We start from the raw sequence: 117,270 nt of genomic DNA, 5'->3' as shown, positions 1-117,270 counted from the left end.
AAAAAGTGGAAAGAACCATATGGACCACTAGTGCTTTAAATAATGAGAAGCATGCACGATGTAGCTTAGAAAAAAAGTAACGCATGAAATCATAATGTAGTAGGGCACACTTGTAGGTTGTTGTAACTTGGCTCACGGCCCACAAGTATCTTTATCTTTTGCTTTAACAAATTATATCAAACACTTCTTGCTTATATATATATATAATAGAAATTGGAATAAGGTTCAATCCTAAATTTTATTCATTTGTAAAGAAATAATATGTAATTTTTTAATTATTTTCTTAAAAATTATTTTTTTTTTAAAAAAAAAGCAAGTATATTTTAAGTTTCCATTGGAAAGAAGATTTTGTTTTAAATGTCAAGAAATTCGAAAATGTCTTTGAAAATTATATGTTTAAACTTTAAATCGCGAGTTCTGAATAAATTGGAGGTTTTGAAATCGCAAATTTAAACGACCCAATAAGCAAACACCCGAGATGAATTTCTTTCAATGTAAGGGATTTTGATATTGGCTGAAATTTGGTTTCAATTTTTGTAGTTGGAACTTGATTTGTATTCTTTATTTAATTTTAAGATACTAGTCTCTAGCCGAAGTCTGCCGGTTTCCACAGTTGTCGTCCTTATCCTAATCACCAAGCAGTTCTACACTTCGTCACAAACTTTGATACGCCTCTCCATCGATCTTTTATTTTTATTTTTATTTTTTTATAATTTTCACAAGAGAGAGCATATATATATATATATATATATATATATATATAACATTTATTTATTAAAAAGTTTTTTTATTATTATTATTATTATTACTACTTTTTGACGATCTGAGAAAAATACCTAATTGCCCTTATGTTATTGAAAAAAAAAAAAAAAAAAAAAAACCAACAACAAATATTGGAGGTGGCCCATCTGGCCGGATTGGGGGGAAACCACCCCCAAATTGCCAAAGGGGGTGCCACCCCCAAACAGTCGGAATAAATTGTCAGATTGGGTTTGGCGAAGCCAAATGGGGTGACCGAAACTACCCCTCCAAACCCTTTGGAGTTAGGTAATTGTAGCTAGGGCTGGCAATTTTGACATCACTCTCAAACTCGACACAAAGTTAAAGGGCTTAAGTTTGATCTAAATGAATTTGGGTCATAATCGGGTCAACCCGTTTATTTTCGTTTCTGGCAAGTCAACCCACTTTACCCGGGGGTGACCCGCCAAACCCGTTTATTTTTTATTTTTTTTTAAAAAAAAAAACCCTAAACTAAAGCCTAACATATTTACCATGTAAACTTTATACTTTGAAATTTGTTATTTGCTATGATGGAGTTGAAAATTGTTAATCTTTATAAATATTTTTATTGAATGTCAATTTGTTAACAATTAAACCTATTAGAGCACTCAATGCAGCCTCACCAAAACTATTTTTTGGTTATTTTGGTGAGACAATTTAACCAAAATGGCCTAAATGTCCACATTTAGCCTCACTACTTTAACAAAAAAAGTAGTGAGGTGAACAGTACTCATCAAATTTAAAAATTACTATTCACTTACATATTGATTAAACAACTCATTTATCTCTCTTTCTTTTTGCTTTTCGTTTCTCTTTCTTCTTTTAATACTTAAAAAAAGAATAAACAAATTTTTGAAAAATAATATTTAAATGAAATAGTGAAAGTGAATTGTTAAAATAGTGAGTTTGCTTGGGTGCTCTAAAAAAGTTAGTTGTCAAAATAACTAAAAGTGTACTTTTTGTTATTTTGGTGAGTAAAATTTGATGAGGCGGGTAAGAATGCTCTTATGTTTTAATCATATTTTAATTTGTGAATTCTATTTAATCCCAATGGTATTATTATTACATTATTTTTCCAATTTTTCTTTCAAACGTATCGAGACGGATCGTGTCTAGTCGTATCACTACACCTTGTAAGTAAACTGTAAGGGTGAAAAGGCGGTTGCAGTTAATAGTTAGTGGCTAAAACCACTAACCGCAATCGCCTAAGCGGTTAGTAAATTTTACATTTTTACTAACCGCCTCCGCTAACCTCTAGACGATTAACTGCCCAGTTAGCGGTTAACCCTTTTTTTTATAAAAAAAAAAAAAAAAAAAAAAAAAAAAAAAAAAAAAATTGGGCTTAGCTAAACTCACTAATGAAAGGTCCTTGAGCAAGCGTGAACTCAAGCTAAAAAGCTAGCTAGCTTGCATATGAGCTTGCACCAAGTTGTGCATTTGCTTCCAACTAACCCATCTATTTATAGATAATAAATGTTGAGTGGTTGCTTTAGTTGAGCAATGTGGGATAACTAGTTTCGTGGGAAAACTAAGGAGAATTCTGCTCTACAGACTGCACAGACTATGGACAAGCCACTGGTTCAAACAAATTCTTCACTGTTTCCACCTAAATGAACAAGCTTTTTTTTTTTTTTCTCAAACAAATCAAATGCTTTGTTTAAAACCCTCATAGTTCTCGCCTGTAGCCACCACAAAGAACACTGCAATGTAAACTTCCATACTTCCTTCTAAAGTGTTCTTGCTAAATGGATACCCAAATGATCGTAAGTTCTTTTATTCCAAATAGAAGCATAACAATCTTCTCTTTCAAGAATCACGTATGGAATGGAGTGTAGATTATGCAAAGATTCTATGCGCTCACCCCTTTGTCTCATCTAACCCTCCCTCTTGTCAATCACTCACCCTCTCCCTCAATCTCTTGGAATCCCCCCTCTCTTTCTCCCTGCCTCTCTCTCTTTCTCACTCTGTTTCTATCTCTGTAAAGGGGATTAAATGGAGAAAGAGAAGAAGATGGAAGAAGGAGAGGAAAAGGGGAGTGAGTAGCGTTAGCAAGGGGAGGGGAAAAAGAAGGAAGAAATGAGGTGGGCATTGGACTGGCGGTTGCTTCCCTTGATTCTATGCTCTCTGGATTTCCATAGTTGTAGATTATGCAAAGGTTGCAACTTACATGCCCAAAAAAAAAAAAAAAAAAAAAAAAAAAAAGTGCCAAATTTGTAATTTAAAAAAAAAAAAAAAATCAAAAAGTATCGTGGGCAGGGATCAAACCTTGGTCACCTATATGACAGAAGGGAATACTTACCTCTATGCTACAATATCGTATTGTTATGTATGACATAATATTTATATATATAATATAAATATATATTATATTTATAAAAAACGGTTAACAGTTAGCAGCTTTCAAAAACCTAATAACCGTTAATCGCTAACCGTTAGGCGGTTTTGCGTTTTTTACTAACCGTTTTTAAAAGCGGTTAGTGGTTAGCGGTTAAAGCGATTAGCGGATCTAAACTTTTACCTCTAGTAAACAGGTCGTGTCGGGTTATCCTGTTATTTTTCGTCTCGTGTCCGTGTTTTAGAGTTGAACCCATTTATCTAAAACGGGTCATGTCCAGGTTTAGGCTAATTGGGTGGTGGGTCATCCGAGGTCGTATTCGGGTTGACCCACTATTTCGATTTTTTAAATAAAAATTTTGTTTAAAAAAGTAAATTTTTTTTGTTTTTTAAAACAAAATTTAAAAAACAAAAATCGTTGTTCTTTAAATAAAAAATTTTGTTTAAAAATAAATAAAAATTTTATTTAAAAAAAAAATTAAAAATCTTTTTTAAAACTTTTTTTTTTCTCAAATTTATAGGAGTATTTCTGTCTTATTGAGAAATATATAGGCACATTTTTATCTTTTACTAGCCTTGAGGTGGACATTGACTGTGTATTGATAATTTTGAGGGATATTGTCATAATTAAAAGTTTAAGGGAGTATATGAACTTTTATCCTAACATTTATCATGTTATTGCATGGGAAGGTAGATCTTTCTTCCGTGACAAGTAACAAATCTTGGATTTGTTTGGAAATTTTTTTTAGAGATTTTCAGTTGTGAGGTAAGATAAAGATGAAGTAGTATTGAGAGTTTTATAAGTATTTTGTTTTTATAATTAATTTGTAAATGCTTTTACCTTCTTTTACTTTTGGTAAAATACAAAAAATGGAAAAATACATTTTACCCTTTCAAAGTTTCACTCGATTTGCAATTTGACATATAATATTTAAAAATTTACAATGTATCAAACAAAGTACCAATAATTTGCAATGTAGTCACTTTGTTAATCATTTCCTTCAAATTTAACGGAAAAATTGCTCATATCCGTCGCATGTGCATTTTTTGGTCTACAATTTTCAAAATTGCCCCCATGTGTTTTAAATAATTCAAAAAATGCCCCAAATTCAATAAACGAAAATTAGAAAGGAAAAATAAATTTGGGGGGGGGGGGGGGTGGGAAAATGGGTTTGTGGGTCAACCCGAACATGACCCGTTTAAATAAACAGGTATAAATCTAAAACACGGACACGACACGCTAAATTACCAGATAACTCGACAAAATCCGTTTAACTTACAAGTCACAACGGCCTGTTTGACCTGACATGTTTGAAGGAAAAATGATATAATAATAATATCATTGGCATTCAATAGCATTCACAAATTACAGCGTGATAAAAGCAAAATATGTTTAATTGTTTATTAGATTAGTAAATTAACAAATTTTCACAATAAAAACATTCATAATGTAATAAAAATAGAATATGTTTAATTGTCTATTAGATTAACACATGGGCATTCAATATTTCAATAAAAACATTCATGAAGATTAGCATTTTTTAACTCCATCATAGTAAATAACAAATTTCAAACTATAAAATTTACATGGTAAATAATTTGGGAAATGTCTCAAACAGATTTAATTGTTACTGCTATAGGTTTAGGGTTTTTTTTTTAATAAAAAAACGGTTGAGGCGGGTTGACCAAAAAAAAACATTTACTGGTTGACTCGTTTATGATTTGAACTTGTTTAGGATAAACTCAAACCTTATAACTTTATGTCGTGTTCGTGTCGAGTTTACAGATCGTGTTAAAATGGCCGACCTTAATTGTTGTGGGAGGCTATTGTATAAGCCGTTAAATAAAAAATTTATAACACTCGCTCCCACATTCTTTCCTCTTGGTTAAGAGAGAGCTTAGCCCTCTCGGGGACCACCTGATTCTACCAATCCACCCTCTCTCCCGGATCTTTTTTAATCAGCCATATTTGTGATTGAACTTCTTTGCTCGACCAGCGGGATAGGAAGGGCATACAAAAGGTATTTTCGCCCTTTACACAGAATAAGGATATTCTATTCCTGCTACCAAACAACCACAATTCCTATACAAAAAATGGAATAAGAGAGTACCTGGATGGGAATAAGGTATCCGCTAAGTGGAATATATATATGATAGGGGAGTTTTCTATATGAGAGTCTAATAACTTGACACGTGGCATTACGTTTAATTGACGTTGTTTAGTTTAAATTAAAATCTGCTAGGAGAAGTTAATATCATGACATGTGGCACTCCATTAATCTGACAAGTGATTATTTTAAATGAAACTGACATTTAATTGACAGTTGTTTAGTTTAAATTAAATTATGACAGGAGAGGCTAATATCATGGCATGTGGCATTCTATTAATCTAACAAGTGATTATTTTAAAATGAAACTGTGCGTTTAAGTTTATAAATCCAAACACACGTAACACCTTTTCACATCACTTCAAACTGCTCTCTCTTTCTCACGCTCAACTGCCATCAAAAGTATAAAATATATAACTTTGTACAGTTTCTTTTAGCCATGAAACTGCTATGTCTCTCTTCCTCTATTCTGCTGCTCTTTCCAATTGTTTCACAATCCTTTGAAATTTCACTCTATCGACATCGAGTAAATTTATTTTATCTCTTTTCAAAATTTAATTACCTTTTGAGACTGCCAATTAGATCTCCATCTTCTTCCTTGCTTTCTGTTTATTGAATTTCATTGAAATATGTTTATTCTATATTCCTTTTAGATTATTTTTTCAAATACGTTCATTTTAGGCCATATATGGGTATGGTGAATTGATATTAGGGGAATTGGGAAAAATGGGTGTTAATGGCATTGAATTGGGTACTTTTGTTTGGTTTAACTCTGGTTGGTTGGTTTCTACAAATGAAAAAGTAAATAAATAAATAAATTCCTGAAAACTGTACGCTAAACCACCATCAACATTTTAAAAACAGTTTCTACCCCATTCAACAACAAACACTTACAATTCTCTTATGTCTAATATCTCATTATATCCTCTAAAACATCCTTCATTCTACACCCAGTAAGTTTACTCTATTCCTTTAAAAAATTTAGTTTAAATTGTGCTTATTATGTTTACAAACTGCCATTTACTATGTTAACACTTTCATTCACTGTTATTGTTCGATTTGTTGCTATTATTTTTGATGAGTCTATTTGAAAACACGTTTTAATGGTTAGTTCAAAAATTTCCCTGCAAACCCCATATTAAAAAATGGCTCAAGTCTCAATCCCAAAGCCTTTTACAACATTTTCTTAGAATACTCATTTGGGATTTTTCTGCAGTTTTTACATGGTGTTTCTCTCTTCATTATCTCAACATTATTCTCAATTGCTTTTGTTTTCCTCTAAGGGTGTCGACAAAATTATGGTCCATTGAAAAACAACAAATTAAATAGATTTCATTACCGCTTTTTTGTTGTTCAATTCAATGGGTTCAAAATTATGTCCTTTTATAATGTGGTTAAATGTAATCCAAAATAAATTGCCAATTTTCATGGATGAAATATATATATATATATATATTCTTTTTTGAAGTTCAACACTTTTTAAATTCAAGGTCTACTTTCCATTTTGTTTGATAACAATTGGGAAAAAGTCCACTTAACTCCCTCAAACCACCACTCCAATGATAATCTACCCTAAAACTATCAATTACGACAATTTACCCCACAAACTACCATAACAATGACAATGCACCTCCAATGATAGCAAAATGATGAAATTACTCCTATATAATTTTCAATAAGATAAAAATACCCTTAAAAATTTGGAAAAAAAATTAAAATTTAGTATTTTTATTTTTATTTTAGTAAGAGTAATTTTGCAATTTTTTTAAAAATTGGGGGTACATTGTCATTGTTTTGGTAGTTTGGAGGATACATTGTTGCAATTGATAGTTTGGGGGTAGATTGTCATTGGGGTGGTGGTAGTTTGAGGAGGTTAACTGGATTTTATCCAAACAATTGTCTCTTCCTATTAATTAGAAAAAAAAAAAAAAAAAATTTGTTAACCACAAATCAGTCGCTTTTCTACTGTACTTATTTTTGGCATAAGAAACAGTGTTGTAGAGGGAAATGAAATTTAATTGAAATTATTAGTATTTTTTTAAGAAGTAGGAAGTTAAAATAAAAAATGCTCAATTTTTCAAACTAAGTATAGAATGATATTTGTCTTTTGTTTATGCATGATTCAAGAATAAAGTTTTCTCCCTTTGAAGGTATGGAGAAAATCAAATCATGATCTTTTTGTTAGTGTTGTATTATAACAGTTTTTTGCACACCTTTTAATTTTGATTATTAGTTTCAATATGTGATTCTTTTTTATTTTTTAAAATATATAAATTCTTTTATATTTGGTAGAAATTGTAAATACATATAGCAATTTGTATTCAAACGCTAAGTTAATTAGTCTTAATAGGTTTTCACAATCTCTTTTTAATACATGTTTGTTATATTTTTCACATGTAATACAAGTTGAGCATTTTTTCCTTTTATTAATTAGAAAAAAATACAACTTAAGCATTTGTGTTGTTGTAAATGTTCTCTTAACGCTTTTATTTTTCTTTAAATTAAGCTTTATAGAAACGCACGTGTCAATTTTAGAAACGCACGGGTTTGAGGAGAAGGAGAGTGTTGCTGCTGTTGTTGTTGTGTAGGAGGTAGGCCTGAGTATCGGTCAAAACGGTCCGGTTTTGGCTCTTATCGGTTATTAACCGATAATTTTCGGTTAAACGATTTATTAACCAATACCGAACCAATAAGAATTTTAACCGAAATTATCGGTTATAACGGTACACGGTTTAACGGTTCGGTTAAACTGGTTAACCGATTTAACCTTGAGCTTTATATTAATTTATTTTGTAGGGCCAAAAACGAGTTTTTTTTACTTTTGAGAGCCCAAATACTTTTTGTTGGACTAAAATAACTTATTAAAATGAGTTGTTTTAGGGCTCAAATATTTTTTGTTGGGACCCAAATATTTTTTTTAGACTAAAAATTGAAGCTTTTTTATATTGATCTACCACAACTTTTTTTTATATTATAAAATACATTTTTCCAAAGTAAATTGACTAATTAACATAATGAATGCTAATTAGACTAACAAAACTAGTTAATGAAAAATGCTTTCACGAAAGGCAAAGAAATTTCATCAAATGTCATCACTAAAAAAAAAAATCAAACCTACCCAACCCAAATTAAGATAAGATTACATAGATATATATAATCCCAAAATTATGTCGTTTTGGCATCCCTATTTAACGGTTTATATCGGTTAAACGGTTAACCGATATTAAATTTCTAACCGAACCGAACCGATAAGCATACCGGTATAAAAAATTTAACCAATAAGAATATCGGTATATCGGTTACGGTTAATATCGGTTTGGTCGAAACTGGTACACGGCCGATAATCGGTAACCGGTTAATCTGCCCACCCCTAGTAGGAGGTGTTTTCTTATGAAGCTTTGGTGAGTAATAAGAGCGTACCAGGATTTGGAGACGCACTTGCATCGCAAGAGAGAGACCACCGGAAGCCATACCAGAATCTGGGCCACCAAGTCTTCAGGCAAATCCTTGGCCATCTAGAGAGCAAATGTCTGAAAGAGTTTCTTTTGGGAAAGTGAAATCCAAGATTGGGATAGGGTTTATGAAGGATTGCTGAATGAAGGTCACGTGTTGCCGTCGACTATTCAATTTTATCGTTGTTTTCCATCTTCAAGAATGCTGTAGCATGGATCGTGGGTCATCTTGTAGAAATAAATACCCACCAAGATGTGCAACCAAACAGCACTCTTCTTCCACCAAATAACCTAGCCCACGACACAAATCGCAAAATAGAGAGACTTGCAGCGCTAACGGCTTCTTCCCACGGCTGCACACCGCGGCTTCCAGCCTTCTCCACTACCGGAGAGAACTCCTTCAGACCCCGACTTCCGTTCCCGCATTCAGCCCAGCGACACTGCTCCGACGTTGCTGCCCCGCCGTGACAGCAATCACAAACACCCACGCAGAGCGGAAACCAACCCAGCCTTTGCACGACTTCTGCACAGGTAAACCATCCCCGAACGATGTCTTACTGCACCGTAGAAAAACACCCCAAAAAATAACTGCTTTGATAATAATAGAAACTATTTCGATTAAAAATCATAAAATACTGAAATTGCTTAGGGCACACATTGCTTTGCTCCAATGACCACTTCGAGGGGGTCAGGGCCTCCACAAATTGCTTATGGCAATTGATTGAATGGACTTTCCATATGGCATCTACATCTTATTTATAGGAGCAAAGCAAGCTTAACATGAAAACAAAATCAAAGGAAACGCAATAAGCAAGCATACTTAGCAATCAAGCAAAATAAAGATAAATTAGGAAAGAAATATGGGGATTATTTGAGAATCCTGTTAAATTGCATAACTTGCTCCTTACCCTTTGTTTGGTTTCCGAGAAAACTCTGGAAAAGAAGAGTAGATTAGTCTCCGAGAAACAAAATTTATCTAAAATCTTTCTTCTTTTTTTTCTTCTTTTTTTTTTTTTTAATTTTTTTATTGGTTTTTTGTTTTCCTCCTGTGGTTTCTCAGCTCTGGAAATATGCATTGGGTTTGTAGGAATCTTGAAGTCAATTTAGGATTCTAGAACAAGCAAATCGAAGGGGAAAAGAGTTAGGCTTAAGTGTGGTTCGGCATGACTGTGGACTCCAAGATGTTGGAAGATCAGGCAGTAGAACTAGAAGACAGTGCTAACAAAGTGATGAGTCGGAAAAGAAAGTTAAATAAAATGGTAGATAATGGCCACGCCGCACCAGCAAAACTCATCGACAGAATTATATTATCTTTGACCAAACCATCTTCCGTTCTAGGACTTGGCCCGAAGACTGGCTCAAAGAATGTGAGGTGGGAAAATCGTGTCCGATTATGCCATCTTTTGCGCAAACTTTTGAGACGGCACGATTGGATAGAATTAGGCGGTGTGCTGAGCATGATCTTGAAAGGGACGTGCAACGACAGATCTTCGACGAGGAACCGTTTAAAGTATTCGGTATGAATTTAAAGCTACGCTTCCGCCTTTTATGATTTTGATGTCTTGTTTAGTTGTTTATGTTTCTAACTGTTTGTTAGAACTCTAGATATTTGTTATAGTGGTTACATATCTTGAAGAGGATAAAAATTATCATGCTATAGATGATGTGTATTAATGATAATATATCATGTCGAGTGCAGGGGATTATGATGTGTGTTTACATATGTGAGAACTGTACATTCAATGTATATGACCTGATATAGGTTTTAAATTTGGTGTGATTGTCTCAGTCTTGTAAGATGAGTGACTTTTTGTCTTTTTTGATGAGGAACTTGACATATACATTGTACTTTTGGGTCATTTGGAAATCAAGTAGTATCTAATTCTATTATGTATGCTCTTTCTTTGTGTGTATATTGAACTTGGGATGTTAGGACCAATCTTTGTCAAACATTTTCCTACAACTTGTACCTTGCATATGGTTTGATATGGATTATGGGCTTTCCATGAGCAGCTACGTCCAAATTATAGAGCAAATTCTCTTGTTTGAGAGAATGAAAATTTTCCTAGAAAGAAAGATAAGGAATTTTTTTTGTAATGTTCATAAATATTAGGGAAAATTTCACATACCCTACAAACTACCATTTAATTGACAATGTTCCCTCAAAACTTTCAATTGTGATAATGTTCCCCTCCAAATTATCAAAAAATTGTCAATGTCCCTCCCAGGCCAGTAAAAAGACAAAAATGACCCTAAATGTTTGTCAAAAATACAAAAATATTCCTATAAATTCGAAAAAAATAATAATAATTTTGAAATTTTTTTCTTTAAAAAAAATGATTTATTTATTTATTTAATTTATTAAATTTTATTAAGGGTGTTTTCATCATTAGGGGGGATATTGACAATTTTTGGTAGTTTGGGGGGACATTGTCGCAATTGAAAGTTTAGGGGGATATTGTCAATTAGGTAGTAGTTTGAGGATATGGACTTTCCCCTAAATATTATTAACAAGTGGGGTTGGACCAAGGGGAAGGAGCATCTTATAAGGCAAAAATACATTTTTTGTAAGATCATAATCAAAACAATGAGCTCTAGCTAGAAGGGCTCCTCCTCCCCCTATAAAAACAATTTGGAGATTGTCACGCCCATAGGGTGCATGTGTGACTTACCAATAAAATATATAGATTGCAGTCAAAGATGGGAGGGATAGAGAAACTTTAGGCAAACCACTTGTGGCTAGGACAGGCTTGAAAGTCTTTGCTTGGGCTCTCTTGCAAAGGAAAGGTGGTGGGGTTCAGGTCATGAAATAGATTCTTTAGTTAAAAGAACAATAAAGGAATAAGGTCTGATTGTGGAATATATAGTGAACAAAACAGTCTGCATAGAATCAAAGAAGAGGAGCTGCCTCGATAATCCAAAAAAATGCTCTTGATTATAGTTTAATAATTCTTCACTCAAAAAAAAAAAAAAAAAAAAAAAAAAGTTTAAGAGTGCATGGATGATAAAGAACTCTTGGAAAGTTCTAAAAATTTGAAGATCAAAGTTTAGGTGTGAAAATGCTCCTAAATTGAATGAAATAAGAATGTTTGCAGAATTTGCAGACATTTACATTGCAACTAAGGATTATTAGCTTTGAAAGGATATAGTTTGTCTTTATAGGGTGTTGCACATTGACTCTACACAACCCAAAATTTCCCCCTTTTTTTTTTTAAAGAATAAAACACTAGTAGCAAAGTTTTTCCATTGTCTCCACAAACTAGATGATGATAGCGTCCTTTGCTATCACTATAAATTTTCATTTACCTCTTTTAACTGTGGTTCTAATAGCAGCCAACTAAACTAAAGACTTGAATGCTTGATTGTTAAGTATAAATTCCACAACAGGGTGTCTTTGTATGATAAGCATATTTGATGTTATACATATATATACACACACGTGTATCATAACATTCAATATGCAGGTTGATATGCTTTTCTTTTTTGTTGGTTCTAACGCTATTCTTTTTTAATACTCATGCGATTGTACGTCTTTATCATTGATATCTTGATTCTGAAATTAGAACACACTCATATATATTATCAATACCTTTAGGTTTCAATGGAGCTTCTTAAGCATATGAAAGGTGATCATATCACCCCCAACAGGATCAAGAACATCTATGACGTTTGGATGAGAAAGAATGGTTCAATGAAAGAATGGCCATTAGAGGTATGATTTCAATAAACGCTCAATCTTAAATATTGCAGAGTCACGGATAATTTGTCAAGTGTTTGTGCTATTGGCAAGTATGTGCAAATCAACTTGTTTTCAGGTTTTATTTTTTATTTTTTTCCAAATGTGTCAAATCAATTTGAGTCAGCATATGGCTTGTAATCCTTGCTGTTATCAGCATATTTGTGCTCTCATTGTAAAGGGGTATACAATGGGAAAGAGAGGTTTTAACGTAAAATATCGAAAGATTTCTTCTCAAACAAACATAAACAAGAGCAACAAATGCACTCACCACAAGTTGGTATGTTACAGAGGAGTAATGCCCTCTAGATAATTAGCCTTTTCTCTTAGTGGAAAGATTGTGTTTATATTAATCATATAATCCTGCCTGACAGAGGGTTTAAAGTCTCTTGGTATGACTGGAAGGGCACTAAAAAAATTGATTGGTTTTCTCTTTGGTTGCATTCTCCCTACTCTGTGCTGATATTGGATAGGTTTGCCATTTTACCTCCTAGACCAAAGAGAAAGCTAGACTGGTTCCACCACTAAAGTTCAGGATTTGGAGAGACTCAAATATTGTGCCTGTTGTGTTCTTCAGTGATGCATCTCTATGTGATTGACCCAAGTCACCTGAAAGTCAACCTTATAACATCCAGCTTGATTAAGTCTAATGTTGGAGGGATATATCTGTATAAAAGTTGAGAAGAGAGCATGGTTTTTCATGTTTGTACCCAATGATGGGGAGATGGAATGCCTTAATTTTGATCTGTCTAATAGGAGTGTGCATCAGAGGTTGCAGAGTCAGAAATGGGCTTTCTGCTTTCCGTCTTTGCCACTGTCAGAAAGTTGGAATGACCTCCGACTCTTTTCCGATGGAGGTCATTTTCGCCCAACCTCCGCCTTCAAAATGTCGGAGGCGGACTTAGTTGGAAGAGATCTAACGAAGACTAAGCTCTTTGTCTTCATCACAAACGAAGATGACTAGTCTTCGTCTTTGGAGAGAGAGAGACGGCGGATGATATGGGTAGGGTTTTGGTGAATGACAAAATGTGAGAATAAGATGATTTTATAGGTATATATCTAAACAGCATCGTTTTGGTCTTTTGCTGATGTACAAAATCACACCATTTTTAAGGTTAATTTTTTTTTTTTTTTTTAATTCAATATAACATGTCGGGTTGGGTCAGAATGAATCGAAAATTGTATCTATTTTCAACTTTTGACTCTGACTTTGTCAAAAATGGAAGACTGCTTCCTACATCTGGCTTCGACACAATCGGAATCTGACCTATCTGGGTTGGAACGGGGCTGGATGTCTAGTTGGCGGTTTTTTGTACACCCCAATTATTTCAAAAGCTGTTGCACACTCCCATCAGAAACACTGGATGAATTGCCAAATAGCATATTATCTTTGTATCTTGCCATGATGTTACAATGACATTTCTAATTTGTTCTTGTTAGATATAGATTGCCGCATAAGGGGGAAATATATACACCAAAGTCCATAGTATAGATTGCAACATAGTGGGGAAGTATATAAACCAATGTTTACAGTATAGATTACAACATTGTGGGGAAGTAAAACCAGAAGTCCATATAGATTGCAACTTAAGTGAAGGCCTTTTGTGGTTCACAATTTGTAATATATTGCATGACACTTATTTCGTAAGGCCGAAGTTTCTCATGTAGATTTTTTTTATTGTTGTCCAGGACAGATTTCTGGTTCACTTAGAGTTCATCCTATTCTGTCTTGCACAACAGGATGCTGAGGAAGCACATCAGGCTGCTCAATGGTATGATTCTAATTCTTTCTTGTGCCTAGTAACTGTCCTGGATGTAGAACCTGCTTATTCTGATACAAGAACAAGTCTCCAGGATAGTTGTTATGAGCTTTAAAACTTGCTACTTCTGTAATATTTTTTTTTTTTGCAGCTTTTAAAATGATCCCTTCCCTGAGTTCCCTCCCCACAAACACAAGTTTGATGAGTTCTGTTTGTCACTCTTATTTTTTGTTTTAGTAGATCTTTCTTGGAACCTGACAGCAGGTCTTTGCTAGTATGTTGTGGTGAATACCAAATATATTTGCAAGATATTGCCCTTGCCAATAATAGAATGCAAGCCGTTGGTTATTGGGCAGTGTTCTTCCATTTGAAAACCTAACACATGCTTTGCAAGGGGGACAAAATAAAAGGAAAGCATATAAATAAATTGGTTATAACTAAAGGAGAAGAGTTCTGTAGCTGCAGGGGCAAGCATGTGTGTGGATCTTTGTTTCAATGAAATTTGGAAGCTAATCATGAATTCAAATATGTCCAATTCCAATAGGTTGAACTAGCTGTACAAATTTACTTTGTTCATAACTTGATTTGAATTTTATTTTTTCATAAGTGATAAATCAATCTCATTGAAAGTGTAAGGTGCCCCTAAGTACACATGAAGTATACAAAAAGAACCTCCTAACTAAATAGAGCAAAACGAACATGGAAGTCACTATAGCTAATCAACAGAGGAAACACAAACGTTGTCGTCCAAAGTTACAATGTTTCGTAAAACAAAGATAAAAATATCCCCTATTGTCCTCTCCCTATCCTCAAAGTTTCTATCATTCTTTTCCCTCCATAAACCCCAGAAGAGGCACATAAGCACCATTTTCTACACCGCAACACTTCTTGGCTTGCTAGAGGACCACTGACGGTCAAACAGATTAACAACACGTTTATGTTAAATCACCACTTGTTCCAAAAACTTAAACTTTTAAGATATGCCATATTAAATCACCACTTGTCCTAAAAGCTTTTAGAATATACCATGTTAATTCACTACTTAGCTTTTGGGACAAGTAGTGATTTAACATGGTATCATAATTAAAGGTATTGAGTTCGAGCCTTGACTCTTTCAATTTACCCCTCATTTCAATTAAATATTCCACATGTTAGGCATCACCTATTAAAAGGGAATTTGAGCCCACACCCTAGAGTGGAGGCCCCACACCTTAGAATTCGGGCCAACCTTCCCACTTGTGAAACATTCCCCACCGGAACCAATTCAGACTTGGCCAAATTTACTTTTAAGCCCAATGTAGCTTCAAAGCACAAGAATAAACTCCGTAAATGACGCAAATGAGCAGGAGTAGCATCACAAAGATCAGAGTGTCTTTAGCAAACAGAAGATGAGAGAAAGCAACATTTCGCACTGAGAAGCCCTCCAGTAGACACCACTAACCACAACAGATAACATTCTACCCAAAGCCTCCGTCACAAAACAAAAAGCAGGGGGGATAAGGGATCTCCTTGTCTCAACCAATGGGAGCTACTAAGAAACCTGTAGGAGTATTGTTTACCAAGACCGAGAACCGTATTGAGGAAATACAATGGGCTATCCACGAGTACCATTTCTCGCCAAAGCCACATCGCCTGAGCATATACAACAGAAAGTCCTAGTTCACATGATTATACGCTTTCTCCAAATTCATTTTACAAATGACACCCGGCTTGCTAGATCTAAGCTTACTATCATTGCATTTGTTGGCAATAAGGGTTGAATCAAGAATTTGCCTGCCTCTTATGAAGGCACTTTGAGACTTGGAAATGAGCTTCTCCATTACCAACCTGAGCCTGTTAGTGAAGATCTTAGCAATAATTTTATATATACCCCCACAAGACTAATCTGGTGGAAGTTCTTGAGGTCGGTAGCACCTGGAAGCTTCAGAATGAGCGTAATAAACGAAGCATTGAGGCTCTTCTCAAACTTACCTCTAGCATGGAAGTCACTAAAAACCTTCATGATATCAGCACTTAGTACATCCTAGCAAGCTTGAAAGAACGCCATAGAAAAACCGTCATGGCCTGGCCTCTTGCCACCAACCATATTTTGTCACAACCTTCCTCACCTCCTCCCCAAAATCTCTCCAACCAACAAGCCTCAGACTCCATAATGGAACCAAAGGAAAGACCATTCACTGATAGCCTCCAACTACACTGCTCAGTATATAACTTTTGATAGAACTAGCCAATGTGTTCGTTGACTTTGCCAGATTGGTAGAGAGTCTACCACCAATCAATAGGGAGTGTAAATAGTTATTCCTTCTATTTGAGTTAGCAATAGTGTGAAAAAATTTAATCCACTTATCCCCCTCCTTTAACCACAACACCCTAGATTTTTGTCTCCAACTCACCTCCTCCATAAGAGTAGAACTTCCAAGCTCGCCTTCCTAATTTTGTTCTCTGCGCCTAAGGCCCTACCTTCTTCAATAACATCAAAAACCCATAAATCTTCTTGAAGATTCCTCTTCTTCCTTTCTATATTGCCAAACACCTCCTCATTCCATTTTTTCAAATCAAATTTCAAAGCCTTGAGCTTGCGAGCTAAGACAAAACTAGGCGTACCTTGGAAAATATAAGAACCCCACCACTGTTTCACCAACCTCACAAAACCTTCCACCTTTAGCCACATGTTTTCAAATTTGAAGGACCTACTCCCCCTTCAAACAACGCCCCAATCAAGAAGGATAGGAAAATGGGGGAGCCTCTTCTGGGAAACACCTGGAAACAAGACTTCCCATTCCTAAGAGACAAGGAATCTATCAATCCTGGACCACAAAGGTGGATCATGTGAAATTAACCAAGTGAAGTCACCACCAACAAGAGGAAGGTCGATCATGCCCTTATCAGAAATAAAGTCAGAGAACTCCATCATGGCAGAACATAACTGAGCCGCACCTGACCTTTCACTGGGGAAACGAGTGACATTAAAATCACCCTCAATGCACCAAGGCAGATTCCACCAACTGAGCAAGCTAACCAATTCATCCCATAAAAGGCTTCTATTCCTAACAGAATTAGGACCATAAACACCTGCAAAGGTCAAGTGGTATGATCAGCAACATTTCTGAAGGAAACAACTAGGGAATAGAACCCCACACACTCAGCTACCTTCTCTGCCACCATTTAGCCCACATGATCAGGATACCCCCTTAGGCCCCATTGGAATCCAAGCAGCACCAGTCTACATGATTACAACCCCATAAACTGCGCACAATTCTGTGCGACATAGCATCAAGCTTTAGTTTCTTGAAAGCAAACTATGTCCACCTTCCAATCTCTGAGCAAATTCCTAACCCTCAAACATTTCTTCCCCTCATTCAACCCTCTCACGTTCCAAGTAAGAAACGGGTGAAAGAAAAAACCATATATGATTGACTATATTTCTATGAACATTTTTTGATTTTTGAACATGTTGAGTTTTTAGTATTCTCCAGAATTGCGTGGCGTGAGAAATATCTTTTAATGACTAGCATACCCTTGACATAATGAAAAAAAGTGACATAAATGGTGTCTTTGGAAACAGTCCATGGTGGAGTTAATAGATTTTAATGCTTGGGGTTGTATCGCTAATAGATTTTACATGGACTGTGAAAGGAAGAGGCTTGGGGTTGCATCGCTAATAGATTTTACATGGATGCAGAACAATAGCATGATTGGAGGTGACATGTATGAATGGATTCATGAGAAATTAGCTATGCCAGATTTTATTTATTATCTTTTTTCTTTCAGCCTCGAGCAAGAAGGTGAACTTGGTATTCACCCTATGTCGAATCTGGTCATGGGCTTGATATACTATGAGCTTTGGTATTCGACTATCCCAAAAGAGATGCAGTGGAAAGATTCAAACCAGTTTTACTCCCCCCAGCACTCAGATATGGGAACAAGATTCAGCTACCCAGACAGAAATTCTGAGTGGTACAATGCAAATGATACTTGCGAGGCTGGTGTTCCCTTTCAATGCGATTCATACTCCTCTGTCAATGATAACCAATTATCTTCAGATGCTGATATTGATCAACAGCGAGACACTTCCATGGAAAGAGAAGATCCTATGCAGGACTTCCAGCCGCAAGATTTTATCATGGACTGTAATGAAAAATTCATAAATGAAACTTCGTCCTCAAATCACGATGATCATATACAGTATGCTTCCAATTTATTTGCTCTTCGTGAGTCCTAAATCCTCTACATTTTTTTTTTAAATGTTTGTTTTTACTTCTGAATTACTTCGTTAGAAATTTTTCCCCAATCCTTCTTTCTTTCTTTAACTACTTTAATTTCCTCATGTGTGCACATTCTTTGGTGTATCTGGAAAGCGGACAATAGTCCAGAATGTAGTACGAATTCTTGTAATAAACTTCCAATTGGTGCTTACTTTATTTAAGTATTTGATTTGTTCATTGAAGTGCATACTTTCTATAAAATGCTTTGCTTAATTACCACTACTGGGGAAACTGGAAACCAGTTAGTAATGGAGTGGTGTCGAAAATGTTAAGGATGAGTCTTTTTTGGGTCAAAGGAGTTGCTTATCTGGTTGTATTTCCTTTGCTTTTCTCTGTTACAGTGAAAGGAAGAATTTTTCCCTAATTGGGTTGCAGAGCTGAGGTATCTGCTATAAGTTTTCACAACTTTATTACAGGAAGTTACAAGAGAAACACTTAACCAAAAAAAGAAAAACGATCAAGAAAATCATGAAATCTAGAAAAATCAAAACAATCATGTCATGAGAACGCGTTCAGACGAGGAAGCATTTGTTTTTTTCTTCTTCTCAATTTTGTTGAGTTGTTTATGATGGATGATTTGGGATTTTTCTATGTTGAAGCAAAAGCCTTCGAGTTTCAATCTGAAGAGGGGATTGGAGGCATTTGTTTTGCCGAGAGGAGCAGTGGAACTTACTAAGTGGTGATATTGGACAAGCCAAGTGTGATGTGGTTGACGTCGACTTGGAGGAATTGGTTAGGGGTATGGAGTTGAGAGAGTTTTACAGGTTGTTTAGGTCTGGGAGTATTTTAGATGTTGCACAAAGGAATGCAAATAGCCATGGAAGGTTTTTGGAGTTATTGGAGTGTGGGGTAGGCGGGCGGAAAAGCTTCATTGTCGTTCCGTTTGGGTATAGAAGGAAGAGGATGGGATTGTTTTGCAGCACAGATGAGGAAGGTGGTCAAATTTCTCAAGCCTCGTGGTAGGTATTGCTGGGATAATTGGGTTGCAGAAATGAGGTATCTGCTATAAGTTTTCACAACTTTATTACATGAAGTTACAAGAGAAACACCTAACTAGAAAAAGAAAAAAAGATCAAGAAAATCATGAAAGCTGTCTCCAAGAGGTAGCTCAATCGACTTGGACCACGCCTAATGAAGCGGAGGCCACTAGTTCGAATCTCCCTCTCCCCTCTTGTGAGGACATGTCAAAAAAAAAAAAAAAAAAAAAAAAATCATGAAAGCTAGAAATATGAAAACAATCATGGCGTGAGGACATGTTCAGACAAGGAGGCATTTTTTTCTTCTCAATTTTGCTGAGTTGTTTACGATGGACTATTTGGGCTTTTTCTACGTTGAGGCAAAAGTCTTCGATATTCGATCTGAAGAGGGGATTGGAGGCATTTGTTTTGCCAAGCGGAGCAGAGGAACTTACTGAGTGGTGATATTGGGCAAGCCAAGTGTGATGTGGTTGAGGCAATGAGAGTAATGTTTATGCTGAATGCTGATTATTATTGTTAACTGTACCCAAGCGGTTGCTTTGATTGACAATTTTAAACAAGAAATAACCATTCTCTTTTTATTTAAATAATGTTTGGCATTTTTAGGCTTTTGATAAACCTTGTCACTTGTTATTTGACTAAAAGTGAATAATGATTACTGAACTTCTTTTCTCTTGCTGAAGGGGGCTTGGATACGTGGTTGTTGCCCTTGCAATTGCCGGATCCTACAGAAAATTGTGAAGATTTCTTAGATTTGCACAGGAAAATGCTTAATGACTATCATAGGAATGCAGTAAAATATTTTCAACTTGCTCTTCACGCAACACCCCCTTTATTGGTGGCTTTACTTCCTTTGATACAGGTATGTAAATACTTTTTTCTATAGGTGAAAGATATTTTACCATAATTTGAACTTCTAAATCCATGATCGTATATATAGGATAACTGCAGCATCCATTTCTAACATATATCAATAAGTTACTGCAGCTTTCATTTCAGCTATTGTTGTCTGTGAATTATTAGACTCAAACATGAGGTTTTGGTAAAAGATAATCCTTCGAAATGGTCAAGTGGTTATTAATTTATCTTGAGGCCAAAAATGTATTAGAGTGACTTTAATGTTTCACTGCTTTATAAATGATGGCCTATGTTGTAGGAAGTCTTGATCGACAGATATAGCATTTGGTTCATTATATTATGTATTTAGGTCTTCAAGAGTCCTTTTGTATATTTTTGTGTGCTAGAGCAACTCCTGTTCTTTTCGTAATAATCTCCTTCTAATTTTAGAGACAACAGCATTGTGCACAGAAATTTAAAGGAAAGAAGGGGAAGAAGAAAGAGCACCTGGAGAGACGGGAGGGGGGTACTAGGAAACATTTTTGTAAATTTACTCACTAATAAAACTAGGACATTAAGAACGCTCATTGCTTAAAGTACAAAAAATTTAAGTTAAAACTCAAGATAACGTTCCTAAGACTCTTCAAATCTCCTAGAAATCCTATAACATGTTTAAGTAAGGAAGCACCTCTAAGACGACCAAAAATAAATTTCTGTCCCAGAGTTGAAAAAGAAAATTACAATTTTTACTTGTGAATTGAGAAGTGCCATTAAAATCTCTTTTAACTATAGACTTCTTCATTACTTATCAAAAAAAAAACTATAGACTTCTTAGTGAGTGACTATATGAAGCACCTAGGACTTGTCTCAATCTGATGTCACACGTGGGCCCCACATAATAAAATTCAAAATTGAAAATGGTGGAAAATAGCACAACAGCCAAAACACCACTTTTCCGTGGCTGCATGATGACTTTATACGATAATTTTTAACATCCAGATTAGAACCCAAAACAAATCAAATATATCAAACATTTTGCATATATATAAGCATTTGACGCTGATTCACGGGACATAGCATGGGCTTGTGGATAGGTTACTGTAGAGACCTTGAAATGGATCTTTGTGTGTCAAAGATGTTGAATGATTGCCAAGACCAGCAGCTTGAACTTTGAACTAAGATCAACAAAAGAAAAATATAAAAATAAATAAATCCTTCCCAGGGATAACTGGTACTGCCTTGCAAAACATAATTTCTGTTATATGTTCTCCTTTTCTTAGACTTAGTATAATTTTGCAATTGCTGCCACTTTTGCTTCATTGACATTAGTGTATCTGTATGCGTAAATATGGTTATTGATCTTTGTTCTGAAATTCATGGTACTGTGTTCTAAGTATTTTTGTTCCTTTTGTCAGTTATTGTTGATTGGTGGTCAAGTTGACAAGGCCTTACATGAGCTAGAAAAGATCTGTTGTAATTCAAGCTCAGCACTTTCTACTAGGTACTAATAATACCTTTGCTTTCTTTATTACTGTCACTGATTGCTAAGAAGTGAAAGGAGTCTGAAAGATCAAAAGATTATGTATGGGAAAGAAACGTGAAACTGATTGGTTAGGGAAGAAGATTTGAGTTCAACTGATTGGTTATCAAAAGTAGATCCAAGAAATTATATTTATGTTTCTTTTGCCTCTTAAATTGATTGACATTTTGAGCATAATAATTAATGGTATTTCTGAATACAATTTTCCCGAAAAATCTGATAATATAGCAAATTCCATATTTCAATCAGGAAGATCTTGCCTCATTATTTTGTAATTCATGACTAGCAGTGTAACGAGCTGAGCGGACCTAGGTATTGGCTGCTTGAGCTCAGCTTGACAGGAATATTTAGCTCAAGCTTGACTCAAGCTTTATTTACCAAGCTCAAGCTTGGCGCAATTTGGATCAGGTTGGCTCGATTAATAAGACAAGCCTTAGCTTGAGCTTGAGCTTGAGAGTTCTTTTTTTCCTATAAGAATGTTTTTCTCTTTCCTTTTTCTTTTTTAGCTATTCTGCTAAGGGAAATAATTTCTAATTTCTAGAGAGTTATTTCGAATTGTATGTATTATGAGTCAATTTATCCAATATGCATATAAGCACATGAGCCAAGCCCAAGTAAGGTCAGTCTCGAGATCATTTACTAAATGGGCTTACTTTTGGGGTTGAGGTCAGGTCATATACTAAACTAGCTGATTCAAGTGGCTTGGCTCAGTTAATCCCGCATTTTTTGCCGCTGGTGAGGCTGTAGTTTGTGACACAATTCATCATAGGGTTGGATTTTAGTCTAAGCTTCTTTGATTGGCACTGTGATAGATTGTTGCTTTTTGCCTGAGATTTGATGGTTCTGCATAGTAAGATAATCTGTTTGATATTCTTAATCCACATTTGGAAATGATTCTCTTTAATGTAGTATATCTCTCAGCTACAAGTTTACTTAAGTCTTCTTTCTATGGTTTTGTTTTTAGTCATATGTTTGTTCGCTTATGTTAGTTGATGCCCTGAGGTATTGATACCTTTAAAAATCAGTAAATGCACACATCTTTTGCAGATTAAGGGCTACTATTTTTGAGCGCTTTGATCATAACAACTCTGTCATGCTTTCTGCCTGCTTCGAGGATAGCTTGAAGAAGGATCCAACATGTTGCCATTCACTGGGGAAGCTTGTCAGGTTGCATCAAAGTGGTATTTCTTCATTCTAATCTTGATCTTGCATACCCTCCGGATGAGACACGGTGTCCTTGTTTAATTCCATTTTCTTTTTGAACAAACAGTCAAATTTCATCACTAGTTTTCAAACAATTTTTTTTAGCAAGTAATAAGTTTAAATTATTTAATCAAAAGAGTGAAAGAGTACAGTCAAGTACAGGGAGGTATTCAAGTGAGAAACGAAAAAACAAAGGGAAGAAGAATTATGATCTTAAATTAAAAAAGTCTAGAATTTCCACAAACAAGAGCGGTTGTAAGCAACTGTAGTAGACATCAACCACTCAAACAGTAAACAACAGAAACACCATACTATGATTACTGATAACAAAATGCTTTTAAATGTCCTTGCAAATACACCATACGGGACATTAGGACCCCAATTTTGGTATGAAGGCCTTTCCAAATTGCCAACAACTCCACAATCAACTTAGGCATCACACACTAAATCGAGAACAAGACAAGAAGTAGCTGCAGCTCCCATGCCACTGGACAATAAAGCAAAAAGGTGGTCGACCAACTCCCCACTTACCTTTTATGCATACAAATGCAAACTACTAATATCTTCCATTTAATTAGTAATGGGAGTAAATTGATACCCTTAACTATTATAGTACTAACAAGTATACAAATAACAATGGCTTATTGAAATTTATAGTTGCGTTCTCCTGTTATTTTGCAGGCGAGTACGGTCTTGAATCCCTTTTGGAAATGATAGCGTTGCATTTAGATGCTACCTATGCAGAACATAATACATGGAGACAGTTTGCTTTATGTTTCCTTAAACTTTCTCAATATGAAGAAGATCGAATGTCTGTGTGTCCTAATGAAAATGAAGATGGGCAGGAGCCACCAGACACTATTCATTTTACTAAGACCCCCAAAATATTTACAGAGGGAAAATCAGGAAAGAGTTGGAGGCTTCGCTGCAGATGGTGGTTGACACGTCACTTCAGCAGTAATGCGCTTGTATCAGAGATTGCAGCAGGTATGTTTCATTATTCATATCAAGAAAATCTTCTCACTTTGTGCTATTGGATCATGGGGTGCAGCTGGTTTTGATCTTGTCTGGGATGAGAAAGTTATTGAACCATGGTGAAATTTTATTGATGCTGTGATTGATGTGCACCTGAGTGCACTTTGTTGAGTATCTGGTCTCGAATTGGAGCAGAGAACTAGCAAGATCTGAACTGGATCCGTCAACTCGCTTGGTTTAATTGGATTAGGATTATCCTTGACTCACTTAGTAAATTGATTTCATTTTTGATTCGTCAAAGCTCCCCTTAGTGCATGCCACTTAGAGTCCGTTTAGACTTGCGGTTTCAAAACGTGCGATTTGAAATCGCTATTTTTGAAAAAGCTATTAAATTGTGCATTTTTAAGAACACACCTCATTGCCTGCAATTTAAAAACATAGATATTTCTACCTTTTCAAACCGCATTTAAAAATAAAAAATAAAACACATTCCAAAACGATATACTTCATTCCAAAACGATATACTTCCCTTGATTTTGTTTAAAATCGCAATACTAAACGGACTCTTAATTAACCTTGATGCATATTGTGAGAAGCATTGGACCCTCCACATTGACACCACCTATGCACTTGATAGTTTTCTCATCTGTGTGTTGAGAATGTATCTAAATGAGGGCCTTCTAATGTGAATGCATCTAGAATAGATCCATGTCCAAACATGGCCGTGGATGTTTTTGATTGTCTTATTTTAGTGAAATCAACTAAAATTTTCTCTTTTTTTTTTGGTTTTATTTGCAACAGGTGATTTGCAGCTCCTAACTTATAAAGCAGCTTGTGCATCGCATATGTATGGAAGAGAGTTCAATTATGTTGTTGAGGCATATAATTGTTTAGAAAAGGAAAATGATAGGGACTTGTTCTTGTTCTTGCAAACGCACAGGCAGGACTCAATAGGAATCTATTCAAACTTCTTATAAATAAAATAAATATTGATCATCATCATTATTTTTTATGTTTATATCCTTTGTGCTGGCAAAAGTTTTAATTTCTTCTGGTTGATGAATGATCACAATCATTAGGTTTTGGGTTATCTAATGCCAAGAGTTTCAGTCTGCCATCGATAAAAAAATTTTCAACCCAGTCTATTAGATTGACATCTACCCTTAGAACGTGTGATTTTTACATGTATTAACAAAACATCTGTGAGAATCACATGCACTAATGACAAATGCCAATTTAATAGACTTAATTAGAGAAAAGTTTTCAACCCAATTTAAAAGAAAACTATCTTAAAATTATTGTATCAATTATTCTTTTTGGTAAGTTGAGCACAAGAGATGTGGATTAATGTACATATGTTAGAAACAAAACGAAATCGTTTTGTCAACTGAATGCCATGAAAGAGTTCATGCATACCTCTGTCTCTGGGGAAGGAAGCAAGCCACAAATTATTATTTATTATCATCAACTTGTAGTTGGTATATACTAAAAGTTGACTTTAGTATTATACTAGATTATCGTTGACTTTAGTACAATCTATAATAAGTATTTTATTAAATTGATTTCTAGTTAAACTCAAGTAGCTTTAAAGTTTGTTTGAGATTGTGTTAAAAGATTTAAAAAGCAGTGTCAAGCAAAAAATTGTTTGTTTGGTAAAAAATTTAAAAGACATTTCTTTGACTTTTTTGTTCTTGGATAAGCTGCTTTTTTTTTTTTCTTCCTAAAATGCTCTTGTTAACTTTTACCATTAACAAAAGCTTTATTTTTCAACACAATTTCAAACATGCACTTAGCGTACATTTTCACGCCAAGTACATCCAATAATACAATACAATTAAAGTAATACATTTTCAAAATGACTTCAAATTCACAATTTTCTTTTTTGTTCTCGAATACCCAACTGATTAAATATTTTTTAATCAATAAAGAAAAAAAGAAAAAAGAAAAATTGTTGGGACTACAATCTCAGGCCAGTCCACTTCACATATCCAAGCCCAAAGAAAGAACGAGCTAACTACCATCTTCTTCGCAAATTTGGTTGCCTCCCTGGCTCTCTCTCTCTCCCTCTCTTTAGCTCTCCCTCGCTTTCATGATTCAGAAGAGCTTCGCATATTGATCCGATAATCCGACCGGAAAAGGAATAGAGGGATAGGGAGGAAAGTAAGCAATGGCGTACAGAGCGGAGGACGACTACGACTATCTGTTCAAGGTGGTGTTGATAGGGGACTCGGGCGTTGGCAAGTCCAACCTCTTGTCGCGCTTCACCAGGAACGAGTTCAGCCTCGAGTCCAAGTCCACCATCGGAGTTGAATTCGCCACCCGCAGCATCCGCGTTGACGATAAGATCGTCAAGGCCCAGATTTGGGACACCGCTGGCCAAGAAAGGTTCACTCTCTCTCGCTCTCTCTCCCATTCCTTTTTATTTGTTCTGTTTGTTTGGTGGGAAACAGAGGGGGAAACAGAGGGAGTTGTGATTTTGAAATTGGGATTTGGCGTGCTGTTGGTTGAGATGTTTTCGGGAAAAGTTGGGATATGGTGTTTTTGAGTTTGGCTGTGGTATGTTTGGTTGGGTGGAAAATGGTGGAGGATTGGAATCTGGGATTCATGTTGTCCCGCACTTTAGATAGGTCTGAGGGTGTTTGAAGTAAATGGGTTTTGGGATTTGATGTTGTGCTATGTTTGGTTTCTGGGAAATGTAGGGAAACACAAGAAAGTGGAGTTCTTCAGATCTTCTCACCGCTAATAGCAATTGAGATCTGTTAAGGAAGTTAGAATGTTTTTGTTGTTTGGTTGCTGAGAAAGTAGGTTAAAATTAAGGTATCTGAATCTTGGGCATTTTTTGGGGGGGTTTATGAGAGATCTGAGGAAGCAACATTTCTCAGTTAATGGGCCTAGTACAAGTACTTGGGTTGAAATATGTAATGGCATAACGAACCTATCTTTCAGGCGATTGAATATTAATTATGTAAGTGAAAGCTAGCAAGAGTATATATATGGGCCCATCTATTTATGTGCGTAATTATTATTTCACCAACTTTTACTACTCCAATAACATTATCAAATGGATAGAAGAAGTAGAAAATTTGAAAGGTGGAAATTTGACATTACCGTCTTGTGAACTAGTATCAGCAAGTCATGGGAAGGGGAGAAGTTCTTTAAGAATTTACAAGATAAATCTTGTTAAAAGCATCTAATAATTAGTGGTGGATTTTCTAATTAAGATTTTTTTCTTGGTTGCTAAGAAAATGTAGTCAAAGAAAAGAAACAAGAATTTGGGATCCTAGAATTAGGATTAATTACAGTGACATGAACAATAAAGAAAAGATATGAATATGTTTTTGTGAGGTATTTCTGTGGGGGTATTGTTCTAATACCCATTAGAACAGGGTATATATCCCTTATACTTTAGAATTTATGACAATGGATATGGTACATAAAATAATCATTTAGAATTTGATTCTACATGTTCTGAAGTGTCCTATTGCCTTGTTTCTTGTCACATCACTTTCTGATAGATAATTTTATAGGGTAGTGGCAGCTCATGCCTCATCGTTATAGTTCCCCATAGAATTAGATACTTACATATGTAAGGTTTTAGAGAAACTGTAATATTTCTTATGTACATTAGCTTAATTTGTTGGAAATTTTGCTGTAGTTGAAGATGTAGGAATGTCTCTACATCTTTGAATTTCAATAGGCACTCGTACAAAAAGCTTCTTTTACTTTTCTCGAATTTTCGGTTCTAATGTGATCCTAGTAGTCATGAATGTAAAGTCTGGAAATTATAGTTTGAATACTTAATTTATATTATTTACAATAGGTACCGAGCAATTACTAGCGCATACTACCGAGGAGCTGTGGGTGCATTGCTTGTCTATGACGTCACCCGCCATGTCACATTTGAGAACGTTGAGAGATGGTTGAAGGAGCTACGGGATCACACAGACTCCAATATCGCAATAATGCTTGTGGGTAACAAGGCAGACCTGCGTCACTTGCGTGCTGTATCCACGGAGGATGCTACAGGCTTTGCTGAAAGGGAGAACACCTTCTTTATGGAGACATCTGCCCTTGAGTCTATGAATGTGGAAAATGCATTCACTGAAGTCCTAACCCAAATATATCGAGTGGTGAGCCGGAAAGCGCTTGATACTGGAGATGATCCTGCAGCCTTGCCTAAAGGACAGACCATAAATGTTGGGACCAAAGATGATGTCTCGGCTGTGAAGAAAGTTGGTTGCTGCTCTGCCTAATTATAAAGGTGATAGATCAAAAGAGGTTCAACCTTTCTTCTCCTTGTATAGCTGCCCCCAAAATCTGAGGATTTCCACCTGCAATTCATGGATTTTCTCGCTGAACTTTTCACTCTTATTGCAGTGGTTGAGCTTGTCTGAGATTAGCTTTAACATTTGGAGTCCAAAGAAATGCCACATATTCCATCAGATGTCGATTCCGTGATGTTTACTTTTGTCTTTTCCTCTGGTATATTGTTTCAATCCTCAACTGTAGCTTTTGTTGTACAAGGTTGCTCTAGAATAGAAAGATTTCTGCGACAATTTTAATTTTGTTTCTGATAAATGATTAGTTTGTTAGTGCTGGATGTTATGAAATTGTTTCTATATATTCTCGCTGGATTTGAAATGGAGAGGATCCTATTCCCCTGACTCCACCCCCTGGATATCTTTTCTTTTTGGTCTAAAATTAGTTAGGTACTTGTAAATTGTAAGGGTTAAATACTTAATACCCCTTGGGGTTTGAAAATTTTATTTTTACCACAGGACCTCTCTGGGGTTTTGATAAATGACCAAGTTAGTCCATCCGTTAGTTGACTATTATGACTGACACGTGGACTAATCAGATGTTAACATGTGGCACTCATTTAATTTTTTTTTAATTAAAAAAAAAATGTATTTTAAAAAAAAAAAAAAAAAAAAAGGAAAAAAATTGGGGGTGGCCTTTTTAATTTTTTAAAAAAATTTAAATAGGTGTCATGCGTCAACATCTGATTGGTCCACATGTCAGTCTTAACGGTCAACTAACGGATGGACTAACTTGGTCTTTTATCAAAACCTCAAGGGAGTCCTGTGATAAAAATGAAACTCCAGGGAGGTAAAAATAAAGTTTTCAAACCTCAGGGGGTATTAAGTATTTAACCCAAATTGTAATTCATCTTAACATTACAAGAAGCTCTAAAGATTTGTGCTTGGCCAAATTTGCAATTACTACTGTGCCTTCCAATCCGAGAGACAGATTTAATGGTTGAACACTTGAACTCTGGATAATCCTGCTTAGAAACAGCATTGATTTTAAGCAAAATCTTCTCGGTTGCACCTAAATCCACCCTTAGTGAGTAGGCCTGGGTATCGGTCAAAACGGTCCGATTTTAGTTCTTATCGGTTATTAACCGATAATTTTTGATTAAACAGTTTATTAACCGATACCGAACCAATAAGAATTTTAATCGAAATTATCGGTTATAACGGTACACGGTTAAACGGTTCGGTTAAACAGGTTAACCAATTTAACCGTGGACTTTATATTGATTTATTTTGTTTGGCCAAAAATGAGTTCTTTTGACTTTTGAGAGCCCAAATACTTTTTGTTGGGTTAAAATAACTTATTAAAAATGAGTTGTTTTAGGGCCCAAATAATTTTTGTTGGAACCCAAATATTTGTTTTTTGGGATAAAATTTGAAGCTTCTTTATATTGATCCACCACAACTTTTTTTATATTATAAAATACATTTTTCCAAAGCAAATGGACTAATTAACATAATGAATGCTAATTAGACTAACAAAACTAGTTAATGAAAAATGCTTTCACCAAAGGCAAAAAAATCTCATCCAATGCCATCACTAAAAAAAAAAAAAATCAAACCTACCCAAACCCAAATTAAGATAAGGTTACATAGGTATATATATAATCACAAAACTACATCATTTTGGCATCCCTATTTAACGGTTTATATCGGTTAAACGGTTAACCGATATGAAATTTCTAACCGAACCGATAAGCATACCGGTATAAAAAATTTAACCAATAAGGATATCGATATATCGGTTATGGTTAATATCGGTTCGGTCGAAACCGATACACGGCCTGTAATCGGTAACCGATTAATTTGCACACCCCTATCAGTGAGTAGAGAATCTGGAGATATCCTTCATCCAGGGGACTAACCCTCAGCCCCCTTTTTTATTCAATCATCACTTTGTTTCCTTCACTACATTGTTCAATCGAATGCAGAGAGCAGAAGCCTCCTAATTTGATGCCTTCAACAAGTAACAACACGTCAATAATAATGTTGAGCTGCATGAAAACAAACATCGGTCAAGGGACATGGTAACCAGTAACCACCTCCATCCGAATCGACACTAACTGCCTATCACCAAAAGTCAGTTGGTAATTGGTTAAGGATTTTTATAACGACGCCAGTTCGGTTCGATTAATCAGTAAAAAAATAAAAAATTGTCGTATGTATGGACGTATAGTGGACTCTTATTGTGTTAGTTAATGGGCCCATTAAAAATTGGTTTGGTTCAATAAACTATTTTAGCCCAAAAAATAATTTGGGCCCCCAAAACGATCAATTTTTGGCCCAATTAAAAAATCTCACTGTTAATGGATTAACCGAACTGATTTTAACCAAAATATTCGTTTAACCGAAACTCATCAAATAAATCATTATCGAAATATAATCAGTGAATTAACCGATATAATTGTGTTTCCTTCTTCATTAAATTGAATTTGAACCATAAAGTTCATTGCTAATTTTAATTTCTTAATTTTCTGACTACTTCAGTAAATAACAAATTTGGATCCATCCAAATCTGCAGGTGTATGACAAATGTATCATATTTACACACAAAAAGTTCCCTAGTATGAATGTGGAAACTTCATCGCCCAATGTTACAGTACAAACTCAGATAGAAGAATAAGACAAAATATAAAACGAAATCATTTGACAATCCTGTTCTTTTTCATCAATTCAGAAAATCACATTTATCCTGTTTGGTAGACAAATTGCTCACCAATAGTGTGTAAATAATGCATCTCCAATGCAATTATCAGCAAAAAATTAAACACACCGACATTTGTTCACCCATGATAATAAAATGATAATTTCCCACATGCAAGATTACCGGCTAAATAAAAAGATTAGCTCTCCTATATGTGTATCCCTGTTAGATGGAGTTAGTGTTAGCAGCTAGGTAATGTATCCTCTCTTCAATCTTCCTTCTGAACATTACGGACAATGTGCTAGCAGATTTGAAGAGAGCCCCATTTTGATGGTCGGCTTTCAATGGGCAGCCAAAGCTACAATGCAGTTGGGGCATGGTCAATCACAACGTCTCCCTGCTTTGCTTTCTTTTTAGGCTTGCGCTTCTTCTGTTTCAGTTTGAGCCGCATTTGATCTTTAGCACTTTTTTCCCACTCTTTTCTATTTTTCTGATAAAGGAGCATTGCAGCACGAGCATCTTGTATCTGAACGAGAAGAATTAGTTTTTTTTTTTTTGATAAGTAGTTAAAAGTTCTAAAATAATTCCATAGTTTTAAATCAGGTTCTTCACTGAGAAGCTGAGGCAACAATAATGTGTAGCATCATAAAAACTGGAGAATTTAGCTTTTTCTCTATTTTAAAGATGATCTTTGACCCAACTAGTATTAGTAGCATTACCCCATTATATATGAGTGCACCAAATTTGACTATCAACTTAAGAAAATGTTCTAAATTAATCACCAAAACAAAGTTAAAAGAACTAACGGGGCAGTGCTCCCCATTTTGGATCTGAACACCGAGAAACTGAGCAGCAAGATGCCGGAGTGCTCTTCTGCCCCCTTCCCTGAGTAAATAACCTCACAAGTCATAAGGAGATATAAAATATAGTAAAATTTCATTGACAATGCTTAGTAGCTACAAAATAGCGAAGTGAGGTAAAGCAGTACTTGAGAAAAATTTGATATTCTGAGGTATCCCGCAGGTCCTTCTTGGGATGACTTAATAGAAGTACCTGTCCAAGAAAGAGCCACTCACATTCTCAAGAGTTATATTGCAACACTTTAAAAAAAGCCACTTTTTTTATTTGTAAGTTACACACGCGTCCAATGATACTTGAGCCCACGACCTCACCTTACTACAAAAGGAGGAGGCACCATTTGAGCTAAAGCTCATTGGTACACTAGAAAAAATTCATCAAATAGATAATAGGAAAAACAATCAATCAAGATATCCAACCTTGAGATCATTGTGCAAGGCATGTCCCACAAGAAGCCTTCCCATAATTATCTCTGCCACCCTCTTCTGAACAACCCGAAAATCTTTTGCTGAAGAGAATATTATATGCATGCATTAGGACCTTCATTTACAAGCAGTGGAAATCTCAAATATATCTTCCTTGCAACATTTTTGAAAATAACTCCTAATGTTGATCATGTTCCCATCTTGTAAAGACAAAAGTAAAACAGCTCTACAAAGGAAAAATCCATCTTGTATGAAGGAAAAATTCATCTCAAAGAAGAAAAAAAAAAAAAAAAAAAATAGAAGTTTTGGTCTCTGCTCAACCATATAATCTAACAAAAATATAAGACAGAAGTTATCACTTGTCTACAATTAGCTTCGGGGAAGCATATCTTTTTACCCCCAAGATAGTTCTTTCTCAAAAAAACCAATTAACTAGGAAGAGCTTCATCAAATGAATGGAACTCAAGTAAATAAAAGAACATAATTAAACTTTTTTTTTGATAAGTAATGTTGCATGTGTCAAAAGCGCAGAGGGACGTAACAATAGTACACAAGGAATATAAAAGAGAACGCCTAGAAAGAGAGAAAAAAGAGAACAAGGAAATCAGAAAAGCTAATAATTAAGGGAGCTAAATAAGCAGCCGTCCAAGAAAAGAGGGAAAAAAAGGACTTGAGCTCCCCTGAGGTCCTCTCTAGATTCTCGAAGCTCCTATCATTTCTTTCCCTCCAAAGACACCACATGATGCATAGGGGCACCAGTTTCCAAACGACTGCACTCCGAGAGTTACCCCCCGACCACCAACATGCGAACAAATCCTTCACACTGTGAGGCATAACCCAGGAAAGACCAAAGCGACTAAAGATAGCGTTCCATAATGAACAAGCGACCTCACAATAGAGAAGAAGATGATCGACAAATTCTCCATTGAGTTTGCATAGACAACACTGATTGACCACGATAAGTTGTCTTTTCCTGAGATTGTCCATAGTAAGAATTTTCCTCAAAGCCGCCGACCAAGTAAAGGATGCCACTTTTAAGGGGCCTTGGTCCGCCAAATACTCTTCCAAGGAAAAGAGGGATTGTCTTTGTGTTCTAGAATCTTGTAAAAAGACCTAACATCAAAGATCCCTTTGCGGGACGGAATCCACCACAGTTTGTCCACTCCACCTCTCCTTCCTCTGAAGGAATACAACAGAGAATAAAAAGAAGCCAACATTTCCACTTCCCAGTCATGGGCCAAGCGGATAAAGTTAATGTTCCACTAAATGGTGCCATTAGACAAGTCCATATTGGTGGCCACAGACGCTTCCTTCACCGAGGCAATATTATACAACACTAGGAATGCTATCTTGAGGCATACCTCTCCGGACCACACATCGTCCCAAAATCCGAACATAATTAAACTGGACAATTAGTTATTGGAGGGAGGGCCAAACATAGAGGTAAAGTTCCAGGAGTTTACGTGCTACAATTTTAAAAATAAAAAATAAAAAAATCTAATTCCATGAAAAAAGAGATTCAACCTTTCCTCAAGTCTCTGGGTCGAATGCCACTAATTTCAGTACGGAAGTCAACAACACGATCAACCGGGCGAACAAACTCATCATATACAACATTTCCCCATTTATTAACCTGCCATTAACCAAAATACCATCAGCAATCAATAAACAGAGGTAAAAGAGCATAATTATAAACATGGTCGCTAACTTGATGCAGCCATGGAAGAAAGGTTAAGTTGCTGGCTTTAGAGTGATTTTCGGTTTTGGTAAATTAGGAGTTTTACACATGTTGGGCCATCATGCAATGTCCGATTGAAACAAGACTTGTATGGTTTCCAAGCTTATTGTATGAGTGTCTTATGGTTAAAACAGTTTTAGGCACTTAGTTTACCTTTCAGGTATTTTCATGTGCCCTGACGGATTTGGACTTTCATAAAATTCTCAAACATAATTTTAATTTGAGGATTATTTTCTTAATTACGTTTGGTCTAGATTATACTAGAATTCTTAATAGTATTAGGAATGTTTTATTGGGTTTTGTTAGGCTTTTAATTTACTAATCAAAAGTGTTTTGAGTATAGAGGCATATTGGCCTTAGTTTTTTTCTTCTTCTAGGCACTTTATCATTTACACAATCCTTGAGCAGTAACAACATTCTCTCTTTACTTCTTTGTTAACAACCCCAAAGCATACTCTCCCTCTTATACATTCCCCAGACTGTGAAGCCTAAATTTAATTATTCTATGGCTAAAAACAAATCACCACGTGAAGATAAAAGGCACTATTCATAACATTTTTCCTTTCATATTGTTTATCATTTGCTTTCCTGTTTTTTCTTTCACAAAAAAGTTCAGCTCAACACAAGATACGGTACTAAATGAACCTTCCAAATCAATATAAGAAAGATGAGAGCGCGTCAAGTAATTATATTAAATACACTTCCTATGTAAATTGACAGATGATGATAGAAGAGAAGCGAATATGTTTCACAAAATCCTGCACATATCACCATAATGAGAAGGTTACTGCTCATTTGTTATCCTTACAAGAACAGACTCTGCCAAAACCTTCAAGATATCTACAAATTTGTCTGAGAAATTGGTTCTCTAAAAATCCATAACATGCATTGTTATCCTGCTTTCTCATTTAGAAACCCTAAAAATGATTTTTCCAGCAAAAAGACCTTATCAACTTCTGCAGAACCATAGCCATCAAATCTATTTAGATCACAATATTTTCATCCTGAAGATCCACCAGAACCTTTGAGATACCTTCAACTTGTTCAAGACATCATTGTCTTTAAATCCTTAACTTTCATTTTTATCTTGCTTCTTTTTTTTTTTTTTTTTGATAAATAAGTGATTCATTGAAAAGCGTAGAAGGCCGCAACCCTAGTACACAGGAAGTATACATTTTTATCTTGCTTTCTCATTCAGAAATATCAACAATAGATGATTTCATAGCAAGAAACACTCCTTAACTTACTGAACCATAGTCATCAATGGTGCGAAATGCAAAACATTGCTTTAATACTTTCTCTTTCATGTATTTCCATGTGCTTTTGCATCTTCACTCGTAAGAGTATCCATTATATTCCATAAAAGAATATGAGATAGAAGTTAACCGTGAAGTACCCTCAATAGAGTTCCAACAAACAAGGAAAGTCAGCAAATGTAAAGCCACCTGATACTTTGAGGAAATATCTTTCAATGGCCCAAACAATGAATAATCAAAACAATGTATACATAAGATGAAATCATTTTCAAGAATGTGTGACATATGTAGAACATGTTACCAACCATAAAGATGAAAGTGATTTAAAGACAAATGAGCAATAGATGCAAAGAGAGGAAGTAATGAATACCAGAGTAACTCGTCCAAGGGCACTTTTGTTTCCTTGACCAACACCGACCATTTCACAATCCATGGCTACCGCATCTGTCAGACTGTAAAATGGTTGATTAGTTCCTGATGGTATTCACATTGTTTAATGGAAACCTATTTCACATCAATGGTACTGATGTTTGACATTGCAATGTAAATATATATTTTGCCTGACAAAAGTACAAAAAGAGACATTGTAGAATCTCAGGACTGCTCTACTATCTCGATTTCTTCTCACTCCCTTGGGGCGGCTACTGTCTCCAAGTCTCAACTGGGGTACTCCAGGAGGGTGAAGGAAAAGGTTGCTAAGCAGCTGCATAAAAACAATGAGCTGCTTGCCGAGGTTGTGGCAAAAACTCCGGCAGAGGGGGTGGAGGGCTATTCCAAGGTGGTGATCGATGCGGTGAACTTCGCTTCAGTAATGGGGTTGTCCGGGGGAGGTGACGATAAAGATCTTTTGGATCTTTTTTCAGTCATTGAAAAGGAGAGGGAGCCTATAATTGACATTTATGCTCCAAAGGTTAAGAGGAAGAGGGGAGTTCAAAAATTTGAAATGCTCCATAAATTTTGAGGCTAGAAGCCAGAGGTCTTCTCCGGCTAAGTGCTAGAGCCGGCGGAGTTTTTTGGGTCTAAAAATACATTTTCCTTCCCCCCTGAGGTGTAGTAGGGGCTTTGGGTTTTTAGGGCTATTCTTGGGCCTTTGTGGGTTTTAGTTTTGGATTTCTTCGGTTTTTTAGGGTGTTTTGTGTGTGGGTTTTGGTTGGGTTACCTATGTATACTTCCTTGTGTACTTAGAAGCGCTTTGCGTTTTTTTTTTATATATACAACATTACTTATCAAAAAAAAAAAGTACAGAAAGTGAAATAAATAGGTTGCACTATTCTCCTTACTTTGACAAGCATAAGTTGAGAGAGAAAATCTTCTCTCTCCATCAAACCCAAGGGTGATTGACAACCTGGGAAAACATGCAATGGATATACTTACCTCCAATATTGGTTAAGGAAATGTTCATGCAGACATTTTTCTTGTAACTATTTAATCATCTTTCCAATTTTCCTTTTTTATATTTTTTGATACTGACGTAACATTAATACGTAATAAGTACTCTTAATAGCCTAAAAGAATTAAAAAGAAAAAATTGAAAGAACTTTAGAAATCGCAATAATACATTTTTCAAACGATTTGTCCAAACTTCAGTTGTATTGAGCTCTAGACGCATTGACAGAAACAAACCCTTGTACTACCTTAAGAGTACAATAAAAAACCCAAGAAAGGAAAAGACACAACATTTTTGCAGCAGGCAAACAGAACATCAGACTAAATAAGATTAAAGAAGGACCTGAAATCATCATTAATTGGAATAAGAGGATTGATCTGAGGATCATCCAACTCTGCATTTGGTCTCTCCTTACGCTTCCCTGTAAAAGGAAGACTTAGCAAAGAATGTTAGAAAAATGAATATAAAATATTGAGACTGAGGCACGGTTTGCTTGCCATATTTATTTAGGAGTACTTTCCTCGTTTTCAAAAACAAATATTCAACTGATTCTTTATCATCAAAAACAGGAAAATAATTTCAAAACACAGACTAAAAACAATTCTACCGCATAACGAAATCCATTTGACCCAAAAATCACAGAAAAAAATAAAAATGTAGATTCCCTGAGTAAAGAGCAGATTTCCAAATATTTTTCCTTCATTTGAAAGGAAAAATTATATATTTTGTGGTTGCTAAAAGCAAGTAAAGTTCTTTCCAAATTCTGAACAACTAGTAGTTGTAAGTAGAAGCCAAAATCAGAGAATAATCAAACATAAGTCACCCTAAGCATATATCAAATTTATTAAAAAGCTAAAAATAACAAAAGTACAAAGAAAAAAGCCAAAAATGCAAGGGAAAGCAGTATCCTGGGCATAAAATAAAAAACTTACCTAAAATAGTTTTTGGGTTTTCGTTTTCTGAGTTGTTTGAGGGTCTTGGAGGCTTTGAGTTATGAATTTGCAGCTTCTGCAAAACAAAAAATTAGTTTTTTCACTTCTCAAAACAATCAACAGTTTCATAAGCAGATTGAGAGAGAGAGAGAGAGAGAGAAGTACTTGTTGGAGTTGAGCCCAGTTAGGGTTGAGTTGTAGCTGGTTATTAGGTTTCTTCTTCGGTTGGCTTCCCATATCTTCTTCTTTTAGAGTTTCTTTGCTCTCCTCGTGCCGGAGAGTTAACAGAGAAAAACGTAAATATGCGCCCTCCTACAAACGACGTCACTTTATGGATTCGGTCCCCGCCTTGACTGAGAGAATGGGTCATTTTATCGAAAAAGAAACCCGTTATGCGACGCCGTTTGTCTTTCTCTATTGGTGTTTTATGTATTTATAAATAATAATTTTATTGAAATATATATATATATATATATATATATATATATATATATATATATAGGGTTAAATATCTAATACCCCGGGGTTTGTCAACTTTATTTTTACCTCCCTAGAGTTTCATTTTTATCATAGGAGGTCCCTGTAATTTTGATAAATAACCAAGTTAGTCCATCCTTTAGTTGACCCAACGGAATTCCACGTTGACCAATCAGATATTGACACGTGGCACCTATTTAATTTTTTTTTAAAATTAAAAAAAAAATATATATATATATATATATATATATATATATATATTTAAAAAAAAAAAATTTGGGAGTGGCTCTTGGCCATTTGGGGGTGACTCGGCCACCCCCTTTGGCCATGGGGGTGGCCAGGCCACCCTCATCTGGCCGGATGGGGGTGGCTAAGCCACCTAGCCACCCCCTTGGGCACCCAGGAGGTGGCTCGTGTCAAAAAAAAAATTTACATTTTTGTGGTGGCCAAAACCACCCCCAACCACCATTGGGGGTGGTTTCAGCCACCCCCTAGGCTCCATGGGGGTGGCCGAGCCACCCCCAGTACCCACTGGGAGTGGTTTCGACCACCCCCTTGGGCACCCATGGGGTGGCTCGTGTCAAAAAAAAAAATTACTTTTTTTTTTTAATTTTTTAAAAAAAATTAATATGTGCCACGTGTCAACATCTGATTGGTCCACGTGGAATTTCGTTAGTCAACTAACGGTCAACTAACGGATTGACTAACTTGGTCATTTATCAAAACCACAAGGACCTCCTGTGATAAAAATGAAATCACAAGGGGTAAAAATAAAGTTGGCAAATCCCATAGAGGGTGTTAGGTATTTAACTCATATATATTTGGCACGACTATGTACACGATATACACAAGAAAGACAACCACATCAAAGGTGTATTTGTTAGTTGTTATGCCCTTTTAGAGAAGGTTTTATTCTTTAGAAACATTTTGATATTAAAACCTAATTTTTTTTTTTTTTGACATGTCCGCACAAGAGGGGGAAGGAGGATTCGAACTAGTGACCTCCACTTCATTAAGTGTGGTCCCAGCCGATTGAGCTACCTCTCGGGAACAAAACCTAATTTTTAAATTAAATTAATAAATTTAAAGCTTGTCCCACCAACATTTGTAAATGGAGAATTCCATTAACTTTCTCCCTCAAATAATACCTAAAATGGGCTAAAAAATATAAGTATGCCATTCTATTTTAAAAATAAAAAATAAAAAAATAGCCATGAAAAGATAAATAATTTATGTAAGTACTTTGCTCATATATATATATATATATATATATATATATATATATTCTCTTACAAATTCAATAAATTAACTATTAGATTCGCAGGATTCCTCATTAATTTATGGGAAGTCCATCCAAGTTCATAAATCGATTTGAAAGATAAAATAAAGAAAATATGAGAAAAACATTAACATCAATCATTTATCTTGTAAAAATCTTAGACTCACTCTCTCATGAGGTGGCAAAAGCCGCCTCTACAACAGAGCCTTAGGTGCAACATTCGCAAGCAAGTCGTTACTCATAGTGGCCGGCCAAAGGTTTAGGTAGTGGTAGGCAGATTAACTGTTTACTGCCTACTGACCGCCACCGAATCATCACCGACCGGAAACCGACTTCCGGGGGTCGGTAGGCGGAATAAAAATACTATTTCGTCATCAGTTAGGTTCGTTAGACGGTATAAATTTTTTTATTAGTTAACCGACAATTAACCGATTTAATCGATTTTTCAAGTAAATTTTAAATTTTATCTGAAAACTTTCCTTATTGTGTTTGTCCAGCTAATTTATGGTTGTCATTTTGGTCCATATTCCATGAACCAAATGACAGTAATTGTATTTTGATAATAGTTTCGTTAACTTCCATCCAAGAAGATAACCCAAAAAGAAAAGAAAAAGGCTCTCTTCTCTCACCTAAAAAATCTCCCCTCCTTTCCCAAGTAGCCGTGGGAGGAGGAAGTCCTCCCTCCCTTTCCCCTATGATCCCCTTTTCCTTTCCTCCCTCTCTCTTTCTTGCCTCTTATGAGGCTCCAAATACCTTCTACGAGGTCTTGCTTGCCTCATCAGAGACCTTATCCATCACTTATGGCAATTTATCATGCATCAACAGCTTCGTCATCTCATCCTCTTTCATAGATGGTCTGGTCACCGCCTTCTCCATCCGCTCCAAGTCTCAGTTTCGGCTTCTCTTTGAAATCTTTGGATTTAATTTTTTCAAAATCAGATCGGTCCATTTCATGAAGCTGCAACCTCACACGTGTCACCTCACTGAACTCCTGGACCTCTCCGCTACCTATCGCTGCCAGCTCCATCATCATCCAGCCACCACGCGCCGACGCGTGAAGACCCTTCCTCTCCCCCTTCAGTGATCAACTCTGTTGTTTTGCACTATTTATTTCCTTTTTATGTTATTTGCTTATCGTTTGTTATGGGCGTTTAGTCTTGTTTTTGTTTATATATTGTTATTTTCTTTGTGTTTAAAAGTCTCTATTACCGTTTGTTCTTGTCCGTCCTTTAGGGTTTGGACATGATTGCAGAACTTTTATAGTTTCGTGCTCTTTTCTAAACTCTTTGGTTGTATCATTTTTGACACACCATATATTACTATCTTAATTGGTGGTCAATTTTCTTGGTTTTCATGCCAAAAAATCATAGCTCTGCGTTATTTATTTGATGCATTGCATTTTTTTTTTTTTCTATTTCTATTTACCCAATTTGATACAGTGGTTTAATGCCTTTTTGTTTGAGTTGCTCAGCCCATTGTTATAATTTGTAGCTTCTTTGTTATATACTCACCAAAAATAATAATAATAATAATAATAATAGTTTCGATTATTTATCGGATGGAAAAGATAGCAAAGGTCTTTTTATTTACAAAAGTTAGCATGTGTCTCCAATTGAAAACTCTTGTTTCAATAAATGAAAAAAGAAAAAGAAAAAAGAGGCGGTGACATACTCTCTTTTTTTTTTTTTTTTTTTGGAAAGGAAAAAAGAAAACAACGAATTATTCAATTCCTTTATTCTTCAAGAAAGCGTATTCCCACTTTTATCGACAGCTTGAAATAACGGCGCGTGGACATAAAGCCAAAGTCTGATGCAAAAAGGAATAAATATCAGTGAGGCTTTCAAGTTTCAAACACACGAGTAGCAGAGAGCTCTGAGTGCCAAACCCAGCTGCAGAAACTACCCATTCTCTCTCTCTCTCTCATTGGGATTTCGTAGTTGAAATCTTCCTTCTCTGCTTCAAAGATGGGAAGAGGAAAGTTCAAGGGCAAGCCCACCGGTCACCGCAGCTTCTCTACCCACGAAGAACTCCGTAATCTCTCTCTCTCTCCCTCTCTCTCTCTCTCTCTCTCTATGCGTATACGAATATGTAGGGTTTTAGTTCCTGAACTATATCAGATCCACCAAATTTGGCTATAGCTATTGTCATTTTCTATTTTATGTTATATCTGAATTAAGGTTAATGGCACCTTTTTAATTAAGTTTGCAAAGTTACTGAGGGATTAACTTTCGTTTATAAAGATTTGTCAGTTTCATCATCTGTAAATTTGGGGAAGCTCATTAAGTGTAATAGACTTTTTTTCAAGGCTGTTGGTGGAAGTTGGTATGAGCGACGTTAATCTAGTCGAATCAGTTAAAATTTTGGTCACACTCGGTAAAAAATGGTTGGGATCATTTTATTTGGCGGATTTTGTATTAGTAACTGAGCCTTTACTTGGATGCACAATTTTTTTTTTTTTTTTCCCTAAGTAATTCAATATCTTTAGAAGCGCATAAGGGCACAACCCAAATACACAGAAAATCCTGAAGAGCCAGCCTCCAAGCTTCTAAACTGCACCTACTTCCCAACTGACCTCTCCATTTAGCCAATAACTCCATCACCCTTCATGCATGACCCACTCTATGCCAAAAAGATGGAAGATCGAAACCCATAGATCTCTAACCACTTTATAGTGGAGAAGAAGGTGATTAGTAGTCTCCATATTCTTCTTACATGTGTTGGGGAGACAAACACCATGGGAGTCAAACAAGAGTAAATTAATATACATATTAGGACACCACTCTAGCCCAAAAGCCTAAGCTAATGGGCTTGGGTACACTTATGTATATTCAGTACTCTTGTTCTTTATATTTCCTCAATGTGGGACACAACTCTCACAAGTGTATACACAACAATATGCAACACCAATCCACTATTATGACTTGTCTCTTTCTCAAGTTATCAAACATTAAGATCTTCCCTAACGCTGCCATCAACACAAATGCTCTTCCAAGAAAAAGGAGACCCAATGGGAGTGCAGAGCCTATGATAGAAGGATCTAACCTTGACCTTCCACCTTTTGGAAGGGATTCAATACATTTTATCCTCGCCACCTCGTCTCAATTTAAGGGAGTTCAAAAGATCAAAGAACAAAGTGACCAATCTTTTCCCTTGAAAGAGTATTTTGTGGACTAAGGCTCCCTTAAAGGACAGCTTTTTTTGCTTGGTTAGCAACCCTAGGAAAGATCCTTACCACAGACAATCTTAAGAAGCGGCATGTCATAGAGATCGATAGGTGCTGCTTGTGCAAAAGAAATTGGGAGTTCGTGGATGGTCTTCTTGTCTATTGTGAAGCGGTGAGTGCCTTATGGAATGCTTTCTTCTATCACTCTGGGTTTTCTTGGGTTATGCCTAGACGAGTTATGCACTTATATGCATGTTGGTGGACCGTTGGTAGCCCTTAGAGTGCTGTTGTGTGAAAGATGGTGTTGTGTTATCTTTTATGGCGTATCTGGAGGGAAATGAATGATAAGAATTTTGAAGATCGTGAGAGTACGATGGAGAAACTTAAGTCTTTTTTCTTCAATATTCTTTATATGTGGACAGCTGCTTATATTTCTTCTTTGGTCCTAAGTTTTCATCATTTTCTTAGTCTTTTTTCTTCTTTTAGCTACGTGTTTTTTCTTGTATACTTCCTATGTACTTGGGAGTGCCTTTCACTTTTAATGATATTTCAATTACTTATAAAAATAAAAAAAAAATAAAAAAAAGTGACCAATCCACCTCCCAATCATGCACAAAGTATGATAAATAAATATTTAACTGAAGGTTGTCGTTAAGGAATGCACATGATCTGCCACCAAAGCCTCTTTACAGCGGGCAACACTAAACAATTTCAGAAAAGAGGCCTTTCGAGACCGATCTCCACACCACAAATAATGCCAAAACCTTATCTTTGATCCGTCTCCCACCTCATATCTGACAAATCTAGAAAACACCTCCCACCCCCTCTTAATGTTTTTCCACACCCCTCACGCTGGAAGGCCAACAACCTCTTTGGAACATCCTCCTCCCTCATACTATAATATGTGGTTTCCACCACTGATCTCCACAACGCCTCTTTTTTCGTGGCAAAGCAACATACCCACTTCTTGAAGAGAGCTCGATTAAACTAAGTCAGATTTCTAACCCCCAAACCATCATAGCTGGAGAACAAACTTTGGACCAATTGACTAGATGAAACTTCAACTTGTCACCGACTCCACCCCACAGACAATCCTGCTGATTTTCTCAATTCGATTGGCAACTCTTACAAGTATGGGAAAAAAGGATAGATAATAAGTTGGCAAATTGGAGAGAGTGTTTTTAATTAGAGTCAGCCAACCACCCTTTGATAAAGAAAGCCTCTTCCAACCTGCCAAATGATGTTTCATTGAATGCCATCCCGCAATAAGTTTGCAAATTGAAGTCCCGAAGGAAGACCCAAATACTTCATAGGCAAAGAGGACACCCTACAACCAAGGATAGGGAGCCAAACCTCTAATGTCATCCACTACACCAATAGGGACCAACTCCAATTTAGAAAATTAATCTTCAACCTCGATACAAGTTCAAAACATAAGAGAAAACGCAAGTGATGGAAATATTCCGGATTTGTCTCACAAAAGATCAATGTATTGCCTACAAACAAGAGATGTGATATTAGGAACTTGTTTGAGCTTCTCGACCCCATCGAAAAACCTAGTAAAGCCCTTATCCACCGAGGCGGACTACATTTTACTCAAAGCCTCCATGACAACCACAAATAGCCAATGAAATTGTTATGAATAAAGTTGATTGTAAAATTGCACAATGTGGTCTCTGATTTCTGAAGATTCTCAAGAAATGGACCCATTAACAACTAAGGAAGCAACAGTGTTGCTTCTTCTGTTTAAGTTAGCTACACGGTAGAAAAATTTAGTGTTCTTATCCCCCTCTCTCAACCAAAGAGCCCTTGACTTCTACCTCCTCATTCCATTGTTTCAAATCAGACTTCAATGCTTTCAGTTTATGTGCCAAAATAAAGCTAGGGGAGCGTGGATGCATAATTTGAGCATTGGGTTAAAATAATCCAAACATTTTCAGCTGGAAAATAGAAATTATAGCGAACCACTGAATTGGTTGGGTCTGGGGGCTTTGTTTCTGAAGTGGTTTGGAATTTGTGAATGTTAATTACAGGTTTTGTAAGTACTATGCTGTAAGAGTACTTTTTAACTTCATGATTTTTCAGTTTTTGTGTTTTGATGTTGCATAATCTATCTTCTATCAAAATGTTAATTTCGACAAATTTTCAGAAGTTAGTAATAATATATATATATCTATGTGTGTGTGTGTGTGTGTAAAATAGAATTTTATGAAGTTCATTCACTAGTTGTGACATTTCCTATGGGCTCACTCTATGTGCTTTGTGTTTGTACTTCTAATGGTTGCAGTTGCTGGTAGCTCTTCTCGCCCACGAAGTTTTAAGAAGGTATTTATTGTACTTATTATACTGGCTATTGTAAGAATTGCATACTGTACATACTGATATAATTGCATTCTCTCTGGTAATGGAGTGTTCAATCATTTATTTCTCAAGAATCTACCTTAAGAATACGATAATGTATATTTGACCAATTCTAATTTCTTAAAATTATTATTGTTCTCCTTTGACCCATGCCTATAGCATGTCACAAGATTATGGACCCGTAGTGATTGGCAGTATGTGAGTTGCGTTTTTCACAATGTAATTCTGGCTTTACTTGTAAATGCGTGAGCAAAAGAAAAAGGAGTATGGGTTAATTTGTTTTTCATTGCCGTTTTGGAACATCAAACTTTTTTCTCTAGGCAGTAATACTCTGTCATGTATAAATTGAATTTTATGGTGTTTTTGTTCTTTCTATTTTTCCCTACATGTACAAAAATCATTACTCCTGATTTTAACTTGAAATGAGCTATGCTTAACACTAATATCTGGCTTCTTTTATTTTGTCATTTCTTTGTCGTTGTTTCTTTGTCTGTCTGTATGTCTGTATTTGTTGTGCTTATCAGCATTTGTAGATGAAGAATTGATTTCTTTGTTGCTGTTAGGAAGTCAAAGAGGAGGTAGAAGAAGAATCTGAAGAGGAAGTAGAAGAAGGAGAAGAAGAAGAAGAACCTGAGGTCAGTTTACTCTTTGCGCTTTAGTTTTATGCACCTAATCCTTTGTAATACATCTTGTTATATCTACATTACTTTCTGGCTTCCAACTTATTTCTTGTTGAATTGCTACCAAATTTTGGCAGAAGAGGAAAGGCACCCAGGGTCTCATTGACATTGAAAATCCCAATTTAGTAAAATCAAAGAACTTGAAGGCTAGAAATGCTGATGTAAGTTTGGCAAAGAAAAAATATTTCTTTTGTTACTGTTTCAGTAGCTTGTTTGTAGCTTAATGCATTCAGTGATCTATATCCATGTTGCAGACAGAGAAAACGACTGAACTCTCAAGGCGTGAAAGGTAAGTACATGTTCTTCTCCCTTCTTTAAATAATGGAGTCCTCTTACATTAAATGCATAAGAGCACTGTTTAATTTGTGAAACTGTTTTCGTCATTTTTCTCATTACACTGATTATGCTTCAGTTTGTCTTATTATTCTTGAAACTTTATCGAGTTTATGTTTTGCTTAACCCATCAGGGGTGAAAGCTCCTGGATTACCTGGTAACTGGTTCTTGCGGGTGGGATCAGTTACCTGTAAGAGTTTGATTAACGGTGAGGATTGTTGAACAGTATGCGTTTGCTACGTGCAATTAATCTGAGTAAAGTTCTCCTCCGTTATAAAAAAAAAAAGATTATTGATAAATCTTGAATAGAGCTGAAACTGAATGACGAAGCTTCTAAAAGTGTCTCAGCTCCCATCTATGGACATTACAAAAATTTCAACTGCAATCTGCAGGCCTTTGGTTTCTGCACCCTATGAAATGCACAAAAAAATGTAAAATGTGAATCTAAAATTAACACGGTGCTTTGGATTCTGGTGATCTCTGTGCTAAACATGTCCACAAAAACATACCATCTTGTGGAGTGGTGATCATAATAATTATGTTTTCTATTTTGAAACAATATGAACAATTCACTGCAGACTTGCATGTTCTATTTGGTATGTGATTAGGATTCAAAATATTGTTTGCTTTTGTATTTAGTTGTTTGACATATTGAATTCTCTTGAAAATGTTAAATACTGGCACAGTTGAACTCCATTTGTTGTAACTTGTAAGACATAATATTTTGTAGTTAGGGTTCTTGCATTTTCCTCTGATTTTGATTTGTAGGGGCTTGTGATTAGTTTGTTTAGAGTAATTATGTAATTCTTTTATAAGTAAGCATGTGCTTTAGGTAATGAGTTGCCACTATTATTGACTCAACTTCAATATAATTGTAACAGAGAGGAGATAGAGAAACAAAAAGCTCATGAGAGATACATGAGGCTGCAGGAACAAGGAAAAACAGAACAAGCAAGGAAAGATTTAGGTAATTCATTTGAAATTAAAATTTCTTTAGCTTTTGTCTTTTTGATGGTTAATGAATTATATAAAGTATGCTTATTGGCCAACTGACTTCACTTTAATGCGCTAGGAGTGAACTTGGCTTTATTATGTATTCTTGCACAAGAAAACATGTTTCATCTTGGCTTTTTCTTTCCTTTCTTATACGTTGTTTCACTTCTTTGGTGGTTAATTAAGTATATATTGTGCCTAGAACAAGGGCAAAAACTTTGAACAAAATGAAAAGTACTTTTCGTTTTTAGAGATTAAATAGTAGTTAGTATTCATAAATTACTTAAATGGTCATCCTGCTAATTAAGTATGTAGCAACCAGCCTGTGCTGAGTCTATTAGATGGAAATGTATGGACCATCCATGGCTCGTCATATATAGATTTTAAAAGCAATATGGTCAAGTTATGGCTAGCAGCAGTGCTAGAAATTATTAAATTATATCATGTGCTTTGCCATACAATTAGAATTTCTAGACATTTAGGATAAACTGTGCCTAGTCTGAGGGCAATGATCTTGTATCCTACTAGAGTTTATTAATAGAAGTTGACTCAAAGGTTCTTTTTCTTTTTCTTTTTTTTTTAATCCAGGGCCACCTTTGACTTTTTGCCTTTTTTCTGCTTTTGTTTCGTTTGAAAACACTTTTCTCATATTTTTTGCTTTTCAGATACACTAGAACACTTTTTTCAAAAAGTTTACCAAACAACTTTCCTTTGTGCCCTACAAACAACACTTTTCAAATGTGGACCTGACCAAAAAAATTTCAAATCAAAACACACAAAAAAAAAAAAAAAACCCTCAAAGCACTTACCAAAAATGTACATTGTTGGTTGTTCATTTGGCAAAATTTCTAAAAATGACAATTTTCATGAGCATCCCAATTCCTATGGAAAATGTCAGTACTTCCATATTTTGTCTGTGTGAAAATCACTGATGGGACACTTAAATTTAATTTTTTATTGAAAAAGTAACTATATAGAGTTAATTTCAGAACATCAATATCTTTCAAGATTTGAAATTGTTGATCGCCGAACAGGCCGTCTATGGCTCTCGTCTCAACATCTGTTCAGTATTTTGTTGTTTCACTAAAAATTGTCTTGCAGAACGCTTGGCCCTGATACGGCAACAAAGAGCAGAGGCTGCTAGGAAGCGAGATGAAGAAAAGAGTGGTATGATTCGTGTAGCCCTAACTGTCTGACTTAGCCCTCTTCTTGCTCCAAGATTCGTGATGCTTCTGCTCTGTTGTCTTCCCTACAAGGGGTGGAAGCATTACGATGGAGCAGGTTTTTCTCGTTTTGTACTCTTGTACTTCTTTCCTTCTTCACCAAGGAAATAACAGACTGATGGTAATTTATCTACTCTTGTCAGCCAAAGATCAGAAAAAAACAGAGGTGCGCAAATGAAAGATTCTGAAGAAGCAAAGCAGATGGATAGTGGTTGTTTTCTCTTATGTTTAACCTTCTGTCTTTGCAAAGTTATTAAATTTTCTTAAATACTAATGCATTTTCATTCTATATCCTGAGAATGTCAGAAAATGTGTGATAGCTCTTGTTTTGTTATCGAGGAAAATTTGGTGTTGAAGCTTATTAATCCAGTAATAGGCTGATTTTAATCTTTATAGCATCTCATTCCGTGTTCTTTTGCGCTGCAAAAATTGCTTTCATAGTGGTGATTTTTAGGTTTTTTAGTCGAGTAATACTTATTTTCACACCTATTTATCACAAACATTTACAAGACGTGTTTTAAAAAACTTTTCTTTTGTATTTTTTTTTAAGTAGCATCACTCTTTTTAGTCAACCCCCCACCCCTCCCCACCGGGGGGGCACAAACCAAAGGAAAGAGAACAAGGGAAGGGTATTTTTCACCTAACCTAATGCTTATAGCAGTTGCAATCCCTCACAAGATTGGTTGAACTTGTTAATAGCAACTCTGAGCTTTCCTTTGATTTAAACAAATATTGAAGAGAGAATCTATGCTGATAATTGGAGATGGTATTCGTTGATTTTTATTTTTTTTTATTTTTGGATGAATAATTTAAAATATTTGGATGAATGTATTCGTTGATCCTTCCTGTAAACAGATAGATAGATATATAGAGAAGGAAAGTCCTTAGAGTCTTGATGAAGTTGTGGGTGGCGGTAGCCTCCAAAACCGACAAACCCACCACATTGCTTTATTTGGTTCAGATCAAAAGAACCTGATTCCACCCAATTGTTCAAGCAAATCACAAGCTGAATAACGAGATTCCTTGGCAATTAGGCTTGTTCATGTCAGTTGGGCGGCAGGATGCTCAAACAAAAAGAAAAAGCCTTTGAATTTTTCTTTTCTTTTCTTTTCTTTTCTGTCTAAGCAAACAGCAGGGAAAAATGGAGGCGGCAAATTAATATAACCATTTGTGCCAAATGAATGACGCAGACGCCTTTGAAATTATTCTGTGGATTGTAAGTTGGCCAACCTAAACAGTATGTGATCATTTTGTTGACAGATTTGTTCAGAAGAAACGACAGGAGAGGAAGATTCCTGAAAATGTATATACATCGGCAACGTTTTTCTCTTGGCCAAAAAAGTTATTTTCATAATCATTTTACTTTAAATATTTAGAAAACCAGAAATAAAATAAAAAAGCTTTGTTTGACCTCAAATGGTCAAATTAAAAAAAATTGACTGGGAAAATTAAAAAAATAAAAAATAAAAAATTAAGCTCGTGCTATATATCTCTGAGCCAACCATTTTTCACCAATGAGAGAAAGAGAGAGAACATGAAACGTGTAGGGCCACCTCAATCATGTGTTTTGCGGCTATGATGGAGAGGACCCACATGAATACGTTGTAATTGAATGAAAAGAATATACTTTAGAATTTATACCCTTTTTTTTTTTTTCTTTTTTTCTTTTTTTAACTCTCTTGTACGATTGGTTAATTGCATAAAAAGAATATATATATATATATATATCTTCTCTCTTAAAGAGCAAAAGTGTGTAACCCAAAACTGACTGAAGGCATCCGAATGTCTTTGCCAAAAAATTGACAGCTTGGGAAGGAGAGTCTAAAGGTGGAGGATGACATAGCCACAGACCAAAATCTTTTGGTCAACAACAGGCAAAGGGGTTCTTGATTTGTGATTTGTGAACCAAAAATGCTATTTTATTGGGTTGACATAGCAATGTTTATAAGATCTTGTGTGAATACTGCCAAATTAATCTAGTAGAATGAAAATAAGATAAAAGTGCAGTACATAACATTACTTTTTGTGAATATAAGGACATGAAGTTTGTGATTAAATAAATAACTTTGAAGTTTACCATTAATGGTGGTGGTTCAGTGGCCTCAAAAAAAATCTCCAAGTGATTGGGTATATATTAGGGTAAAGGTTCGACTCTCAAAATGGAAATCATCAATCTTATTAATATTAGCCGCGTTAGGTCCCACTAAGGTTTTGATGGGACTCGATTAGGCTATAGTTTAGTCGAACTTAAATGAGCGCTTGCGGTTCCTACGGTCTAGGTCCTTATTGTACAGCTCCCAATAGGTAGGTGATACGATGGTCACACCCAGATAGAATAGCTATTGTTAGTATTTTTGGCTTGTCTTTTAGAATAGGATAATTTTTTTTTTTTAAAAAAAAATAATAATAATAAAACTAAACTTTGAAGTTTGAAAGGGCTTTGTAAATTATTTTTTTTGTTTCTTCATCCATGAGCTTCTGTTATGCTATGTGGCATAATTGGATAGGGACCTAAACATCTAAGACATCCTTCTTCAAGTCCATCTTGATTAGTATAATTGACCTTACCAAGGAATTGAAATGTCGAAACTTGAGGAATGGTTACTTTATGGTAATGAGATGACAAGATCAAAATTGCTGTTTCAGTGCTTTGAATTTGTTTAGTTATATACTTTTTCTCTCAACCCAAATTAAAATATTAAATTAAATACTAGCTTCCATTATTTTTAATTTAATGCAAAATGCCACGGCCATAATCTCTTAACATTGATGAGGTTGAAATGTTAAGAGACATATATAAGAAACTTTTATTGACATGTCAACACAAGAGGATGAGGGGGGTTTGACCTAGTGACTTCCGCTTCATTAGGCGTAGTCTCAGTCGATTGAGCTACCTCTTTGAGACGACATAAGAAACTTATAGGCATGCTATCTATGACATCACTACAATATTTGTTTTTGTATGTAAAAATAATTTTATTTCTTCAAAATGTTAATTAAATGTAAACTCTAGATATTGCATGTGGGTTTTTGTTCATATCAACTTTATATTTTTATATATTTAGTTTAAAGTGCATGTTATTTAGCCGACAATAAATAAATAAATAATGATGAAGTTATGGAAGGGAGTGGCATTAAATCCTCAAACAAGTTGTTTGTACATTAAAACGATAAACAAATGAGAAAAGACTCGTCCCCAAGGGATAGCTCAATCGGCAGTGGACCAGGCCTCATGAAGCGGAGGTTACTAGTAGAATCCCCCCTCCTTTTTCTCTTGTGTGAACATATCAAAAAAAAAAAAAAGTGATAAAAGGCCCACACAAATATCGTTTTTTAAAGATATTGACTTGGAGTTGGAGGAAGTAATTTGATTTGAGAATTTCAATTAAACAAACTTATTGGATAGATGTAGTTAAATCATTTGAATTGTCCCGTGCTTAGCCAAATAACCAAAAATAACTAGTAGTTGGCTTAACTAAAACTAATTAATAGTATCCTAATCTCTTTATAAATAATTTGTTCCAAGCATATAAAAAAATAATAATAATAATTAAAAAAGAGAAAGTTTGGGCATGTTGAGGGCTACCTTAATTAAAATATTGATGAATGGAAAGTAAAAAACCTAGTGATCAAGAAGTATTAAAGAGTGATTATTTTCAATTATCTTGGACAAATAATTTATTTTCAGTTATTTTCAAAAAATAAGCAAATGACAAAGAGAATACACATCTAGTTTGGAGATATTGGCTTAGAGGAATTGAAGTAATTGTTAATTTGGGATACTCAATTAGGCAAACTATTTTAAACAGAGATAGCCAAGTTTCTTTAATTTTTTTCTTCTTAGTTAAATAAACTAAAATGCAAACTAATTACTTAATTAAAAAATGAAGCAACTTTTTAGTACAAATTATGTATCAAATAGGTTTTATGGGGGTGGTAATCAAAACTGAAAATAACCGAGCTGCATGTAGTATTTCTATGCACTTATCAAACTAATAATATGAAGGGATTTTTTATTTTTTTAATAAAAAAAAAAACTAATAATATGATGGAAATTTAATACAAATTTTATCAGATTAAAAGATAATTGGTCCTGAGGAGACATCTAATGGAATATTAATGAGATTGATTAATGAACACAAATAACTATAATTAATCTCCCCTCTCTGCTAGGGTTTCATCTCTAGCAGAGAGCGTCGTTTTCTCCCCCTCCGGCCCTCCTCCCCTTTCCCTCTTTTGCCTCCCCCCTCCCCTTCCATTCCATTGCCATTTTTCTTTTAGCGAGCTAGCCTATTTACCTGATGCCCTTAGCTTTTTGGGCGATTTTTCCTTTCCCTTCCTCTCTGACTCTTCCCCCTCCTTTGGTCCCTTTTTTTGCTCTAGGCTTTTGGATCGGCCGTTCTTTGCCCGACCTACTGTCCTTGTCGAACCCACGTCACTCGCCCCTCCGCTTGTCCTCTTCGGCTCCATCTGGGTTCTTCGCGTTCCAGCCATTTTCCCATGGCAACCTTCCTCCCCGATGTGGTTTCTGTTTTGGGTTTCTTGTTTCTTTGTTTTATTTTCTTGTATTCTCTCCTTTTGTTTTTTTTTTTTGGTAGAGTTTGTGTTTATTTTTTTTTTGTTTTTGCTTTTGTTGTTTCTGTTTGTTTAGGTACTCTTTGTGGATGATGCTCATGGGGTTTCACTCAAACTTCCCCCTTCGTTTGAATGCGCCGCCGATCTCTTCTGCGCTTGCTCCGCCGCCTACCGTCTTCTACTTGGCCTTTTTCTCGCGCCCCCACCGCGATGAGCTTCCAACGCCCCCTTCCGTTTTCGGTTTCCGGTGAGCGTGCGATCAGCTCTTCTTTCTGGCTACTGTCATCCTCTTAGTGTGCTTTTTTTTGTTGGTTATTTCCCTGTAATTTTGTCTACCTTTCCTTTTTTTGTTATTTTTGTCTTGTTTTGTTTCCTTGTATCGGTTTTGTTTTTGTTTGTAATAATGCTCGGTCCTCTCTCTTGATCTGCCTGCCTGATGCCCTTCGGGGTAGTTGATTTGGTCCAGACCTTTGGGTTGTAGATGTGAACGTTATCTTGGCTTTTGGGTCGAGGATAATGAGTTTTGGCTTGGGGTTCTTTGCCCTCAATGCAGAGGAATAAGAGCTACCTATGCATTGGTTTGAGTCTGTTTAGCGCAGATCTACTGTTTAGTTTGAAAATTAGTCATAAGTTAGCGGATTTAGTTTGAGTCTGAAATGTAATACGTCATCTTTAACGCTTGTAACCTCGTAATTTTGGCTATGGTTGCTTCAGAGCTTTGCTCTGTGTTGTTTGAGCTTTATACTCATTTATCAATGAATGAGATTGAACTGTTTCAAAAAAAAAAAAATATATATATATATATATATATATATATATATATATATATATATATATATATATATATATAATTAATGAGGTTAACTATGGATTAGGATTTCCTATAATTTCAAATAAATTGTAAATTCTAAAATTGTAGAATTCAGTCTATTCCTTGCATGGAGTGGCTTGAAAAATGCTACCTTTTAAAAAGTGGCATGTTATCGATTAGAATTTGAATATATTTTCATCGGGTTCTTTTAATAGGGATCATTTTCCAAGTCGTTTAATACAAGGAACAACTTGAATTTTGTAATTTAAAAATCTACATTTTCTTTAAAATTGTAGGGGATCCTGATTCGTTAACTATAGTATACCCAAGAATAATCCTTTCTGATAGTGGGACTCCAAGCCCGAGAGGGAAACAACGAGCCCCATCTAGCGAGCGATACTGCAAGCGGCCCGTGCTCAATCATGCCCTTGAGAAGCCCATTGACTTGATACCCGTTAATTCCATGAAAGTTGGTTTGCTTCTTTAACATGAAAGGCATGTAGAGCCTGTCATAGCCATCTTACAACCTTACCTCAATCACTTATCCTATTCTCAGTAGTAGAATATTATATAACACCACACTTCTATACATGCACCATACCTTACCTCAATACAACAATAGCAAGTAACATTTGATTCAACACTATGACCTTGTCAGAGACGTATCACAAAAGAAGGCAAGACACGTCATGTGATGTGATTCATTAGGGTTAGTGACCAAACACCACGCCGCACTACCTAATAGAGCCAACAAGGAAACACCTGACAAAGCTCATGCAGAGAAATGAGAGCCCATGATGTCAAGAAAGAGAGTTATTGAAGGTACGAGAACTATACCAATCATTTTATCACCAAACAACAATCTTCTAAGTTTTACCATTATTCCTTTCAAAAAGAGATCACTGACATAATTATCGAAGTGTTCTTCCATGAGCCAGCCTCGACAGAGTTACTCGTGTCTGTTTCTTTTTGATGTAGCAGAAAACTAAGGTAACTAATCAAAGAGCAGCGTCTTTGATTCTACAAGGAGAAGCGTATTCATCTTCTACCCAAAAGATAAAACAAGCCTGCATGCTAAAAGAAAGATAAAACTCCGCAAAGTATTTGAGAAAAAATTCTCTCATTTGATAATGATTAAATGAATGAGTTTTACATTATAAGCTAGCCTAATTACGGAAGAGAAATACTCATAGAAAGAGTAAACCTAATCCTAGTAGAAATAATAAACATAATCCCAACAAGGAAAGAAACATAATTAAATCTAATCTAATCCTAATAAGGAAAGGAAATAAAGTCTTAATAAAATAAAATATTCTACAAATAAAATCATAATTAAATAAATAAAATTCTAATACGGGTTTGTGATAATCTTTTCTTTTGTACTTTTATTGTCTCAAAACAGGTAAAATTCTAATAAAGCGAAGCTACTCAAATATTATTTTTGATATTTTTTTATTTTCATTTTTACTGAAACATAAGTAAATATCGTCCAAGCTGGCTAGGAGTATGATGTGTGATCACACAACAAAAGTCCAAGCTGAAGATTTAGGCAATTAGAAACCTCTTGGACCATCACAATGTAAAATTGAAATAAATACTTAAAAAGGGTGAGGTTATTTCACAACCTAAGTCATATTAATGTAATTAGAAAAAAAGAAAAAAGAAAAAAAAAAGAGTCATATTAATGTGATAAATTTATTTCTAAAAAAATAACCCTTTCGTCAATGCCTGAATTACTCCCTCGTCATAGGAAATGACCAAATTATCCGATTGTCACAAGTCATCAAATCCTAAAGACGAACACTTTTTTTTTTTGGGAATTATTGGTCATTCCATAATTTTCGATGGCATATGCTTTGTACATGTTATAGTATTCATCATGTCTAATTTAATCCGAAGGAGATACCGAAATCTAAACTGTAATTTAGCTACAAATTTTTTTTAATTAAAAAAAAGGGAAAAAAATACACTTTATCCTTCAAAGTATGATTATTGTGGCATTTTTACTTCAAGTTTAAAAAGTAATACTCAAACCCTACAAACAAACTGACTGAGATACTTAGCACCCTCGGTATTTTTTTTTTTTTTTTTTTTTTATCTTAAAATGACTAGTCAATTTGGAGCTTTCTTAAAATTTCTTATAAAATACAATTTTCACATAATAATTAGACAATGTGAGATTTAACATCTATGACTATCTTTATAAGTTATCTAGTCTATGACATCTTCCCAATATGGAACAAGAGTGTTATAAACTCTATCATCTTAAACTCCTGACGTCCTCGTTAGGGCTATGTCATGCAGTGCTCTAGTATAGTAGTACCACATGACCTATTGTAGCTCTGATATCATTTATAATGGCCCAGGAAAAAATGCTAATCATATCTGTGCTATCACCCTAAAATGACTAGTCAATTTAGAGCTTCTCTAAAATTCCTTATAAAACTCAGTTTCACCTAATAACTAAAGCAATGATAAATCACTCACTAAGTGGGTTACTCATCATCTTCCTAATATGGGACCAAGGTGTTACGTTCATAATAAAATATACGAGTAATGTTACATACCATATAAACATCACACAAATATCTCATAAAACTGAGGTGACAAGGTTTAGTACCTAATATATGTAACAAGGACTGATCTAATGATTACCAAAAACAAAAAAATTACTATATTAGCTTTATCTATAACTATCTTATAATATTACGTGATAATCTCAACCAACCTTTAATTTTATATTTTCTTTTAAACAATAACCAAACTAAAAATTGTTAAAACTGCCACGTCAACCCATCTTCTATCGTGTATAGTGGGGTGTAATGCAGCCTTCCCTTTTCCCAACTGGACTAGGAAATTAAGAAAAGATAAGGAAATAAAAAAAAAAAGAAATAAAAAAGAGGGTGTTATAATGACCGAACCCAACCCAATGTCTCCGCCTGGTAGAAGCACTATAAAACACAAACCGCTTCTGTCCGTGAAGATTACCTCTCCCCCTCTCTCTCTCTCTCTCTCTCTCTCTCTGAGATCAACCGTTTCTCTCTCTCGGAAAGCGTTCCTCTTTCTTCCCTTCTCTCTCTCTGAAGAATCTTTCTCTCTTCGAGATCGCCGATCGCCCTCTCTGCGCGATTGCATGTGAGTTTTCTATCCTGAGATGCGGTAATCTGTCTTTAAATTTCAATTTGATCGATGGTAAAATAAATAACGGTAAAATCTTTTTGTTTTCTTTTTTTCTTTGAATTTTATTTGATGGGTTTCATTGTCCCCATGTTTGGTTTCCTGGGAAAGTGGGGAAAGAAGAATAGAAGCGAAGGAAATTTGTTTTGGGGATATTGTGATAAATATTCTTCTGGGTATCCAAGTATTCGATGAAAATTGTATCAATATGTTATTTTCTTTTGTGTTTTTTGTAATTTCAACATGATCGTTGACAAAATAACGTTACAAATTTTTAATCTGTATATATATTTTTTTTCAATTTTAAATAATGGGTTTCGTTATCCTCATGTTTGGTTAGCTGGAAAACTGGGGAAAGAATAAGAAAGTAAATGAAATTTATTTGAAAATTTTGATTATTCTATTCTGGGTATCCAAGAATTTGGTAAAAATCTTATCAAGATTGCATTCTCTTATGTTTTGTATTTTTTTTTTTAAAATTTCAAAATTACTAAAAAATTAACGGTAAAATAGGTTATAATTTTTTTTTTTTTTTAAATAACGGGTTTCATTGTCCTCGTGTTTTGTTACCTGGAAAACTGGGGAAAGAAGAAGTGAAAGAATTTTGTTTGGATATTGTGATTAGTTTTCTTCTGAGTATCCAGGAATTCGGTAAAAATCGTATCAATATGTCATATTCTGTTATGTTTTCGTAATTTTTTAAATTTCAACATGGTCGTTAGCGAAATAACGTAATTTTTTTTTTTTTTTTTTTCAAAAACAAAAAAAATTAAGCTATGGCTTTCATTATCCTCAGGTTACGTAACCTGGAAACTAGGGAAAGAAGAAGAGAAGTGAAGGAAATTTTTGAATGTAGGTAAATTTTCTTCTGGGTATCCAAAAAATTGATAAAAATCGCATAAAAATTTATTTTTTCGAGCTTATATTTCTAGCAACAAAGCGAGTTACTCTTGTTTTTCCCTTTTAGGCGAAAATCTGTTGTGGGTAAAACAATCAGGTTGACGGTGGTTGAATACAAATACAAGTTTTTGAGTTGTTGTAACCTGAAAAATTGCAAAACCCTTTGCTTTGTGTAACATGATCATAGGAAGAAAGTGTGTGGTCATTTAGTCCTTGTTTAATGCTTATTGGGTTGAGGATAAAGTAAAGGATATTTAGGATCTGTTTAAGAGTTGCTTTGGTGGTTGGTGACAGCATAAGGGTTTCATATGTTACTTGATGAACTGAATCATTTACTTCTTGTTCTTTTGAGTTTTGAGAGGTAGATAGGTCTTTTTTTTTTTTTTTTTTTGATAAATAAGTGATTATATTAAAGGAAAAAATTAAAGCTATATAAGAACATCGCTACCACAAACTAAACATCATGCAAAGCTCCCTGTTGGGAAAGAGACTAAAACATTGCAAAGAGTACCTTCACCAGCTCATAGACCATAATATAGACTAAGATTGAAAAACCTTAAATGAAATACATCATGATCTTTGAAGCTATCTATTTTCTTGTGTAAGCTTGAGACCCCAAACACAAGACATAATCTCGTGAGACACAGTACAAGTATTTCTAATTCTATTGTGAAAGGTTCCCGAGTTTTTTTTGTCCAAATTATATAGATAGTTGCAAACATGGTTTTCATGCTTAAAAGGGACTTATCTCTGAAGAGATGGATCATCCAACAAATAGCGTACTCCCAACTTCTGTAAAGCCCATTGAAGATTACACTCATCTCTGGAGAAATGCCATATTCTCTTGTAGAAAAGGACAGGAGAAGATGTGATTGAGATTTCCAGTATCTTGCCCATAAAAGACCACAACTTTTTGGAATGATGCCATATGAATGCGGCTTGTTTTCAGTATTAATAGCTTACCAAAGAACCATACAGTTTTATACCAGTTTACAATAAGGATTTGAGAATGAATGCTTTCCTAAACTCTCCACAGAATATCTGCCATTGAAGTCCTCTACCCATTGCAATCTATCACATCTCACCATATTAGGCTTGAAATAATCTGGAGTAGCAGCATTGTTTTGTTTTTTGTCCATTGAACTACGGGCTATTTCCACTCAAAACTCATGTACTAAAGCAAAATAGGAGCTGCTGTAATTGGGATATAAAGAGAGCAGGGTCTCTATAGATGCGTCTCATATTGATCAGGAGGTCTCTGGCCTTATTCATATGGAAGTAATGTCTTGTTTAAATTGGAGTTAGATGTTGCAGTGGGATTATTATACCATTGTAGACTCATGGGCTGTAGAACTTTGTGTGTGTGTATGTCAATGCCGCCTTTTCTTTTTTTTCCTCCTTTCTTGGGTTCTCTAACTAGAATCTTTTCATTCCAATTTTAGGATGTTCCTTTAGGAACTTTGCAAACCTTGTGTGAATATTTTTACTTTTTTCTGTGACCGTCAAATAAAATCCTGAAACAATATGGAGCTAAAATAGGAATAGTACATAGTAGTAGCCTCGTATATTACTTCCTTGTACTATTTCTTTGGTGTAGAAGTTGGGATGCTCCACAGGAAGCTATTGTTGAAGACTGTTTTCTAAATGTGTGAGGAAATTTAGATTGTCATGTTACATTTTCTTCTAGCTTTAAATGTAACACGAGCTGAAGGTTTATTTTATTTTATGTCTTTTTTAGATTCCTTTTGTCTGGTCATATAGTTGTAGAGTCAATCTTGACAAGTTAAATAACTGCATATGCACTTTTTTGTTCTAATGGTGAATTGGTATGTAGTTAGCAATAATTATAGTCATTGTTATTGTTGTTATTATGGTTCAGTATTCCCAACCTGATTGATTTTTCTCAGTATTGTGTCTTGAAAGCAGGCATCAGTATGGGGCAAAGAAATATGCTATTCACTAATCCAATGATTGGTTTTGAATCGGATCAACATGGACAGAATTATCTCCGTCCCGAGCCTTGCATCCTTGTGGGCTCCAATGCAAACTTTGCACAACCAAATATCCGTACTATGGTGTCAGCTTCTGGGAACACAGCTAATCTTGACGTCCAGTATGCAGTAGAGCCCTGTGACAATGGCATGATCTATGGGATGACACACTACAATGGCATTCAACATCATCATAATATTGATTTAGGTGTTGCACCTTCATCGAACTTTTATTATTCTTACATGACACCTTCATCTGGTAGTGGGGCATTACCTGCTCCCCGAAGTCATGGGGCCTCTGGTCAGTTGACATCTTCCAGCCATTATGGAGTCATTGGAGTTTCTACAGATGTGCATGGAAGGAACAGCCACTTTATGGATGATGTCAGGGGTCCATGCAAGAGAAAACATGCTGAAGGAATTGCTGGTTGTTTTCAACATAATGACGCGTCATCAAGCTCTAGTTCTTCGGTTGCACCCTTGAATACAAGGCATCCTGATGGGGTTGCAGTAATGGATGCTGCTTCTTTTGATCTGTCTCAGTACAGAGGGGTTGGTACTCCATCAAGCATGGAAGTAGGACCCCAAAATAGTTTGAGGAACAGAGCTGGTGCTACTGTGATGGATTCTCTTATGGTGCATGACCATAATCATTTGATTCAAGCAAATTATATGGGTCAGCCTTTTCAGCCAGCTGGTACTCTCTGGTTGGACCAACAGTTGGGCAGTAATTCTGTTGATGGAGGTACATCATCCTGGAACCAGGCTCCTGCAATGCCTTATGTGCATGGTGAATTACTCTTTCCTTAATCCATTTCTCCTTAGTAGAACTCCATTTGTACCAATCTACTAATTTTATGCCAGAAAAGTGATATTTCTCTATGGTCTACTGCAAATTATCTTTAGGTTTACATGATGGAATTAGCAAAAAGTTTGTGGATTTTGTTTTGTTCTGTATCTTTTATCTGTTTTTAGAATGTGAAAACAGTTGCACCTCTTTCATATTAATTGAAGCTTATTCTTATAACCATCGCTATTTCTATTCAAAGCCACTCTTATAGTCTGTTTTCTGAGAAGATGATCTCTGTTGTGACAAATGTAGCCTAAATTACCTTGACATTTTGTACTAATGAGTCTCTTACATTCCTTAAAGGGAGCAATGCCAATGGAGGTTCTATGGAGAGTCGGAGCATGGGTGTGCAGAGATATCATGAGACAGCTAGTAACAGAAGTCCCCCTAATTTCCAGCATCCTCCTCCCATCAACCACCAGCACCACAATCTTCATCATCCAGGCCCGCTAACGCATGGAGTGAGAGGCCAGAATATTAACTTTCAACCCCAAGTAGCTGCAGCTTCATATAGAGTTTCTACAAATCCTTCACGCAGCAGTCTGAATCCTGTTCAGAACAGTTTGGAGATGGGTCATAGGCATCCCGGATCTGTTCCTCCAACTGGGCTTCGGATATACCGTCATCACAGGGGGGGGTTCATGCCTGAAGCAACTCTTAGACATCGCAACCTGCCACACTTGAGAGTTCTGCAGGCTGATGTATTTTCTCTTCTATTATGTCATTTTCTGTCGTTCTTTTTCTTTAAATAAGTGATGGTATTTTATTGGAATGAGGTATATGGCACATATTAGTTACTATTCATGTTATTTGTTATTGCAAATTGGCTGAACTCTTTGGGTTAATATGTGTAGGAAACTGCAATACTAGATATGCCAGAATTTTATCAAGTGGGGAATTTGATGGACCATCACAGAGACATGCGATTGGATATTGAGGATATGTCTTATGAGGTAATAAGCTGAGGACATTTAATGACATAGCAGGAGTTGCATAGTGCTTGATAGATTAAAATTAAGGGGAACAAAAAAAAAAAAACAAAAAAAAAGATAACCTCTCTGATTTTATTTTGTACAAATTTTGTAGACCTCTATAAAACCTTTTGACTTCAAATTTTTAATTTTCTCAGGAGCTTCTTGCATTGGGGGAACAGATTGGTAGTGTAAGCACCGGGTTGTCGGAGGAAACTGTCACGAGCCAATTAAAGACAAAATCCTATTTATCATCTGCCACTGTTATCAATCTTGAGGAAGCAGCTTCTGTGGATCAGGAAGCTGATTCTTGCATTATATGCCAGGTACTTCAAAAGAAATAACTATTTAGTGATTGGAACCCCATTTTTGAATAACTGGAAGTGATTCATAATGTACCCCAGCTTTATCACATTCAATTCAAAAATACTTCTGAATAGTGGATTGGTTTTTCTACTTTGATCATTCAGAATCCATTTTTCTCTTTAACGTCTGTTTTTATTTTTTGGGGGGGGTAAATTTTTCAGGATGAATATAAGAACCAAGAGAAGATTGGAATTCTTGATTGTGGACATGATTATCATGCGGATTGCTTAAAGAAGTGGCTGGTCCTGAAGAATGTCTGCCCCATCTGCAAATCCGAAGCACTGACCACAGGAGGGAAGGATGTATAGGAATGAATGGGTTGACAGTTGGAAATTCAAATGAAAAACTCTTCCATTTGTCTTTCCAAAGAGCTAATTATCATAACAAGTTGATATTTTGTATATGTACTTAGCGTATATGACTAACAGTTTGGACTCATTTATTTGTTGGCCTCTGGAACATGAGTCCTGTGTCTAGACAAAAAAAAAAAAAAAACTGTACAGACTTTCTCATGATGCTCCTCCGTATGCTCTATTCTATCATATTCTTGTTCTTTCATGTATTGATACACTGGTGCATTCTCAGCTAATGACTTTTCAAAACGATAAATTCATTATTTTTGTTCATTAAATTGATTTTAGCTTTTTTAGCCTGTCTTTCTCGTGCACACAGATATTATGTTTGTATGTATACACGTGACATGAACCCAAAGGGTTGGTCCAAGTGGTATGAATTTTGTGTTAGTCTATGAGGTCTAAGGTTTGAACCTCTTTAGATGCAAACAATTTTCTAGGGTAGCCCTCCGGTGAAGCTAGAGTATTACCTGATCCGTATGGAGTAGGTGTTTACATGGGTTTGAGGTTTATCTAAGGTTTACGGGTGGGTGCACGAAGTGGTTCTGTTTTACGAGTTCCTCGCTATCAAAAAAAAAAAAAAAAAATCTTGATACACTTATGTTTGCTTAGAAATTGGTCTATAAACTCTATTTCACCTTTTCTATTATACTGCTTTTATGTTTGCTTAGAAATTGGTGTATAAACTCCACTTCACCTTTTTCTATTAAACTAACCAAGTTTGAATATAAACTGATTCGTTTGAGATTGCAGTTTCAATAAGTACAATTTTAAAAATAGCGTTTTTGAAATCGCTACTTTTTAAAATCTTAAAAGCGTTTGGTAAAACATGTTAAAAATATTTTTTTATTAAATATTTGTTATGCGAATTTATGATTCTGGTTTAAAATTGCATTTTTTTAAGTAAACACCTCATAGCCTGCTTATTGAAATTGTAATTTTTTATTTTATTTTTTATTTTTATAATTTTAATTTTAAAGTAAGTGCTTTTTAAATCGCAATGTCAAACGCCTTATATTTTGTGATATCTTTTAAAAACGAAGATTTTTCCTATGAAATCGCAATTCCAAATGTACCCTTAGACTTGCTTATTGGGCCAATTGAGCCAAATTTGTATAAGCTCAACTTGGTTCGGCTGTAAAAGCACAACTCAGATTGTATAAGTCTGAATAAACTAATATAGTTTTTATTTTATTTTATTTATATAATATTGTTTTAAACTTTATAATGAAATATTTGAAGTATTCAAATGGATGAGAAGGGACCCTCTTCTTAATCTAAATAAAGTCATAATTATATCTATGTGAGCATAAAATGTAGGTATATAAACTTGAGGTTAAATTGTTTAAATCTATAAATCTTGCCTTATGTAATAAAACACTCTATCAATGATAAAAGGTTATATATCATTTTACAAAGAAGATTGGTTGGTTTAATTAACTTGAACCATATATTATTAATAATAATTAGCATGTACTTTTGAAAAACAATGGTTGGTTTAATTAACTTGAACCATATATTATTAATAACAATTAGCACGTGTTTTTGAAAATAAAAATATAAAAAGAGTGATTATATTATTTTATAAGAAGAATGAATAAGTTAATTAAGTAAGTTATGAACATGTTCGAGTTCGTTAAAAAAATGAATTTAAAAAAACGGAAATTTAATCTAAGCTCAATTCATACTCAAAATAAAAATAAACGAATAACAGCTCTACTTAGAAACATGAGAAAATTAAATTAAACAACATAGTTTCAACTTACAAGACAGTAGAATTGAGCTTTGGCTGCTTTGCAAACATTAAAAAATATTTAAATTTTTTGGACGAAAAATCAATGAAAAACCAACAAAAAGATTGATTGGAAAAACTTATTAAAGATTAGAGAGCCCCTATTATTAGGTCCCCGGTGTAAATCAGCCCCTTTACAACATCTAATCACCATTTGACACATCATCAATTTAAGAAAAATGCAAAATAAAATAAAAGTGAGAACAAACATACCAGATCAAAGAACAAAAACACCCTGGTTGGCCAAACCCACGCCGTGAGTTTGGCTAGGCTGTGACCCGCCTCAAAACCCATTTCTAATGCCTTTTTTGGTTGTGACCCGCTTCAAAATCTATTTATAATGCCTCAAAACTCATTTTTGGATTCAAATCTAAAATCTAGAGATAGAAGGTTAACCTTTTAAGAATTTTATTATCCTAAAGGCCAGAAAAGGTGACTCACGGCGCTAGAGGAGGTGATTGGCGGCGCCGGAGGAGGTGACTCACGTCTGGGTTACGACCAGACCCAACCATGGGTCACGCCAGAGCCATTGGCAGAGAAAAAGAGAAAGTGGGAGAGAAAGAGAAGAAGAGAAAATAAAATTTTCGGTGAAGATGAACCAGATAAGAAGAGAGTGGGAGTGAAATAAAAAATCTAATGATTTTACTCCTATTCTATCAGGGGTAACTAGCTGATGTGTACACCTTTTATTGGATGCTGCAAAACATCACTTTTGCGTATTGACCTGATAGAAGGTTTTCCCTAAAGATTAAATTGAAATCTTTTGAGAAAAAAACCAAAACTAAAAATCAACGCTCAGGGCAACTCTCCCAACCAAAGAGAGTGGCGCCAAAAAAAAAAAAAAGCGACCAGCACAACGACGTCGTTGACGGTTGAGACTCCTGGATTTTTTTTTTTTTTTTTTTTTGAAGTCTACAGACTACGCTCCTCCTGGATTGAGAAGGCAGGCAAATATACTGGCGGTGGAGGTCCTGGAGGATATAACACACACAAAGAAAGTCTCTCTCTCTCTCTGAATATCGTCGTCGGTAATTAAACACCGGTAAAACCTTTTTCTTTTTTCTTTTTTTCCTTGAATTTTTAACGATGGGTTTTATTATCTCATGTTTGGTTACGTGGAAAACTGGGGAACGAAGGAGAAAAGTGAAGGAAAGTTTTTCGAATATTGTGATAATTTTTTTTTTTCTGGGTATCGAAGAATTCGGTGAAGCCGTATCAAGATTTCATTTTCTTTTATCTATTTGTAGCTTTTTAATTTAAACATGATCGTCAACAAAATAAAGTTAGAATCTCTAATTTTTTTTTATATTTTTTTTATATTTTTTTTTATTTTGGAGTAAATTTGTAATTTTATAACGATTTCGTCAGAAAAATAGACGAAGTTTGTATGGAATCGGATGGAATGATCAATTTGATACAAAAAGTTTACCACAAGGAACTATAAGATAATTTTTGTACCCCAAGGATTGATTTGATGGAAGCCTAACCCTAGGATCAGTTTAGTACTCCAATAGAAGAAGGAACACCTTTAAATCCTTGTTGATTGATGGTACAATTTCACCCAACTGTTCGGAGTTCAGCGAGCACATTGTCCAATTTTATATGGAGTTGTTTACTGAGCAGTGCAGTTGGAGGCCTGTGGTGGACGGTCTTTCCTTTGATTGAATGATTCTATTGATGAGGTTGAGGCTAGTTAGCTGGAGAGAGAGTTTGAGGAAAGGGAGGTGTGGGAGTTATTGAAAGCAATGAATGGTGGCAAGGCACCGGGCCCTGATGGTTACTCTATGGTGTTCTTCCAAGCTTGTTGGGTTGTTCTGAAAGAGGACATCATGAAGGTCTTTCATGAGTTCCATGCTAGTGGTAAGTTTGAGAGAAGCCTTAATGCTATGTTTCTTGCCCTCATTCCGAAGATTCTTGGGGCTGTTGACCCCAAGGATTTTTGCTTGATCAGTTTGGTAGGTAGCATTTATAAGATAATTGCAAAGATTTTAGCAAACAAGCTTAGGACGATTTTGGAGAAGATCACCTCTAAGTCACAAAATGCATTCATTCGAGGTAGTCAGGTAGGAAAATTTTAGATCTTATTCTTATTGCCAATGAATTCCTTGATAGGAGATTGAGATCTAGAGAACCGGGGATTATTTGTAAAATGGACTTAGAAAAAACTTATGATCATGTTAATTGGGATTTTCTATTGTACATGTCGAGAAGATGTGGGTTTGGGGGGAAATGTGCTCTTGGATAACTCATTGCAATTCCTCGGTGCGGTTTTCGTTGGTGAACGGCTCCTCCATAGGCTTCTTTAGTAGCTCTTGTGGCTTGAGGCAAGGGGATCCTTTGTAGCTTTTGCTGTTTGTTCTAGTGATGGAGGCATTGGGTAGGATGATTTCAGCTGCTATGAATGGAGGATTGTTGTCTGGCTTCTATGTGGGGACATAGGTTGATATCTCTCATCTTCTATTCGCTTATGACACTTTCCTTTTTTTTGGGGCCAATCCAAATCATCTTCGCATTTTACGGAGCTTGTTCTTATTATTTGAAGTTGTGTCGGGTTTGAAGACGAACTTATCCAAGTCAGTATTGGTTTCGATGGGAAATGCTGATAATGTGGCTGGGTTGGCTTGGATTTTGGATTGTGGGGCTATGTCCCTGCCTTTGAAGTATCTCGGTCTTTCTTTGGGGACATCCTATAAGGCCAAGCATATATGGAACGGTATTATCGATTAGATAGAACGTTGGTTGGCTAGTTGGAAAAAAGGTTGTATTTGTATAAGGGTAGTAGGATTACCCTTATCAAGAGCACCATATCCAACTTGCCTACATACTTCATGTCCCTGTTTCCTCTCCCTTCGAGTGTTGCAAATCATATTGAGAAGATCCAACATGATTTGTTATACGTTGAGCTAGGCAAATAGTTCAAATATCACCTAGTGAGTTGGTTGAAGGTGTGTACACCGATCTCTGAGGGGGGTTATGGGGATTAGGAACTTGTTGAGGTTCAATGAGGCTCAATCATGCTCTCTTAGGTAAATGACTTTGGTGATATGGGCTTAAGAGAGAGGCTCGGTGGAGAGTGGTGGTGGAATCTAAATATGGAAGTTCGTGGGGAGGGTAGTGTTCTGATGAGCCTGTTGGGGCGTATGGGGTGGGTTAATGGAAGAATATTAGGAGGGGTTGGGGGAAATTCTGTAGTTACACCAGGTTTGAAGTGGGAGATGGCTCCAATGTTAGATTCTGGCATGATCTTTGGTGTGAGGATATGGCCCTTAAGGATGCCTTTCCAGTTTTATTTGGTATTGCTCGCGCAAAGGATGCTCATGTTGAGGTTTACATGGAATTTTTTTGGAGGTGCCATTCAGTGGAAGTTAAGCTTTGCTAGAGCAGCCTAGGACTAAGAGGTAAATGCCTTTGCCTAGTTCTACTGGATATTGTATTTAGTAAGAATAAGACTGGAAGGGTAAGATAGGTTGTGGTGAGTCCCACCTAAAACAGGGTTGTCATTATGGTGTTGAATCTTACTACAATGTCTTGGGTTGTCATTATGGTTTCCATTTCCCTTGGAAGAGTGTTTGGACGAAATTATGTTGAGGATGGCCTTTTTTTGTGTGGTCAGCGGTCCTATGGAAGATCCTTACAACAATCTCTGGAAGCGGAACGTCATTGTGGTTGATTGACGTTTTATGTGCAAAAGGAATAGGGAGTCCTTGGACCATCTTCTTCTTGTGAGGTTGCTTGCGTCATTTGGAATGTCTTCTTCAACCGATTCGGGTTGTCTTGCGTTATGCCTAGACGAGTAGTCGATTTGTTTGCTTGTTGGTAGATTGCTGGCAGGACTCGGAGTGTTGCTGTATGGAAGATGGTACCTTCGTGCATTTTGTGGTGTCTATGGAGGGAAATGAATCTAGGTGTTTTGAGGACAGCAAAAGGACTTTGGAGGAGTTGAAATCTTTATTTTTCAACACCTTGTATTTTTGGACAGTTGTTTATATTTCTCCTTTAGTGTTAATTATCATGTTTTTTTGCTCCTACTACCTATGTGGTTTCTCTTATACTTTCTGTGTACATGGAGTGCCTTACGCTTTCCTATGTTTTAAGTGGGAAATAGTAATTTCCGCAGTATTTGAAGTTGGTTTTTTTAGGGTCCCCTTCTATCAATTGCATAAGTGATTAAGTGTGTTCATTTGCTAATATTTTTAATTTTTTAATTTTTTTCTATGAAATTTTCCTTTTTGTTTGGGTTCTCCTTTTTTGATAGAATTAAGTTTGGCCACCTCTTAATGCTGCCGTTGTAGGACTATCTTCATAATTGATTGATTGAATTTGCCCATTTATTGGGGGTTTTCATTTTATTGATCAATTAAATTTGCAATTCCTTAATTTTTTGAAATTGAGGAAATGAAATTACATGAAAAAAAGAAGGAAAAATAAGCATTTTGGTCGTTACTATTTGTTGATATATCTATACTGGGTATATCTCCTTTGCAAATGTAATGGCCTTCGTCGTTATGTCATTGAAATATTTTTAGTTTGGTAGTGATGATGATGGTGATTTTTGTAGGCAATAAGAATATAAATATTAGAGGAAGGGAAACTCATAATGAGAAGGTTCTAGTTAAAGCAATGATTAGGGGCATTTTATAAGCGCGAATAGCTCTTGCTTTCTATTGATAATGCATGATGTTTATTTTATTTTGTCTATTCTTTCAGTAATGATCCCATACTTTGCATACTTGATGACTTAGAACATGAGGTAACATATTGAAACATTGATATCAAACAGATTTGAGTTGACAAATGGGGAAAAGGAAGGCAAAGACCAAGCCACCCCCAAAGAAGCGAATGGACAAGCTTGATACTGTCTTCAGTTGCCCCTTCTGCAACCATGGAACAAGTGTTGAATGTCGTATGTAAGTTATGATCATTAAGACTTGTTTCCCTATGGTACATTAATGTGCTGAGGTTGATGTCTTTCACTTCACTTCCAGAGCCTTTTTACATTATTTCATGCTCACATCTTTCTCCTTGCTTCTGTAGAAATTTTCCATTTTATTGAGTTCTGTCTCTCTTGTTCTGCATCATTTGCTTAGATCGTTTACAACACATGAAATTTAAGAAGTCATGCAAAGTGGCAGCTTAAATTCTGGCTTCTGAATTCTATTGACCGGGTCACCATATTTTTGCATCAACTAGATTTCTTTATCATACCTCTCTGAAGCTTGATGAAATGTTGCCATTCTTAGTAGTTTTGGGGAAAAAATAGTTTATTAGTCACATTTTCATGGCATGATTTTCATAATTAAAAAAGGGATTGGGAAAGTACATTATTAACCTCAGGTACAATTACTGCTGCCTAATAACTCTTATTGTGGTATCAAAGTAAAAAATATGCACTTGACTGTCGGTGTTTACCAGAATCAAATTTTAAGACACAGGGTTTTATTCCTTTTTATTTTTATTTAAAATAATGCTCCCATGCTTGGATATGTGAGTCGTGGTATTAGTTTTCCACAACAGATATCAGATGTGGTATGAAGTTTCATTATGCAATTCTTCCCCATAATGGGAGGGCTTTCTTTATCATTATTTGTTTCCTAGTGACGTGAAGAAAGTTATAACTTTGGTGTATGGAGTGTTTGTTTTATGCTGTTGAGGATGACTATTTCTCTTTGGCTCTTTCTTTATAAATAAATGAATTTATCAAGACAGAATAGATGCCATTGGAAAGGTTCAGGATTGGTTTTGTTTGTGTGCTCATGTACATAATTTTCATATTGCTGTTTATTGGAACTGAAAATTTTTATTTGGCTTCAGTGATATGAAGAACTTGATTGGTGAGGCTAGTTGTAGGATTTGCCAAGAGAGTTTTAGCACAACCATAACAGGTATGTTATTATCATTATTCTTGGCTTTGGACAGGAAGCTTTTAATAGAGATTAGATTGAAACTCTCTGCCTCTCTATCAAAATTGGCTCTTGGTTTTAATTAATGGTCTAATTGAATCCAACTGCACTTTGTGACCTGTTTATATTCAGAGAGCTGTTACCCATCATTCCCTTCTCCATCTCATGTCCATCCCTTTTGCAAATTTACCATTGGATTTCTACAAATTCAATGGTGGATTTGCCCATCTATTGTACGGAAATGTTCGGGAGATGGGCAAGTGAATGATTTCTATCATTTTTTTTTTTTTTTGTCTTCTACTTGCTTGTCTTCTGTAATCTCATTGCCAAACAATATCAGTGGTGAACTAATCTTTGTTTGATTTTGTTTTTTGCAGCTTTAACTGAACCCATAGATATGTAAGTGAAAAACTCTAAATGAATTTTATTCAGAAGTAGAGAATTGGTTTTCCGGTATCCTTTTATCTCATTTCATATTTTTTGAATGCAGATATAGTGAATGGATCGATGAATGTGAGCGGGTCAACAACCCCGAAGATGATGGTGCGTAGGAAGCTGTTAAGATGTTCATATTTCTGGTTCTCTGTTGGAGGAGGAAGAGTAAACCAGAAACTAATGTATATATTGTGTTTGCATGCATGTCTTGGGAATTTAAAGACCAAAAACTCTGTTCTCGTAGCTTGTCCCTTTACAAAATGTCTTGTGAGTAATTGAAAAAGCAGAAAGCTTTCACCTTATTCTGATCATTTGAAGTGTGATAAGGGAGCCAATGAATGAAGTCCTGTGAACATATACTTCGATTTAAGGTACTTGGGGAGTTTTTTTTTTTTTTTTTTTTTAATATTTTTTCAAAATGCTCCAATCCCAAGTTAAAAAAATAAAAAAATTTAAAAATTTAAAAATTAAAATTAAAAATTAAGGGGTGGCCGGCCACCCCCGTTGGGCCTGGACCTGGGGTTGACTTCGGCCACCCCAGACCGTCCACCCCTTAATTTTTAAATTTTTAAATATATCATTTTTTTCCCCTCCCATCCTCTCTACTTTATATTTAGCACAGGTTCCAATGAACACTATTTTTGCTTCTTAACCTATTTTAATTTGGTATCCCAAAATAAAATAGATTAGTATTTAAATGAGCAATAATTTTTTTATTCCTTTTGTAAATCTGTTTTTTGTCAATATAAAATTTAAGCTTAGACTTTATATCAAATAATAGGACTTGAATCAATCACATATGCCTCGACTGTAAATCAATCTTATAATCAACGTTTTTAATTGATATTGACACTCATGCAAATGATAAGAACTGGTCTCCAAGAGGTAGCTCAATCGGCTGGGACCACACTTAATGAAGTGACGGTCACTAGTTCGAATTTTCCTCCCCCCCTCTTGTACTGACATATCAAAAAAAAAAAAAATGATAAGAACTGTTTCCAATAATAATATTTTTCTAAAGTAAAAGAGCAACCAACATGTATACAAAAAATTAACTTTGGAGAAGATTTTTATGTCCTTTGTTAATATTATTATTTTGAAAAAAAGAAAAGAAAAGCTTTAACATATAAACCCTTTATAATCAAAGAATATATTTGTCAAACAACCTATAAATTTAATAAATTAAAATCAAAAGTAAAACAGGAACTAATTTTATTTTTGGATAATTACCTTTTGTCCTCATGAAATTACAGCGCCTTGCCACTTTCTCCCCATGAACTACCAACTATGATACCTAACCCCATCAAACTACCATCTTATGACAAAAAGCCCCATTCCGTTAGTTAAAGGGGTTAAAATTGACGGTCAATGGTCATATACAAATCATGTGTCATTTTAAATTTTTTTCTTCCACTTTAGCTCTACTTTAGACCGAGAAAATGACGTTTATACCCTCCTAAACCCTAATCCAACACATGAAAATAATTTAAAATGAGGGCAAAAGTGGAAAAAAAAAAATAGCACATGACTTGCATATGACTGTTGACCGTCAATTTTAACCCATTTGACTGACAGAAGGGGGCTTTTTGTCATAAGATGATAGTTTGGTGGGGTCAGGTGCCATAATTCGTAGTTCATAAGAAAAAAGTGTCAAAACACTGTAGTTCCTGAAGACAAAAGGTAATTATTCATTTATTTTTTTTTAGAGAGGGGAGAGAGAGAGAGGAAGAAATAAGAAATTTAGCTTGAAAAATAGTGATTGGTTATTAATTTTTTATTAGGAAAAAAAAAAAAAAAAAAAAAAAACCCAAAATCTGGGACGGACACGCAATAGTCACGTGACTTCAATTTACTTTTGGTGACAAAAGGTTCGCACCCAAATCCATCTCTCTCTCTCTCTCACTCTCTCTCTCTCACACTCGCCCGTATTTTCTTTTTTGAAATTCGCGGAGATTTTCGACAAATTTTAAGCGCTCAGAGCCTTCTAAATTCTAATCATACGTACTTTGGCGAGCACAAGCGCTGGTTCTATCTGAATCGAACGGTTCTTTTTTTGTTTTTTGTTTTTCGTTTTCTGAGAGTTTCAGAGGGAGACACAGAGAGAGGGACAGAGAAGAAGAGAGTATGGGTAGGCCTCCCAGTAATGGAGGCCCTGCCTTCCGTTTCATGCAATACGAGGTATCCTTCTTCTTCTGCGAATTTTATTTTCCTAATTTGTAATTCATGTTTATATGTACGTGTATGGGAACCTATATATGCACGTGTATTTGTCTTAAGTATTTATGTATTGTGCGTGTATATGGATGAATTCAAGCTAAATTTTTGGTTCGTAGTGGAAATTGTTTGATGGGTCAGTTTTATTGCAGGACTTATCCGCTTGATTTTCTGGATTTTGAATATTTGTCTTTTGTGAGTGTTTGCGCGCTAAATTTCGAATTTAGCGGTGAAATTATTAAGGGGGTCAGTTAAATTGCAGGTTCTATGTGCTGGGTTTTCTGGGGGGTTTTTCGATTTCTCTGGTTTATGGTTGATTTATAGAGGAGAGCTTTAAACAGTTGCATTTATCTTCGTACCGAGTTGAAGTTGAAGTAGATTTCGTTAAAAGGGTCAGTTTGACCTTTTCGCTTTGGACTTTTTCCTGGGTTATGCCTAACAGTGTGGAGGATTTGTTCGCATGCCGGTGGTTGGGGGTAACTATCGGAGGGTGGCCGTCTGGAAGATGGTGCCCTTTTGCATTATGTGGTGCCTATGGAGGGAAAAAAATGATAGTGGTTTCGAGAATCTAGAGAGGACCTTAGAGGAGCTCAAGTCCTCCTTCTTCTTTTTTCCCTCTTATTTGGACAACTGTTTATTTAGCTCTTTTAGTTATTAGCTTTTCAGATTTTGTTGTTCTCTTTTCTCTTTCTGATTAGGTGTTTTCTTGTATACTCTCTGTGTACTAGGGTTGCGTCCCTCTGCGCTTTTTATATACAAAATTACTTATCAAAAAAAAAAAAAAAAAGGTCAGTTTTATTGCAGTAATCAGCGTGATTTTCCGCTCTTTGTGCTTGGATTTATTGAAATATTTGTTGATTAATTGTATTCTTGTTTCCTTGTTTTGTTTCTTTTCTTTATAAATATATATGGTGCTATGATTTTGTTACATATATTTTTTTAATTCTCTTCCTTTTCTTGTGATTTGTTATAACTTATCCTTTGGTGCAGTTTGGTATGTATATAATCTGGATTAAATTTCACATGGGTCATGAAAGTTTCTGTTATTTCCATGACAATGATTATGTAGTCAACATTCGTTTTAGCTTGTCGGGTGGGTTAGGGCATGTTTGGTAGCAGAAACCTTTTTGTATGTATCCAGAAACTTCGGAAGTAGATATGTAGTCAATATTAATCTTATGCCTCTCTGTTTTTATTGATAAAAAATCATAAGATAGTAACTGGAAACATTTTGGTGATGATCTGCCATGTTGGGATTTGGGAACAAAGTTTTACAGAACAGTTTTCAGAAATAAATCCTCAAATAAAGGTTTTGTGCCCTCTTAATTTTCTCCTTGTTTGCAAAAATGCTCCGAGTTCTCTGTGTTGCAGCTTTTTCTTTCTCTTTTTTCGTTTTTTAGTGGGTTCTTAGGTCAGTTTCTTGTGGTTTTCTTATCTATGGGCGATTCAAGGTAATTTTGACATTGATGTGGAATGGCCCCAGAATAGCTGCATGGTAATGGCAGGAGTCTACACCTAAGCTGCTTCTGATTTCGATTCTTAAACAATAATTATATGTAAACTTTTACCCTAACAAGGAAAAGAATGGCCATTTATTTAAACTGGTACCATCTTTTCTCTAGAAATCAGATGATTTTGTGCTCATCGACTAGTCACCTGACAAAAACAATAATTCGGGGACCACTACAATAAAGTTGATGATTGATAAAGAATGGGGAATGCTAATAGTAGAGCATTCATTTTGTAAATTGAAGGCTTTTGCTAGGTAGATATTCTTGTCAATTACCTCTGTCTGCATGATGTCATATGCGAATAATCTCTTTAATGGTGGAATTGGATAAAAAATTAGTAGGAGATTGTAGCTATAATTTAAAACCCTCAATAACAGAATGTCTTGCTGCTTTCCAAGGTTGTGGAAATGGAAGCTATTCTGCAACAACACAACAATACGATGCCGTCACGTGATGTTCTTGTGTCACTTGCAGAGAAGTTCAGGTGTGCCTTAATTTCTTTTAATTTAAGCATTGTAACTGTAATTGTAACGCATTTTTTAACCCCAAGGGGTTGGCCCAAGTGGTGAAGGCCTTGGTCTTGAGGTATTGCTCCCTTCAAGGTCCAAGGTTCAACACCTCATGGGTGCAAACAATTCCTTGGGGTCACACGCCCTGGTGAAAAGCCAGCGACTTAATCAGTTCCGTGTAGGGAAACTTCCGAGAGTGCGGTGCACGGGACTGAGGTTTACTCTGCAGGGGTGGGTCTAAAGGGTCCTACCTTGGAGAGGTTCCCCAACATAAAAAAAAAAAAAAAAAAAAAAAATTGTAACACATTTTTCTTTGGTTGTAGTGAGTCGGATGATCGAAAAGGCAAGATTACAGTTCAAATGAAGCAAGTATGACATTTTATTGTATTTTTCCCCTGATGCGGAATCATGTAGAGTCTATTTCTCATTTAGAGCCTTCATTTTAGGTTTGGAATTGGTTCCAAAATAGGCGGTATGCTATACGAGCAAAACTAAGTAAGGCTCCTGGGAAGTTAAATGTGTCTCCTGTGCCTCGGGATGATTCAACTCCGGTGAGAAACGTGCCACAATCTATAGCTGCTCCGATACCTGCTCCTTCAGGTGGGATGCATCCCTCTCTATGTTCTAGTTTTAAAGGCCTCCTTTGTCTTTTCCAGAATTTTGGGCTTTACTTGCTTTATGTAGTACTGTTGGAATTGAGCCTGGTAGCCAGATTGAAGTTGCTCCATGCTTAGATTTGTTTAATCAATTAGTGTGTGACTTTATATCTTTTTGAATGCTTAACATTTCTAAATCTGCTAGTGTTGTCAATTTGGTTTGTCCGTAATCACTGTATAGCTCAATATTGGCTTATATCAGCTTCTATGTGCATGATGTGCTTAGCTATTGCTTTCTGTTGTTATTTCCTATTCTGATCTATTACAAGGTGTAACAACTATTAAAGGAAATAAAAAAGAACTCTACTCTTAAGAAGGGCTCTCAGTGTACGTTCTTTCCACCAATTCAGGCCACAAATCTAGAAAATGTTATAGTATTTTTTAGGTTTATCTCCCTTCCTCTTGTTCTTTGTCTTTCTTCCCTCATTACCTCTCTTTCTCCAGACTATGGTATGACACTGTGTGTGTTATGTTTATCTCCCTTCCTGTTCTTTGTCTTTCTTCCCTTGTTACTTCTCTCTATATGCCATGTCGGCTCAAAGCCTCTCTGTATAGTCAGACGTTGTAAAAGCATATCATAAGGTACCATTACCTTGTAAAGGAAATGCATGAAACTTGAAAGTATGGGCCATCATACCTGGATTTTGATTCCAGAATTTCTTTGGAAAAGTAGTAGTCCAAATCAGTCTTCATAAGGAAAGTTACAGATTGTGTTTGATCTTAGCCCATTGATTTGGATCTAAATTTGGTTGATGTTTTTGAGGGGACTAAATTTGTACCTTGGTCCTCGCATACCTGGTTCAGGTCCCCTACTGAAATAAATCAAGCTGTTACTCTTCCATATACTACCCTTCTTACTCTTCCATAATATGCCTCAGTTCAATAGGGACAGGCAGGATTCAGTTCACCAGACAGTTCAGCTTTCCATTGGTAAGTCTTCCCAACGATTATCTATAGGCTGGCCTTTTCTGCTACTGTCTATGTTCTTTGGAGAGAAAGAAACTCCAGAACCTTTAGGAATGAGACCAGAGAGGCTACTTTTCTGATTTAGAAGATCAATGCTTTTGCTGGAGGCATGTTGTGTGCCTGGAAGAGGGTGAATGGGGATCAACAGAATCTTTGGTTACAAAGATCCTGGCTGCTTCCTGCATCTATCTCTAACGTGTAGCTCTCCTTGTATGGGCTGCTTGATTTTTTTGTTTGTTTGGTTCTTCTACGATATGATTGGGATTGTGTTAATGGCTGGCTTCTTTGCATTATAGTGAGTCTGGGACTCTGGTGTATGCCCCTGAACCCGGGTTCTTTATTTATTTAGTACACACTATATTTACACAAAAAGAAAAAAAATCTTACTCTTCCATTTCTGTTTTTCTCAATGCTGAATAATCCTTTTATCTTTACCATATGAAGAATCCCGTGTTGTCAATGTATCTTGATTTATTTTTTATGTTATCTGTTGTATATTTGGAAGCATGTTGAGAATATACTGTTTAAGCAGAAACTTTACAAGCTTGTACTTTGCAGGGTTTAACTTGGACACAAAAGATATATTCAATGCACAAACCATAATATTTTGGAGTTACTGAAATTCCATATTTAGTTGTGTGTACGTTTCTCTGCCTGTATATATTTTCAGAGAAACGCTCAAGTTTTGTGATATCATTAAATTTCATCTATCCATTTTAATTTTTCAGGGAAATGAGCATTAACCATTGTGAGTAGTATTTGATACAGTTCCTGCACACCTTTGTGTTCCTTACGCTATCTTGAAAATTTAACTGTCTCTCAATGCACAACAAATGAATGATACAGGAGTTTCAGAAATTGAAACTTGATATGGTATCAAATTACAACGATGCTTCCATCGATCAGAAACACAACCTACACCAAAAAGCACACTCTTGGCTGGATATATTATTTGGCTTGTCAATGTTTTTCAAATTATCAAATGATAGATGAATAGCTGCATCACACGATATCATGATGTCAATTAACATAGATGTCTAGTAGTTTGTGCACTTCATTCATGCTCTCTGCAAATTACAACCCATCTTCCTTCTTTGACTAGTTTGCTTTTGGTTTTCCTAAAATGGTGAAAAATAAAGTAGAAAAAAAGACCCCTTCTTAACTGCCACATGAGCCCTGAAAAGTCATTGATTATTAATTATGAAACACAGAGCTGTAGATAGATGCTACTACATTTCAATACGTCATTTTCCAAGGTGTATTTTGTTAGGCATCTGCTTTGATATGTCATTGTATTTATAGGATTTATTTAGCCTTCATTTTCTTTTATCCAGTTCCAAGTGCAGGAAAGGGTGCTCCCGAAAATTCTGTGTTGGAGTTCGAAGCTAGATCTGGAAGGGATGGAGCATGGTTAGTGTTTCTTGTCTTTCATTTATAGGAATCTGTATTTCTTGATGCTTCCTGTATTATTTCTGATAATGATCATTTTCTATGGTAAATGACTTACTAGTAATTAATCTAAATTTTTTATTTTATTTTCTTAGGTATGATGTTGCTACCTTTTTCTCCCATAGATTGTTGGAGACTGGTGATCCAGTAAGTTTCAAGTTCCTCTTCAATACATTGTTAAACTACTTCGGTTTTTTGGAATGAAGGCTACTTTCTCACCTTATCAGAGCCAGTGGCGAAAAAGTCTTCTTAGAATCAATACCAAGAGTTTTTTTTTGGCTGAAATAGTTCTATTTTTCTATTGTTATTATTGTTTCATATTAATCCATGCATCCTTTACAGCTTATTTACATCTCTTTCCACCTTATTAATTATTGAGTTAATTAGTTGTCATAGAATAAGTAATTTTTTTTCCCTTGTGAAGGATTTATCTACAAAGCATATATCCTGGTTGACCTTGTAAGACTTGGATTGAACTATTAAATTGGCTCGCAAGATATACCCAGAATGATACGATGGATGGGTCAAGTCAGAATACTTGTTTGGAATTGTTCCTCATCTTTCTTGTCAATCCCTCAAATATTGCTTCTTCTTTTTTTCTTCTGAAATTTTGTCCATAAAAGTTTGGTGTAAAATAGAAATAAAACTGGTGCTATTTTTTGGCTTACTTTTTATTTTTATTTTTTATGCTGTTTGGCCTTTGCTTATTTCTTTTCTCATGTCTTTAATCTTGCTGTATATTTCAGGAAGTACTGGTCCGTTTTGCTGGGTTTGGACCAGAGGAGGATGAGTGGGTTAATGTTCGCAAGCATGTCAGGCCGCGCTCTCTACCATGTGAATCATCAGAATGTGTTGCAGTTCTTCCTGGAGATCTCATACTCTGTTTTCAGGTGGGAATTTATGCAAGTGCCAGTAAGACATGTATTTACCCTGGTAAAAATAGGAGTTATCCTAATCAGATTTTGGAAACTCCTTTGTTCAATGCTTTAAAAATTTTCAGGAAGGTAAAGAGCAGGCTCTTTACTTTGACGCCCATGTCCTTGATGCACAAAGAAGAAGGCATGATGTGAGAGGTTGCCGTTGTAGGTTTTTAGTGCGTTATGATCATGATCAGTCTGAGGTATATAATTGCCTGTATTCTCTTAGTTTGCAGCTTCAGTTTCTTTTCTTTTTCAATAGTTTGGTATCCTTTCTCTCTCAACTCTATAATTTTGCTCTGCTCTGTGGCCTATTTGATAAGGTTGATATTAATTTCCTGACTAGTATGATGATGGGTACTTTTTCGTGTGTATGTTGCCATTTGTCTATACATGGTAGAAATCATCTATTTCTTTATGCTCATTCATTTTATATGAATTTTCTGTCCAACAGTAATGGTTGAGCCCAAATGCACATCGTTCTATAGGTGTTTATATCTCATGCTCTGATGGCAATCCATTTTATTTCAAGAAGCCACTGGAAAAGGAGTGCAGCTTTTGATTCTTGTTTAAATTCCTTTTATTGCAATTCACCGTGGCATTTCAGCCTCTCCATGGCCTTTTCTTATTGTTATTTCTTTCGTTCTTTTCCCCAATTCCTTGGTTTTCAAGGAAATCATTTCTTGAGACAAGACTGATACAAGAGTGGCTTTAAATCTATCGATGCATTTGTTCGTCATGGTGTGAGACAAAGGTGAGGGTTAGGAGTTTCATATGTTTTAACTTTTTAAATATGGTATATATATTTTTTAGATAAACAGAGCATGACATGATTTTGCAAAGGTTTCCAGTGAACTAATTCAAGGTCTATATAGTAGTTATAAATCCTTCTTTACATTATGAAGTGACCAGCTGAAACATGAGTACTCTTTTAGGTAATGAATTTCGTTTGAATGACTCTTAGGAGTGTTTGGATGTGCATAAATGCAAGAAATGAAGTTTTGTTTTATGTGGTCTTGGAATGAATTACTTTCTAAACCTCTCAATTACTGTCAATTTGGATGATGAACATGGATTCAATCAGAATATTAGCTGGACACTGAATATGACATTTCAAAACCCCCCCTTTTTCCAAACATGACTTTGTAATTGCATTGTTATGTCATTCAAGTGCAGCTTACGATCTAATGTTAATTTATTTGGTTGCTTCATGTTTTCATCCCTCAGGAAATTGTGCCGCTCAGAAAGGTTTGCCGCCGGCCCGAAACTGACTACAGGTTGCAGCAGCTTCATGCTGTAAATGAGGCAGCTTCCATGGACCATCAGAAAACTAGCATGGATCCTCCGGCAGTCAGTGCTCCAAGGGTTACTACTCCTGTGGAAACAATGCAAAAGCAGCGTTATGCTGATGCAGCTGTGATGCCCCCAGTATTGCATGCTAATGTTTCTGTAGCCAATCTTACAGTAATCCCAGAAAGAAAACAAGCTGAAACTATCAACACTAACATTGCAGGAAAAGCTAATGTTCCCCCGGCCGCTGCATTCGTCAGCACGGCTCCTGGTGGCTCCATTGAGAACAGGCCAGAAGCAAATTAGTCGGTTGATTAGACATTCTGTAATTTTCCTCCTTATTTTATTTTAGTTTAGTTTTATATTTTTTTAAAGAAAAAATTGTTAATGAGCTTTTGGGATGCGTAATACTCCGAGTAGGGTCTGTTTTCATGATGGCCTCTTACAATTCAGTAGTGATTTCCTTCATTACATCATTTTTCCCCCCCTTTATTCTTGGCTGAGTTCTTAGCACATGATAATTGAACTTGAATTGATCTTCATGCTTTTTCTGAATTCCAAATAACAAATCAAGAAAGAGAATGAAGAAATGACAATTATTATAATGTTAAATTGTTAGGAATTTTTTATTTATTTTCTTAGTGTCCTTGGGTATGAAGCAAAGCATTATATTTGTTCCTTCCATGCCTTCTCTGTCACAAGCTAAGTCCCCTTGAAGTAATTACTTCCATCTTTGATTTTATTTTGCATGGTCTGCCTATTACTAAATCCAGCCTTTCTTCCCTACTCCCAATGAAAGTTGAGTAATGCTATACACTACATTAATATCTTATTTTTATCTTTCTATGTTGAGTACTAGAATCTAGCAGTCATTATGTATATATTTTTTAACAAGGGCCGATTAACGTTATTACGTTTTGTCATGTCAGCATAGTAAGATAAAAATGAGATGTGGGTGTGGTATACAATATTTTTCTTTCATTTTTTATCCCAAAGGAAAAAGAAGTTTTATCACTTATAAATTGAAGAGTAATGTTATAAAATATATTTTTATTCTACAATATTTGATGTGACAGCTTAATTCTTATATAATGTTTTGCTATAAAAAAAATAAAAATAAAAAATCAACAATTGATTCATTGGAATATAAAAATATTGTATATAATGTTTCAATAAATTGAAACATGATGTAGCAACCATGTAAAAAGAAGGCAGCCTTCATGACCATTCACCATAATTGAAAACTAAGAGAAGGGCTAAAAAAGCCTCATGACCTTTCAATCCTTTTCATAATCGGGATTTCATATGGTTTAACTTTAGATATATGCTTTTTAGTATTTTTAAAGTAGGGCTGGGTATCGGTCATATCGGTCCGGTTATAGGGGTTACTGATTACCGACCGATAAGCTATCGGTTAATCGGTTCCTAACTGATTACCGACCGATAATGAATGATACCGAAAATTATCGATTATATCGGTAATCGGTTAAACCAGTTTAACCGATTAAACCGATTTCGTTTTAAAGTCATGTCTCTGGCATTTGAGAAGTTGTTGGGGAGGAAACGAAGCAGGCCAAAACACAAGTCCAAGATGAGGAGGAAACCATCTGCTAGCACTGTGTGAGTAGTGTTGAAACTGAGGCAGAAGAACAAGATGAAAGTCAAGAAACCAGAAAGGGAAAGATGGGATATCAATCGTGGGTAGTAGGAAATGATGGTCTGGTTTCTAATGGTGGCCAAGGCGCAGCGAATTGTCAGGTGTTTTTAGGGTTTAATTTGAGATTAAACATATAAAAAAATGGGAATGAAAAAAGAAAGGTAGAAGCTGTGTGGCTAGGGATTCAGAAGAGATTGGGGAAGTGAAGTGTGCGTGCAAGAGGAGTTGTGGAAATATCTTGCATTGGGGGAAACGTGTATGGCCATGGGCAGTTAGAAGAGATAGCTGGCAAGCATTCTCAATAATGCTTGACAGCTATACAAAACGTTACAGTTTTGAAGACAAGCTGCAAATCCGAATGGAGCAGACCTTGTTTTGGGTTGTTAATAAGTGAGCATGTTTGTGGGTTGTATATTATGAAAAATAAAAAATTGAGAATTACATTTATACCCCCTTATCGGTCATATCGGTTTTCCGATAACAAATTATTAACTGACCGATAAACTTATCGGTATAAAATTTTTAGCCAATTACCGACCGATAATTATCGGTTGCGGTTAATATCGGTTCCGTTAAATTCGGTAATCGATCAGTAATCGGTAACCGGTTAATCTGCCCACCCCTATTTTTAAACATTCTTCTAACATTATAGTTGACGTGCTACCATTATTATTATTATTATTTATTTTTTTTTTAAAAAAAATTAAGATTAATCTAAGAGTAAATTGAATATGTCATGTTAGTTGACAATACTAAGTAGCATTTCTCTTAAATTTATTTAACTAATGTGATAGATTTTTTTTTTTTTTACATGTCCGTAGAAAGGCTTTCTATTTTGACATGCCCCTAGTAACTATAACAAAGATAGTTCTTAGTTTTTACACGCGGCATCGTGCTATTGGTTTAACATGTAAAATTAGACGCAGTCAAACCCCAATGGGAAAGCCATGGCTTTTTATCCAAACGACCACCCCCAATGCGCACGTTAGCAACGATCCCAACCTCCCTCATAACGCAACGTGATGAAGTTCCGCCATCCCTGCGGACCAAAACACAGACACGTCTTCACTCTGCACTCCCCTCACTCAGTCCACTTCGCTTCTATTTTCTCGTTTCCTTCCCCATTTTCTGAAACCCTAAGCCCGCTTCCTTCTTTCTCTCTGCAATTCTCTAACAAATACAAACTTCTCTCATCTCACAACAAAAAATGCGAATTCTACGGAGGTCTCAGAGCTTCAGAATAATTGCCGGGAATCGAAAGGCTCTGGGGGTGAGAGGCGTGGTTACGAGCTGCCGGGCGGTGGTGCTGCCGCGGTTCGGTGGGCCGGAGGTGCTGGAGCTGCGGCCCGATGTGGAAGTTCCCAATCTCAAGCCCAATGAGGTCCTCGTCCGCGCTCGTGCCGTCTCCATTAACCCGCTCGATACCAGAGTAAGCACTCTTTCTCTTTTTACGCTCTTTTATACCTCGAGTTTTGTTTATCTGGGATTGATTCTCTTTGAGGATTTTTGTTGATTAATGGCAATTCAATTGTTGATGGGGTGCATTCAGAGAACATATTTAAATTCATGGAATGTCATAATTTCTACTTTTACGACTAGATTGGTTAATTGGATATTTTCCTCTTTTTATACTCCAATGAGAGAGTGTTTTTTGTGGGGATTAAAGATGGTTGAATGACGAATGAGATGGAAATAAAAAAAATGGTTTTGCTAGCGAGGATGGACATATAGACTTATTTGAATTAGAACGATACAGAAAAGATTAGCATGGCCCTTGCACAAGGATGACACGCATAAATCAAGAAATGGTCCAAATTTGTATTTATCAAAATTTGTGTTACTAATCTAATAGCCATTTGTCAGTTATTTATGTGCTATGACTGACCTATGCTGGACTTTCTTCGTGGTATTTAATGTTCATATCAAGCCAAAAGAGATGCTGATAGAGAAAGAAATGAATAATGTGTGGTCTTATGTTCTGTGGTTATGGTCTTTCCTTGAGTTACTTGGATAGCTAGACGGGTACCCCCCTTGGAGCCACAATCTGGATTGGATATGGTTATGGTGCAGTTGTAATCTCAATAATTGGTAACACTCCTCGAGAGACTAAATATTAGGAAAAAGGAAAGTTATAGCTAAAGAAGAGGAAAGTAACGTTAACTAATATGTTATCATCAATTTTTTCTTTTTGTTTTTAGTGTCTGTAATCAATTTTTTTTTTTTTTTTTTTTTTTTCAGAAACGTGCTGGCTTTCTATTTTCTAATTATTAAGGTTCTAATATTGTGTTTTCAGTTGAATATTTTAATATATTTCTAATAAATACTTTAATTTTTATTTTTAATTCCAACATGTCGAACCAGCAACCTAAGGATATCTTTCAGGAAAAATCCCAACACAGTCCTTCACAATTCCATTCTACCAATTGAGCTTGGTCGGTTTAAATATCATTTTCTGGAGGTGGTATTAAGTGAACGTGAGCCTTGCTAGAGCGGCTCATGATTGAGAGGTGGATGCCTTTGCCTCGTTCTTCAGGGTGTTGTATTTACTTGAATGAGACGGGAAGGAGAGGACAAGCTGTGGTGGACTCCTTTCAAAGAGGGTTGTTTTGTGTTAAATTCTTTTACAGTGTCATGGGTTGTAATGATGGTTTCCATTTCACTTGGAAGAGTGTTTGGTCGACTAAGGTTCCATTGATGATGGCCTTTTGTGTTTGGTCAGTGGCCCTATGGAAGATTCTTACCATGGTCGGCGGCGCATCATTATGATTGACAGGTGTTGTATGTGTAAAAGGAATGGGGAATCCGTGGACCACCTTCTTCTTTATTGTAAGGTTGCTTGTGTCATTTAGAATGTTTTCTTTAGTTGTTTTGGGTTGTCTTGGGTTATGCCTAGACGAGTAGTCGGCTTGTATGCTTTTTGGTGGACTGCCGGTGGCAGCACTCTATTGTGTGGAAGATAGTGTCTTCGTGTCTTTTGTGGTGTCTATGGAAGAAAATGAATGGTAAAAGTTTTGAGAATCGTGAGAGGACTTTAGAGGAGATTAGGTCTTTATTTTTCAACATCTTGTGTCTTTGGACAGCTGCTTTAGTTTCTCCTTTGGGGATTAGTTATCATGCTTTCATGTTCTTTTTGTTCCTACTAGCTAGGTGGCTTCTCTTATATACTTTTTCTGTACCCAATACAGAGTATAGATTCACAAACAAGATATAATACTTTGCCCAGTATGCAGCACATGAGGGTAGGCTCAAGTCATGAGCTAATTCAGGTCGCAGTTGGTCTATCCAGTTCTGCCATGATCAAAGGGAAAATCCAATGCATTCTTCAGTTTTGTTCAGGGCCCCATTTGCCAGTGGTGCCAGAAACCTGGCACTTGCAGTTTGGTAAATTAGTTGCTGTCAATCATGCTATGAGATTGAGCCGAGTGTAGAGAGCTATTTTCTAAGCTTGACTAACGTACCTAAGAGTGACGAGTCCTTTCCTGCAGTTGAGTAGACTTAAACTGTAAATAATATTATCTGAAATATCTAATATTAATTTTAAACTTACCTTATAGGATATATTCTCTTTTAAATAACTTGGATGCCACCTATTTCACACCATTATAATGGCATAGGTTTTTTTTTTTTTTTTTTTTTTTTTTTTTTTTCTAAAAAAAAAAAAAACCATGATCCCTGTGCATTCTCAAAATATAGATTAACTCTGGTCAGTGCTGAACTCTTCCCCCCTTTTCTTTTACTATGAGTTTTAGACCCTTCAATCATGTGTTGAATTTAGTACATATTGAATTTTTTAGATTGTAATGTTTTCAGATGCGATCAGGCTATGGTCGTTCCGTATTTCAGCAACTTCTACCTCTCATTTTGGGTCGTGATATTAGTGGTGAAGTTACAGCGATTGGAGCTTCAGTTCGGTCACTAAGTGTTGGGCAAGAAGTTTTTGGTGCACTGCATCCAACTGCCGTTAGGGGTACTTATGCTGACTATGCAATTCTTTCTGAAGAGGAGCTTGCTCCAAAACCTGTAGCAGTTTCACATGTGGTAAATTTTGGAGTGTTTTGTGTTTTAGTTGAAGAATTGTTGATGTTACTTTTTATCTCATGTGAGTGAACATTTTTATAGCAAGTACAAAATCTGTTACTGTCCCAACTGAAGGTTGTATACTGTATTATTTCAATAGACTTCTTGTCCTTTTGTCCATCTTGCTGAAAATTGATGTCTAAGATTCACTACCTGCTAAATCAGGTGATTTATGAGATGAAAAAAAAAAAGCTACAAAAAAATTCACTTCTGGAAATTACAAAAAGGAAGAAAAAAGAAAAAGAAAAAAAAGTTATGTCTCTAGACTGTGTGGTTGATGAGTTGTATTTTGGATTCTGAGAACTGCCTCTTCAGTAAGATTCGTTGCAAAAGCTGTAGTTGCTGTTTCACAACTTGTTTTAGCATTTAATTTGGTACTATCATGTGAGAAACCATTAAAGCAGTAGTAATAGAACTGATGATAACATTTCTTGTAGTGACCCAGATTACTTATTTGGGAATGCCACGTGCCCTAACTATAGCTCTCAATATATGGTTAATCAAATCACATGATTGATAAATATTTAAATTTGTATATATGCTTGTAACTATAGAGTTTGACTTTGTGTATGTTTTTGTTCTCCTAGGAGGCAAGTGCCATTCCTTTTGCTGCGCTGACAGCATGGCGTGCTTTAAAAAGTACTGCTAGAATAACTGAAGGGTATGGTTTGCTCTTTTTCCTTTTGTTTTTAATAAAAAATACTGTTGTTGCATGTATCTTAGCTAATTCCTTTATCGAGTTGTATTAACAACAAGTTACTTTGTATGTTGTTAGATGTTTCATTTTCATTTTGTTTTCTGTAGTATTGAAGGCACAAAGCTGTCACCATTGTAGATGGTGGAGTTTTCTCCACAAAATGTCCGAAAGACTTAAAAGACAATTATTTCAAGAATTTGGACCATCGTTTTACAATGATATCATTTTTACAAAATTGTATAGTTCTGGAAGTTGTCAGAACATAGCTTGTTTGAGTTCATTGTTTCAATATGGACATACTTATTTAAAAAGTATTGGCCATGATTGGTGCTTTTCTAGCCTTTATTTCTTTTCATTGCAAGTATCGCTTTATTGGGAATGGGCTGATAAGATTAGTACGAATAAAAGAGTTTAGAAACTGGCATGCATTCTTATTTTGATAGCAATTTATATTAGTCTAATGTATACTTTTACATGAACTTTATAGAAGACGATGAAACATGTGAAGATATGATTTCAACTTGAAAGTTACCATATGTTCTGTATGGTAAATTGTCTGTCATGTATCCCCTCATAATTCTATCCTCAGTCTCATCTTCACAGGCAAAGACTATTAGTGGTGGGTGGTGGAGGAGCAGTAGGTTTTTCTGCAATCCAGATTTCTGTAGCTGCAGGGTGCCATGTTACAACTACTTGTGGAAGTCAAAGCATAGATAGATTAATGGCAGCTGGTGCTGAGCAGGCAGTTGACTACACTGCTGAGGTCATTATTTGTCCTTTCAGTGCATATACAAGCCGTTTGAAATTCAGATACCTTATGTAGATAGTGGATTTGATTGAAGACGGGGGACCAGGATTAATTATTATTTTAAAATTTTAATTTATTTATTTATTTATTTTTTTTGTCTTCAATTTACAGGACCTTGAATTGGCAATAAAAGGGAAGTTTGATGCTGTTTTGGACACTATTGGTGTACCGGAAACAGAAAGACTAGGCATCAATTTTTTGAAGAGAGGTGGACACTATATGACACTTCAGGTAGGAGATAGTTGTTTGGTTTTCTCTAATAGGAATTCTATAGGCTTCTTTCCTGAATGCTGCCTGATAAGCATTTAAGGGTTTTAGCCTCTTTTATTGTAGGGTGAGGCAGCATCATTGACTGATAGGTACGGGCTAGCTGTTGGGCTTCCTATAGCTACAGCTATTTTGCTGAAGAAACAAATTCAATACCGTTATTCTCATGGAATAGGTAAATTCTATACGCTACTTTCTCATCGTTTTAGCAGAATATTTGTTTATATTAATTATATGTTATTTGAACATTTTATAATTTCTCAAGTAAAATTAAATGCTAAATTAAAATTCCCTCTTTTAGCCTCAGAATAGGTTGTTTATAAACTTTTCATCAATTTACAAACCCAATTTCCTAAAACCCAATTTCCTAATAACATCATGTAGAAGGCAACAAAAGGAGGAAGTAAGGAGGGAAAATATGATCATACATGAAATATTTTTTTATTGCAATCTTTTTGTTCGTTTCTTAGTTTATTGACCATAGTTTATGATCTGATGCATCATGCATTTCTAGTTTGATAAACAATAAATACGGAAATATAGTCTAAACATTGTTCTGCGCTCATCAATGAAATGAATTATTTATATATATATTAAAACATAGTCTAAACATTGTGAAAAGATCTCCAGAGAACTGAGGTAACTTCCTCCACCAATTATTAAGTATTAATTTTTAGGAATAACACCGTCCTTTGTCGCTTTTTGTAGAGCCTAGTTTTAGTGTGTGTGTGTCTTTTTTAATTTTTTTTTTTTATTATTATTATTTTTATAGAAATGATAAACTTTGACTATACCTGGTGTTCGTTGATTCTAGGAGAAGAACAACCTTCTGCTAAAGAGATTCTTCAGGTTTAAAAATGAAATTCATTGATTAGGGCATGCTAAACTTTCTCATCCTTTATAACACTCCCTACCAGTCTACCAGATGAAGGAATTTAGCTATCCACTCTCTATTATCCTCCATGGTGTAACCTGGATTGTTAACACATGTCTGCAGCTCTACTTTAGCTCTCTGTTAATATACGTCTAATTTTCATAATGAAAACATGCCAAATTTTAATGCCGCCTTTCATGGGATTCCAAATGACAATTCTATTGTCTATTTAGGTTTCCTTATTATGCATGCAGCCTCTGCACTGTCTAATCCTATGCCTTCCAAATGGTTTGTTTCTAGCGTGATTTAGATATACATCTTTCAGAATATTTGGCAAGTGGACTTGTGATGTCTTTGAAAGGTCTGTCTGAAATTCTGTATTTACCCTAGCAATCAAAAGAATGCTCAAGAATAATTGGCTTTGAAGGATAAAGAGAAGGATACTACATTTAAGTGCTCCTTTTCCCTTATCAGGCAATGGGCACTACTGGTAACATATTCAATGAAAAGCATATTTCCTTGACTGCTAGGATTTAATTTCTGCCATTGGGTAAAAGTAGATGCGTAGAAGTCAACTAGAGTTTGTCTCTTTTAAGAGGTATATAACTATATATAAATAAAGCTCTCTCTCTCTCTCTCTCTCTCTCTCTCTCTCTCAATATTGAGTTTTACACTAGTTCAGCTGAAAATCTATGTTTTTCGACTTAGAATTTTAGTATCGGGTGGTAATTCCATGTAAATTCTCTCTCTCTCTCTGTTGTCCTTATTATGTGTTTGCATGTGCATTGTTGAAGATAGTCAGTTGTTCATCATAGTAATTTCTGCCTACAAATGCTATAAATAACAAATCTTCATTTTGGTCATTGTACCACCCGTGTTAACTTGTGCAATCACCTTAATGTCAATTAACCAATGCCTCCGTTTCTCTCTTGATGGTGCAGAATATTGGTGGACTTTTATGAGGGCTGACTCAGAAGGTTTAAATGAGATCCGCAGACTCTCTGAAGCTGGAAAGCTGAAAATACCCGTTGAGAAAACATTTCCCATCACACAGGTGAGAGAGGCTCATGAGGCGAAAGACAGGAGGCACATTCCCGGTAAAGTAGTCCTGGAACTTGACTGAAGAATAAATATTCCATGATTCCTTGGTGATGTTGTCTGTGACTGGAATCTGCAACACTAAAATGCCATTCCATTTAACTTTCGTCTTGCTCAGTGGTGTTGCTGCACTGTAGGCCCTTCCTGTACACTAAATACTAGGATTTTGTGTAGGAGCCTAGAGTTTTGTGGGTGGAAAACTTTCAATTTCTGGTTGGCAATCTGTAAATGTATGAGATTTCTCTATTATTCTACATCATTTTTTGTTTCATACTTAATAAGCTCAATTTGATGTTAACATGCTCTCTATGAAGCCTTTTTCACCAGAGACATACCTTAGTTGAGTGGAGTTTGGTATGGGAACAAAGATTTTCTCTTCTTATTGAATAAAAGTTCCCAGTTTTTCTTGAACAAGCAAGACTCTCCACACTATTTTCCAAGCAAGAAGTTTGGATCTTTGCCTTCCAAATTTTATCCCAAGATTTGGACTAAGAGGATTTTGTTAGAACAGTTTCCTAGTGCTAAATGCCGGATCAATCTCCACGACTTTTTTCTCTTCTATTTCGTTTGAATGGTTCGTTTCCCAACTGCTCTTGATCAGCCAGGGAAAAAAATTAGTGCTAGGCTATTAGCGGCGCGTTGACTCTTTTTTTTTTTTGGTCGATGCTGATATTTAATTTTCTTTTAACATTAGCGTTGACTTTGGGGTTGGCAATTTCTTGTAGTGATATATGTAATATGTATCAATCTTATTTCCTAAGATAGTTTTGTTTGAAATTCTGCATCTTCAAACATCAGAGGAGGATACATAAAAAAAAGTTGGTAACCTTCGTCATGGAGTACTTTCTTCATGAAAAAATGTGGGCGTGAGGAAAAAATTCAACCGGCTCAGTTGGGTTTCATTTAGAAAACTTTCAGCAATATCAAAAACTCCATTTTGGCCATGACATTTCTGAAGCCAAGCTTCTGATTCGCATGACCAAATATATATATATATATATATAATTGTGTAAGAATCAGAGAAGTGCAGTGAGATCAGCCGGAGCTTGCTGAGTTGATTTCTTCAAATGCATCGGCACGCCAGAGTTTGAAGAAATCTGAAAAGCTTCTTAAACCCTCAGCAAATTGCAGTTTGTAGTTCAGAAGTCCCACTTGTCTTTCTAAATCCTGATTCTTTTGCTTCAGTGCCTAGTCATGTGTTCAAGTGTACAATATTATTAGATTGCTACAGAAACAGCAGTTGGGCCTGCTATTTCTGTCAATTTGGCGAAATATATAGCTAATTAAGAAGAAGAAAAGAGTGATATAACAGGAAAAGAAAGGCAATACTCTTGAGAAACTGGTGAAGTTAATAACATCAATAATAGCATTGTTAGCTTTTTAGGGTTTAAACCCTAAACCCTAAACTGATCATAGATGTAACCTTCAAGATTATACTAGATTTTTCAATGAAGGGCTGCTTAGGTTTTTTGGTTTTTTAGTGCCTCATAATGGTGTTATGGTGAAACCCTTTTGATTGAGGGAGTTATGATAATCAGAGATGACACAGCAATTCAATAAATTAGGATGGCATGCATTAGCCTTATTTATAGACATTTTTGTGAGGTGGATATAGCTGAGCTGAACCAAAATGACCAACCAATTCAACCATTGAATTATGGATCCGGTTGCGTTTGGATTGCTAGCAATTCAGATAGTAAATCTGAAAGAATTTTTATGGAGCTTACCTGTTTGAGCAAAGGGCAAACTGGCCAAGACATGCTCAGATAAGTGGGTTTTATAAAGGTTCTCTTATATTTACTATCTGAATTGCTAGCAATCCGAACAGCAAATGTGAGAGAGTTTTTATGGAGCTCACCTATTTGAGCAAAGGGCAGACTACCAAAGACCTGCTCAGGCAAGTAGGTTTTATAAAAGCTCTCTCATATTTACTATTTGAATTGCTAGCAATCCGAACAGCAAATGTGAGAGTTTTTATGAAGCTCACTTATTTGAGCAAAGGGCAGACTACCAAAGACCTGCTCAGACAAGTAGGTTTTATAAAAGCTCTCTCATATTTGCTGTCTGAATTGCTAACAATTCGGATAGCAAATGTGAGAGAGTTTTTATGGAATTCACCTGTTTGAGCAAAAGCCAGACTGCTCAAGACCTGCTCAGACAAGTGGGTTTTATAAAAGGCTATCTCATATTTGCTATTTGAATTGCTAGCAATCGGAACATCAAAATTACTAGAATCTCTGTCCTTCAAACTTGAAACAAAGCCAATTCAACATGCAATCTCTACTCTAAAAATGATTATAAACATATTGATCAGCTCATAAATAAAGTACACTTTGTTTCCTTTTCTGTGCAAATGAAACAAAATTTAAAGACAATTAGTCAGTCTGAGACGACAGAAATCATTGTAGACTTGTAGTCAATAGAATTATACCTTTCACTCATTAGATGTGATCTTTTGTTGTTTGCCTGTTGATGTGGTAATATTTTGTTCTTTCTATCTAAAGTAAAACCCACCATTTTTTAAATCTTCTTTTTCATTTCTTTTGACCAGATCAGCTAAAATAAAAGGATGAAGAATTAAGACAAACAATTACCTCTAATTCTTGCTTCCTTTATTCCTCCTTTCTAGCATCTGCTCTAGAACTTCTATGCACCTCATACATCAAACCAATGCCTGCAACCTATAGGTTCACATATATGCACCACACCTTATAATATTCTACTTATATTTCCTGCAACTATATATATATATATATATAGAGAGAGAGAGAGAGAGAGAGAGAGAGAGAGAGATTACGATGAAGACAAAAAGCTCACCGAGAAGATCAGAAGCAGCTTGAACCGCTCTTTCCTCATCGAGAGGGCGGATGACAACATTAGTTGCACGTCCATATATCCGTCTTTGCATTGTGGTTGTCACACGATGGTTTGCCTGCATACTCCATTAATGTAATTCACAAATCATGAATCAACTCATTTCTAAATTCCAAACATCGATCTCATTCTCCAATATATATATATATATAGACTTTAAAAAGTAAAACGTTTTATTTTTTGTTACAATATTAATTAATGCATATTTGCAAAGTCAAGAAAGAACATCCTGAGTCCCTGACGATCCCATTGTCCTTACCAGGCCATGACATCATGAAGAGGAAGAAAGAAACAGAAAAAATTACTAAGGTTTGTATAATCAGGAAGTTCAACAACCTACGTATTAATTGTCATGTGAAACGGCGCCGGCGATCGAAGGTTTTAAGTTTCCGACTCCTTTTATTCCAAGTGATGAGGGGGCCATTTATGACGCTTTGAGGGCCATAACAAAGTCAAAGAATAATGCTATAAATTATATATTTATCTCCCAATTATCTTTCACTGCTGAATAATAATAATAAAAATGTCTTACAATGTGGACAAGATAGTCTCAATTAATCATTGAATCTTGTTTTTTTTTTTTAAAAAAAAAAAAAAAATCAAGTATTGGTTGGAAAAAACTGCAGCAAATTTTCTGTAGTTTTTTTCATGGTAAAAAAATTTTCATGAGAAAAATAGAGAATGAAATTATTAAATATGAACGTTAAAAAAAAAAAAAAAAAAAAAAAAAAAAAAAAAACTCCTTTGTGAAATTAAATCCATTTTCTTTGGGGGCTAAGTGGGTCAATTGTATGCTGTAAAATGATTTCTGAAAAATGTTTTTTGTATTTTTTGGTGTTTGGTGCAATATAAAATAATAGTCAACAGAAAATATATTTCGTTTGACCGAAAATTTTTCTTTAATTTTTCCAAAAGTGGTTTTTATTTTTGAAAACCGTAAACTATTTTTCGAGTTTGAATATCTCATTCTCAAATCGATAGACTCAGCCGAGACGTCGTCGGGACGTGCATGGGACCTACCTAGAACCCGCCCAAGACCCCACTAGTACTCGGTCGGGACTCACGGGACTCTATCAAGTCCCCGTTGGGACTTGATCGGGACATTTTGTAATTTAAAGTCTAATATAATTAAGTGAAATATATATATTGTGATTTTCCTTACGCAGAAAAATATTTTCAAAAAAAAAATTCTACAAAAAAGCATCAAAATCAGAAATTTAAGATTATAGTTGTCAAAGTAAAGTAAGCAGCAAGAACAAAAATAGGTTAAGAATGGAGAAGCCATACAAGAAATATATTATTTAGAGGTCCACCTTTTTTTAATTTGTTTTATGTTTTATGTTTTTCATTTTCTGTTGATATATATAATATAGCAAAAAAGAAGGGCTATCTAGAGAATTTACAAACTCTAAAGTGGCCAACGTGAACGAGCTCCACCCTTGATACCATCCACTCGTGATCCCTAACAAGGAGATTATCAACCAACTTTTTTTTTTAAAGAAAAAAAAAAGGTTCACGACTAGGCCAATAGTTAAAAATTAAATAAAATTAAAAAGGAAAAACGTTGTCTTGAGAAAATCTAATTAAGTGTAAAATTACAGCTTGCATAATTAGTAAGAGTGTTGTTAGGGGTATTATAATAATTTTTACAACGCATTGTTTTACAAAATGATGTGATAGTACTTCATAATTTGTTAGATAGTATTTAAGCAGACAAAGTCGATCTAGAAATATGACCATCTCGATTTCAAGTGAAAATAGAAATAAACCATTCTATCTTAATGAAGAATTCATTTCACAAACATGATGAATATATATATGTTTTCACGTACGTTCATGTTTTAATGGCGTGCTATCATGTATATACGTACCGTACACTAGATTCAACAAAATAAAATCTTGACTACGAAATGACTCATCTTAACGATCAAACACAGGAATCCTGTATAAACTTATTTATTTAATGAGAGTAGTGTAATTTTGTTTGATCTTTTTAATTAGCTCTGTTTGGTTTGTCTCCCTTAAAAAAACATCTTGTTGTTGTTGTTTAATTAGGTGCAGGTCTGTTCTTTTTCGCAGCCTCTGTCTGCTGTAATGGTTGGCTTATATCCTATAAATCTAGCATTTGCAGCTTCAATGAACAGCTGGTTCTCCTTCTTTTTCTTTTTCCTTTTTTCTTTCCTTTTCCCTCCCTCTCTTTCTTTCTCCCCTGCACGCCACAGCCCTCCCCTCCACCACATTTTTTTCACCGCCGGCCGTTTCTCCGTCTCCGTCACAATCACACTCATTCTCTCGATCACCTGTGTTCTCTCTCTCACTAGCTAGCTCGCTACCGGCCGGCCGTTCTCTCTCTCTCACCTGCTCTCTCTTTCTCTCTCTCAGTGGTTCTCTCTCACACCGGCCGTCACCGCCGCTCCTCCCTCCGGCCCTCACGAGCTCTCTCTCCGGCGATTCTCCGGCCTCTCATGCATTCTTCGGCCTCTCCTGATTAGGTATATATATTAATTGATTTATTTATTTATATATTATATAAATATATAATTTACAGTGTATATTATTATATATTATTGATGTTGTTATATTAGCAAATTAATTTTACATGTTAGCTAATTAATTTATTTGTTTGAGATATATGTTTTGTATTAATTTGCGAATTTGTTTAATTAATTTACTTGTTTGAGATTTATGTTTTGTATGGTGGGAATATTGTTTAATGTATTTGCATACATGCATGCATGCAAAATTACATGTGTACATTTTTTGAAATTAGGTTTTTTTTGTGCAGGTTTTTGCATTTAGATTTAGACCTAAATTTTGTGTAGGTTTTGAAAATGCACGTTATCAGAACAAAAAAAAAAAAAAAAAACAACAAAAAACAACAAATAACAAATGCATATCCATTTTGGACTTTAATTTTTGTTTAGATTTTGAAAATTTAGAATAAATATGTAAATGTTAAAAAAAAAAAAACAAAGGAAAAAACAAAAGAAAACAAATAACATAGCTAGCTGTATTTATTTTATCTACGGTCCCCATATATAACAAATGCATAAATGTTATAATAAATGGGGGAAAAAAAAAAAAACAACAACAACAACAAAAAACCTAGCTAGTTAGATCTATTTTATCTAGGGTCCCCATATATAAAAAATTCATTTAGGTCTTACAAATTTAGATTATGTAAATATCATTAAAAAAAAAAAAAAAAAAAAAAAAAAGCTAGCTAGCTAGCTAGATCTATTTTATCTAGGGTCCTCATGTATAACAAATGCATTTAAATTTGGACCTTAATTTTGTTTAGGTTTTGCAAATTTAGATTATGTAGATGTTATAATTAAAACTAAATGTATGTGTTTATTTGTTTAAAAAAAAAAAAAAAAAATTTGAAACGATGTAATTAAAGAAATACACTAAAAAAAATAACAACTAACTTAGATTTATTCTATTCAATGAGGGTTCCAGTAACTAAAGCTATGGACAAGAGTTGGATGACAAAGTCTAGAGATACGAGGGAATACAGAGACGAGTGTAGATTATTCGTGGACTTTGCAGTTATGAATTGTACAGTCTCTGATGGAAAAATTCATTGCCCCTGTAAGGCGTATCATAATAAGCAGCGCCACCCGCTAGGTTTCGTATTTGACAACTTGACAGGGGGTAAAGGAATAATGACTGCATACAGAAACTTGTATTATCACGGTGAGAAGCCTGTACGGTCTCCTGTTGCAGTCTCTAATTCAACCACCACGATCACAGATGTGAGTATAAGCAAAGAACAAGGTGAAAACATGCATGGAATGTTTCGTGATTTATTCGGCATGCACGGTGTTATGGAAGTCAATTGTAAGCCTCAAGTGGTGGTGCAGGGAAATGAAGAAACTGTGAATGAAGAAGTCGCTGAAGGTGACGTACTAAAGTACTACAACTTGCTTAAAAAGGCAGAGAAGCCACTTCATGATGGGACCAAACATAGCAAGCTTAGTGCTACTGTACATCTGTACAACTTGAAGTGTGTTGGTGGACTTAGTAACGTGATATTCTTGTCTTTCCTTGAGTTCATCAATTAGTTGCTGCCTGTGAGTGATGAAACTTTGCCAGTTAATACATATGAGGCGAAAAAGTTTCTAAGGGACATGGGACTCGGGTATAAGAAGATCCCGGCGTGTCGTAATGATTGTATGTTATTTTGGAAGAACAATAAGGATTTAGATTCATGTACCGTTTGTGGAGTATCTAAGTGGAATGATGAAATTCATTAAGATGATGATGGTCAACCCATATCATCGAGTAAGAAACACCCGGTCAAAGTGTTGCGGTGGTTTTCACTCATACCACGACTACAGAGGCTGTTTATGTCAGAGCATATTGCCCCCTATATGAGGTGGCATGCAGAAGACCGAACTAAGGACGGTGTATTGAGGCATCCAGACGATGGTGAAGAGGGCATTCGACAATTTACATCCAGACTTATCAATAGACAGTAGGAGCGTCAGACTTGGACTAACCTCGGATGGATTTAATCCATTTGGGAACATGAACACATCCCACAACACTTGGCCTGTAATGCTTATACCGTACAACTTGCCTCATTGGACGTGCATGAAACAAACGTCTTTTATACTATCCCTGATTATACCGAGCCCAAAGTCACATGGAATAGATATAGATATCTACCTTTAATCCTTAATTGAGGAGTTACATGAACTATGGACTGTAGGTGTACGCACATGTGACATCTCAAAGAAAAATAAGTTTGTGTTGCGAGCCCAGTTAATGTGAACAATTAATGACTTCTCGGCATACGCAGATTTGTCCGGGTGGCCTAACAAGGGTGAGAAGGCATATCTCTGCTGTATGCACTCGACAAGGTCTAGAAGGTTAAAACACGGCAATAAATCTTGTTATATGGGGCACAAGCGATACTTGCTCATAGATCATCCGTGGAGGAGGAACAAAAGAATATTTGACAGCAAGCAAGAACTAGAATGTACCCCCGATGTGCCAAGTGGAGATGAAATCCTTAGACAATTAAAAGAGATGGCATTTGGGGATGAGAATGTCGGTAAGGCAAAGACAGATAATAAGAAAAAAGACAAGAAGCGGAAGAAGAGTGGGCCTACAAAACGAGGAGGAGAGACTGCTAATGTATTATGGAAGAAGAAAAATGTTTTTTTTTTAGGTTACCGTATTGGAAAGATAATTTATTGCGGCACAACCTTGATGTCATGCACATTGAGAAAAATGCGATGGACAACGTACTTAGCACAATACTGGACATTCTAGGAAAACCGAAGGATAACCTCCAAGCCCACACAGACTTGCAAGAAATGGGGTTGAGACATACACTTCATCCGTACACAGGAGATGATGGTCAAACATATATGTCCCCAAGCTTGCTACACGATGTCTAAGGACGAGAAAACACATTTTTTGAAAGTGCTTCGAAATGTAAGGGTGCCAGACGGATATGCCTCAAACATTTCCCGATATGTACGACTTAATGATCATACGATATCCGGTTTGAAGAGTCATGACAGTCACGTCATTATGCAACAACTTCACTCTATTGCATTGTGTGGATCACTGCAAGGTAACGTGGTTAGACCATTTGTTGGGATGTCTGCATTCTTCAGGGGCCTATGTTCAACGTCATTGACACAAGAGGATATGGACCGACTAGAGGGTGACGTTTGTATCATTTTGTGCTAGATGGAACAGGTTTTTACCCCTAGTTTTTTTACCATAATGGTTCACTTGGTTCTGCATCTTGTCCGTGAATGCCGACTCGGTGGACCGGTATAGTATAGGTGGATGTATCCGACAGAGAGGTAAAATAACTTTATGATTATTCATCAATTTATTTCTCCTTCATTATAAAATCGTCACTAACTGTAATGAATGAATTATGTTCATATGTAGGAGCCTTGGAGGGTTCAAATTTAATGTGTGCAATAAAGCGGCTCCTGAGGGCTGCATTGGGGAGGGCTACATAGCAACCGTGTGGGTGGCGTTCTGCTCGAGGTATTTAGATAATGCACCAACATTTCACAATAAAGCTCAAAGAAACCCGGATGGTTCAAAAGGGGAGGAAACACGAGTCATCCTCGACTGTGTCACATTGACACATATTCACCGATACATTATATTTAACTCGGACGAGTTCCTTCAACTGTGGAAGTAAGTCGTGTTAGTAGTCTATGCAAGTTCAATATCACCTTGCACCCTTAGTTGTGAATTATAATAGAAGTTATTTTGTATTGTAGGATGCACATGGATACACTTAGGCAATCATGCGATAGGGGGCGAACGATGGAGGATCAGTCGGAAACCCAACATCATAAGCTGTTCTGCGATTGGTACCATGACTACGTAGGACTACCGTAATGTTTAACTATTACAGTTCGATTATATTTACTTATGGTTTATAACAACTAACAAAACTAACTTCTTTATGGTCAATTATACGTAATATATTCGCGGGTCAATCGATTGAACGATCGACGCAGGAAGGAAATATGTGACAAACTGGTAATGTATTGTAGAGGGCCGAAGGAGACAACTACCAGATATAACAGATATGTGGTTAACTGGAAGCTATTTCACACTCTTACTTTCAATGCCAAAAAGAGGGCACAGAATAGCGGCGTGTGTGTGCCAACTGTTAATGGCGAAACGTACTACGAGAAGTTAACGGAAGTAATTGAGGTGGAGTACTTCGACATGACCAAGTTTTTGTTCAAGTGTGATTGGGCGGACAACACGAGGGACAGGGGGTACAAGGCAAACAAGTATGGCATGATGCTTGTCAGCTTCAAAAACCTTGCCCACCGAGGCCAGCAAATTACTGATGAGCCGTATGTGCTAACGCCACAAGTTGACCAAGTCTTTTACGTCGAAGATGAAAGGGACCCTGATTGAGCTTGTGTTGTAAGGACTAAACCTAGAAACGTATACGACGTTGGTTAGGGTGAAGGTCCTGATGATGAATGTGCCAACTACCACGAGTGTGAGCCACTTATATTGACCAGCAATAATGAAGTGTTTTCGTAGGATGACATTGACTACGTTTGACCAGACTTAGATCCAATATAATCGTATGTGGTTCAAAAAAATAAAATTATATATATAGTTCACATTAATTGACTTGTTTTCTGTTACTTCTTTCTACATTGATTGGAAATTGTAGTGCATATTTCATCTACTATATACATAATTAATTGGGTGCATGATGTGTTTCACAAGTAGATATGAGTACCAGGGGAAAGAGTAGACGACGGAGGTCCCCACAGGTAGACGACCAGGGGTATATACTAGTATTTTCAGAGCATGTGGAAGGGCAGACCCAGATGGGGTAGTAGTCTCAGCCATCTCCATACTACACGGACCGAGAGTATCATACGCTTAGTCCGCTGCCTACGATGAGTGAGTTAGGGATATGTTCACATGGCGATGTAGAGCGGTTATTCCCCCTCGACGAGAACACATGTTTGAACTACAGTGAGCCATCGCAACCAGAGGACAGCGATACACAGGGACCAGCAGACGTGGATGATGGGACAGGTGCCACGCATGACTTGCAGCCCGATGACCCTACTCCACAAGTGTTGGGCAGTCACCATGTCCGGATAATAAGTAAGTATATATGCTTCAAATACCAATATTGAATATGAATAAGTTATGTAGCTAGTATTGAATTCTAAATAATTAACATCGGTAATTATTAATGTGTTAGGTATCGATCGAGATGAGTGCACCCATATTCAAGTGGTGACCATTAAACCATCGAATAAGATGTGGGATGTCCCCAGCAGACAAAAGGTCGTGTGCGAGTACAATAGAGTGTGACAGCCTGTAGGATTTGGCAAGTTGAAATTCTGAAGGACGACCGGCAACATCATCAAGAGCGGAAATTATGTTAGATTACGGGACGATTGGACTGAGGTACCGCCCTGTACGAAGGAGGATATATGGAATGCCTTAATGGTATGGTTAAACTATCTGTTATATTTTAGCATATGTATTTCATTATGTCAAACACCGTTAATGCATGAATTATACGCCTTACTTTTTTAACTTGTACAGGCAAACTTCTACATCCCACCTGAGTACAATCTTGATGGGATAAAGAAGGACGTGTTCCGAGATATGGGCGTGAAGCTGAAAAGTTGGAGACACTCAGTGAAATATGCAATAAAAATTCAGCCGAGCGATACTCCTGAACCGTGAAGGCGAGAATGGGTCAAGATGCCATTTCGAAATACGATGCTTATGACTTGGATGTGTTGTTGGATAAATGGTGCGACCCGAAGAATCAGGTAGGTCGCTTTGTGTAGTTTCATTAATTGTAATTGTGTAGTTTCATTAATTGTAATTGTGTTAGGGCTAACATATGAAGAATGATATTTGTGTAGGAGTATGCTGCCTATATGAAGGCATTGGGAGCAAAAAAATAACTCACCTCACTGCACCGGATCGATGAGCTTTGTTAGGGTGACATATGAAGAGGTATTTGTCTTATTTACCGTAATATATATATATAACATGCAATTGCTCTTTTTTTTTTTTGTTTGTTTGATGATTTTTTTTTATTTTATTTTATTTTTTTTTATGTGGACCATATCTTTGGGCACTACTCCTACTCGAGCGCAAACTTACATCTCGACACGCACGAGGACGGATGGTGACTATCAAAATGATGTGGTTAGGGAGAGATGTGTAAGTATTCACCGATATACTTACCCCGAGAACTCCTCGTTCTCACAGATGACGGATAAAATTAGAAAATTTGAAGAGGAGCGAACACAACAAAGACGTGCGATAGATGAGATGGCCAAACAGATTGAAGAACAAAAAGCTTAGATAGCAGAGAAAGGTGTCATCTTTGAGGCCCGTTTTCGCCAGCTTAAGGCTATGCTCGCGTCGACCTCTGGATCCGCGCCGGACAGAGGTAATGTTGTATTTGTGTTGTTTTTGTTATTCTTCGGTTAACATGGCTATAGCCTGCATTGATCATTTTAACGGTTAGAATTGTGTCTCCACAAAAGTCTCAGTTAGAAACGCATTGTTCCCATGGTTCATTTTAGAACTAACGTATATTTGCATCATTGTATATCTGTGTTTAGAATTTTTTTTTTATGGGAAAATGTATAATAAGTCTCTATGTCAACCGTCCAAAATTTAAATCTCTCTAAGTTTTTTTTTTCTTTCGAAAATTTAGTCCCTGGTCAATTGAAATGACAATAAAATTCCTGCCGTCAAAATTTTTTAACAGCAATTAGGGCAACTCAAAACGCATCGTTTTACCTGATTAAAATATTAATTTTTTATTAATTTAATTTAAAAAATTAAATCTAAAAAAAAAAAAATTGAAAGGTGGCAGCCACCCAACCCCTATGGGGTGGCTCGCATGCCACCTCAGGGGTGGTTTGGGGTGGCATGCGGGCCACCCCATAGGTGGTTTGGGGTGGCTTACGGCCTGTGGGCCACCCTAAATGCCCCTAGGGTGGTTTGCGGCCACCCTCAGGGGGTTTGGGGTGGCTCGTAGGCCACCCCTCCACTCGCGGCAACCCATGGGTGGAAGGGTGGCCTGTGAGCCACCTCGGGGGTTTTTGGATGGCCCGCAGGCCACCCCAAACCACCCCTGAGATGGCCACCTAGGCGCCACCTCTGGCCACCCTTCAATTTTTATTTTATTTTTAAATTTTAAATTTAATATTTTAATAAGGTAAAACGGTACGTTTTGAGTGGCTCTAACAGCCGTTAAAAAATTTTTATGGCAGGGATTTTATTGTCATTTCAATTGACCTAGGGATTAAATTTTCAAAAAAAAAAAAAAAAAAAAAAAAAAAAAAAAAAAACTTAGGAAGATTTAAATTTTGGAAGATTGACTTAGGGAATTATTATACATTTTTCATTTTTTTTATTGATTATCATTGGTTCACAACTCATTTGCAGGTAATGCAGATAAGGTGTTAGAGGATGACTAAGTTAACTTGGACTGAGCACGTGGTTTCTCATCACTGATTGCTAAATTTTATATGTATTTTGTTACTATTTATTGATGTATATAGTTAGATCAAACTATATGTTTGTTAAGACTAGTTGGAACTTATATGTGTTGTATATTTGTCTTTGATTGTATATTTGTAGCAGATAGAATAGAGATAGTTTGATTGTATATTTGTTTTATGTTGTGTTGGAACGTATTTTCGATGTAGATATTTGTAGTGTTGTAACGTATTTTCGATATATATATTTGTTTTATTTTGTGTTATGTTGGAACGTAGTATATGTGTTGGAATTTTGTTTAATTAATTTGTGTTGGAATTTCATATGTACTGGATGTATATGTAAATTGAATTAGAATTTTATATGTGTATTGGGTTGGATGTATTGGATATGTTTGATGTATTAGATTAATTGGATGTATTTGATATGTTTGATGTATTTGATTAATTTGATGTATTGAATTAATTGGATTTATTTGATTAATTTGATATATTAGATATGTTTGATGTATTGGATATGTTTGATCAAATGTTTGATGTATTAGATTAATTAGATGTATTGGATTAATTGGATGTATTGGATGTAAATGTAGATATTGGATTGAATTAAATGTATTGGATAATGTAAATGTAGTTATTGGATTGAATGTATATATATTGAATGCATTGGATATCAGGTTAATGCGTAAATCTGAGTATAAACCCGAATAATTTAGAAAATATATAAATGAGAAAAAATGAAAAAGATTTTTGACGTGTCAAACGGTGTGAATATTTGTTTTGTTTTGTGTTGTGTTGGAACGTAGTAAATGTGTTGCAATTTTGTTTAATTAATTTGTATTTGAATTTCATATGTATTGGATGTATATATATATATATATATATATATATATATATATATATATATATATATATATATTGAATGTATTGGATATTAGGTTAATGTGTAAATCTGGGTATAAACCCGAATAATTTAGAAAATATATAAATGAGAAAAAAAATGAAAAAAGATTTTTGACGTGTCAAACGGTGTGAATATTTGTTTTGTTTTGTGTTGTGTTGGAACGTAGTAAATGTGTTACAATTTTGTTTTTATAAATTTGTATTGGAATTTCATATGTATTAGATGTATATGCAAATTAAATTGGAATTTCATATGTGTATTGGGTTGGATGTATTGGATATGTTTGATGTATTTGATTAATTGGATGTATTGGATATGTTTGTTGTATTAGATATGTTTGATGTATTGGATATGTTTGATGAATTTGATATGTTTGAAGTATTGGGTTAATTGGATGTATTTTATTAATTGGATGTATTGGAGATGTTTGATGTCTTGGATATGTTTGATGTATTTGATGTATTGGATTAATTGGATGCAAAGATATTGGATGTAAATGTAGATATTTGATTGAATTGAATGTATTGGATTTGATGTATTGGATATTGGATATTAAATGTATTATATTGGATATCACGTTAATACGTAAAACTGAGTATAAACCCGAATAATTCAGAAAATATATAAATTAAAAAAAAAAAAAAAGATTTTTGACGTGTCAAACGGTGTGACATGCCAATAATTTTTTTGACGTGGTGAAATTTACCACATCAAAAAAAATTTTGACGTGGTGAGTAAAAAAAAATTTTACGTGATAAATTTCACCACGTCAAAATTTTTTTTTTTTCACGTGGCATTTTCACCACATCAATAATTTTTGATGTGGAAAAACTGGAACATCAATTTTTTTTTTTTTTTTGACGTTCCAGTTTCTGACACGTCAGAAATTACTGACGTGTTAACATTAACATGTCAAAAACTTGAATTTTTTTACACCTGCCCTTTTAACCGTTGAGACACGTAAAAAATGACACGTCAGAAAGGGTTTTCTGACGTGTCAGTACCATTGACACGTCAGAAATGGTTGGTCAAAAAAAAAAAAAAGATTTTTGTAGTGTTCGTGAATTAATTAATTAATAAGTTAATTTGTTAAAACTAAACTACTAGCTAGTAATGAACCTGCCATACTTATTTTTAAGTGCATCATTTCCACTTCTGTCACCACAAACTCTTTCACCTCGTCTTATTTATAGGCCTCATTATGAAAGTTCGTCTAGCAACACATCATTTGCTTCAAAGACATAAAAGTACGACATAGTATTTCTACAATAGATTTGGTTGAAAGACATGGCGACATCCAATGCATTGGTTATTTGCCTCGCCGCTCTCTTGGTTTGCTCAGTTGTGTTTGTTCAATGTAAAGTTATTGGATATGGGCCTATTAGAGGCGGCGTGGGAAACCCTTGTAAGGGTCATCCGAGCTGCCTGCCTCCACCGGCCAACCCTTACGGAAGGGGTTGTCAAAAAGGCCAGAGGTGCAGGAGTTCACCACCACCATCCATGACGGCGCGCACTTGAAAATGAAGAATACTTTGATGATCATTATGTTGATGATGCTTTGATATTCATTTTCATGAAATAAATTGGAGAAAGTTTTTCCATTATTATATATCTTTTTACCATTTTCTCATGTGTAAGTCACTACAAAAATTGCATTTTTTTTTACCAATCATTTCTGAAGTGTCAGTGCCATTGACACGTTAGAAAACTCTTCTAACATGTGTTTTTTGATGTGTCTCAACGGTTAAAATGGCAGGTGTCAAAAAATCCAAGTTTTTGATGTGGCATTTTCACCACATCAAAAATTTTTGACATGTCACACCGTTTGATACGTCAAAAAAAAAATATTTTTTTAAAATTTATATATTTTCTGAATTATTCGGGTTTATACCTAGATTTGCGTATTAACCTGATATACATTCAATATATATATCCAATATATCCAATACATTCAATCCAATACATCCAATATCCAATATCCAATACATTCAATCCAATATCTACATTTACATTATTCAATTCAATCCAATTTTTACATTTACATCCAATTAATCCAACAACATCTCCAATACATCCAACATCTCCAAGACATCAAATACATCAAACATATCTAATATATTAAACATATCCAACCCCATTTCAAACATATCCAATACATCAAACATATCCAACCCCATTTCAAACATATCCAACACATCCAACCCAATACACATATAAAATTCCAATTCAATTTGCATATACATCCAATACATATGAAATTCCAACACAAATTAATTAAACAAAATTCCAACACATATACTACGTTCCAACACAACATAAAACAAAACAAATATATACATCGAAAATACGTTCCAACGCTACAAATATCTACATCGAAAATACATTCTAACACAACAAAAAACAAATATACAATCCAATTATTTTTGTTCCAACTACTCTCAACAAACATATAGCAAACTATATGTTTGTTATACATAGTAACAAAATATATATATACAAACAAATACATCAACAAATAGTAACAAAATATATATACACAAATAGCGATGAGAAACCACATGCTCAGTCCAAGTCTAGCCCAATGATAGTCATCCCCCAACGCCTAGCCCGCATTACCTGCAAATGAGTTGTGAACTAATGATCATCAATAAAAAAAAATCTAAAATACAGATATACAATGATGCAAATATACGTTAGTCCTAAAATGAACCACAGGAACAATGCGTTGCTAATTGAGAATTTTGTGGGGACACAATTCTAACAGTTAAAGTGATCGATGCGGGCTATAGTCATGTTAACCGAAGAATTACAAAAACAACACAAATATAGCATTACCTCTATCGGGCGCGAATCCAAATGTCGATGCGAGCATTGCCTCAAGTTGGCGGAAACAGGCCTCAAAGATGGCATCTTTCTCTGCTATCTGCGCTTTTTGTTCTTCAATCTTTTTGTCCATCGCATCTATCGCACGTTTTTGTTCTATCCGCTCATCTTCAAATTCTCTAATTCTATCCGTCATCTGTGAGAATGAGGAGTTCCAAGGATTCTGAGACCGTGCCTGGGACGGTGTATAGTACGAATGTATGCTGCCCCGCATCAGTAGAACATTCGAACCCACTTGTCGGACCTTGCCAGCATACTCAGGCTTATTTCCGTGCGCCTGAGCATACGCGTCATTCGGTGTCCACCGTACCGTCCCTTCAGTCACGCTTGACGTCAATGCCGGGTCAGTGGGTATCAATTCCTTCATCCTCTCCTGTACGTTAAATAGCAAGTTAGTATCTCATATAAAGAAGGTTAATTATAAATAATTTATAAAAATATATATCGGTAAGTACTTACACATCTCTTCTTAATCACTTCATTTGGATAGCCACCACTCAAATGCACCCGATCCCCCCCTCCGTGTTTTTTTTTTTTTTTTTTGGCCTTTTAGGGGTGGCCAGACCACCCCCATGGCCAAGGGGGTGGTCCGGCCACCCCCAGACCGGCTAGGGGGTGGCTTAGCCACCCCTGATTTCGTTTTTTTATTTTTTTTATTAATATTATGCTCAAAACGACGTCGTTTTGGGTTGGGTGGTGATGTAGTTTTGAAGCCCAAAATGACGTCATTTTGGGCTGTGTAGGTGTTGTAGTTTTAGAGTCCAAAACGATGTAGTTTCGGTTGAGAGTAAAATGTAAAAAGTTAAAAGGGTCCAAAATGAGAGAAAACCAAAGTTCAGGGAGCCTAAGTGAGAGTTTTGGAAATTCAGGGGGGTATGTCAAAATGGCTGAAAGTTCAGGGGGGCTTTCTGAAGTTTTCCCATAAGTTTTTTATGACGTGTTTATTTAGACACGTCAAAATTTATTGACGTGGCAAACATGAGTTACTGTTTGCCACGTCAATAAAGGACATGTTTTTTGTAGTGAGTGCATGTGTGTTCATTCTCTGTATTGTCGTTTCCGTTTGGGTTTTGTCGTTGGCGAGCCCTCCCCGTTTTATTTGTTTTCTCTCATTGTAACCCTTGTCCCATTATTGAATAGAAAAAAACAAAAAAAAAAAAATGTGTGTTCTGAGTAGTACTCTAGTATACACATGGTTGCTTGACAAACAAGTGCATATATAAATTTCTTGTATCACAAAATGGTAAGTAATTAGTGACGAAGCCTTTGGGGCAGAAAGCCATGGTCCTGTTGTACTGATGAAACAACACATGCATGCTTTATGTCTTAAGAGGGCTTAGAGCGTATTTGAGATTGCGTTAGATAGCTTAAAAAATACTTTTAGAATCTAAAAAGTTGTGCCAAACAGCTAACATATTTAGAGCCTGTTTGAGATTGCGTTTGAGAAATATAGATTTTAAGTAAAAAAGAGCTTTTGGGCAAAAGCTTCATTTTTAAGTTTTTGCTAAAAGTGCGTTTTGATCATTTTTTGGCTTTTTGAACCCTTAAAAGTGTTTTTAATTTTTTTACCAAACAAATACTTTTTTTTTTTTTTTTTTCAAACGGATTTTTTGAGTGTTAAAAGCACTTTTAGGCTCATCAAACGCAATGTCAAATATGACTTTTTGAGAGTTTTTTTTTTTTTTTTGACATGTCCACACAAGAGGGGGGTGAGAGATTCGAACTAGTGACATCTGCTTCATTAGGCGTGGTCGGATTTTTTGAGTGTTAAAAGCACTTTTAGTAAAAAATTCTAAAAGTACTTCTTTGATTTTTTTTTTATTATAAAAATTATCAAAACGCACTTTTCGTAAAAGTTTAAAAATGAAGCTTTTAAGTTAAAAAACAATTTTTTACTTAAAAGCTTTATTTTTTAAACACAAGCCTAAACATACTCTTAGCCCAAGAGATCACTTAGCTTATTAATTTCTCTTAATTTTTTCACTATTTATAAATCACCATATCTGTTTGTAAATTATTTTGTAATAAAAGTTTTAGAATGTAGCATTACTCAAGTTGTAGTGCCCAATCATTTACCCTAAATAAATTGTCAAGTCATATGTTTTACTCAATTATTTCATTAATTATGGGCTGCCACGTCCAAAAAAAAAAAAAAAAAAAAAAAAAAACCCCTACAACTTATTTACAACTTTTTGGCAATATGCTATATGTATAAGTATCAACATATGATTGAAGGGTGTAAAAAACATTTGTAATTGACGTGGCTTCAATCACAAATTAACATCGTTTAACAAATTGTAAAAAAGTTATTTTTGTTGGATAACTACAAATCGACAAGTTTTATTTGTTAATTTTTAACTTTTTTTAAATACCTTTTCATTGTTAAGTGATGATTGTACTTTATCTCTTTAACCAAACAAAATAGACATGCAAAATTTTAATATTTTGGGTGCATTTGTTAAACGATTTTGATTCGATACTATTCATCTCATTTTTTCTTTTTTTTAATTACATTCTCTTACATTTTACATCACATCAATAATTTTTTATTACTATTCAAATAAAACAATTACTACGAAATAAAATCTTTTTATTTTTTCATACTAAAAATTTTTACTTTTTTTTTTTATATCAATTAATTTTTCTACAGTATCTGCAGTATGCGACTGTATTCCTCCTTTTATATCACACTTCCCACAGTATAATGGTTCTCTAGGAATTTATTTAAACCCAACTTTTACTCTTAGATTGATTGTACAGAATTGATGGTTTATTTGATGTTCATGACTCTACAGGATTTGTAGAAGAAGGAAGGAGAAATATCTGGACTGCAGCTTGGTGGCTTAGAAGCATTAAGAATATGGTGGTGTTTCCCTTCATCTTTGTCAAACTTTTTTAGGGGATTGGTGGAGCACGTGAAATATATTCATGTAATTGTTCTGTATTTGGTTAGATCACTTCAAAAGTGTAGGAGGGAACTGCATGTAATTTTTATCTTCAAGAGGTTCTTGGTTAGCAAAATCATCTTATGTTGCTGTATCTTGATGTTCAGTGCTATATCACATCCATGTCTAATATATCCATGGTCAGTTATCGTTAGTAGAAGAATGCATTTCAAGGGACTGAAGGCAAAGCTGAATCTGTTTCATCAAATTCAGTCTATTAAACTAATATATAATGTGTCCAAAAATGAAGTGCATTGGTAATGTTATGCTGAAATGAAATATTTTAAAACTCTACCATTTGCAGCTTCAAAGAACATAAAGCAACCCAAGAGAGCACAAAGGCAGATAATTAGCAATGCTTTGGGGGTTGCATCATATCCTTTGAAGCTAGCTAGCAAATGTACGTGGGGAAGACCTTATGGACAAAGAGGCACTTATATATAAAATAAAATCAAGTGTGGAGATTGGGAAGTTCCACTTTCATATATTTATTTTAGGAAATTAAGATGTGATGCAGGGGAAAGCGGGTGGAACTTACCTCCTACGAGCTTCAATAATGAGGATGGGAATTTGAGGGCGAATTATCTCCAACGTGGGAAGGATGATGTATTTATGTGGACTAAAAAGCTAAGGATTCCATAAAGAAGAGCGATGATTAGGGAGAAACTTGCACTTGATGAGTTTTACTAAAAAGACTATATCTATAATTTCAGACATTGGATTGGAGCAATATTTGCGGCGTTGGAAAGCTAACGTAAAGATTTACAAAGTCATGTTTCACGAGAGTTTGTTAATTCCAATATTTACTAGGTCAAAAGGACATCCGTTTGCAACCTGTTCGCAAGCCGTTCAAGCGGTTATGTTATGTTTCAGTTTTTAGTTGTTTTACGTACTTTAAATTCAGGTATTTGGGTGGCCATTCGAACGGGAGTATGTCCTGTCCTAACGGGCATCGTAGACTTGTTAAAACCGACTTTATTTCGTATTATTATTAGGTTTAGGATTTGAGGGCTTATAAATACATGTTTATAGCCTATAAATACATGTCTATTTAGATGGTTTGACGGAAGAAAATAGACTGAAATGTATTTTGGTCTCCCTGTTCGAAGTGCATTGTTTACTTTTGGGTTAAAAACCCCTTGGCAAAATCTGGTCCATCCAAACAAATTACAGCAGATATGCAGTAGTTTGCACTACCGTATAGAAGCTAAGTCCATTTTTAACATGCAAATTACAATTTTATATTTTTAACATACAATAATCAACAAACTTGGTCAATATATATATATATATATATATATATATATATATATATATATATATATATATATATTTATTTTAGAGATGTATTATTTTTCTTACTCATTTTATATTGGTTAACATGACGTGTTTTAATTTTTTTTTTTTTTTTTAAGCCCCTAAAGCTACTTAAAATATATTGAAATGGGTATGAAAAAAGTGGCTTTACTATTTTCTTTGTAAGTATTTATCACAGTAATCTTTTCTTGTTTGTCTAGAATCAAATCTTTTTCTTTATGAGTATTTATCATAGTAATCGTTTGTCTATATTCAAATCCCTAAGATTTGTGTTCTGTCCGACATTAAGGATGTATCACAATTATCTGTAAGATTCTTGAGACAGACCATTTCCTTAATTGCATAGAATTCAAGTCATTTTCACTGCACTAAAAGAACTGGAAATTAATGCTTGTTTTGTCAGTTGCTTTTTTCTGGTCTGTCTTGTTTGGTCAAGTTTGGGTATTAATTGTTGTCCAGCCCATCTTCTTGGAGCATCTCATTTTCTACCTCCCCTTGAAGCCTCTTCAACTCTTGACCCCCACTCATTAACCAAACGGGGCCTTCGCTTGCATATTAACAAACTAAAACCTCATTTTCTAGGCTGTTCCAAGCAAAATGACCACAACTATTTTATGATCAATATATAACGATATATATAATATCACGTCATTCAAAATTTTTAAGGAAAAATTTTACTTTAAATTTTTGAACTATCACGTGTTTTGAGAAGACCTCTCAAATTTGAAAGACTCTTGATTTTACTTCATGAACTTTCAATTTGATGCATAGTATTCACTCTGTCAGTTTTTAAACGTTAAAAATGATAAAATAACCATTATGCCCTTGACCTTTTTATAAATTCTAAATTTAACCTTAATTTTAAATTAAAAATTTTAAAAAATAAATTTATTATAAAAATAAAGGGTCACAAGGTATTTTTAGGGTTTAACGGAAAAAATTGACAGAGGGATGTAAATTAAATCAAATTGAAAGTTCGATGAGTAAAATTAAAATTTTTAAAATTTAAGAATTTTTTCAAAACACGTGATAATTCATAAATCTTTTATAAAGTTTTCCCAATTTGTAAATAACATAACAACGTATCCATCACGTGCGTGCTTCATTATTTGAGTTGGCTGGCATTAGCGACCATAATTTGGGCTTAATCCAGCACATGTCAATTTGGACCATATTGGATGTGTATGTGAGCTTATAGTCCATCTGTCCGTGCACACAAGCTTAAGCCATCTCCTCCAAGTAATTGATCAAGACATTTAATATTAAAAATAATATATATATCCAAGTTAGGGAAGCAACCATGGACCACCCAAACTTGTGCCACATGCAAGGGGGGGTGATTTCCCACCTTACATATAATATCATCTCTAATCCTTAAAAAAAAAAAAAAAAAAAAACCGATTTTTTTATATATATATATATATATATATATATATATATATATGTTACTTTTTAAAAGAAATAATTAAGTAATTAAACAAAAAAGAAAGAAAAAGAAATAATTGTGTTGTCTTCTTGTGGTGTAAATGTTGGGTCAAACTCAAACCCCTTCTTTGAAGAAACCTTGACCCCACTTATTATTTTGCTTATCATTTCACTTTAAAGTTGGGGTCTTCGCTTCTTTATTGTGTAGCTGTACTAGTTTGGCCCCCACTATGAATTATTATTTAAGTACAGCTGTGCAGGTGGAGCAATTATTTAGTGAAACAGATCCTCATATTCCACGCTGAAATTAACCAATATATGCTTGCCTCGTTGGACTCAAATGCCGATTTCCCCATTTTTAGTACCTGCGCTAGCCTGACGTGGCAAGTAACTATTTGGTAGTAGCTAAAACCAGTGTTGTGATCGTTTGTAGCAGATTATAGCCGCCATGCTTTTTCCTTCTCTCACGCGCGGTTCTCTATGTTATGCGTGGGAAGCATTACACAGGCTACATAGCGCAGGCTACATAATACCGACTCGCTTTTCCATGCGCGTGCCAATGTCATAAGCATGAAATTCTCACATTATTTAACTTTATATATATATATTCCTCACGAATAGTTCTTTGAATATATATATATATATATATATATATATATATATGGGTTAAATACTCCAAAACCCCATGGGGTTTCACAACTTTATTTTTTTTCCCTGGAGTTTCATTTTTATCACAGGAGGTCCCTGTGGTTTTGATAAGTGACCAAATTAGTACATCCGTTAGTTGACCGTTAGTTGACCGTTAAACTGACACGTGGACCAATCAGACGTCGACACGTGGCACATATATATATATATATATATATATATTTTTTAATTGAAAAAAATGTTTTTTTTTAAAAAAAAAATTAAAAAAGAAAAGAAAAATGGGACGAAACAGAGCCACCCCCTTGGCAATTTGGGGGTGGCTCGGCCACCCCCTTTGGCCATGGGGGTGGCCAGGCCACCCCCATCTGGCCGGATGGGGGTGGCTCGGCCACCCCCTTGGGCTCCAAGGGGGTGGCCGAAACCACCCCCGGTACCCACTGGGGGTGGCTCGGCCACCCCCATGGAGCCTTGGGGGTGGCCGAAACCACCCCCAATGGTGGTTGGGGGTGGTTTCGGCCACCCCCAAGGCTCCATGGGGGTGGCCGAGCCACCCCCAGTGGGTACCGGGGGTGGTTTCGGCCACCCCCTTGGAGCCCAAATTGCCAAGGGGGTGGCCGAGCCACCCCCTGTTTCGTCCCATTTTTCTTTTTTTTCTTTTTTTTTTTAAAATTTTTTTTTAATTAAAAAAAATTAATATATGTGCCACGTGTCGACGTCTGATTGGTCCACGTGTCAGTCCGTACAGTCAACTAACGGTCAACTAACGGATGGACTAATTTGGTCACTTATCAAAACCACAGGGACCTCCTGTGATAAAAATAAAACCCTAGGGGGGAAAAAATAAAGTTGTGAAACCCCAGGGACTAATTTAGTATTTAACCCTATATATATATATATAAAGTTATATACAATTTTTATCCGTGTAATAAGCAAAAACTTATCTCAATTAGTAAATAAATGTATCATTAGCATTGAGTTGGAAATTTAGGAGTTACATGATGGAAAAGATTTGGTTAACTCGGTTGTAAATATAACTAGATTTAGATTATTCATTAAAAAAAAACTAATTTTAGATTTTAGATTTTCAAATATAATTGATGAAAAAGTAGTATAAAGTTAGGAAGCAAATAATTAAAAGTGAATGACAAGTAATATGAGTAATGTTACTCATTTTACGCTAAGTGGCATGATCTATTTCAAGTAAATTTTGTTTTGATTTTTCTTTACAGTGACTTATACGTGAAACCATTTAAAACACATACTATAAAATATGACTCACAAAAAATCTTCGGCTATGTTTGGTAAATGAGTAGACTTAGGAAGTGGACTGGTACTGTAGCAGATTTGGTTGATGTGAGATAAAAAAGTAAGAATGCTTTGTATAAAAAAATGAAAATTTTTGTTTTGTAGTAATTTTTTTTGATTTGAATAGTAATCAAAAGTGATTGATGTGATGTAAAAAGTAAGAATATTATGGTTGATTTTGAGAAGAATTTTTTGAAATTTTAGGTCCGGTCCGACCCACTTCTTTGCCAAGCACAGCAGAAAGATTAAGATACTTTTTTTTTTTTGCATGGGTATTCGAATCTTCATTAATAAGCTGAAAGTCAGTCAAAATTACACATCTAAAGACATTATAGGGGAAAGTCTTCTCTCCAGAGTTTGTCCACTCCAAGAGTCAAAGCTAATTTGGCTAGTTTATGAGCTTCTCCATTAGCCTCCCGCGGGATGTAAGTCACCTTGTATTCCAGGAAACCTCGTAACAGTAGCTGCATGTCATCAATAATCACTCCATAAGATCGCCAACCTCCCCCATCAGACTGCAAAGCTTGAACAATCTGTTGCGCATCGCCTTCCAGGACAATCTTTCGTATGTCCAGCTGCAGGCTAAGTTCAATGCCTCTTCTTGCTGCCAACCCCTCAGCCGTAGTTGGATCGTTGATGAAAGCCATTGTTTCGCAGAGCAAGGCAAGTGCTTCTCCTTCATGGTCTCTCACAATGACCCCAATTCCTATCTTTCGTCCTTTCTTATCGACAGCGGCATCCCAGTTGACTTTGATAGTTCCCAAGGGAGGTTTCTGCCACTGGGCGTTAACTGCCCTGCTTGAAGTAGGCCGTTGCTTAACAACATGCCTAGCCGCTGTAAGATGAGCTTCCAGCTGGTCCTTTGCTGCACGTAGAGTTGATTGTGGACTCTTGAATTTACCCTCAAAGACCATTGAATTCCTCCGGAACCAGATTTGCCTCGCTACAATCGCAATCAACTGTACCTCCTCAACAACGCTCCTTGCCAACAAATTCTCCATGATATCCATAAAACCCATTTCTGTACTAGAGCTTTTTTGAATTCTCATAGAGCAATCGGACCACACGTCCCTGGCTGAGGGGCAACTCCAGAGTATATGCCCAATCGTTTCCACCTCGAGGTTACATATGGGGCAGAGAGGGTCGAGGGTAATATGCTTCTTAAATAAAATTTCCTTAGTAGGCAGGATATTGTTGCATGCCTTCCAAAGAAACACTTGAACTGCTCGTGGGACTTCAATTTTCCAGATGGCCTTCCACAACAGTTTTGATCTATCCCCATTGGAACAGCCCCCTTTGTCCACTTCATATTTTTCCTGTGCAAGATGATATGCGCTTCGAACCGAATACTCACCGTTTCTTGTATATTTCCAGACCCTTCTATCACCCCCTCGCCGAGGACACACTGCCAAACTACTAATGAGATCAGCTTCCTCTGCCGAAAAAATGTCTTTGATTAAGCTCAGGTTCCACCAATTGGCATCCCTATCCATCAGCTCACTCACCTTTGCCTCCCTGTCTAGAATACGGGGTGGAGACTGAAGAAACCCACCAGTTGTAGTGGGAACCCACTTATCTAGCCATATGCTGATGTTGCTACCATCGCCCACCCTCCAAGCTAGCCCCTCCAATAGTAATTTCCTAGCATTCCAACAGCTCCGCCACACATAAGATGGTTGTCTTCCCAATGGGGCGTTCAGAAAATTGCCATGTGGAAAATATTTTTCTTTGAGAATTTTTGATACTAGACCATCTGGATTTTGAAGGAGTCTCCACCCTTGTTTTGTGAGAAGCGCCATATTAAACCACTCCAAATCTCGGAAGCCTAGGCCACCTTTCACCTTAGTCCGCCCAAGTTTTTGCCAGCTCATCCAAGTAATGCGACTTTCATCATGCTTATGACCCCACCAAAATTTAGCCATCATAGAATTGATTTCCTTACATAGGGTCTTCGGCAATTGAAACACACTCATGGTGTATGTGGGTATAGCCTGAACCACGGCCTTAAGGAGTACCTCCTTACCGGCTTGTGATAAAAAATTTTCCTTCCATCCTTGCATTCGCTCCCAGATCCTCCCTTTAATGCTCGCAAAGGCCCGAGAACGGGAAGGACCTATAATCGCCGGCAAGCCGAGATACTTCTCAAGACTCGTAGTAGCCCTCACTCCTGCCGTCGAGGTAATAAATTGCTTCACTGCCGCTGGAGTATTTTTGCTAAAAAACATGGAGGTCTTCTCTCGGTTGAGCTTTTGCCCCGAAGCTCTCTCATATTGAGCAAGGATTTCCTGCACATTGCACCATTCTATAAAGTTTGCCCTGCAAAAAAGCAAGCTGTCATCCGCAAAAAATAAGTGGCTAATTTTGGTACCTCCTTTGGCAATAGGCAAACCTGTAATTCTGCCCTCCCTGTCAGCCTTATGTAAGAGTGTGCTAAGACCCTCCGCACATAAGATGAACAAATATGGGGATAACGGGTCCCCTTGTCGGATACCCCGGGAAGGTCTGATGTTTCCATAGGGCACCCCATTAATAAGTATTGAGTATGAGACAGTCCGAACACACGTCATAATGCGGTCTACCCATCACTCATCAAACCCAATCCGCCTCATCAATAACTCCAGAAAATCCCATTCCACTCGGTCATATGCTTTACTCATATCAAGTTTTAATGCCATGTACCCTTTTCTACCTTTAAACCGAGTGTTCATAGTATGGAGAGCCTCGAAGGCAACTGTGACATTATCTGTGATTAACCGCCCCGGTAGGAAGGCACTTTGTTGTGGCGATATAATAGAATTCAACATTTTCTTTCATTCTATTTGCAAGCACTTTCGCAATAAGTTTGTAAAAGACATTGCACAAACTTATGGGCCAGTAGTCAATGACCCGAGATGGAGTTTTGCTCTTGGGTATGAGAGCAATATATGTATTGTTAATGTTCGGGTCAAACATGCCATTATTTAAGAAATCAAGAACCGCAGTACCTACCTCCATCCGAACTGTGTCCCAGGAACGTTGATAAAAACAAGCCGAAAAGCCGTCCGGACCGGGTGACTTGAGGGGGTGCATTTGAGAGAGTGCAATGTCGATTTCCTCCATCGTGAACACTGCTAGTAGTGCAGCATTCATCTCTGGAGATACCCGAGGTTCCAATGACGCCAAACACTCCTCTGCTCCATAGGTGCCTTCAGACGTGAACAAATTTTGGTAGAATCTCTCAAACACTTCCGGTATTTCCTCCTTCTTTTTCCATTCCCGTCCCTCCTCATCTCTAATGCTACGGATTTGGTTAATTCTTCTACGATGATCAGCCCATGCATGAAAAAATGGTGTGTTCCGATCGCCAAATGTGTACCAATTTTGTTTCGCTCGCTGCTTCCACCGTATATCTTCTTGCTCCATAATGAATTCTATATCAGATTTGAGCCTTGAAATTTCTGCCCAGTGTTCCGGTCCCTCATGCCTTTGTAAATTCTCTAACTCCTTTGTTTTCGACTTTAGTATTTTGGCCCCATTACCAAATTTCACCCCACTCCAGCGCTTAAGAGCATTCTGACACTTGGCCAATTTATTCTGCACCATTTGTATAGCAGGGCTTGCTGTGTGCTCCTCATGCCACGCCTCCACCATACTCCTCATCAAGCTGCCACTTAGCTTCAAATTTGAAGCTTCTGTGAGGCCCCACATGTCTTGACTTGTCATGGCTGAAAGACATGAGTAAAGGCTTGTGGTCCGATGTCCTTGCAGCTAACACCTGGACAGCAACTTCACTATAAGCTGCGCACCATTCCGAATTGGCCACTGCACGATCAAGTCGC

The 117,270-nt window shown here is 35.7% G+C and overlaps 9 protein-coding genes and 2 pseudogenes across 16 annotated transcripts in view; 8 read left to right on the top strand and 3 right to left on the bottom strand.

Moving 5' to 3' along the window:
- Nucleotides 1-7,765: 7,765 nt before the first annotated feature.
- On the top strand, nt 7,766-24,960 carry LOC132175473 (TAF RNA polymerase I subunit A). Of its 2 annotated transcripts, none has more exons than XM_059587430.2 (11): nt 7,766-7,813; nt 8,603-9,205; nt 9,762-10,191; nt 12,270-12,386; nt 14,100-14,182; nt 17,942-18,381; nt 20,096-20,274; nt 21,665-21,750; nt 22,837-22,970; nt 23,674-23,979; nt 24,769-24,960. In XM_059587430.2, exons 3-11 carry the CDS (start codon nt 9,838-9,840, stop codon nt 24,942-24,944), a joined length of 1,875 nt encoding a protein of 624 aa, XP_059443413.2. In that variant the 5' UTR covers nt 7,766-7,813; nt 8,603-9,205; nt 9,762-9,837; the 3' UTR covers nt 24,945-24,960. The 2 variants fall into 2 exon arrangements, with proteins under 2 accessions (XP_059443413.2, XP_059443412.2); XM_059587429.2 differs by having other exon boundaries at nt 9,735-10,191.
- A 1,008-nt stretch (nt 24,961-25,968) lies between these two features.
- On the top strand, nt 25,969-28,636 carry RABA1G (RAB GTPase homolog A1G). Of its 2 annotated transcripts, XM_059587433.2 has the most exons (3): nt 25,970-26,352; nt 27,788-28,228; nt 28,345-28,636. In XM_059587433.2, exons 1-2 carry the CDS (start codon nt 26,135-26,137, stop codon nt 28,218-28,220), a joined length of 651 nt encoding a protein of 216 aa, XP_059443416.1. In that variant the 5' UTR covers nt 25,970-26,134; the 3' UTR covers nt 28,221-28,228; nt 28,345-28,636. The 2 variants fall into 2 exon arrangements, with proteins under 2 accessions (XP_059443415.1, XP_059443416.1); XM_059587432.2 differs by having other exon boundaries at nt 25,969-26,352; nt 27,788-28,636.
- Nucleotides 28,637-30,903: 2,267 nt separating this feature from the next.
- LOC132176480 (Polynucleotidyl transferase, ribonuclease H-like superfamily protein) lies at nt 30,904-37,850 on the bottom strand. Of its 2 annotated transcripts, XM_059588705.2 has the most exons (9): nt 37,689-37,850; nt 37,524-37,599; nt 36,934-37,012; nt 35,575-35,656; nt 33,735-33,843; nt 32,205-32,293; nt 31,916-31,980; nt 31,734-31,812; nt 30,904-31,453 (listed from the first exon to the last, which is right to left on the bottom strand). In XM_059588705.2, exons 1-9 carry the CDS (start codon nt 37,758-37,760, stop codon nt 31,286-31,288), a joined length of 819 nt encoding a protein of 272 aa, XP_059444688.2. In that variant the 5' UTR covers nt 37,761-37,850; the 3' UTR covers nt 30,904-31,285. The 2 variants fall into 2 exon arrangements, with proteins under 2 accessions (XP_059444688.2, XP_059444687.2); XM_059588704.2 differs by lacking the exon at nt 30,904-31,453 and having other exon boundaries at nt 31,461-31,812.
- Nucleotides 37,851-41,106: 3,256 nt separating this feature from the next.
- On the top strand, nt 41,107-48,426 carry LOC132174876 (uncharacterized). The gene is made up of 8 exons (XM_059586608.2): nt 41,107-41,310; nt 44,730-44,767; nt 45,367-45,438; nt 45,561-45,644; nt 45,738-45,772; nt 46,699-46,784; nt 47,912-47,977; nt 48,177-48,426. Exons 1-8 carry the CDS (start codon nt 41,244-41,246, stop codon nt 48,209-48,211), a joined length of 483 nt encoding a protein of 160 aa, XP_059442591.1. The 5' UTR covers nt 41,107-41,243; the 3' UTR covers nt 48,212-48,426.
- Nucleotides 48,427-56,388: 7,962 nt separating this feature from the next.
- On the top strand, nt 56,389-62,242 carry LOC132175875 (RING/U-box superfamily protein). Of its 4 annotated transcripts, XM_059587952.2 has the most exons (7): nt 56,389-56,554; nt 57,393-57,448; nt 59,423-60,277; nt 60,641-61,038; nt 61,192-61,290; nt 61,467-61,634; nt 61,836-62,242. In XM_059587952.2, coding segments are annotated over exons 1-7 (1,725 nt in total). In that variant the 5' UTR covers nt 56,389-56,552; the 3' UTR covers nt 61,983-62,242. The 4 variants fall into 4 exon arrangements, with proteins under 4 accessions (XP_059443935.2, XP_059443936.2, XP_059443937.2 ...); XM_059587953.2 differs by lacking the exon at nt 57,393-57,448 and having other exon boundaries at nt 56,464-56,554; nt 59,404-60,277; XM_059587954.2 differs by lacking the exon at nt 57,393-57,448 and having other exon boundaries at nt 56,470-56,554.
- Nucleotides 62,243-64,720: 2,478 nt separating this feature from the next.
- On the top strand, nt 64,721-70,528 carry LOC132175850 (transcription elongation factor 1 homolog). Its single transcript, XM_059587920.2, has 5 exons — nt 64,721-64,861; nt 68,600-68,726; nt 69,631-69,701; nt 70,097-70,118; nt 70,210-70,528. Exons 2-5 carry the CDS (start codon nt 68,614-68,616, stop codon nt 70,268-70,270), a joined length of 267 nt encoding a protein of 88 aa, XP_059443903.1. The 5' UTR covers nt 64,721-64,861; nt 68,600-68,613; the 3' UTR covers nt 70,271-70,528.
- Nucleotides 70,529-72,049: 1,521 nt separating this feature from the next.
- Nucleotides 72,050-80,158, top strand: LOC132175698 (protein SAWADEE HOMEODOMAIN HOMOLOG 2). Its single transcript, XM_059587720.2, has 9 exons — nt 72,050-72,332; nt 74,278-74,363; nt 74,712-74,757; nt 74,835-74,988; nt 77,345-77,420; nt 77,555-77,606; nt 78,206-78,349; nt 78,460-78,579; nt 79,604-80,158. The coding sequence occupies exons 1-9, from the start codon at nt 72,279-72,281 to the stop codon at nt 79,970-79,972; spliced, it is 1,101 nt and encodes a 366-aa protein (XP_059443703.2). The 5' UTR covers nt 72,050-72,278; the 3' UTR covers nt 79,973-80,158.
- A 2,119-nt stretch (nt 80,159-82,277) lies between these two features.
- On the top strand, nt 82,278-89,558 carry LOC132176310 (GroES-like zinc-binding alcohol dehydrogenase family protein). 2 transcript variants are annotated; one of them, XM_059588477.2, is made up of 7 exons: nt 82,278-82,752; nt 85,134-85,361; nt 85,988-86,061; nt 86,701-86,860; nt 87,017-87,136; nt 87,239-87,347; nt 88,988-89,558. In XM_059588477.2, the coding sequence occupies exons 1-7, from the start codon at nt 82,531-82,533 to the stop codon at nt 89,167-89,169; spliced, it is 1,095 nt and encodes a 364-aa protein (XP_059444460.1). In that variant the 5' UTR covers nt 82,278-82,530; the 3' UTR covers nt 89,170-89,558. The 2 variants fall into 2 exon arrangements, with proteins under 2 accessions (XP_059444460.1, XP_059444461.1); XM_059588478.2 differs by lacking the exon at nt 85,988-86,061 and having other exon boundaries at nt 86,687-86,860.
- LOC132176752 (U6 spliceosomal RNA) lies at nt 83,034-83,143 on the top strand (annotated as a pseudogene).
- A 621-nt stretch (nt 89,559-90,179) lies between the features above and the next one.
- On the bottom strand, nt 90,180-92,268 carry LOC132174465 (uncharacterized; annotated as a pseudogene).
- Nucleotides 92,269-117,062: 24,794 nt separating this feature from the next.
- Nucleotides 117,063-117,270, bottom strand: part of LOC148586719 (uncharacterized) — a 792-nt gene continuing 584 nt past the window's right edge. Inside the window, exon 1 of the mRNA XM_088514154.1 lies at nt 117,063-117,270. This exon is cut by the window's right edge and continues 584 nt beyond it. Within this exon, the coding sequence (XP_088370280.1) occupies nt 117,063-117,270 (208 nt within the window).

The sequence above is a fragment of the Corylus avellana genome, chromosome 3 (genome assembly GCF_965113065.1).
Source record: "Corylus avellana chromosome 3, dhCorAvel1.hap1.2, whole genome shotgun sequence".
In the NCBI taxonomy this organism is placed as follows: Eukaryota; Viridiplantae; Streptophyta; class Magnoliopsida; order Fagales; family Betulaceae; genus Corylus; species Corylus avellana.
This window is presented reverse-complemented; position numbering and strand designations above follow the sequence as displayed.

Coding starts and splice junctions, on each gene's coding strand:
- LOC132176480 (XM_059588704.2), bottom strand. CDS start 37,760: ATGGGAAGCCAACCGAAGAAGAAACCTAATAACCAGCTACAACTCAAC. Junction 37,013..37,523: donor AAACCCAAAAACTATTTTAG/GTAAGTTTTTTA, acceptor TTCCTTTTACAG/GGAAGCGTAAGGAGAGACCA. Junction 31,813..31,915: donor GAATATCAAATTTTTCTCAA/GTACTGCTTTAC, acceptor TTATTTACTCAG/GGAAGGGGGCAGAAGAGCAC.
- RABA1G (XM_059587432.2), top strand. CDS start 26,135: ATGGCGTACAGAGCGGAGGACGACTACGACTATCTGTTCAAGGTGGTG. Junction 26,353..27,787: donor GACACCGCTGGCCAAGAAAG/GTTCACTCTCTC, acceptor TATTTACAATAG/GTACCGAGCAATTACTAGCG.
- LOC132175473 (XM_059587430.2), top strand. CDS start 9,838: ATGACTGTGGACTCCAAGATGTTGGAAGATCAGGCAGTAGAACTAGAA. Junction 14,183..17,941: donor GCACATCAGGCTGCTCAATG/GTATGATTCTAA, acceptor TTTTTCTTTCAG/CCTCGAGCAAGAAGGTGAAC. Junction 22,971..23,673: donor TGTCAGGTTGCATCAAAGTG/GTATTTCTTCAT, acceptor GTTATTTTGCAG/GCGAGTACGGTCTTGAATCC.
- LOC132175875 (XM_059587952.2), top strand. Junction 57,449..59,422: donor AGTGAAGGAAATTTTTGAAT/GTAGGTAAATTT, acceptor TCTTGAAAGCAG/GCATCAGTATGGGGCAAAGA. Junction 61,635..61,835: donor ATTCTTGCATTATATGCCAG/GTACTTCAAAAG, acceptor TAAATTTTTCAG/GATGAATATAAGAACCAAGA.
- LOC132175698 (XM_059587720.2), top strand. CDS start 72,279: ATGGGTAGGCCTCCCAGTAATGGAGGCCCTGCCTTCCGTTTCATGCAA. Junction 74,989..77,344: donor TCCGATACCTGCTCCTTCAG/GTGGGATGCATC, acceptor TCTTTTATCCAG/TTCCAAGTGCAGGAAAGGGT. Junction 77,421..77,554: donor TCTGGAAGGGATGGAGCATG/GTTAGTGTTTCT, acceptor TTATTTTCTTAG/GTATGATGTTGCTACCTTTT.
- LOC132174876 (XM_059586608.2), top strand. CDS start 41,244: ATGGGAAGAGGAAAGTTCAAGGGCAAGCCCACCGGTCACCGCAGCTTC. Junction 41,311..44,729: donor CTCTACCCACGAAGAACTCC/GTAATCTCTCTC, acceptor TAATGGTTGCAG/TTGCTGGTAGCTCTTCTCGC. Junction 44,768..45,366: donor GCCCACGAAGTTTTAAGAAG/GTATTTATTGTA, acceptor TGTTGCTGTTAG/GAAGTCAAAGAGGAGGTAGA.
- LOC132175850 (XM_059587920.2), top strand. CDS start 68,614: ATGGGGAAAAGGAAGGCAAAGACCAAGCCACCCCCAAAGAAGCGAATG. Junction 69,702..70,096: donor TTTTAGCACAACCATAACAG/GTATGTTATTAT, acceptor TGTTTTTTGCAG/CTTTAACTGAACCCATAGAT. Junction 70,119..70,209: donor TTAACTGAACCCATAGATAT/GTAAGTGAAAAA, acceptor TTTTGAATGCAG/ATATAGTGAATGGATCGATG.
- LOC132176310 (XM_059588477.2), top strand. CDS start 82,531: ATGCGAATTCTACGGAGGTCTCAGAGCTTCAGAATAATTGCCGGGAAT. Junction 87,137..87,238: donor GACACTATATGACACTTCAG/GTAGGAGATAGT, acceptor CTTTTATTGTAG/GGTGAGGCAGCATCATTGAC. Junction 87,348..88,987: donor CCGTTATTCTCATGGAATAG/GTAAATTCTATA, acceptor TTGATGGTGCAG/AATATTGGTGGACTTTTATG.